Raw genomic sequence first — 144,179 nt, forward strand, 5'->3', positions numbered from 1 at the left:
TATTCATTATTTACTAATCAAATGTTCTAATCAGAGCAGAATATTTTCAATATGCCTAAAATATAGCTCTAAATTGCCCCGAGTCTAAAAAGTTGTGACCAAGTTAACAGAGACTAGCAAAGATCCGTCAACAACACCCAATTCTCAAAATAACAACAACAAAAGAAATTCTCTCTCAAAATAACAACAACAAAAGAAATTCTCTCTCAAAATAACAACAACAAAAGAAATTCTCTGTCAAAATAACAACAAAATATATGATAACCATGTACAAGGATCCTGACTTGGGTATGGCTCATGTACTGGTTTAACTAGTTTGATTATTGCTTTTTGTCGAGCCTGCGACTTTTGTCGCAAAAGCGAGACATAGCGATCCTGCATTCCGTCGGCGTCGTCGTCGTCGGCGGCGGCGTCCACAAATATTCACTCTGTAACTTTCTTAAACTAACGTGCATTTCAACCAAACTTGGACAGAAGCTTGTTTATGATCATAAGATAGTATCCAGAAGTAAATTTTGTAAAAAAAAATCCTGTTTATCCGTATTTTACTCATAAATGGAGTTAGTTTTTCTGCCAGTTAACATAACATTCACTCTGTGGTTAAGGTTTTTCAAATTTTAATATCTTTCGTAAACTATCCTGGATTTGTACCACACTGGGACAGAAGCTTGTTTGTGATCATAAGATAGTATTCAAAAGTAAATTTTGTTAAAAAAAATCCTGTTTATCCGTATTTTACTTATAAATGGACTTAGTTTTGCCAGTTAACATTACATTCACTTTGTGGTTAAAGTTTTTCAATTTTTTTTATTTTTTTTGTTTTTGGTGTTTTAACGCCACTTTTTAGCACCGCTTTTGGGCTATTTCGTGGCGGCCAGTTTTTATTGGTGGAGGAAGCCGTAGTGCCCGGAAAAAACCACCGACCTTCGATAGGAAAACTGACAATCCTAGTCAATTAAGATTGGAGTCGAGTGCACCGGCACGAGCGGGGTTCGAACTCACAACCTCAGTGTTGACTGGCTAGTGATTACAGTAGTAACTACTTAGACCAATCGGCCACCGAGGCCCCTTTTCAAATTTTAAAAACTTTCTTAAACTATCCTGGATTTGAACCACTCTTGGACAGAAGCTTGTTTGTGATCATAAGATAGTATTCAAAACTAAATTTTGTTTAAAAAAAAATCCTGTTTATCCGTATTTTACTTAAAAATGGACTTAGTTTTTCTGCCAGTTTTAAACATTACATTCACTCTGTGGTTAAAGCTTTCAAAATTTTAATAACTTTCTTAAAGTTAAAACTATCCTGGATTTGTACCAAACTTGGACAGAAGCTTGTTTATGATCAAAAGCTAGTATCTAGAAGGAAATTTTGTAAAAAAATAATTCCTCTTTTCCCGTATATTACTTATAAATGGACTTAGTTTTATTCCAGTTAACATTATGTACAGTCTGCAGTTTAAGTTTTTAAAACATTTATTAGATTCATACACCTTCTTGGATTTTTACCAAACTTGAACAGAACTTCTTACAATCAAAATATACTATCTAGAGGAAAATTTTTAATATTTTTTTCCCCATTTTTGTTGAGCCTGCGACTAACAGCAAAAGTAGGCGAGACAGTGGGTTCCGCGGAACCCTTACGAATTTTTTTATAAGAACTCAACTTTTCTCCCTTAATCTCATATCAGTGGATCAAACATTTATATTCAAGTGCATACAATAAAAACCAGTACAGGAAACTCACTTAACTCAATAACAAGTTGCTTTTAAAAAAAAAAAGACAATACGTGAACCTTAGAACTTTTTTATTCTAATTATTTATTCAACTGAATAAGAAGTTATATATCAGTGTTATCTTGGCCATGTGTGTGGATGATTATATTTTCTTTTTATTGTAAATCATTGCAATATGGCATCTTGAGAGAAGTGTTAAATATAAAGCAAGGAGAGAGAAAAAACGATTCCCAGACGTATAATTTCTTAAAGAATAATAATAATTCAAAACATGGAGGACACATGTACCTTCTTCCAAAAATTCATAAAATTAATCTAGAAATAAGTAATGAGGCATTGCGAACTGGTCAGCTAGAAGGACACATTAATGTTCGTTACCGACCAATCATCAATAAGTGTAACTCTCCCGCGAGAGATACTAACTTGATCTAATTATAAATATAAAAAAGAAGATGTGGTTTGATTGCCAATGAGACAACTCTCCACAAGAAACCAAATGACACAGAAATTAACAACTATAGTTCACCGTACGGCCTTCAACAATGAGCAAAGCCCATACCGCATAGTCAGCTATAAAAGGCCCCGAAATGACAAATGTAAAACAATTCAAAGAGAAAACTAACGGCCTAATTTATGTACAAAAAATGAACCGAAAAACAAATATGTAACACATCAACAAATGACAACCACGGAATTACAGGCTCCTGACTTAGGACAGGCACATACAAACAGAATGTGGCGGGGTTAAACATGTTAGCGGGATCCCAACCCTCCCCCCTAACCTGGGACAGTGGTGTAACAGTACAACACAAGAACGAACTTAAAAAATCAGTTGAAAAAGGCTTAACTCATCAGATGGATACAAACAGAAATACTACACAGAGTGGACGTGACCGGGTACTTTTATATCCCAACAACAAATAGACACTAAGTACAGATCTGAGAGTACTCGCAGTTACTGACAGCTAGTTCATAGCCACTAACAACTAATTAAAAAAATCATGCATCTAAGACTAAATTATCAATTAGTACACATCCAACATCCAATTATTGAAGAGGCATAACTTTTACATTCAAGATACAAAAAATTCATTAATAAAGTCACACGAGGTAAAAAAGTATGCATTCTTATTGCCAATAATGTACGTCAATGTACACAAATATGATCATTGATAATTTATAAGAAACTGTTATCAATGCATTAGAATTTATTGACACACAGGAGAATATACTTTAAAGATTCTCAACAAAATAGATTTAACTGTATTTGTTAAATCAATTCTTAGAAATGAATTTGAGTTTAATGGACTGTTATACAAACACATTATAGGAGCGCCCATTGTCACCAACATGCACAGATCTGCATCTGTCTGCCCTATTCATTAAAATATTAGATAAGTTCCAATGGAGAGAAAACATCAAATTACACTGTCAATAGGGATGACGGTTTTATGGTCTTCACAGGCAAATTAGAGCAAGTTGAAGATTTCTTTAACCTTGCAAACGAAATTGACCATCTACTTAAGTTCTAATATGAGGTGTCGACATCTAGTATGGCCTATTTAGGGGGTGGTAAAGGGTTATTTTCGTGCAACGTTTTCGGCCTTTTTATTTCACGTGTTTCCGTGTTTCGACGTTTTATTTCTCGTTTTCTCGTGTTTGGTTCGATGTGCGTGCTTCGTGTTTTCCCTTAATTATTTTTCGTGTTTCGTGTCGGTACTCTTATTTTCTCGTGCTTGTCCCGCATTTGATTAAAAAGTAAACCGGGACTAATTCAAAGTCAGCCCAAATATTATTTTAGATTATAAACTAATTAACTGGTCCCAAGATATTTATTAATATCCTATTGTATTACTATGATAAATCGGATGCAACTAACGGACCCTAAAAGGTGACCACATGCAGGGTCGCCATGTCCATTTATAATGACTGCATGATCTCCAAGAACGGCTGAGTAATAACTTTTGGTACTTTTTTCCTTAATATTTACGATTTATTCCTTGGCTTCGTTTTTTCCAGAGTGTTTTTATTCCGTGCAACGTTTTTGCGATTTGTTATTTCACGTGTTTCCGTGTTCAGACCCTCCCTTTTACCACCCTCTACTTAGATACCGAAGTGTACAAAAGTGAACGATTCCATAATAATGGAATTCTTGATGTTAAGTCACATATATTAAAAAAACCAGAAACGTATCAATATTTACCAATCACTAGTGCACATCCAAAACACACATAAATTTAAGAGCATTACAGTGTGTGAATAATATAAGAAATTTCTACTTCTACCACTAAGTGACCACCGTCATTTGGTTGACTATCCTGTCACTGTTTGGTGTGCGCTTGCATACTTAACAAGTCCAAAAATAATTTTAACAGGAAGGAAATAATTTGTGCTGTACATAACATTTATACATGATGCAAATAAAAACATGGGACTTGAAATTGAATGTGCATGCAATAGTCTCTTGAACGAGTAAAGACTTTCTGCAGCGGTCACTGAAATAATAGTGACATCAATGAATTAAATAAACATTAAATTAACTTACAAGATAACTTAATTGATAGAGAATACTGTAAAGAGGAAACAGTAAAAGTTGTAAAAATGTATATTAACGAGTCTTTATTTTACTTGTTTTATTTTACTTGTTTTATTTTCATTTGAAACAGATTTTTTCTATCTGATTTGTCAAAATGACAAGTGTGCATAATGATTTTATTGTTACAAATCAAATCCCAAAGCCCACTATAACTCATTATGTAGAAACAACAGCACTATTTTAAAATATCTCTCTGTGAATATCTAGACACAGATGTTTGATACCATAGGTCGTTATAATTAAATCTTGACCATATAACTTTCACTTGTTTATCATAGGGTACAACTGTCAACTTTGCTCAAGTCAGTAAACCCTTGCAATGCATAAAATGTAGCTTTACAATAAATATACATGTTTGAAAAGGATCAATAGATTGTTTATTATTCTATATCAGATAAGTGAATTAGTGATCTGGGAAAATTCTTTATTGCCATGTTTTTAATATCTTAGATACACCGTATGGAGGTGCTCTTAATTGCAGGAAGCTAATACAGATAAGATGAATAGGTGTTCCGAATGAACAATAATTTAGCTTCCGAATATTCCTCCATAGACTATATTTCTTACTAATAAAAATGCGTGAACCCTCAGGGGTTCACGCAATAACGGTATACAGAATACATGCAGATAACAAGAAACCAAATACAAACAAAACAAAAGGAATAAATTTGGATAATAAGTATATAGTCATCCAGGGAATTCGAAATATTGCCATTCATTATGTGTTTACCTCTGCGCTCAATAATGAATAATCTGTATTAACAGCCGGTTGGAATTCTTGTAATATTGATGCTCATTCAGGTCGATTTCTTTTCTTTTTGGATAACATTACTTTGTCCACCCCATGGTTTCCATTCTCATGACCTTGAATAGTTCGTTTGTTTCTCTGGAGGTTTTACATGAAATCACTGAGACATGACACACTTCGTACCCAGTCGTTACTCCGTCCTTTTGTGATCTGGACGTTTTATTCTCTTTCAATAATCCTCGACAAAGACCTATTAGTTCGAAATATTGGGCCACCACTTTTTTCTTTTACCTATTATTGTTTGTCTTTTGTACGCTTTTCATTGTATTGCCATTGCGTTGTCAGTTTTTATTTGACTAATGAGTTTGAATGTTGAATGTCCCTTTGGTATCTTCCGCCTCTCTTGAAGTTATCGACGATTTCGATCTGAACATTTATCGATTTAAAAAGTAACCCACATACCAATGAATAAGCACGGACTACATCATAGACGAAACTGTAATAAAAGTATTCACATTCTATAAAAATGTCTCCATACTAATTGTTCAAGTCAATGGGGGAATGTAGTATTGTTCTTCCAATTTACAGCACTAAACCTGTGTGTATAATATATATATCCTGAAAAGTTTTTTGGTAACAAAAGTGATAATATAAACATGTAACAAGATGGTTACAAATATTTAAAAGTCTAATAAATAACGCCAAAATAACATAATGCATAGGTTTTGTCTGAAAAGTACATTGCAATATCAAGTTAATATGATTTTGAAATCTGTCTGCCATCCATGAAAAGACATAAAAATCAAACTTTGAATCTAAAACTTTTGCACACTGTTCATGATTATATATTATGAATTTGAAATTTTATCAAGCAAAAATGAATGTTCATTCATAACGTCAATACTCTTTGGACAGATTATATTTGTACCGACTGATAAAGCAGCCATTTTTTTTCGTTAGACGTAAGAACTGTACCGAGATGCTCGAAACTCGCCTCTGTGGTCTCGTGGTAGCGTTTTTGCCTCGAGCGCAGGAGGTCGTGGTTTCGAACACCGTCCGGGTCAAACAAAAGACTTTAAAATTTGTATTTGCTGCTTCTCCGCTAAGCGCGTAGCATTAAGGAGTAAGAGCAAAGACTGGTCGGCTCGGAGTCAGAATAGTTAGTCCAGGTAAGATGACATGTCTTCCTGTGGACTGTTACCTTGTGAGTATTTTCATGTGCATTTGAGGAAAATAACAGACATAGATAATTAAAATTTTTGTTATTAAGATTTATTCGTTGGAGTTTGGCATTTATAGGCAGACAATTTATTCTTGCCAAAAAATTTAAACTTGTTGAGTGAACATCGTCAATATTTGCTAAATATCGCTGCTTACGTTTAACAAACGTTAACCAAAAAAATTAATGATTGATACAAGTTTAAAATACTCTTTTATAAAATGTTGGATAGTTGTATATTTGACGTTTCATTACCATAAAGCTTATCAAAGGAATTAAATGTTCAAAGCTTAAATGCAGATCGAACAGCGAAGATCATTAAATAGGTTCCTGACTAAACCCAGAAGTTCAAGTACAGCCCACAGACTAATCGTTTACTTTGAAATTTTTCTTGTCGGAGTCATTTCTTCTGATTTATAGCGTCCAACAACGAAAATTAGACATGCGCGTAGAACTTAGACAGTATATAGCGACTACACACACAGAAATTCATTTCGTTTAAATTGAATATGATCTAGAGTATACACTTTCATTTATTATTCAGTTAAGTAAATCATTTTCTATGCCAGAAACATTTCCATCTGAATGTGAAAAATGTGTATTCAACATTTGATAGTTTAAAATTATTAATTTCACTTTACAGTGAGTTGGCGATTTGATTATGTAATATCTTAGGCCTGTATGAAGTTGGGTAGTGATTAATCTGTGTAGTGTAAACAGTATTACGACTGTGTGAAAAGGAAAAACTAACTGTGACCATTGATGAAAGTAGAAGTAGAACACACGGAATGCGTTTTATAGGTATCAATCATGATCAACATCGACATGAAACTAAAATTCTTAATATATATATATATATATTATTTTAAGTCGCTGTATCCACAATAAGTAAATCATCATGGGTCTTTGTGTTAGTTTGATTTGGAGTTTGAAGTAGCTTTCGGGAATTGCAAATAGTCTCGAGTCTGCACCGTGTAGTCATTTGTCATTTTGTTATTGTTTTCGTGCTTAATACCGATCTGACGAGTCTAGTTTCTTTTCAGCTGGTATTTTCAGTTTGTTCTATAAATAATTGTTAATAAGGAAAAGGGTGGGTGCGCACACAAACATGTTAAACCCCGACACATTCTTAATGTGTCTGTTCCGAGCCAGGACCCTGTAATCAAGTGGTTGTCGTTGATTGGTATCTGCAATAATTGTTTTTCGTTTATTGTTTTTTTATATAAATCCCGCCATAATCTGTTGAAATATAGATTTCTGATTTTTTTATGCTCACAAGAGGTCTTCGACGAGTACAATAGATCTGAATTTTAATCCAACTGATTTTGGCCGTTGGTTGTCTCTTTTGAATTGTTTCACATTTCGTCATCTTGTGGCCTTTTATAGCTTACTATACGGTAGGGTTTTTCTCATTGCTGAATGCCGTGTGGTTATCGGAAGTCGTTCAAACACGTCTATATGCATGTCAGCATTATTTGATCAAAAATAAAAACATTCGATACTAAAGGGTCGAATGTTATGTAAATTTTTAAACATGACTTATTTTGATGTTAATATATAACGTCAAACTATATGGCATGTCAAATATGTTATAAGTGGGTGTTTTTTTTTTTTTGTGTTTTTCTTCCTGGATGTTTTATAGATTTTTAAAAACAATACAAATACAAATAAACTGTCATAATCGATTTTTGAAACACATTTGATATATATTAAGCATAATCTACACTTTATATCTGATAAATCAAGAAATGCAATTTAAAAAACCGCAAAAAAATTTAAGATACAGAATAATAGATTTTTAAAAATGTATAAACCCCTACGTATCAATATTGATAATGTGCTTCATCATAAATATATATACAATTTAATTTTCAAGGTCAAGATTTAATTCTTAATCTGTTTAAAAGTTTAAATGTGTTTGTATCAAAAGTTAACATAGTTTTACCTCGTATATTAAGTTCAAACAAAAACAAAAACTCGAGTTTTCCCGCTACATGGTTACACGTGACTACATGTATTTTATTCATATACTTCATTGGAAACAGTCTGTCACATTAGAAATTCAGTTCCCTGTTTTGTGACTAAAAAAGCTTGTAAATACCCGATGTTAGGAATTAATCTATACATTCGGTCATTGTTGTTGGTTGAAATAAAGTACTAGTATACTGACTGATTCGCTCTTCCACAGATACGTACAAGCTGGGACTATTATAAATTATTAATTTATGACCCAGATAAAATCGATATGAATAAAGATGATGCAGGGTATACGCCAATAAGACCGTTAATTCAAATATCACATCCTATTACCGGCTATTGGTACTGTAGATGCAATAGGAAACACATATCAAAATTCACAGTAAATGACAGCAAAACAATTGTTTTAAAGTCAATCGGGGACACACATCGTAATGAGAGTTACATGCGTGGAATAATATGGTGTGGCGATACAAATAGCCGAAAGGCATACAGAGGTCAACATAAAATTCAGCAATAGCATAGGCAGGATATAATTTGTCAAGACCTATATTGGTCTATATTACCAGAGTCTAAAATAGTTGTGAATAAATCAGACAGAAACGGTCAAAGTTCTCCCATCAACATCAAATTATCCTGGACTTGTAACGATTGTTCAAGACATTCGGAAACTACATTTATATGAGCCACTTCGTATATAGCGGTAGGTATAAACAGGATTAATATTTCGGATAACAGAAAAATTCATGATACTGGAGAAGTCGCTTTAGTCGATTTCAAAGAAATAGAGTCACAAGTATAATTTGTTTATGAGACAATGTTTCAAGTTATATTCTTCGTTTGATATATAGTTTTCCCCATCGATTTGACACAACTGCAATCGCCAAGATATTTTAAAAAAGGAGAAAATGGCAGTATCGTATAAATACTGATTTCTTTTATTCATTCAAGGGTTTAATACAAAGAGCACAAGTAATTAAAGTATTTCTTTTGATTCGACAAAATAAATGAAGACAAGAATAGAAAAATATATTGAAGAAAGCCTTAGAATAACTTCTGTCTATTATTTAAATCACGAAAGATACAATGTATATTTAAACATGCAGCAAATGTGTTATTTCGATTATGAGTTGACATATATCTAACCACTTAAAGTTAGTGGATTATATTAAAGTCTTTTGGTCTGTAATCGACAATGTAGCTGCTTTATATCAAGATATACAGATTTATTTACACATGTGATTACGATTCAAAATCCTGGGAAAGACTGTCTAAGCAAAAGTTAAGAAATCAATTATTCGATCATTGATTCAAAATTGTTCATCTTATAAGATACCTACCTGAACTATTATTGACAAATATAATATAATATCAATCGAATATAGGTGTCCTCAGTCAAAACATAGCGAGAATTCCTTCTTTGAAGTTGACGAGTGTCAAAATACTGTCATTTATCGGACTAAGTTGTAAGCCGTAGAAATCAATCGAAATAAGTATTTGAACATAGAGAAACATTTGAAAAGACATAAACGTACATTTTAACATATATAGTAATGATAATATCAAGTACTTTTTGAATTCTTGTACAAGATCCTAAACGTAATTTTCCCCGGTTACTACCCCTACGCTGTATTTGGCAAAACATTTCGAAATTTTGGGACTTCAATGCTCTTCAATTTCGTTATTTGGCTTTTTTAGGGTTTTTATTCGAGCGTTACTGATTAGTCTTTTGTAGAAGAAACGTGTGCCGTACAAAATTTTAATCCTGGTATATATAGTGAGTTCTATTATATATAAATCAAACATAGAAAGAAAAAAAAATCAAAAATAAACTGTTTGTCCAAAAACATATTTCCGATCGTGTTTTATATTTGCAAAATGTAGTGTCGTATTTTTCAAAGTTGTGTAACTGGCAAATCTGCCTATTTCAATTTATCATGTGGTCTTTGTGCATAAAATTCAAAATGACTTAAAGAAGACCAAAACTGAAATATTAAGGTTTCGCGGGCACGGATCTCCATCGGACAATACAACCTTTATATCCTGTCAGTAGAGCCAATAGATAATAAACATCTATGGTAGAGCCATTTGATAACAATGGTTTGTCCCAAAAATCATGGTTTCTTTGTCGCTAAATGATACGTTAAAATAACGACCGACTGCGCGATATTTTAAAAGACATGTTGTGCTAGAAAACCCCATACGCCGTTATAAATCATTAACCTTCTAACTTCTAAGTTTGTTCTCTTCCTATTTTGCATATACATCTTTTTCAATAAACTAGTGTATTTTCTGAATATGTTCTATGATAGAATTATAAAAATTTACATACAATTCATAGCATTCGAAAATTTAATTAAATAATATCCTTCGTAGCCAGCGGCAAATATTACATTTTCCAGTAGAAAATTTTATGAAACAAGAAAAGTTGCTTTAGTCAATTTCAAAGAAATAAATTTCCTGTTTAACAAAAAGTCGGAAATAAACAATGAAACAATTTCCAATTATATAAAGACACGCATACTTTATGCTTTCTTTGTTTTATATACTGTGTTGCTTTCCATTGCCAGTATCTAATGAATTCAAGATATTACATCATACATGTATGTTTTTCGCATAAAAGAAAATTGTATGATCGATGCGGGAGAAACCGCTTTAGTCTAAACAATATTTTATTTTCAAAAGTGCACAAAATACAATTATACACTGATATAAATTCTGGGATTCGGAAACAAGAATAACTTATATAAATCCGTCTCCCTTTAAAAAAAATGACAAAATTAGGAACATAGTATAAGAAGCTCGTATAATGTAAATTTCAATTCACATTACATGTTTATTCAGTGGTTCGCCCGTTACTCAGAAGTCAGTTTGATCGAAATATATTATCAACTCATCTTTTTTTATGATTGTGGTCTCACATGTAGCTGTGAAGTATGTAAATGTTTGAAAATAAGGTAAATTAAATTAAAGTTTTCAACATCTAAATCGACATAAAAATAATAGTTTATGAACCAAATCTCCCTGTTTCTAAAATAAAACTTTGTACAACTTTAAAAATATTTTTGTTTTCCTCATCACTGATGACTTCACTACCTGATAATAATGTTTGTATTTTATATCTTGGTAGTGTAGAAATGGTTTGTGTCCTGATGAGACTATAATTATGACATTTTAGCAGATAGTGCTTGGTGCTCTCAACCTGTCCACATATACAGAGGCTGGAAAGAACAATATTATTCTGGAAAAGGTGTTCATTTAATCCACTGCAGTTCAACCGGAGTCTGGCGTGAAGTATTTGGCCTTTTCTACAACCAGTATTATAATATGAAGGGGCGTTCTTAATATCTCGATTTATATAATTTTTAAGTGTAAATTTAGATGGATTACATCTAACATCTTGTGGAAGGCTGTTCCATTCACGAATAACAGATGGTAGGAAGGAATTTTGATAAAAAGTAGTTCTACAGTTCATATTTTGAACATTAAATGCCCTTCTAGTATTATAGTTATAGACTTGATAAAGTTGTTGAGGTACGAGATTACAAAGATAATTAGGAGCTTGATCATGAAACATTTCGTGAAATTTAATAATTTTATGTCTGGATCTTCTTTCACTCAGAGATACCCAACCAGTATCATTATAAAGTTTAGATTTAGAGCAAAGTTTGGTGGCACCTGTGACTATACGAACCGCTTCTATTTGAATACTCTCTAGTCTGTCCTTTAAATAAATTGGTATATTATCCCACACAGTATCCGCATATTCGAGAATAGGCCTGATAAAACTGATATAAATAACTTGTAGATTATTACGCGATAACTTAAACTTTAAACTCCTCATAAGATTTAAGCGCGGCGTAGCTTTATCAATAATATAGTTAACATGACTTTCCCAACAGCCGTTTTCTTGAAAAATTAACCCTAAATGTTTATGTTCTTCAACCTCTTGTATCAGTGTATCATTCATATATATTGGTGGATGATGGGGTTTTGCTCTTTTTCTAGATATGGTCATGGTTTCAGTTTTTCTTGGATTAAAATTAACATTGTTGAGACCATAAGTGAATTTTTCTATATCAGAATTCATTAATTCAGCTGTAGCATACTCGTCCTCAACAACTATATATAATGATGTATCGTCAGCAAAAAGTCTGATGTTGCATGATATGTCACATAAAATATCATTTATAAATAATAAAAATAATACAGGGCCTAAAATTGAGCCGTGGGGGACACCTGCTTTAATGCTATAAACATCAGAGGTCTGTCCTCCTATGACAACTCTTTGTCTTCTCTCAAATAAATAACTTTTAAACCATTTTAGTAAGTCCCCTCTTATTCCATATTTTTCTAGTTTATGAAGGAGGCCTTCATAACAGACTCGGTCGAACGCTTTACTGATATCACAAAATACAACTCTGATTTCCTTTCCAGAATCAAGGGCTTTAGCAATATCGTTGGTAATATAAATAAGTTGATTAACAGTACTATCTCCGGGCATAAAACCTGATTGCAAGTGTGTAATTATTTTATAGCGAGAAAGAAAATTAAATAAATATTTAAAAACACATTTTTTCCATCGTTTTACCAATAAAAGATAACAGAGAGATTGGTCTATAGTTTGATAAAATTTCTTGAGAACCACTCTTGAAAACTGGTATTACATTGGCTATTTTCCATTCATACGGATAAATGTACAATTGAAGTGACTTATTGAACAACAGAGCCAGGGGATAGCTTAATTCGCGAGCCGCATATTTAAGAAATCTTGGACTAATGCTATCTGGACCTGTTGCCTTAGACACATCTAACAAGAGGAGTTGATCATGAACTTCTTCTTGCGTTATAATTATATTATCTAAAGTATGAATGATGTCATCTAAATTTAATTCTGGGATATTTGTAGATGAATCATCAACACTTGATTGTTCACAAAAATAACGATTAAAGGCATTTGCTTTATCCTTATTATCGTCTAAGTAGGTATCATTTAATAGGATAGGGGGGTAGTCTGAGGATTTGGAAGGAAGCCCAGCCAAGTTACGCAATTTTATCCACCAATTCTTAATGGAATCTACGTGTGAATCTAATGATTCACATTGTTTTTCAAAATAATGGGTTTTTGCTAGTTTAATCAAATTTACACATTCATTCCTAATTTTCTTAAAGTTTTCCCAAGACTCAGGAGTATTGTATTTTTTGGCTTTTTTGTGCGAACGTTTCCGTTTACGAATTTGTCTCCTGATAAATGATGTCATCCAAGGAGGATCTTTCGTGCGAACAACAATTAATTTACTTGGTATATGCTTGTTAGCAGCATCTAGAATTTTTTGTGTAACAATGGAGACTGCATTATTTAAATTCGTATCAAGTAATGTATCCCAGTCAACTTGTCTTAACTCCTCACAGTAGCGATCGTAGTCCCCTTTTTCAAAATCCCAAACCTTACGTTTAAATTTGGTGTATTTCGGTTTGTGTAAATTAAGTATTCCACTTACTGGACAATGGAACCTAGTATTTGCTTCCAAAATATTTTCACTCACTTCGTGATATGCAAGAATATGGATATCATTAACTATAAGGGGGTCGAGGAGTGATGAGGAATTTTCACAATAAAATGTTGGCTCGGTAATTGCTTGGTGCATACCATTATCTAATATTATGTTTTTTAAATTATTGCGGTTTGTCAGTAGTAAGTTTTCGTTGAAGTCATCCATGACCACTATACTTTCTATACCGCTATTTACTGCGTTTTCGATTGATTGATTTATATGATTCCAAATATGATATGGTGAATCCGGAGGTCTGTAAAATAGGCCAAACAATACTTTACGATCCTTAACTACTACTTCAACCCATAAGCATTCGAGAGTATTGATTTCTAGATCATTTCGTCGCTTACTTGGGATGTTTTGTTTTACATACATCATGACTCCCCCTCCAAGCTTATCACCTTCTCTGTCGTTACGATAAGGAGCCTTAAAGTTTGATAATACAACTGATTTGTCTGATATGTTCGGCTTTAACCAAGATTCTGTTAACATAATTATATCTCTATCCCCAAGCTCTGCCTCCAAAATATCAAGTTTTGATTTTATACTTTGAATATTAATGCAAGTAAATGTAATCAAATCGCGAAGATCTGAATTTGAAACTGAATCATTTAGGCTAGCATCATTTGTAATTGATGGCCCAGGATTTGTTTCAATATCACCAGAAAGCAAGATAATAAAAACTACAAGAAATATTAAATAACAAATAAGCTCAGTTTTCACAAAATGGTACCTCGATACGTCTTTAAACACAGTGGAAGTTAAACGTGTACTTGAAAATGGTATTATGGGAAGTTGATCTAATTCAAGTATAACAGTATATAATAGAGCAATTGAAATAAAGAGATTTGGTATGATAGCCAATGAGACAATTATCCTCCAGAGTTCAAATGACGAATATAAATTTAAAGTAATTATAGGTCACAGTACAGCCTTCGACAATGAGAAAACCCCATACCATATAGTCAGCTATAAAAGGCACCAGCATGAAAAATGTGAGACAATTCAAATAAGAAAATTAACGGTCTAATTTATACAATTCAATTTATGAAAAACAAATATGACAGACATGAACCAATGACAGGCTCCTGACTTGGCACTGACAAGAATGTGACGGGGCTTAAACATGTTTGTAAGCTCCCAACCCTCCCCTAACATGAGACAGGGGTGTTACAGCAAAAAATATGAACAAACTGTAAAAATCAGTTGCAATGGTACGAAGCTAAAATAAACCAACATAAAAACAACACACACAAATCATCAATATGAAAGCACTTGCAGCTACTGAAAGCTAGTCCAAAGCCAATTACAACTAATGAATAATCATGTTTTCCCAGACTGAAGTATCAATCACTACACATCCAAATGATTTAGTATATGGACATCATAAACAGTCTGAGAAATGCAGGACCTTGTGTAGGATCACGAGTACTCATGATTGTACATATATAGCAATAAAAATAAAACAAAATCAATATTAGAACCGTAAAAAAAACCAACAATATTTCAAGATTTCACTACGGTGTTAAAGTAATAACCTTTAAGAACACTTTAATCAAAGGATCATTGAGATTACATGGATCATATCTAAATTAACGGGCTTTATAAACAATATCACCATACAATTTAGGATGTGATATCTCGTTTTAATAAGAATTCTACTAGTACAGCCAAACTTCCTAACCAAATCTTTGTATCTATGGGATATTAGTAAAAGTTTTCAATCAATTCATGGAAACGAAATCCCTTAATAAATAATTTACCAGCTGTACATACATTAGCTTATCATTTCAACAATTTTTTCTTTTCCTATTTTTGTGTTTATGTTTTGTTTTTAAACATTTTAGTAAGTATCCTTCATTTTGAAACATTTTAGTATTGTTTTATTTTAAAACTTTCCATGTGGAAATTAAGAATAGAGAAAAATATATAAACTACTTTTAATTTAATATCATATGGATAACACTAAGAACACATTAAATAAGTGAAAATAAGTTTAAAAATTAAAGAATATTTGAAATAAAAGAAAAATGTGTCCGAGGACACGAATGCCCCCGCACAAACTACAAACAAACAAAAATGGGACGGACCGACAGAAGGATGGAAAGACGGTAAGACGGAAAGACAGACGGTCAAGGGTGACACTTAATGTCCCCGTCGCCTACAGTGGGGGCATAAAAAAGGAAAAAAAAAACAAACAAACAAACAAAAGGTAGGAATAAAAGGGAGTAAATGCACCAAGCGCCTGTGATTTCAACTGTATCTTTTTGTATGTATTACTGCTTTTATCAAAAACAATATTAATATGAAAATGAGGAGATGTGGAATGATTTCCACTGAGAAAACTATCCCCAGATTTCATACGAGGTGGAAGTAAGCAATTATAAGTCACCTTAGGGCCTTATCTTGCTCGGGGCTTTGAACATCAGTGTATGTTGCTATTTGTCTGCTATTACATGTGCTTCAAGATGATGTTGTGCTTTATATTAAATATAAATAAAATGCTCCGCTGGGCGCAGCTTGATACGACCACAGAGGTCGAACCCTGAACAGTTGGGGCAAGTATGGACACAACATTCAAGCTTGATACAGCACTGAATTTGGATTGTAATTAAATATTTGACACAGCATAGGTTTCTGACACAGAATGAATGTGGTCTAAGAACTTAAATTCTTTTAATTTACCTATTCAAACCATATCATTATTATTTGCTTTTATATATAAATCAGAAATAACCAATTAAAAATGGAAAATTTTAAAGAAAAAAAAGGAAAAAAAAAACCCCTTATGATTCATCACCTCCAAACTCAATCCCAGCCTTCCCTTTGTGGTATGGTACCTTGCAGTACAATTTCAGAGAGATCCATACACTTGAACACAAGTTATTGTCTGGAAACTAGAAAAATGCTTGTTTTTTTGCCCCTTTTTGGCCTCAAATTCCTAAACGTTTAGGGCAATTACCCCCAAACTCAAACCCAGCTATCCCTTTGTGATATGGAACCTTGTAGTACAATTTCATCAAGATCCATACATTTATACACAAGTTATTGTCCTGAAACTAGAAAAATGCTTGTTTTTTTGCTCCTTTTTGGCCCCTAATTCCTAAAATTTTGAGGCAATTGCCCCCCAAAATCAATCCCAGCCTTCCTTTTGTGGTATGGTACCTTGCAGTACAATTTCAGAGAGATCCATACACTTGAACACAAGTTATTGTCTGGAAACTAGAAAAATGCTTATTTTGGGCCGCTTTTTGGCCCCTTATTCCTAAACGTTTTGGGCAATTACCCCCAAATTCAATTCCAGCTTTTCCTTTGTGATATGGAACCTTGTAGTACAATTTCATAAAGATCCATACACTTACACACAAGTTATTGTCATGAAACTAGAAAAATGCTTGATTTAAGCCCCTTTTTTGCCCCTAATTCCTAAAATTTGGAGGCAATTATACCCAAAATCAATCCCAGCATTCTCTTTGTGATATGGAACCTTGTGGTACAATGTCAGAGAGATCCATACACTAACACACAAGTTATGTCTGGAAGTTACAAAAATGCTTATTTTTGGCCCCTTTTTGGCCCCCAATTCCTTAACTGTTGGTACCATAACCCCCCAAAATAAATCCCCACCTTCCTTTTGTGGTATTGAACCTTATGGTAAAATTTCATAGAGATCCATTCACTTAAACTAATGTTAGAGTGCGAAAACCAATGTGTCTTAGGACGACGACAACGACGATGCCTGACGAAGACGACGACGACAACGCAATGACGCCAATGTCATACCAATAAACAACCGCAAAATTTTTTTGCGGTCGTATAAAAATAGTGTAGTATGATTGCCTGTGCAAATATCGATTTATACAGCCTTCAAAAATGAGCAAAACCCATACGATACAACCTAATGAATGTAGCGAGGTTAAGGATGTTTGTGAGCACTCAACCATCCCTAGTAACATGGGACAGTGATGTAAAGAACAACACGAGAATAAACTGTAAAAATCTGTTAGAAATGGCTTAACACAATAGATTGTACCTAAATCACAAAAACAGGACACAAAGTACCTTGCCTTTTGTATATATTGATTGTGCTTTGAAAATGATGTTGTGCGCTATGTGTAAATGCATGCTTCATTTATGTCCTGTCTTTGCTTGTTTTTTTTTGTCTTTGTTAATTTTATTTGTCTTTATATATGAGGGTCTTCATTTCTTTATTCTATAATAATTTAAGATGATTTTTCTCTATTCTTTATTAATTTTGCACATGATTCTCTATTTTTAATATTTCATCACCCAATTATTCTCTATTCTTTAACTTTTGGCCCATTATTCTCTATTCTTAATACCCCATTCAGACCCTCTTTATAATCATTTTCCAGTGGCAGTCCAAATTTCCCGACCTTCATCCCAGACGGCCTAACTTACAGGACCGTCCTATTGTATTTAATGTTAATTTGTTCTCGTCCTGAACATGCATGAAATATTTGCCACTGGACATTAAGCAACCCAACAATCAATCATTTGTTGATGCTAATGGGTGCGTACATTTTATTTAACCATTACATATGCTATAGCAAAATTATTTTATTTTTCAGATATAGCACTTACAATTGAGAAGACTGTAAAAAAAAGAAAATTGAATTTCTTTTCATGATTGAATTGTTGAATGATAGTTTTTTTTTCAGTTGTGACAAAACACTTTCCTATACATTGTACTGTTAAGCTGCCAAGACTACATGATAATTGATGTTTCAAGATTATTAGGTATCTTAAAATATGTATACATCTACATTTAGTCTACAAGGTAATATATATAAAAACCTATGAAATAAATTTCAGTGTGCACAGCATGTTTCTTGAATAATCATGTACACTTGAGACCTAAAGTCATAAATATAAAAGATTTATGAGAGTATCAAAACCAGAAATGGCTTGATAGACCAGTCAAAAGAATGATAGGTCAAATTTGAGCTGCGTCCTTACTTCTAGTGCAATTACCTACCTGTTAGTACATGTGTAGTACAACAAATTCAAAAGTATCATATCTATACAAAACTAGAGGCTCTAAAGAGCCTCCATCGCTCACCTAAATGTAGCTCTACGTGCATCTGCAACAATGGACACTCTATTGTAGACTAGAATAGAATCATGACAAAATTCTCTTGTTTGTTGATCTGGTACTGCTGATCATTTTTCTGTTCACAGTTTCTCTCTATTTTTTAAAGTTTTTGATAAAACACAAAAACAGGATAAAAAATCGTCATTTAAGGGCAATCCCCTATATAAAGTGTCTACCAAGTATTTTGGAAAAAAATGACTTATTTGTAGATCTTAAATTGCTGATCATTTTGCTATTTAAAGTGTCTCTTTGTCTTCAATACTTTTCAAGATAATACGCAATATCAGAAAAAATGGAAAAAAAATCTATATTAAAGATATTAAAAGGAGTTGACTGACAATTTCAAAGTTGCTGACTTATTTGTAGATCTGATTATTTTTGCTATATAAAAATTCTATCTATCTATTATAGTTTTAAAGATATTAAGTAAAAACTCAAAAAATTGGAAAAAATCGTCATTAAAGAGCTTACTCCAATAAAAGGTCATCTGACGATTTCAACCTTGTTGACTTATTTGTAGATCTTGTCTCACTGATCATTTTCGCTCTTTAAAGTTTCTCTCCATCTATCATACTAGTAGTTTTTAAGATAATAGACGAAAATGAAAAAAGTGGATAAAAATTTGTCATTTAAGGGCCATAACTCCTATAAGAAGTTGTCTAGCAGTTTTGATGTTAATGGACAGTAAGTAGATCTCAACACTTTGAACATTTCTGTCCCTGTTAGCTTTTCTCTTTTTATAGCAGTTTTCAAGATAATAGACAAAACTTGCATTTTACCCCTGTTTCTTATTTTAAGCCATGTCAGCCATGTTGGTTGGCAGTCGGGATCATCAGAGGAGAAGATTTTTGTAAAAGATAATGGACGAAAAAGGAGGACCGACACCAAGTGACGAGAAAAGCTCACTTGGTCCTTTGGGTGATGGGTGCTAAAAAGAGACCAAAGATACTAAAAGGACATTAAAATTCAATAAGTCTTAAGAGAAACTGATAACACCATTGCAAAAAAAAAAAGCAAAGAAAAGACAGGCAACAAAACATTTGTAATGTTTGTAGTGTTTTGTATTTCATTGAACTCTTTATTTCATGGTTCACAAATATCAATGAAATCCATTAAAATTAAGACGATGACCCTACAAATGATAATGAATCAACATTTTAAATAGTATGATAAGTTGTTGCTGTTACACTGAGCTAATACATATAATTGGTATATATTAAATATTGCAAATGTGCAATAATTTCAAGATGGAAAAAAGTTATAACAAAGGCAACCTGGCACACAATGTTTTTTGGACCAAATAGGTTCTAAAAAGCCCATATGTGATATAATTATACATAACTAGAACAGTGAAAACATATTCAATTTAATTTTAAAACATACCACATTGGATCAAATTAGACAGTTTTAGAGGAATTAAACAAAATGCAAAACAACATTAAATATAATGATTCATTTTAATAGTGAAATAATAAATAATAGTATACAAACATTTTGTATAATACAAATTCTTATAAAGAGACATTTATGCAATAAAATTCATCACAGTTAAAAAAAAAAGTGGCCCCTAGGCAGTGGCATCTAGTCCATACATTCATAAATTGTTAAAATTATGAAAAATAAAGAAATACATCTTTTAAACAAATGTTTGAAAAGAATATATTAAATATGCATTCTTCAATCTTTTTTTCTCTTTGACATAAGTCTGATGATGGTAATTTATAAAACTATCAAAAACTGTCTTTAATCGTCTGCTACATCAATTCTTGAACTCAGAGCAAGAGTGACCTTCCTAAGAGCAGGCTGTACATGGGGGAATTCTTGGTTTAATTTGTCCACTATAGCACTAAGGGTTTGTAACCTGTCCACTTGTTTGGAATTTTCAGTCTCCAATGTGGAGTCAGATTTACACAACATGGTATATTTTCCATCCTTAGCTTGCTGGAAATACTTCATTTTCTGTTGTTTGCCCAGTAATTCAGTCATATTCTAAAAGTCAGAAATAAAAATAAATTAAAAAGAATCAGTCAAAAAACTTGTGATCATTACTATAATAAAGTACACATATGATTTCCTAATATTGATTATTTGTCAGTGTACAACATATGTAAAGGGACATGTATAAAAACAATATGAGTGGTCAACCATGCTACTTTCGATTTTGAGTAATGAAATAAAAATCTGAAACTTCAAGTTAATCATAAATTATGATGATTCTGGATACATCTATAGGGTTTGTTCTATTATAAAAGTGCAGGACATAAAGGTATTTTTCATTTAATTATCTGTAAAGTGTTTGAATGTGACTGATAATAGTCTCACTCATAAAAGTAACTTAATCTAGCATAAAAGATTTTAGTATTTTAAGAATAAGTATCTTATCTTTTGAGGACACTTGCATGCATGCATATTACATAGTTATAAAAGTCAGGGGAAAGAATAAATTGGCTAAGAGTTAGAGAAAGTACATGTTCTCTTTGCAATAAGTAAGAATGAATAAATCTACCTTTTGTTTGAGCTCCACCATATTCTCCACATCAGAATCTAATGTATCAGCTTCCCCTTGTAATTGTTGTACATTAATTTGTCTCTGTTCTAACTGCTGACTTAAATCTGTCTGATGGTCTCTAAGTTCATTTATCTCACCATCACAAGAATTAGCCTCCTGAGAGAAAAACAAGTAGTTCAGATTAGCTTTCAACACACCAGTAAGCATCCTCCATTTTTATTTTTTTAAAGATGAAATGTAAACAGCACTTAATGCTTGTCAGTTAATTTAAGAAAAACTTAAAATAGTTCTGACATTTCAAAAGTAACAGATTCATTTATTTTCGTGGGTACCAATTTTCTTGGATTGAGGAAAACTTCTATACTTTTCGGGGATATTTGATTTTAATGTTTTGCCAAAGACTGCATATAACCTTATAGAAAATTTGCATATTGTGAACAATAAATTCCTAGTTCATTTATACCACAGAATCACAAAAATTGGTATCCAACGAATAATAATGAATCCACAGTACATGAAGAGCTTTTTTTTATCCCATTTTTCATAAACACTTTGGATTTCAATTTAAGTTCAAATTACAAGCAAAATACAAAGTTTAATATATCATACCGTTATTGTGACTTTAATTTTCTTTCTTAATTCTCCCATCTGTCTTTCAAATGTTCCTTTAGTTAAAACTTTCTTGTTTACTTTCTGTGAAGCATCACCTCTAGTAACTATGGTATCTCTCCTGTTAAAATAAAATATAATAATATTTTTCAGCTACATAAAAAATCTTTTTTATAATAAATTTATTGACAACAGAACAAATATATAAAACAGCTATACTACTATATCATCTATGTAGTTTGGTATCTGGTGGAGAAATGTCTCATTTGCAATCATACCACATCTTCTTATTTTTATATACTTCATCGACATTTGTATTTTTTTTAATGTAATTTATATGAATTTTACAACCAAATTTTTGAAACAATAAAAAAAGTTCTAAAAAAAATCCCTATATTAGTAGTACAAATTTGGAACGAATCAACAAAAATTAAAATGAATCTACCTGGAAACAGCTTTTTCCATTTCTTGTATCATTTTCTCCTGGTTCTTCATCAGTTGAGCATATCTGACCTGCATACGGTGGATTTCAGCTTTCATGGCCTTGATTTCACCTTGACCTACTTCTGAGTCAACGGCAGCTCTGGTTTCTCTAGCAAGCTGTGTTTTCTTTTCCCATAACATTATTTGCCGTCTGAAGGATGAATATGTAATTTGTTAGAGAAAAAAAAAGTTAGAAGGTTCACCAATTCATTTTACAATAAGTGAATATGTTGATCAATCAAACTCTTGTACATCATAAGAATACCATATATCTGATCTTCTTAAGTTCCAACTTACACAGGAATTTTCCCAGGAAAAGCCCTTAATTAATCTTATAAAATATTATGTTGTGTAACTGAAATAAGCTTTGTAAATTATCAATTTTTAATACATTCATCACAATTTTAGGTGAAGAATTTTATATAAATATTTTAATAGTTCTAAAGAAAGAGCAACTTGGCATAATGCATTAATACTGGCACACAATGTTTGAGTGTAAGCTGCACATTTGTAGAAAAAAAATAATGATTTTAAAGCCACTTAGAAGCAATACATTTCTGCATAGATAAAAGAAATATCTAGTATAAATAAATAAACATACTCAGACTCCACAAGACTATTGAGTAATCTTTCCTTTTCTTCTTTAACACCATCCAGTGATGTTTGTAATTCTATTGATTCAAGCTCTGCTTCCTGTGAAATGTAAACAGAGTAAATTATTTCAGAATCTAATACATTCTGGGTAAAATTTCAAAAGCGTTCTTAACAATGGAAATTCAACCAATGACATAACGTTATTTTCATTTTGGTGTACGAACAATTAGATTACCCAGAGTCCTTTAGATTCTGTAAAGGTGAATTTGTGAAGGATTTTTCAATACTAGATTTGTAATTCAACGTTTTAACATTTTTGTAAGACTTAAAAAATATGATCGCTTTTTATTCTCATTTATTCCGATTTTGACTTATTTGCAAAGTTAAGTTTGAATAAATGAGTGTAAAAAACAATCAGATTTCATAATTTGTTAATGAGAAATAGAGAAATAAATTGACCTCTTGACAGTTTTTACTTCATATATTTCATATATCTGATTTATATTTGAAAAATTACAATTTCTACAATACAAACTGGTCTCATATAAAAGTTTACTATTACCAAATTTAAGTGACTGTTACAAAATTAAGCCATACATTGTTTGTATGTTCCCTTTTATGTTTAAGTAACATATATAGATATAAGAAGATGTGGTATGAGTGCCAATGAGACAACTCTCCATCCAAGTCAAAATTTATAAAAGTAAACCATTATAGGTCAAAGTACGGTCTTCAACACGGAGCCTTGGCTCACACCAAACAGCAAGCTATAAAGGGCCCTAAAAATTACTAGTGTAAAACCATTCAAACGGGACAACCAACGGTCTAATCTATATAAAAAACGAGAAACGAGAAACACTTATGAACCACATCAACAAACCACAGCTACTGAACATCAGATTCCTGACTTATGACAGGTGCAAACAATTGCAGCGGGTTTGTATTAAGTAAATGGAGTTTTGTTGATCTTTACTAATATTTTTTTTATTTTTGGAAAATACTTATGAGGTTAATCAAACACACCTTGAGAGCACCAATGAAATCGTTTTCTAACAAGATATTATTCTGCTTCAGTTCATGATGAGTTCCAGATTGTCTATGCATTAGTTGATTCAATTTCAGCATGTCATTCTGCATGACACCAATTCCACGCTCGATGTCATAGGTTTCACGTCTCTCATGATCAATTTCACCTGTAAATATATGAAAAAATCTTAGATAAGTTTTTTTAAAATTTGTAAAAAATAGTTTCATTCGATAAAATTTACAACTTAAGTTAAAATAAAGCATAGTGATCTAAACTTTTTAGAACAAGCGTAAAGATGTTCAAATGAAAATATATGTTTCACAGGGCTTTAATTTTAATACTGTACACCAAATTATTTTTATTGATACTTCATTTTTCAATTAACGCTTTTTCAGCTGACTTCTCGGCAATTTATTTTCTCAGTTTTTGAATTTTCTTGAAGTATTTATATAATGGCAGACCAAAGTTTTACATATTTCGTGACTATTTGTATTCACATTATTTTTCTTTTTTGCTTGCAAAAATTAGTTTGCCTACAGTATTGATTTAGTGGGAATAAGCATTCTTTAATTATAATTTATCCAAAAAAAAATTGTTTTAATTTGAAAATTATGTAACAGATAAGTACTGTCATACAAAACTGTACATACATATTGGTTACTGTTAAATAAAAAATTATGTCATCTCCCTGAAAAATATGTCAGCCTAAGAATCAAATTACTTTTAGTCTGCTGCTAATAGAACATTTCTTATGTATCACTATAAATCAATTAAGTTATCTTTCATTCTAACCTTTTGCGTGTATGAAATTTTTCAATTATCTCCCTTTAACAATTTTCATATAATTTTTCAATCAATCCAAAAAATTAAAACGCAAACCAATTTAATGGAAATAAAAATGTCACTTTTCATAATACATCTAAGACTCCATCTTGCTATTTTTATGAAGTTTTATTTACGATATAAATCACATACCCTCAGTTCTAATTTTCTTTTGCAGGAGAATTGTGAGTTGTTTCTTTAGTTTCTCCACATCAACTGTTTGTTCCTCCTTTTCTTTGGCCAGTCTGACCAGTTCACTTTGTTGACGTAACCAGATCTGTTGAAGTTCTGTTATCTCCTGTATCATGCCGTCTATAGACTTCTGGAGAGAGTTGATTTGGATCTCCAAGGGACCTAACTCTACACCCTAAAATGTAAGAAAGGAAAAGAAAATTAAAATAAAATATTATTATCTTTATATTTCATTCCTTATTTTATTTAGAGATGGTTTAATGGAAACTTACTAATTTTCGTGACTTTCATGATCACATAAAGTAAGAGAAAACATAAATTGTCGTGAATATGTAAAATGTGGGTCTTCCCTTATGTAAATACATTAAGAAAAGAAGAAAATTCGTAAGTGTTTCGCGGAACCCAGTGTCTCGCCTACTTTTGCTGTTAATCGCTGGCTCAACAAAAATGAGGAAAAAAATCAATAAAAATATTCCTTTAGATACTATCTTTTGATTGTAAAAAGCTTCTGTCAAAGTTTGGTATAAATCCAGGATAGTTTATGAATCTAATAAATGCTTTAAAAACTTTTAACTGCAGACTGTATTTAATGTTAACTGGAAGAAAAACTAAGTCCATTTATAAGTAAAATACGGATAAACAGGTACAAAATTTTAACAAAATTTCCTTCTAGATACTAGCTTTTGATCATAAACAAGCTTCTGTCCAAGTTTAGTACAAATCCAGGATAGTTTAAGAAAGTTATTAAAATTTTAAAAACTTTAACCACAGAGTGAATGTATTGTTTCCTGGCGGAAAAACTAAGTCCATTTATAAGTAAAAGACAGAAAAAATGAAATTTTTTTTTAACAAATTTACTTCTGGATACTATCTTATGATCATAACAAGCTTCTGTCCAAGTTTGGTACAAATTCAGGATAGTTTAAGAAAGTTATTAAAATTTTAAAAACTTTTACCACAGACTGAATGTAATGTTTACCGGCAGAAAAACTAAGTCCATTTACAAGTAAAATATGGAAAAACAGGAATTTTATTTTGACAAAATTTACTTCTGGATACTATCTTATGATCAAAAACAAGCTTCTGTCCAAGTTTGGTACAAATCCAGGATAGTTTAAGAAAGTTATTAAAATTTCAAAAACTTTAACCACAGAGTGAATATTGGTGGACACCGCCGACAACGACGCCGCCGACCGAATGTAGGATCGCTATGTCTCGCTTTTTCAACTAAAGTCGAAGGCTCGACAAAAAGCTTGATTATGAATTGTAGCAAATTCACCTAGAAAGGTCAAATTTCAAAATAAATCATTCACAAAATTAAGTTTGATTTAAAAAATAAAAAAAATAAAGCTTTCATAAGTTTTATGTGATCTTGATTTCAAACCATAGCTTTACAAAAATTTCTCATGAAACTTTTAATATGGATCATTTTAAAATGAAAACTTAAATAATTTAGTTTGGTCAAAATCTATTAGTAGATCTAAAGACAATAACATGCATCTGGAAGTTTTGACCAGATCTGAGGTTCTCAAAGGGCACCAATTGGGCTGTTTATTTCAAAAATCTGAACCAAGGGAGATAACTACTTACTCCAGCATTGGTAATGAGAACTTCAAGTTTCTTGTTATATTGGTCAATAACATTCTGTTTCCTCTCAATAATGGCATTCCTCCTGATAATCTCTCCCTCACTTTTGTTAATTATTTCATTCCTCTGTGCTATTTCTTCATCCAACCCTTCCATGACTTTATTCAATCTTTCAATTCTAGTTTGAACATTAGAAATTTCCAAAGAATCCCTGGATATTTGGTTCTCTACCTCAGCCATTGATGTTTCCTGAAAAGATTATGTATATTCAATTATTAAGATTCAGTACTATTATATGCATCTAAATTGAAGTATAAAAATGAAAATGTCTTTTCAGCAGTAATATTTAATTTTGCACATATCAATACAAAACAAAATTTAACTAACAACTAGAAAACCAGTTTTTTTTTCAAGTCTGTAATTCTGGACTTAAAAGAATACAGGATAATTGGGTACCAGAAAAGTTTATAGATATGTAAGCAGAATAAATATCTATTCAAATTTGCTGTTCAGGAGCCATTTACTATAGAGAGTTGATTGGCCTTTTATGAACTGTGACAAAAAACATTTATCCCTTTGCTTATTTCATATGTCAGTGTGAAAAGTTCAGAATTCTTGTATTCTGTTAAAACTATTTGTTGCATTTCATTTTGTTCAAAGTCTATATTTGCTCTGTGCAACTCCCCCTTTTTTTTTAAAAACTGGAGGATTCAAGAAAAAACTTCAATTTCTTTTGTTTAACATCTTAAACACAAATATCAATCATGATTTCTTTTGTTTAACATCTTAAACACAAATATCAATCATGATTTCTTTTGTTTAACATCTTAAACACAAATATCAATCATGATTATTTCTTTTGTTTAACATCTTAAACACAAATATCAATCATGATTATTTCTTTTGTTTAACATCATAAACACAAATATCAATCATGATTTCTAACGGCCAACATGTGTTGAAACACTGTATTTAAATGTAGATGAACACTAACTAGTTGTTTAGTGAGATCCCTCCTCTTTCCTGTCAATTTCTTGGTATAATGTGCAGCTTTATCCATTGTCAGTTGACTCCTCATTTTCTCCATGATTTCATCTTCCAAATTGACTTTCTCTAAATATTCTCTTTCTATCTGCTTTCTCAATGCATTCAACTCATTTAGTCTCAAAGTTTTGTCCTGGAATAGAAAGAAAAATATAACTCAAGTTATTTTTTAGAAATATTTTATGACATGACAAAAATTAAAAGTGTAAGGTGTTGATTTTCCCGTATTCGATTTTAACAGAGATCCAAAGAGTTGACAAATCTTTTTACTTTTACATGTAGCATGTTAGCTGTTGCAGTTTTATACTATTTATTTATATAGTCTGTATTATATGTGTATGAATTGACATAATAACAAACTTAACATACATTATGGGTTTTTCTCATTGTTGAAGGTCGTATGGTGGCCTGTAACTGCTTAAATTCACTTAATTTGATCTCAATTGGATAGTTGTTTCATAGGCAATCATACCACATCTCCTTATTTTTATATGTAAACTATGCAAATTATTTTATCATTTAGGTTAACAAAGTACGTTTTCTTTTTCTATTTGTTTTAAACGAACAATATTCTAATGAGTATATCTTTCACACAACTTTCTTAAATTTCAAACTTTGGACAAAATGATGTTTACCATTATTGCCCTGTTAAGAGCTTGATCTATCTCATGTAAATTCTGGTATATGTAACTATTGTAAATTCAGAAATTATTGAGGGTAATATTATGGCAATTGTTAAACAATCAACACAAATGTGAGTTTAAATTGTGATTTCAGAAAATACTGAATACAAATTTATCATCGAAATTCTAAATGCAAGTTTTTAATTTTGCGACGCCCATCTCATTGCAATTTTTTGCAAAAATTTCTGCTTACCGTCATTGCCCTGTTAAGAGCTTGTTCCGTCTCATGTAACATTCTGGTATATGTAGCATATTCAGCTTTCAATGCATCATGTTTGGCTTGACATTGAGTCAATTGTTTCTTTACTGTTTCTATATCTCTCTCGGTCTTGTTCAATATCAATGTTAATTTTTCATTCTGTTCTTGTTCTTTGAAGATTGATTTCTTGTATCCTTCTATTTCTGTCTCAAGTGATAGCACCTTCTGCATTTGTTGTCTGAAATAAAGAGTCAACAGGAATTAAAAAAAAAAAAGATGAAAGATTATTTACTCTTTTGTTTTATTTCTCTTTGAAAACAATAAGCAGACAATTGATTTCTCAGTATGGAAATTGATACTTTTAAATATGAAATACCATATTCCAAGTCATTAAATCTTTGTACTTAAAAAATAGTCTAAAATATACATTCTTTGAAAAAAAAAGTTTTAAATGGAATCTTATATAAGTTATTAATACTAAAAAGATTGAAATAGTTTCCAAATTTACAGTATTAAGGTGCATAAATTTATACACAGAATGATTGTAAATTGAAAATTAAGAATTAAACGTAGTAATAAACTTTCAGAGAATTATTATAAAAACTAACTCTAGAGCCTCATTCATGGCAGAGTGAGCTTCATCTCTTCTCCTCATACCAATAATAGAACTATTCCATTGTTGAAATAACTGTTTCTTTTCTAGTTGTATAGCCTGAAAAGTTGATAGAAAAGTTTCAAATTTGCTGAAGAACTGTCAACATGTAAGTATTACTAATAAGAGAATTCTTATGAAGCAAAGCAACATTACTTTACATCGGTTTATGAAAGGTATGCAATAGAATAAATGTAATAATGTAATACCCTTTTATCTTTCGTTGATCATAAAAAATCTGTCTGTCATGTAATGTTTTTTTAGGTAGCTAGTTAGGAACTCACTAATGATGCCTTTGAGAATACTTTACTTTCAAAACTTTTGTAATGAGCTATAGGAACCTAGATTTTTTAATGTAACAGATGCCATGAAATATATTTGAAAATTAAATTCTTAAAACTGTTGTATAAAGAAAAACAAAAAAGCATATGAATTAGCATTAAAGTACAAACAGAAAGTAATGATATTTGGTATATATATATATATATATATAACTGTGTTTTGGCTACTGTAAATTTAGAAATTATTTTGTGCATTTATTATTGCAATTTTTGAAGAGTGGACAAAAATGCAAGATTAATTATTGTAATTTTGGGAAAATCATCAGACAGATATATGTATCAGATATCAAAATGAATTTTCTTATTATTGCAATACTCATCCAGTTACATTTTTAGCATTGAAAAAAACATCAAAATAATTACTGAATTTACAGTGTTCTTTTTTCAGTCTCTTTTGGTTATGCAGCTCTCTTAGTAATTAAATGTCTTAAGCTTTCAAATTAAGCTTTGAGCATGCCTGATGAATAGATGAAGGTAAATCCTGAAATGGACATGTAGATTGGTAAAAAAAATGTACACTTTGCTTTGATTGAAATCAGGTAACCAACCTCAATTTCCATATGTGCATCAGATAATGCTTCTTTGGCAGCCTTTGTTTCTTCTAGTTGTGCAGTAATCTGAGCCTCAAACATTGCAATCTCTTCCTTCAGTTTGTCTACTGTTTCTACAAGTCTGTCCACATACAAATCCTGTAAGAATAAAGTATAAAATATTTATATGATGTATGATTACATCTGCAACACTATGCAAGTTGTTTTCCACTCTTTCTCTTGGTTGATATAGTCGAGTACGTGGTTTTGTCAGTTTTTATGATTGGTTGATGTTTCAGCCACTTTCAGCACTATTGGTTATTTAATGGTGGTCCGTTTATATTGGTGGAGGAAGACAGATTGCTCGGAGAGAACCCCGATCTTTGGTAGGGAAAACAGACAATCCTTATAAATTAAGATTGGAGTCAAGCCCACCTGCCACATATGGGGTTCGAACTCACAACCTCAGTGTTGACAGGCTAGTGATACAGTAGTTGAACTACTTAGACCACTTGGCCACAAAGGCCCCCAGTTTTTGTAGACTCTCTCTTTTTGAATTTACGTAGGTATTTTTGTTCCTTGATAAGTTAACACCACTGTTTCTTTTTAAAAATATTCGATAATGCAAAAGTTGAGATTAATGTTTCAGTTTTCCACTAAAAATGTTCAAAAGCTGTTTAAGATTATCAAGTATTCCATTTTTGTCTTCAGTATGCTTGATAATAAGATCAACTAGATGGATTTTGTTTCTTTATTGTTCCGGGTCTTTCTTTCTGTTTTCTTTTCTCTCTTTTGGAATGAAACCAACAGACAAATTTTTACACAACCCATACTATAACACAGCTGCGAAAGTAGTAATGCAAATTGAACAGCTATAACTCCTGTTTCTATCAATGAATTTAGTACAGTTATGACCATACAGACATACCTGCTTTTGTTTTTCTATTTCTGCCTTGGAAACTTCTGTATCTGCTTTTTCAGCAGCTCTTCTCATGATAGCTATGTCAGATCTTACATCCTCCTTAGCATTCTGCATGTAGAATAGACGTAAAGCCAAATTTTCTACCTCAGCTTGTAACTCAGAACCTGTGAACAGAGATCATAAATGAGATAATATATTATGCAACATTGCTATAATTTTAAGTGACCTTGTATCACTCATCTTGCAAGAATTATAAAAAAAAATTGGAAAACTTACATAATACTAGTAATTTGTATACTCTTATGACATTGTAGTTTCATTATTGTTTTATGGATTACAACTTTGCTTACCATTTATTCATGCACTTTTGTAAAATTCAATAAGATTCACATTGTGAGCAAATGTGGTCATCTGCTTTTATACTCAGGCCTTGTAGTCATAAAAAAATTCACGATTGTCATACTCATTCAATGACCTAGAGGCCAGATGTTAGTTTAATCATCTGACTTAGATTCATTGATCTATGATTGTTGACTCGTGATAAACACAAGGCATTTTGAAAGCATGATGAAAACAAAATCTTTGAGGAATGGAGTAAAAAATTACTGACCTCAGCTTACTTTGTTTTGTAAACATTTAAACTATGTAATTTGAAGCATTATCAGTAACAATGCACACAAAGGGAATTCAGTTAAAAATCCTTCAATGTGGTAATTTTTCTCAATGAATGCTGATGATTTTCATTGATACTCTTACACTGTATATTCAAGTATAATTCAACAGGTCTTATATGACAAAGTTAAATTTCAGAGTGTTCTCCCTTTCAACCACAAGCAATCACCTTATTTCACAGCACACTCAATATGTTGATTGATTGATTTTTTTTGTGTTAAATGCCTATTTCAGCACTATTGGCTATTTGGTGGCAGCCATTTTAATTGGTGGAGGAAGCTGGAGTGGCCAGAGACACCACAGGCATTCAACAAGAAAACTGATAATCCTAGTCAATTGAGATTGCAGTCAATTGACTATTTGGTAGCAGCCATTTTAATTGGTGGAGGAAGTTGGAGTGCCAAGAGAAAACCACAGGCATTCAACAAGAAACCTGATAATCCTATTCAATCGAGATTGCAGTCAATTGACTATTTGATGGCAGCCAATTTAATTGGTGGAGGAAGCTGGAGTGCCTAGAGAAAACCACAGGCATTCAACAAGAAACCTGATAATCCTAGTCAATCGAGATTGCAGTCAATTGACTATTTGATGGCAGCCATTTTAATTGGTGGAGGAAGCTGGAGTGCCCAGAGAAAACCACAGGCATTCAACAAGAAAACTGATAATCCTAGTCAATTGAGATTGCAGTCAAAAACACTGCCACGTTGGGGGTTCTAACTTGCAACATCAGTGTTGACAGGCTACTGATACATGTCTTAGACCACTCAGCCACCAAGACCCCCTTCAATCATTACAAGCCATGGGGACTATTTAACTGAGTAAATTGGAATGCACTGTATTATTTGTAGAACTTATATCTTACATTTCTTTTTCTCCTTATTTACAGCTACTTGATTTTCCTTGTAAAGGTTTCTGACATCACCAAGTTGTTGTTCCTCCTGTTGACGACCTTGGTGAAGTGACGAATATTCATCGTGATTTTTCTCCAGTAACATCTGGTATCTAGCTAATTCTTGCTGTATTCCATAAAGATCTACACCAAGATCCTCTCTTAACTTCTTCCTGTTCCTCAGTGCTTCATCCTAATTTTTGGTGAAGAAATTTGTGATAAGCATTGATTATTTATACAGTAGATTTTCATATTTGTGGAACCCTATCTTCGTGGATACTTGATTTCGATGTTTTATGAAAAATTCTGCATACAAACCTTTAGGAAATTTTAATTTCGTCAAATAATTGATTTGGTGGTTCACATATAACATGGAAGAGGATGTGGATGGGGGTTTACAGAATAGAGAATAATTGGCAAAAAAAATTAAGAATACAGAAAAATGGCTGAAAAAAAAATAAAAAATAGAGAATAATGAGGTGCTAAAATATAAAGAATAGAGAATAAAGGTCAAAAAGTATAATGAATAGAGAAAAATGGCCTGAAAAATTAATGTATACAGAAATGTAGGACCCCCCATCCAGACCCTCATGAAAATCCAAGTAATCAAGTAACCCAAAAAAATAAAGATTCCGCAGTTATTGAAATCTTTTCCACTTTTTGCATGGATGATTCTTTAAACTTTATCTGATAATTATTTTAATTTGTTTTTCTTGTTTGCTTAATTTTGTCTGTTTGTTTGTATAACTTAAATTTTTTTTATTTTTGTATTAACAAAATATATACCTGTTTCAACACAAAAAAAAACAAAATGAACTTCTTTTTCTTATAATAGTAACATTTGCAACCAACTAAAAATAACAATCTTCAACACATTTAAAATCTTTCTCGACAGTTTCAATTTATCCCAGATTTATTTCCATTACTTTCTGATCCTATTTATAGAAAAATTTCAAATCTTTGATGCAGGAATTTTAAAACTCTAAGATTCTATAAAGATGTACTCACCAACTCTCTCACTTCAAGGGTGAACTTTTCATCTTGTTTGGTCAAATGTGCTTTGAGAGCATTTTGGAACCTTTTCATCAGTGGCTGAAATAATCAGAAGATATAAGTTAAAATGTGTATACAAAATAAGCCATGTTACATTCAAATTAAATACAGGGGATGTTCATGTTGTATAATTAAACAAATTGTAGGCAATGTGAATTTTTTTAGCCAATATTTACAAAAAGAAACATTTCATTTATTTGAGGACAAGAATCACATTTTTTAAAAATCAGTAATAAAATCAAATATTTTTTAATTACTTTCATTAATTTGATAGGAAACCATTATGTTCAAAACATTTAGAATTTGTTTGGGGTCATACTTACATGGTCAGGGTCAAGAACCATCATATCTGTCTCAGCCTCACTTCCATCATCAGACTCTCCACCCTCGTCTTCCATCTCTTCCTCATCTTCATCACTGTCCCCACCCCCATCACCATCATCTCCGTCATCCCCACCTCCACCACCTTGAGAATTAAGGGCAACTGCGTTACTGGGTTCCTGAGGTGGTTCTGGAGCCATGTATTCTCCCTGGTCAAAATCATCGTCTTCCCCGCCATCTCCACCAAAATCATCACTGACTCCGAAAGTAGGTTCTTCTTCAACAGCTATAACAAAAAGAAAATCCGTAAGGGTTCAGCGTAACCCAGTGTCTCGCCTACTTTTGCCGTTAATCACAGGCTCAACAAAAATGAGGAAAAAAAATTAATAAAAATATTCCTCTCTATACTATCTTTTGATTGTAAGAAGCTTCTGTCCAAGTTTGGTAAAAATCCAGGATAGTTTATGAATCTAATAAATGTTTTAAAAACTTAAACTGCAGACTGTATGTATATTAACTGGAAGAAAAACTAAGTCCATTTATAAGTAAAATACGGAAAAAATGGAACAAAATTTTAACAAAATTTCCTTCTAGATACTAGCTTCTAATCATAAACAAGCTACTGTCCAAGTTTGGTACAAATCCAGGATAGTTTAATAAAGTTGTTAAAATTTTAAAAACTTTAACCACAGAGTGAATGTAATGTTAACTGGCAGAAAAACTAAGTCCATTTATAAGTAAAATACGGAAAAAATGGAATTTTTTTTTTACAAAATTTACTTCTGGATACTATCTTATGATCATAAACAAGCTTCTTTCCAAGTTTGGTACAAATCCAGGATAGTGTAAGAAAGTTATTAAAATTTCAAAAACGTTAACCACAGAGTGAATGTAATGTTTCCTGGCAGAAAAACTAAGTCCATTTATAAGTAAAATACGGAAAAAATGGATTTTTTTTTACAAAATTTACTTTTGAATATTATCTTATGATCATAAACAAGCTTCTGTCCAAGCTTGGTAGAAATCCAGGATAGTTTAAGAAAGTTATTAAAATTTCAAAAACTTTAACCACAGAGTGAATATTCGTGGACGCCGCCGCCACCGACAGAATGTAGGATTGCTATGTCACGCTTTTCGACAAAAGTCGAAGGCTCGACAAAAATCAATTGTAATTTTTTTGTACCCAAAAACCTAGGACTAATTCATATTTTTTATATTTTAATAACAAACAAAATGAAATGAATGAAAAGGCAATTCATAATTCACTAAAACATTTCAGCTACCGGTATATATTCCACTAAACAAAATTTCAGAACAAACAATAAGAAATCATTTAATGAATATTATTAAGGTCATGTTACAGTAAATGGGCTATGTCACAGGTTTTGGTAAAATTTTGCATACAACTTTGGCCTGTTAAACTGTTACTGAAAATAAAATGCATTTATCTCAATTATTATCTGACATATTACTGATTGCATTCTTTCAAAATAGGTGAACATTTGTTATATGTAAAATTTTTGCCAAATCTGTGACATAGCCCATTTACTGTTCCTTGACCTTAAACGGTATATACATGAACTTATTATTATATGTCCTACAAGAACACAAAAAGCAAGATATACAATGTGCAATTTTGATTTCATAATATTATCTAATGAATTTTATAATTAATAGTTTTACAGGTTACTTATTATTGTGTTTTTGAGGCTACACAGCAGATACATGTAAAAGAAGAATAGTACACAATGGAAGATTTTAATTTCACAGTTTTTTTAATATGCCAAAAAGACTAACTTTTTTTTTTATTTACTGGATCTTTTAAGCTTTACTTATCAATTATCCTTCTGATTTCAAGAGAACAATATAAAAAAGGAAATTAACAAATGTATACCTTTGGTTGCACTTGTAGGTCTGGAATCTTTCTTAGACCCTGCTGCAGACTGAGGCCTGGACCCTCCAGTAACTGATTGTGGTCGAGACCCTGCAGGTGATGGTGGTTTTCCAGACCCAGGTCTAGATGGTGGTTTATCTTTAGCAGCTGAGACAGGTCTGGCAGCAGAGCTTGGTCTTTCTCCAGCAGCTGAGGCACGACCAGATCCAGGCCTTGCTGATGTTGGTTTTTCTCCAGTAGCTGAGGCACGACCAGATCCAGGCCTTGCTGATGTTGGTCTTGATCCCTCCTTTGACCCTGAAAATTCCACAGAATTAAAATCTTTAGTATGCCTCAAGACTACTAAAATAAACATTAATGGCTTCAGGCAACAATATAGCAATCCACACATTACTGGTTAAATTATATGTTTTTCTTACAATATAAAAATACATTGATGAAGTGAAATCATCATTGAGACAAATACCCATAGATAACATTGTGAGTACCTTTTAATTAAAACACATTTTCAGGATAGTGTTTTTAAAACTACATTTATTTCAATAAGCTAAAGCCAATTAAAGTGATTTCCTGGTGATAAAAGTGACACATTTATGAACAGAACAAAATTCTTCAACCACCCATTAAGCTTTTTAACATACAACTGTAGAATAATTCAATTCAATTCAAAGTATTTCATTGTTCAAACATCAAACACACATTTAAACAAAGGGATTGGACAAAAGACAAAGCCTATAAAAATCCTTTCCCATACAATATGTACAAGATAAATTGAATAATCTGATACTGTTTTAGAAATATATTTCTGGTAATTCATAGATCATTTACATTGCAATGAGTCAGGGGATGCAATCCTCCCTTGTAAAATAATGCATCATGATCAGTTTAAATGGGCTAACAAAAAAAATTAGCTACATTTTTTAAACAAAGACAAACACTAATATGTCCATTATCAATTTTAGCCTATGTATACCTGGTTTGGCAGAAGTTGGTCTAGAACCAGGCTTGGCAGAAGTTGGTCTAGATCCAGACTTGGCAGAAGTTGGCCTAGAAGATGGCTTAGCTTCTCCTTGTTCCATCGGTCCTGAATCAAACTGAAAAAGAAGGAATATAAATTCATAGAATAATAAATTTTTAGAATAACAAAGAAGACTGTATTAGATTTTTTAATACAAACTCAACACATTACTTGGTGTGCCTGTACCAGGTCAGGCTTCCTTGACCAAGTGTTGTAAGTCTTTGTGTATCTGGTTTTTATAGAGGGGTCAGGTGACGGTGGCTGTTGTGCAGTCTATTATTTTGGGTAATTCCTGTTAGAAAGGTTACCCTTTTTATGTTTAAATTGAAGAATAGACCACTTTCGAGTAATGTCCTTCACTGGAAAAGTTTGTCAATTATGCACGCCTTTACGACATCATTAACCAGATAGAGGGGCCTGCATGTATTCATGCATTATTAAAGTACATCCAGCGTCTTTGTGATTGTCAATATGCAGGATAAACTAGAAATAATGTTTGTTCTGAAGGTACTTAATTACAATTCCCTAATGACAGCAGTGCTGATTATCAATTGTAAGAATTTAATTTGCTGAATAATTCGTGCAATATAGCATCATTTTTTTCGACCACTTGCTCAACATGGGAAGGAAGTGACGATGCCCCTAAAGGCACAAATGATGTTCACTAAAACCAAAATTTTTGACAGAAATGCAACAAACTTGAAATTGGTCTATAATTTTTGTGAATGTAGGGTATAAATCAATCAGATAACAACCTAACAATATAAAAGAGACTGAGATCTCCTAATTGTCTATCTCAACTGTCTTGCTCTTGTCTAGCTGTGGCTTCATGATCAGATCATTATACATGTATATAACGGTAAATATTTTTTTTTTATATATTAATGATATAAACTTATTTGTGTTTTCAATTAAGTTATTCTTTGTAGTAAATTTCATTGTTCTTCATAGGCCTTAAATTTGAATAAAGAATTCTTATTATTATTTGAACAAAAACTGAAAATGTATATTTTACAAGTTTTGTTATCATTAATTCCAATGACTAAAAATGTTTTAAAAAACAAACTTCTCTTTGTACCTGACAAACTTTAAATGTTAAATGGCTAAATATTCAACAATTAACATACCTCTTGAAGAGCCGCCACTGTAGCATCACTTACTACATTTTCTACACTAGGTTTAGCAGATGGTGACTCTGGTCTACAAAAAAAAGATAAAAAAAAAATTAAGCACTGCAAGAGTTGAATATTAAAAAATCTGCACACAATGTTTAAAAAAAAAAGTTATGTTCCTGGTTACAAATTTATTGTGAATTGGACAGGGTCAGTCAGTAGGATTTTATTTAATTTCTACAAACTTATATAAAATTGAGAATGGAAATGGGTAATGTGTCAAAGAGACAACAACCCGACCATAGAGCAGACAACAGCCGAAGGCCACCAATGGGTCTTCAATGCAGCGAGAAACTCCCGCACCCGGAGGCGTCCTTCAGCTGGCCCCTAAACAAATATGTATACTAGTTCAGTGATAATGGACGTCATACTAAATATTCCAAATTATACACAAGAAAATAAAATTAAAAATGATGCAAGACTAACAAAGGCCAGAGGCTCCTGACTTGGGACAGGTGCAAAAATGCGGCGGGGTTAAACATGTTTTTTGAGATCTCAACCCTCCCCCTATACCTCTAGCCAATGTAGAAAAAACAAACGTACAACAGAATATGTCTTTCAGAATAGGTTTTACCTGAAAATCAGAAAAAAGACTACACACAATGTTTTGTTATCAAATTTCTAATAGGAATTTCAACCAAATATGGGTCTAGATTCAGCAGATAGGAAATGATCTTACATTTTGTTATTTCACTACATGTAATAAAACAAATAGATTGAGGGATAAAAAAGGCAGGTCTGTCAGGTAATCAGATTTTCCCCAAAGTTTCTTGTGCGACCAGATATCTACAACTCAGGAAATTGCTCCAGGACCCATTAACTTATCTGGGAACTACATTTTGGTACATGTGTAAGTTAGTATTGAAATAATCTAATGTTAAATGTTTAAGCAACAACAAATTTTTATTGTAATTAAGTTTACTTTTAATTAGAGGTGTGACAGGTTAGGTACTGTGTGCAAAAATTTATCATGTTACTTTGTAGAATTTCATTTTCCAAATCAATTTAGTTTTTTTTTTCAATGTGCATTATTTGAGTACTGGAGAGATTGTGTTGGGTCTTGTATTTTGTTGATTGTGAACGGATATATGTAGAGAAAGAGTGTAGTGTGGCTGATTTGTCTGTAATATTCTAATATAAAGACTAAAAAGTGATAGTCGATTAATTAAAATCAATAGATGACTATTGAATAAATAACCATTCCAAATTTGGCACACAATTAACTTGCACATGATTTAGCAATGATATCAATAAATATTTGTACTTCTAGCAAATAAACAATTAACAAATACCTTTTTTTATTGCATACTGATGTACACAATGTAAGTGTACTAACTAATTGTGTATTCGTAACTATTTATTTGTAAACATGGTGAAGCGTCAATAGTTCTTTGGACAATTAGCAAATGTCCCAGCGATTTTCTCACAAAGAATTGCTTGAAATTAAGAATCTGGGTCCGTTTGCCCTGATTCATGTTCGCCCTGATTTTTATTTTATTTTGTTGTCTTGTTGTACGATGTTTATTATTTGAAAAAAGTATGTTAAAATTTGTTGAAAATATCGCCGAATATTTATGTTGTATGAGGGGTGGATAAGGGTTTACAGAGTAGAGAATAATGGGCAAAAATATAATGAATAGAGAAATATGGACCAAAAAATAAAGAATAGAGAATAATGAACAAAAGGTATAAAGAATAGAGAAAAATGCCCAACAAATTAAAGAATACAGAAATGAAGGACCCTCCATACACCTTATCGCTATTTCTCGCCATTACTGGACTTCACACAAGTTCCCGTAAAATTTTGACGTCATAATAGAAAACATCTGACGCCACAATGGAAAAGTGATTGTTGTATGACGTCAAAAGTTCGAGCGGCACAGATTCTCGGGTCAAGCGGGAATAGCGATAAGGTGTATTCAGACCCTCTTGTATTTCTGCTCCCAAATAATCATTTTCCTTTAATCTGCACTGTAGAGTACCAGGAATGCAAGGTATTTAGTATAAAACAACTTAAGGCAATGGCAAGTCATCACTGGAATCAATTTCAGGGGCACAGTTCCCAGCCTTTTTTTTCGTGTATGACATCTGAGTATAACTGAATAAATAAATGTTCAGTGACAATCACTAATCAGTAGACTGGCCTTGAAAAAAAGGGTTTATTCTTGCATCAAAATCAAATTTGTTTTAACTCCAATACTATTGAAACTCTAAACTAGTTTCAATGTATTAACGATTAATGTTCGCGCAATGTGTCATTTCAAAAATGACCCCAAAATCGTCAAAAACAATAGGAATTCAAGCTAGCTACCTGTCTTCTTGATCTGCCATATTGTTGATTGTTGCTATGCGGAAATCACAAATTCGCGATGCTTGCTGGGTAATATTTTCGGAACATTCCTGGCCTGATGACTGATTAGAATGTAAAATAATATCGGATTTTTGGTCCGAAAGAAATCCAATGAAATAGGAGAAAGGTAATGAGATGTACAGAATGACAGCTTTTCGTATACCGATTTGAGATTTGGAACAACAAAGAACTGCAATATCTGATTTTGTGAATTACAAATCATAAGTACTTCATGTGAGTAATTACAAAAATTGAAAATAATGTCTGTAAGCTTAATCACCAGGTAAAACTATAGTGTCATGCACCTCAACCCCACTTTCTTCAGATGTTTTCATATGTTGTTTATGTACAAAATTTGGAATATTTGAGCCTTGTCACCTATTTTTAATATTATTTATTTCAGTTAATGTATTGACATAAACAGTTTTGTAATTCCGTAATTGGCTGGAATTTACTTGATTTCCAAAAACCTTATCATTATTTGGGAATCTGCGACACTAGTCCAAATAATTTTGACTTCTAGAAAAGCTATTTTTGGTTTTTGCTGTTAAGCCTTCCATCGTGCGTCCAAAAAATATATATCTTAAAGCCATACAAAACGGCAAATTATTGGGACTGCTGCGACACTTGAACTATTGACGTCATACAAAAATCACTTTTCCTTTGTGGCATTAGACATTTTCTATACACCTTATCGCTATTTGTCCGCCATTACCGGACATCACACAAGTTCACGTAAAATTTTGACGTCATAATAGAAAATATCTGACGCCACAATGGAAAAGTGATTGTTGTATGACGTCAAAAGTTCGAGCGGGACTGATTCTCGGGTCAAGCGGGATTAGCGATAAGGTGTATTGTGACGTCAAAATTTTACAGAAACCTTTGTGATGTCCAGTAATAGCAGTCAAATAGCAGTAAGCAGGCCTCTACAATAACTTTTTTTTCAACTTGTCCAGTAGGACAAGTACAACCCAAAACTTACTTGTCCGAATGAAATTGTAACTTGTCCAAAAAAAATCTTAATAATAACCTTTTTGGCATTTTAAGTTGATTCAAGAAACAAAATGAATTAAAACAATAGAACAGAATTTGATTTATATCTTTTGAAATACTTTTCAAAAATATGAGTCGAGAACAACTGAATCTAGTCATGTCACAGGGCTTAGGTTCTAGTTTTTCATCAATGCCAAAGTCTCATCAAACTCTGCACATGAGGCACCGTCTGATAGGCCTGTCAATGTACACTCATTGGATTTGTATCCTGGTTGTTTAAGTTGAAAAAAGATTATTCCAATGCAATCAATAAAAAAAAGAAGATGATGTATGATTGCCAATGAGACAACTCTGTGCAAGAGACCAAATGACACAGAAATTAACAACTATAGGTCACCGTATTGCAAGTATTGTTTCTTTCTACATATGATCAAATATGATTTTGTGAATTCTATGGTAAATAATTTCTTCATTTTTATTTAAAAAATTACCGGTATGGTATTTATTATAAAGCAAAAGAATAAGGTAGGAAAACGAGGTACTGATTTGTCTTGGTCCCGAAATGTCTCCTGCGTTGTCAAACTGTCTATTAATCATGTCTATTAAATATGTCTCCTAGGGTGCCAAACTGTCTATTAAAATTGTGAGCCGAATCGTTTCCGAGCTGGTGACGAACTATCTTGTAAAGTAGGCTGGTCCTCTCCCTTGCAACATTTACCTCAGAGCCAAACAGATAAAGGACAGAGAACCAGTCTATCTTGTAAAGTTACCTTTTCTACAAAGCGCATCGCTGATTCGGATCAGTAAAACTGGTTTCCGAGAATAGTATGCCTTTTACCTATTAAAAAGTACCTGACAAAGAACCAGTTTAAAATTATCGGTTTGCAAGTAAACATTTCAAATTAATACTTGTTTTTATCTTCTTTTCTTGTTATTTGTTTATAATGACTTTGTTCATCAAAGTTGGATTAAATTTATTTTCTGCAGAATAATTTTACTTGTTCCGTCGGACAAGCTTGATATAGCTGTTACTTGTCCGACCTTTTTTTCCTCTGGTACCGGACAATCGGACAAGCGTTATTGTCGAGGCCTGGTAAGGTGTATTTTATTTCTATTATCAGATGAAATATAACTTACGAAAAAATATGGACCTCTATACAACCTGTTCTTAATGGGAGACTACTGAAATTTTCTCTGAATTAGTTAAGAATCTTCAAATAGTCAGATCCCTGGCGAACTGACGGAGCACTTGATATTCATCTCATTATAGATATAGAAAAAACATTGTTTTTAAAGAATAAAGCTGTTGCACTGGAATGCACCGCACCAAAGGACAAATATAAGAAATTCCCATGTTTTCACAACAATTTCCTTAAACTCTGATCTTAAGCTATGTTTAAGCAAGTTACTGTGTGGGTCAAAATTTCAAGGAGTTTTTGTAATGTCCCTGGTAAAAGCTTGCCAACTTGAAAGATGAATTTTATAGGCAAAGCTTAACTTGATGATTTGTATTAACATGATTAAAACATTTTCATTGACTTAACATGCATAAAATATTACTTTTTCCATATAATAATTAGTCCTTGTCACAACTGTATGTACGTACTCAAAGACTTTGATAAACCAACTAGTGATGAGAAAGCATGACAATCTGGATTTTGTGCGTCACTGGTAATGAAAAAATTCTAAACTATAATTATTCCCCTTTTGCCACCAAGTGATCGATAACTGTAAATTACATGTAGGCTCAAATTATATGTTTTCCAACATCATATGGTTTAGTGTATTCAGTCACCTGATACATAAGATGAACAAGTTGATTAAAATAGGGAAGAAATTAGCCAGCACTATCAAAATCATACGATGTTGGGCAGTTGTTTGTTTGTCAGTAAGTCGATCTCTTTATTTAAGGTTATGGTAATGTAATGAACAGACTAATCTGACGAACAAAATTACTGGACTTGGGGTATGTTGTGTAGATAACAGGTTGTAACACACCGTGATCACCTGTTCTCTCCGTTTTGTTTTGTACAGAGTCAATTTTTAGTAATTTTGCCTGGCTTGTAAAATATAACATATTTTTATACGACCGCAAAAAATTTTGCGGTCGTATATTGGTATCATGTCATTGTCGTCAGTGTCCGAAGACATTTGATTTCCGGACACTAACTTTAGTAAATATAAATAGAAATCTATGAAATTTAAACAAAAGGTTTATAACTACAAAAGAAAGTTTGGGATTGATTTTGGGGGTTATAGTCCTAACAGTGTTGGAATTAGGGGCCAAAAAGGGGCACAAATAAGCATTTTTCTAGTTTCCAGACAATAACTTGAGGAACGGTGTATGGATCTCTCTGAAATTATACCACAAGTTTCCATACCACAAAGGGATGGTTAGGATTGGCTTTGGGGGGTTATGGCTCAAACCGTTTAGGAATTAGGGGAAAAAAAGGGGGAAAAACAAGGGTTTCCTGGTTAATGGACAATTAAAAAAAAGTCACTGTTATGTTTGGATTACCTCCCTTACACTGCTTTTAAATTATGTATAAAGAAATGTTGTATTGTCTTGAGGTGATTAGCTGTCAATTTATTTTTAGAAGTTACTATTTAAAAATGCTGATTAAGGAATATTAATTTTGGCCATGATTATGTATGTCATTTTCTATTTCAAGACTTTTATGATGTATTTAAATGGGTAATTATGGTTACAAACTCCATTGGAAATTTGAATTGAGATTATGACCATATCTTGAGGGAAAGAATTTTTTTTTTGGAAAAAAGGGGGGATGGTGAAAAAAAATTGTGTGGGGGGGTAAAAAAAGAAATAGTGAGGGTGGGGGGGGGGCAATTTTTTTCTCATTTCAGATTTCAGAAAATAAATAGAAAATTTCAAATATTTTTTTGCAAAAAAAAGGGGGAGGGGGTATAACAAATTTTTTTTTGTGGGGGGGGGGGGGGGGGTGGGGTCAATTAGCAACAGCATAGTGTATTGCACAAAAGCAATAATTGGGGTAATTTACATTTTAAGATTAAGAATAATAAATTGCTTCGCTGAGTGCAGCTGGATACAACCACAGAGGTTCAACCCTCAACAAAAAATTGAATATAAATTCAAATCATATAACCAATTCTAAGTTCTTTGACTACAGTTATTCTGTGTCAGAAACCTATTATGTGTCAAATATTTAATTACAATCCAAATTCAGACCTGTATCAAACGCAAATATTGTGTCCATTTTTGCCCCAACTGTGGTCGTATCCAGCTGCGCTCGGTGAAGCAATTTATTATTCTTAATCTTAAAATGTAAATTACCCCAATTTAAGTCTTCTGAAGTATAAAACAGTTAAATTTTGTCAATAACTGCCATCAGTAATATTATAACTGCACATGTTGTATGTGAAAAATATCATGTTATGTACATTATATCTTATGATAAATAAATAAATGATGTATTAAAACTATTTTTAGCTGTTGTCATGTTTTTGTGATGTATATATCACCTATAATTTATTTTTGATCTTAGTAATCAAGCACATTCATGACATTACAGTTACATTGTATGACAGTGTTTATTTGATACTTTGATGCAAAGATCAAGTAGAATATCCAATCAACAATCATTATCTTTATCTTTATTATTAATTACCTAATTAATTACTAATTTTGGGGTAATTTTTGCCCCCTGCTAAAACATGTAAAATGCTCTGTGTGTGGCCATAGAATTACTGGGTTTCTGTCCATGTTTAATGTGTTCATCTGTCCTTTCTAAGCGCTCTCAAAAGAACTATTCTTTTCAATTTTCTTATAAAATTTATATATCGAAATGTCTAGGATCAAGTTTAAAAATCAGTACCGATCAACTGTTTTTAAAGAAATTAAGTCCCTTTGAAATGTAAATTTATGGAAAATTGCAACGAAAGCACTCTCAAGCCTTCTTATTCAAGTATCATTTTGGGTAAAGCTGTTGTTCTTATGTTGTGCTGTTACACTACTGTCCCGGGTAAGGGGGAGGGTTGAGCGCTTACAAACATGTTTTACCCTGCATCTTTCTTTATGTGTCTGTCCGACGTCAGGTGCCTGTAATTCAGTGGTTGTCATCGGTTCTTGTCTGCCTTATTAGTCCCCTACCGACAAGGTAGGGGACTTTAGGTTTGCACTCCATCTGTCTGTCTGTCTGTCTGTCTGTCCATCCGTCAGTCCGGCAAATCAGTTTTCCACACTTTTTTTCTTCATGCTTGAAGATATTGATTTGATATTTGGTGTGTTGTTTTATCATGACAAGTTTCAGATCAAGTTCTAATTTTGTTCCAGTCTGATGATTTTGTGCAGAGTAATGGTCCTTTGACTTAGAAAATTCACTAAAATAATCAGTTTTCCACACTTTTTTTGTCATTCTTGAAGATATTGATTTGATAATTGGTATATAGTTTTATCATGACAAGTTACAGTTCAAGTTTGAATTTTGTTCCAGTCTGATGATTTTGTGCAGAGTTATGGTCCTTGGACTTAGAAAATTCACTCAAATAATCAGTTTTCTGCACTTTGTTCGTCATGCGTGAAGATATTGACTTGATATTTGTTATATAGTTTCAACATGACAAGTTATAGGTCAAGTTAGAATTTTGTTCCAATACAATGAATTTTTAACCGGTAGGGGACTATGTATTGCCATGCAATACTCACAGAATGCTTGTTTGCTATTTATTTGTAAATTGTATTGTTTTTAAATTAGGCCGCTAGTATACTTGTGTGTGAATTGTTTCACATTTTGATGTTGTGGATTTTTATAGGTGCAGAATAGTTGTCTCATTGACAATATCACTATATCTCCTTCTTTTTATACTGTTGCCCATATCAAATATTAATGACAAGATCTCAAAATGAGACAACTGTAAACCAACTGATTTTTGTGAGCGTTAATTTTTTTGACTTTTGAGAGTGGAAAATAAAAGGTATATAAATTGTCGCGAATATGTTAAACTTGGATCTTTTTTTATTTAACCACATCAAGTAGATTTGAAAATCATGAAATTAAATTGTTGCTAAGTGGGCTAGTAAGAGCTACTAAGCTACTAAAAACAAATTGAAATATCTGTGAAAATAATTTGGTTTATAGTATATTGGCAGTTTATGCAGTTTTACACTGGTAACATGAAGTTTGAAGCCCTTATGCAAATATGCAAGTCTTCAAAAATATAGAACTGTTGTCTGGCAGACTAATATCTTATCGTCATCTGAATAATGTTATTTTGTAATTTAGGATACTTTTTGATTTTAGAATTCAAGGGACCAAACAAGTGCCCTTTTTTTACCTTAACCTTTATATCAGAGGTTTATTTCAGCAATGTCTTGGACAAGTTTCGAAAATCAGGGTTAATTAATTATTTTTTACAGGAATCCTATCTCTTGGAAATGTAAATTATACATGTACATGAATGATGATGTATGGACAATTGCAGAGTTGTAAGCCCTCTAAAGCCTTCATTTCTTGTAGTATTTTATGAAATTTATATCAAAGGTTGGTATCAGTAATGTTTTGGGCCAGTACTGAAATCACAGCATATTATTTATTTTTTTCAGGAGTTATGTCCCTTGTAAATGCTAATATTATGGAAAAATGCATTATAGTTGCACTCTCAATCTCACATTTCTTCAGAGATTTTTATGAAATTTATATCTATAGTACTGGTATATATATGATTACATTCCTGATCAAAATCCTTATGCTGTATATTTATATATTGTCCCAAGTCCAGAAAAGTTATGAATAGTCATTTCATTTCGGTCTTGCATAGGATGCATGGAAGAAAGTTTTATGTTAAATACCCAAATCAAATTCAAAAGTAAACAGAAATTAAAATGCAAATCTTATAGTAATATATGTAAAGGTGGAAAAATCTTCATATCAAATTTTCTACTAAGAAATAATACTTAAAAAATCACCAAAAATAATTGACAGTAGATTAACAACAGACCACATCAACTACCAACTCTAAAAAAAATTTTTGCTGGGTTTCACCAATGTCTCAAATAGCTATTTTTTATTGTCGAGCCTGCGACTTTTGTCGCAGAAAGCTCGACATAGGGATAGTGATCCGGCGGCGGCGGCGGCGTTAGCTAACTTCTTAAAAGCTTTATATTTTAGAAGGTGGAAGATCTGGATGCTTCATACTTTGTATATGGATGCCTCATGTTATGAAGTTTCCGTCAGTCACATGTCCAATGTCCTTGACCTCATTTTCATGGTTCAGTGACTACTTGAAAAAAAGTTAATATTTTTTGTAATGTTAAATTCTCTCTTATTATAAGTAATAGGATAACTATATTTGGTATGTGCGTACCTTGCAAGGTCCTCATGCCTGTCAGACAGTTTTCACTTGACCTCGACCTCATTTCATGGATCAGTGAACAAGGTTAAGTTTTGGTGGTCAAGTCCATATCTCAGATACTATAAGCAATAGGTCTAGTATATTCGGTGTATGGAAGGACTGTAAGGTGTACATGCCCAACTGGCAGGTGTCATCTGACCTTGACCTCATTTTCATGGTTCAGTGGTTATAGTTAAGTTTTTGTGTTTTGGTCTGTTTTTCTTATACTGTATGCAATAGGTCTTCTATATTTGGTGTATGTAATGATTGTAAGGTGTACATGTCTAGCTGGCAGGTGTCATCTAACCTTGACCTCATTTTCATGGTTCAGTGGTCAAAGTTAAGTTTTTGAGTTTTGGTCTTTTTTTCTAATACTATATGCAATAGTTCAACTATATTTGGTGTATGAAAATATTTTATGATCTATATGTCAGTCACGCAGGTTTTATTTGACCTTGACCTCATTTTCAAGGTTCATTGCTCAGTGTTAAGTTTTTGTGTTTTGGTCTGTTTTTCTTATACTGTATGCAATAGGTCTACTATATTTGGTGTATGGAATGATTGTAAGGTGTACATGTCTAGCTGGCAGGTGTCATCTGACCTTGACCTCATTTTCATGGTTCAGTGGTCAAAGTTAAGTTTTTGAGTTTTGGTCTTTTTTTCTAATATTATATGCAATAGTTCAACTATATTTGGTGTATGGAAATATTTTATGATCTATGTCAGTCACGCAGGTTTTATTTGACCTTGACCTCATTTTCAAGGTTCATTGCTCAGTGTTAAGTTTTTGTGTTTTGGTCTGTTTTTCTTAAACTATAAGCAATACATGTAGGTCAACTTTATTTGTTGTATGGGAGAATTGTTAGCTGTACATGCCTGCCTAGCATGGTTCACCTGACCTTGACCTCATTTTCATGGTTCATTGGTCAATGTTTAGTTTACTTGGTTAATGTTAAGTTTATGTGACAGTTGTAATAAAGCTTTATATGTAGGACTATCAACATAATATCAATGATTAGTAAGGAAGGCGAGACATTTCAGCATGTGCACTCTTGTTTCATCTAAGAGACGTTCAAAGACATAACAAACATAACCTAGTCCAGAATTCCAGAAAGTCAGACTTGGTAAATGCACCAAATGTGGTGAGATTAAACCAGTTCTATAAGCTTTATTACTAATGATATTTTTTTAAAGTCTAAAGTTAAGATAAACAATGTAAAGCACTCACCAGTTCAATGTGTCAAAATGCAGTTCCTTTACTTGATAGTTCAATTAAGATAAATAACTTAGTGAATATTATGGAAATGTTATATCATTGTACTTTGTATAGACATATTGTATGGACATATAGTGTGTAGACACTTGCTGACCTCTAGATGGAACCAGGCTGATACTGTTCTCAACAATAGACAGGTGTTTATACAATATGTCTAGCTCTAAATTGTCCCAAGTCCAGTACAGTTATGAATTAATTTAACATAGACTGACAATCATAGAACTGCTATCTACATTCCCATATATTTACTATAAAGTATGCATCTAAAAGAAAGTATATTCTCTGAGAATTATATAGATTATCTATAGTTCTGAAAATGAAAGGGAGTTTCTTGACTACAATTTCCTTGCGTTTGAAAAACAATAGATAATCTGCCTATTGTTATTTTTCTAGGAAATGTCAATGATGTTGGGTTTATGACATCATCAAATTCTCACTCTATGGAATTTGACTGAGAAAAACCCATCTCAGTCGAGAAGCTTCAGATGGAGAATTATCACTGAGAAAGATCAGAGGCAAAGGAGTAGGCCCAGTAAGACCCCTTTTTGGCCCCAAAATATAGCAGTTTTACAAAATTGTTAAAATGTAAATTTTTAGCTATTTATTGGAAAGAAGAATACTTCTGTTACATAAATATGGACTGTTTTTGACAATACAATGCACATGTATCGGGTACTAGCATCATTAAGTCATGCTAAATTAGTAAAATCTTCGAAATTTTAGCTTTTTGGTTAATTTTTAGACGGTTTCCGTCTGAAATGGAAGTGGCCGCATTTGTGTTCATTCTTAATATTTAAATGTAAGTTGTATTTGATGATAATACATAACATATATAAAGGTTGAGAATGAACACGGATGCGACCATTTTCATTTCTGACAAAAACCATCTGAAAAGTGACATATTATGGCATATTTGATAGATTTTTCATATTTAAGCTTGAATTTGAGCGTCTTTAATGACTAAATCAGTTCAAATCTTTCACATAAACTAATCAAATCGACTGAAGTAGACACTTAAGTGTTTAAAAAGTGTCCAAAATCTTTCATCAGATGAACCTGAATTTTGAGGCCAAAATCGGCCCTTACTGGACCTACTCCTTTATAAAAATTAAAAGTGATAATGACGTTTGTAAGATATTGAAATGCTTCATAACTTTTATAGACTCAGGACATTTTAGAGCTTGACATACATGTATTTTGTACACAATTTACAGTGGCATAGCCACTAGAAAATTAATTGTAAGCAGGTGGTCTGGGGGGCGGCAGCTTAAATGATTTGTAAGTACATGCTCACAATGCTACACTGCAGCTATGCCACTGATTTATATGACATATATGTTATAAAATATGATTTACAACAAATTATAACAAAAAGAGTTCTAGGAATCATTCAGTCTTTAAAAATGATCAAACATTCCAAGTCTCAGTCAAGATAAGTAACAGCAGTTTAAGTGTTGTCTTTTGTATTTCACAGGATTTATTTCTTTTAGACACTTTTCCTGTCAAGGTTCGTTGATTCTCTCTGAGGGTACTCTGGCTTACTCTAGCAATAAAAATGGGCCAGCAAGTTATAGCTTAGAGTGTCGAAAGGGACGATAAACACCAGCAAACAATCAATCTTTTAAACACCCAACCAACATCCTTCCTTTTAAATTACCAATTTGATTTTCGTCTTTATTTATTTCAATTATATAAAGGTGACTGTGGAGTATCGTTTTAGTACAAAACAAACAAACAACAAACAAACAAACAAACAAACAAACAAACAAACAAACAAATGTTTTATTTGCCAATCACGGCGCCCAAAATGAGCAGAATAATTACAATATAATTTCAAACATAATATAAAAGTAAATTAAAAAATAGTTTAAACAAAGTACATAACATGATTAATTTTGATTTAATTGATTAATATATATATAATATCAAAGTAACTGAAATAAGTAATTAGTTATAATAAAAATATATGATATGGAAAATTACCCATGTCTGATCACAGAAAAATACCATCAAAGAGATGGTCTACTCTTGGATGTTAAGTTAGGTTAAGAACTTGTTAATATATAATGAAGGAAATGAAGAATATCATATTGAAAATCAGATTCATTCACTACAGTTAATCAGATTATGTCCAGAATTATGAGGGATGTAGTATAAGAAAAATTGATTAAGAAATAGAATTAAGTCTCTAGAGGGGACTGTCTTCAATTGACAGACACGTCGGAATCTAATCGATTTGTTTACCATGTTTACACAGCAATATAAAGGATATATAATACTAATTCTAGAAGAACTTTTGTAAAATAGAAGGAAATTATTAAATGAATAGTTATTTGAAATGATAAGTATGTGAATCTAATTACCTTACTTGTTTGATATAGTCAGCAAAAAAATAAAATCAAGAAAAATAATTTCCATCTGGGAAATTCACAGTAATATATGGATTATAATTTAATTGTGCACATAACTTGAATACACCTCATAAATCATTTAAATGGAGCTGCTGTGAATAACATCAGTAAATACTTTCTTTATACATGTTATAGATCTCCATGTTTTTTGGATTGTGTTCATACTTTTATAGATCTCCATGTTTTTTGGAATGTGTTCATACTTTTATAGATCTCCATGTTTTTTGGATTGTGTTCATACTTTTATAGATCTCCATGTTTTTCATGTTTTTTGGATTGTGTTCATACTTTTATAGATCTCCATGTTTTAAAATTTTGTTCATGCTTTTGTTATTGACTTCAATGCTTTTTAGATTTTGTTCATACTTTTGTTATTGACTTCAATGCTTTTTAGATTTTGTTCATGCTTTTGTTATTGACTCTAAATTGTTTTTTAGATTTTGTTCATACTTTTGTTATTGACTTCAATGCTTTTTAGATTTTGTTCATGCTTTTGTTATTGACTTCAATGCCTTTTTAGATTTTGTTCATAATTTTGTTTTAGATCCCCATGCTTTTTAATTTGATTTTACGACGGAATTTGAGTATTCAAAAATTCCTGTAATAAGAAAGAAAAGAAAAAAATTCTGAAAGGTTATAAAAGTTTATTGGAACTAACATATATTTAGTTAAATATATATAATGTACTTGTGAGGTCTAAATTTTTGTTGTTCATGTTATTGATAGGTCAAAATGTTATGTACTAGGGTAATTTTGTGTTTTTTTGGGGGCTTTAACAACAGTACATGTAATCCACATTATGTTTTTACAAATATTTATTATGAGGGAAAACTGGTAATCATCTTAATGCATGTGACATCTTCCATTTGGCAAACAACAGTTTGGTATAACTACATTTTGATTTCTCTGTGTGATCATGTTCGAAGTAATATACACCTTATCGCTATTTGCCCATTATCACTGGACATCACAAAGGTTTCCGTAAAATTTTAATAGAAAATGTCTTGACGCCACAAAGGAAAAGTTATTGTTGTACGAAGTCAATAGTTCAAATGTTGCAGATTCTCTGGTCAAGGTCACAGATTCCCAAATACCAAAAAATAAGGTCTATTACACTTTGTGTAGGTTGTTGTCTGAAAAGATAAAATATTCAGTTTTTAAGCAAATGAAATAAAAAAATACTAAGCTTCTTTTTGAAATCAATATTGAAACAAAATTAATAATGCTCAGAATGCATGCTTACTCTCCATTTCCACTAAAATCTTCGGACAAATCCTTGTAGGAGTTACTGCCCTTGAGGGATTGTTTTTTTTTACCAGACTTTGCCTGTTACAAATGTTTCTTGAAAATAATGATAGATGAACAGAAATTGTAACAGCAATACAAGATCTATACAAATGCCAATTTGACTGAAACCATCAGACAACTTCTATGAGTTTGTTTGTACCTGAAACATGTAAGCGATGGGCAGAACATGTAAACAGCAAAAATAATGATTAATACAAGATCTCAAAAATGCCAATATGGCTAGTGCTAAAAACAGCAATTAACAAGTTATAGGGGTTTTCCTTTTAAATGATGATTTTTTATCAGAGAATTTGGGTAGATAGACAGAAACGGTAAACAGCAAGTATGTAAATCAATGCCAGATATATATACATATGAGTCACATGACAGAAATTGTCATTCATGTGTTGGCAATTGACTGTTGATTGCAGTTATTACCATTGTACTATTAAGTGACCATTTTATCCTTTATTTGCATTTTTTCAAAGATCTTCAATTCTCAAACTACAGAAACAATTTATATGCTATTGTGAACAATGGACTAAGATCTAGATGAGCAATACATACTCTTTGGAGCCTGGTGTTAGTACTAATATGTTCATGATTTACAACTTTTTAAAACATCTTATCACTATTGTTTATGGATACATACAATTTATTTATCTTTTTTCAGACAAGAAAGACATGAAATTTGAGTAGACACTTCAGCATAATTTTATGGTTAATAGTGTTTTGTAGAACAAGTCACAGCAGCATGAGTAAGTAGGACAGATAATTAGAATCTTTGTAGAAGTCAGAAGATGTGAAATGATTGCCAATGAGACAATTATCCAAACAGAGACCAAATGATGTAGATTTGTGGCAGCAATAGGTCACTGTGCAGGCCTCAACAATGAGGAAAATCCATTCTGTATAGTAAGCTATAAAAGCTTCCGGCATGCCAAAATGTAAAACAATTTATGTATAAAACGAATGGAAAAACATATATGAAAGACAGCAACCAACAACAGCCACTGTGTAAAACAATATCTAATATAATCTACTTTTTAATTATTAACTGATTTTTGATATTCTATTGGTTTATTGTTTAAAAATCACTATTGTGTATCACAAGTTCTTAATTATTCAGTGGTTAAAACTCATTCTATTGTTGCATCACATTTTTCAATATTTTTTATACGACCACAAAAAATTTTTGCCGTCGTTTATTGGTATGACGTTGTCGGTGGTGACGGCGGCATTGTCGTCGTCCGAAGACACATTGGTTTTCGCACAATAACTTTAGTGTAAGTAAATGGATCTCTATGAAATTTTACCATCAGGTTCAATACCACAAAAGAAAGGTTGGGATTGATTTTGGGGTTATGGTACCAACAGTTAAGGAATTAGGGGCCAAAAAGGGGCCAAAAATAAGCATTTTTCTAGTTTCCAGACAATAACTTGTGGAACGGTGTATGGATCGCTCTGAAATTATACCACAAGTTTCCATACCACAAAGGATTGGCTTTGGGGGGTTATGGCTCAAACCGTTTAGGAATTAGGGGCAAAAAAGGGGGAAACCAAGGGTGTCCTGGTTAATGGACAAATACTTTAGTACTTATCATAATTTAAAACAGTGTAAGGGAGGTAATTCAAATACATCATTTGAATTACCTCCCTTACACTGCTTTTAAATTATTTATAAAGTAATGGTTAATGAACAATTAAGGTAATTTAAAAGCAGTGTAAGGGAGGTTATCCAAATACAACGTTTTGATTACCTCCCTTACACTGCTTTTAAATTATGTTTAAAGAAATGCATATTTATAAAGGAAGACCAGTAAAAATATCTTCAAATGTTGCATCTTTTTTTTTTACAAAAAAATCCATATGAAAGATTTGACACCATTTTTTTAAATTCTATTATAAAATAGATTAAGTTAGCACTATGGTAAATTTAAATGGGTAATTATGGTTGCAAACTCCATTGGAAATTTGAATTGAGATTATGACCATAATATGAGGGAAAGAATTTTTTTTGGGGAAAAAGGGGGATGGGGGTAAAAAGAAATTGTGGGGGTCAATTTTTTATTTTTTTTGTGGGGGGAGGGGTGGAGGGGTCAATTCACAACAGCAAAGTGTATTGCAAAAAAGCAAAAAATTGAATATAGATTCAAATCATATAACCAATTCTAAGTTCTTTGACTACAGTTATTCTGTGTCAGAAACCTTTTATGTGTCAAATATTTAATTACAATCCAAATTCAGACCTGTATCAAGCGCGAATATTGTGTCCATTTTTGCCCCAACTGTTCAGGGTTGGAAAGCAGCAATCCTCACATTTTAAAATTTGAAAATTGTTGAGAGTAAAGAAATATGGTAATTGAGATAATATAACATATATAATGCAACATAAAATGTGTAGTATTAGCAGTTGGTATTTATTGTCTGAGAAACAAGTTTTTAGTTAGTAAAAATAAAATAGCTGGTTATTTTTTTGCTGTTTTGAAATTTAGGGGGTAAGGTTTAAAAATTTATAAATGAAAAATTTTGCTGTTTTTAATTTTGGCGGATGCCAAATTTCTTAATAAATTACTTGTCAAACCCTGTATAAATAAAACTTTATAAAAATGATTTATAAAAAAGTGAAATTTGCATAAACATGCGTTATATCTGTCAGTACACATCATAAATTGATTTAATTAAATAATTCACAAGCAGCATGATAGATTAACTTAATGAAATGGGATTCACTAATCATCCTGTTATTGTGTAAACAGTTGATCTATAGGATTAGGTTGGCATTTGTTATTGGTGTTCAAAAGGCAAAAGGCTTATTAGGTGTAATACCACCATTGATTTTCCCCTATTAGTCTTTGTTAAATTTGCACTTTTCAAAAAATTGTGCAGAATTTATCTTTGTTTCAAATAAAGAAATACTTGGCATGAGTAAAGTTTTATCCTGTCCAGTACTATAGAAAAAAATTCACATAACATTTCATTGCATATAAGAAAATAACCATCACTGGAAGTTAACCAATCAAATTTTCCCCCTTTTTTAACCTGTGTACAAGCTTTAGTAACCATGTAACCTCAAGTTTCCAAAATATTCTATAGAATATCCCAAATAAAAATAAATGGTGCTTTGAAATACCCAAGATATATGTTTATGACCCAGAACTGTTTTACTGCAATGAAATGTAGGATCAATTACCTACAACTGTCAAATTCAAGGGAATATTTTTTTTCGACCTATTTTCGTATGCAACCGGATGTGACGTACTATGATTTGGTGGTATTACACCTAAAGAAGACTTTTTTGTTAAATAAACTGAATGTGACTTTTTTCTTTGTAATACTGGTTATTTCAAGCATTCCTGTCAAGTTTTGTCTCAATCAGTTCAATAGTTTGAGAAAAATCTAGTATAATGTAAAACGACATCTACAGCGATTCGAGCAAAATTTCTTCGAAAAATCCAAACCAAGCCGCATCATGATAGAATATAGTGTGGACCAATAAATGATCAAATATTTATCTCATCTGCCTACAAACAGTTGAATATGATACAAAAGATGACTTTAGGATGATAAATACTACTAATGGACCTCTTTGTCTTCCTTCTAAGGTCTCTTTTGGTCCATTTATACCTCTCATTTCCTCAAAATTTCTACTTTTTAGGCCAATAAATAAAAATTTTAGGGTAACTTTCACTCATTTATGATGGAAATGTTATAATAAATGATTTATTGAAGTATTCAAGCTGAATGAACTATCTATATAAAAGTTTACCGTCTCCAAGGAGGTTTCAATAAGTCGTTACTTAAAACTTAAATTTACGCCGCGTTCCAGAGAGGGACATAAAAAGCTTCTCTTTTGGTGAATAATTTGTTGTTACTGCTTTAAAAATAATTTCATTTACTTAAAACTATATATTTATTGAAGTATTTCTTAGGTCAATTTTTCTAGTATAGCAGAATATAAGAAATATGGAGAAAAAGCTCCCCAAAACTCTAAGTATGGCTTGTTCTGTCAACTAGTATTCATGGTAAAGTTCTATTTCAAGGAAATTTTCTCATAAAATGTGTTTTGGAGACTCAATCCACTCAGAATATTTCATTATTTGTAATATTTCACTTAAATAGCAAGAAATCTTAACACATGAGAGTACTCACAAGGTCAAAGGTGCATGTACAGCTTCCCATATTAGGTGTAATACCACCATTGATTTTCCCCTATTAGTCTTTGTTAAATTTGCACTTTTCAAAAAATTGTGCAGAATTTATCTTTGTTTCAAATAAAGAAATACTTGGCATGAGTAAAGTTTTATCCTGTCCAGTACTATAGAAAAAAATTCACTTAACATTTCATTGCACATAAGAAAATAACCATCACTGGAAGTTAACCAATCAAATTTTCCCCCTTTTTAACCTGTGTACAAGCTTTAGTAACCATGTAACCTCAAGTTTCCAAAATATTCTATAGTAACCACAAACAAAAAAATAATGGTGCTTTGAAATACCCAAGATATATGTTTATGACCCAGAACTGTTTTACTGCAATGAAATGTAGGATCAATTACCTACAACTGTCAAATTCAAGGGAATATTTTTTTTTCGATCTATTTTCGTATGCAACCGGATGTGATGTACTATGATTTGGTGGTATTACACCTACAGTTGTTGCAGTTAATTAGTTACCAATAGGACAGGACCTTTGATGTGCTAATGAATGAAGATATTTTAAGAATATTTTAATTGATAAACAACAGTATTTTGAATTTAACAAATAATACTTCAAATTTACAAAAGTCAAATGAAGGAAACTCATGATATCATTTGACTTATTAAATATTTGCTCTTTGGCATTCATGTAAGTAACTATGTACATATGTAAACTTCAGTATTTAAAACAATTGTAAAGGTACATATACATTTTATTTTGTGGACTTTGGACTATCTAAACCTGCGAGTTATCAGCAAGGCAAGATTTTTGCCCACATAGTTTCAGTTCAACACAAATGTTATTGTGCATTAATGTATCAATTTTATACAAAAATGCCAGGTGATCTGTACATGCTCCTTGGAGCCTCTAGTTAATGAATAGTTACTGTTACATCAAATGAAAAAATTACTGAAGAATAGACCATTTTTTTTAAAATCAATAAAAGCAAAGTTACAGATGGGAAAGAGAAACATTTGCCCTAGTGAGTCCTTGTATAGATTGCCACCGTCTAGTACATGAACTTACTGACTTCATTTTTTGTGAGACAATTGACTAAATGCAATAACATTGAGCACAGACCTAAATCAAGTTCACTATCTTTGAAGTGATGTAAATGTGATAAAGACTCTATTTTACTGTCTTTGGAGATTGGCATATTTGTTCATTAATATGCTGTACTTGGTTGACAAAATCACTTCTACATATTACAGCTTGGTAGCAAGACATAATTGAACTGATCTCTGAAATAAACTCTGTCTATTCCTCTCCTTTTTCTGTCTGAGAGTTTATTATATTAGATTAGAAAGGAAATATCTCCTACTGTTTTTCATCAGAAATTGATTTGAAAAAGAAACTTGACATGACATAGGTTACAGGTTACTTTATATATTGTGTCAAGTGGAATAAAGGTTTAAAGTTCAACAAAATATGTCATGGATTTCTCATGGTAATTTATCATACCAAATTGATTGCTTTTCCTTTCCAATTGTTAATTTTCCTTTCCTTGATGATTTTGAGCCAGAGGTCACTTGGTCAAATGTCAATGTTACAGTAGCAATTATTTAATTAACAAAAATCTGGTCAAATATTTGATTTCCATTGCTTGACAAAAACTGTCAGCAGACTTCACAGTCTTAATAACAAAAAAAGAAAAAAAGAACCTGATATAAAATTGGTTACTGGAAATTAAATTTCCTAAAGATCAACGACTCGGTTAGGGCACCCATGTGGTTTCTGGATTTTTTTTAAATTGAAACATTAAATTCAGTCTGTCTTTTACAGATTTCAGTGGAAATATTTTTAGAAAGGTGTTTTATAATCACTGCCTTATCAGGTTTCTTAAACTTTCAGAATCTTATTATCTATGAAGTATAAATCTTGACATACAATTTATACGTCTCTTAGGGTTTTCTTCAAAAAGAAAAAGCTGAAAACATTAATTTAAGTCATTTATTACTGTAACAGTGAGAGCTGACGCCCACAGAACAATTAAAGTTGATTTTTAAAAGATAAAATTACGGTTTTTCTAACATTGATTGTCATTTTTGATTGCTAGGAATACATTTTTGTACTGGTAAAGAATATCAAGTAAACTCATGAGATTTATATATCTTAAAATGGATTGGAATCTCTTAGCAATGTATGTCTATTTAGAATTAATTTTTTTTATACTCCCACCATAGCAGAGGGGGCATTAAGTTTTACCCTTGTCGTCTGTACATCCGTCCATAACTCGCGAAATTGGTTTCCGTTCTCTAACTTAGGTTTGCCTCAACCAAATGTTATGAAACTTGTACACAATGCTTATTACCACAAAACACAGATCAAGTTTGAATTTTGTTGGCATTACTTTTACCATTCTAGTTTGTGTTTGATTCCAGATTATAGATTTATTATTTATATTATCATATGATCATGATGATTCTGATATAAACCTTAAAAATGGAGATAAAAATGAAATTCCTTGAAACTGATTATCTAAGTTATTTGCTTAGATATTCATATAATGAGGAGTAACAGATGCAGGGATTAAGGTCTTGGTCTTGACTGGGGTGGAGTGATTGGTAGTAAAGAATGAGGAGAGTGCAGGGATTATAAGGGAAGGAATGACAGATGCAGGGATTAAGGTGTAGGTCTTATCCAGGGTGAAGTGATTGGTAGTATAGAATGAGGAGGATGCAGGGATTCTAAGGGAAGGAATGACAGATGCAGGGATTATAAGGGAAGGAATGACAGATGCAGGGATTAAGGTCTTGGTCTTGACTGCAGTGGAGTGATTGGTAGTATAGAATGAGGAGGATGCAGGGATTATAAGGGAAGGAATGTCAGATGCAGGGATTAAGGTGTAGGTCTTGACAGGGATGGAGTGATTGGTAGTAAAGAATGAGGAGGATGCACAGATTATAAGGGAAGGAATGACAGATGCAGGGATTAAGATGTAGGTCTTGACAGGGGTGGAGTGATTGGTAGTAAAGAATGAGGAGGATGCACGGATTATAAGGGAAGGAATGACAGATGCAGGGATTAAGATGTAGGTCTTGACAGGGGTGGAGTGATTGGTAGTAAAGAATGAGGAGGATGCACGGATTATAAGGGAAGGAATGACAGATGCAGGGATTAAGATGTAGGTCTTGACATGGGTGGAGTTATTGGTAGTAAAGAATGAGGAGGATGCAGGGATTATATGGGGAGGAATGAAGGATGCAGGATTCAGGTGTGGGTCTTGACATGGGTGGAGTGATTGGTAGTAAAGAATGAGGAGAGTGCAGGAATTATAAGGGGAGGAATGACAGATGCAGGGATTATAAGGGAAGGAATGACAGATGCAGGGATTAAGATGTAGGTCTTGACAGGGGTGGAGTGATTGGTAGTGAAGAATGTTAAGGATGCAGGGATTATAAGGGGAGGAATGACAGATGCAGGGATTAAGATATAGGTAATGACAGATGCAGGGATTAAGATATAGGTAGTGACAGGGATAGAGGGATTAGTGGGTAAGGAGTGATGGGGGTAGCAGGAATTAGAAGGTGAGGAATGGTAGATGCAGGGATTAAAATATAGGTAATGGGGATATAGGATATTGAGGTATTGATTCTTTCGAATAAGGACTAACACAAAGATATTTGTTAACTTACATGGAATTATTTTCATGTTTGTGCTCAGATTTTTAACTTCCTGTATTTTGATAAATCAACACCTGTGTACAACAAGCATTCTGTATTTAATATCAGGTAACAAAGAAAAGTTTAGTCCAGAATTCCTTTTAAGATTCTTACTGTTTGTAAAATACACCAGAAGTTTACATCAAACATGATATGTAATGGATATAAATAAGAATATTGACAAAATGTCAAACATCTCAGTATTACACTGTGTTATCAACAACATTAATCAATTAAATTTATTGAAATAAATGGCTTTGAAAATATCTTGCAGCTATTTCATTTGTTTAAAAAGAGTGAAAAAGCACTTCATATAGTAATATAGACTGAGTGCCAAGAAACATAACACATCATATTCCAAAGCCCTGTTGGTGTCTTTTTGAGTGAAGATGTAAACTACCAGTAGTTTTTACCAGGATTCCTCTAACATCCTCTGTACGTAGCTTAATTAAACTGTTTTAGTTTCCCATGGACCCTTTTCAGTTCTGTTTTTATCCAAAAGTAATCAAACTGCACTGAATGCAAAGGATAATTGATAAACTGCATCATAATTATGCTAGAGGGGTCATATTTTCAAAAGTTTTTAAGAACGTTTATGAATGCTTTACATTGTTTCAAGGTGATTATAGGACATTTTGAGAGAGAAGTTTGATACAGTGCCATATTGGTTCCTGTGATGTATATGGGTGAACATTTTCATTATTATCTCTAAAAATTAAAACAACACCTTGTAAATTTTGAATTCAAAGCTCTTTTCTTGTGTTTACCTTCATCAGGAATGCTCAAAACTAAATATTTGAAAGCGAAGGATGTATCAGAACTGAAATACCGGTATTTGAAGAGCTATATGACCAAAAAGTACCTAAAAACAATAGCCAAACCAAATTTGCCTGAGGGAGTTGAAATCTAGTTTCTGAGTAATTTCTTAATCTAGTTGCAGAAGTATATTATAATAAATGATATATAATATTATATATTCAAAGCAGTTACATTGTATGATATGGTGCCATATTATTAGGTTCCTGAAAACAAGATTGGAAATGATACATCATATTGACTGGTTGGAACCATACTTTACAGGAATGATCATTTGACTCTCCCTTTTTAGCTCACCTGACCCGAAGGGTCAAGTGAGCTTTTCTCATCACTTGGCGTTCGTCGTCCGTCGTCGGCGTCGTCGTCGTCCGTTGTCGTTAGCTTTTTACAAAAATCTTCTCCTCTGAAACCACTGGGCCAAATTTAACCAAACTTGGCCACAATCATCATTAGGGTATCTAGTTTAAAAAGTGTGTCCGATGACCCCGCCAACCAACCAAGATGGCCGCCATGGCTAAAAATAGAACATAGGAGTAAAATGTAGATTTTGGCTTATATCTCTGAAACCAAAGCATTTAGAGGAAATTTGACATAGGGTAAAACTGATTATCAGGTCAAGATCTATCTGCCCTGAAATTTTCAGACAAATCTGACAACCTGTTGTTGGGTTGCTGCCCCTGAATTGGTAATTTTAAGGAAATTTTGCAGTTTTTATACGACCGCAAAAATTGAAAATTTTTTGGTCGTATATTGGTATGACGTTGGCGTCGTCGGCGTCGTCGTCGTCGTCGTCGTCGTCGTCGTCGTCGTCTGGCGTCGTCCGGCGTCGTCCGAAGACACATTGGTTTTTGCACTCTAACTTTAGTTTAAGTGAATGGATCTCCATGAAATTTTACCATAAGGTTCAATACCACGAAAGGAAGGTGGGGATTGATTTTGGGGGTTATGGTACCAACAGTTAAGGAATTAGGGGCCAAAAAGGGGCCAAAAATAAGCATTTTTGTAACTTCCAGACAATAACTTGTGTGTAAGTGTATGGATCTCTCTGACATTGTACCACAAGGTTCCATATCACAAAGGGAAGGCTGTAATTGATTTTGGGGGCAATTGCCTCAAAATTTTAGGAATTAGGGGCCAAAAAAGGGGCAAAAAACAAGCATTTTTCTAGTTTCATGACAATAACTTGTGTGTAAGTGTTTGGATATTTCTGAAATTGTACTACAAGGTTCCATATCACAAAGGAAAAGCTGGAATTGAGTTTGGGGGTAATTGCCCGAAACGTTTAGGAATTGGGGGCCAAAAAGGGGCCAAAAATAAGCATTTTTCTAGTTTCCAGACAATAACTTGTGTTCAAGTGTATGGATCTTTCTGAAATTGTACTGCAAGGTACCATACCACAAAGGGAAGGCTGGGATTGAGTTTGGGGGTGATGAATCATAAGGGGGTTCAAAAAATTTTGGGGGGGGATTTTTTTTTTTCTTTTTTTTTCTTTTTTTCCTTTTTTTTTTCTTTTAAAATTTTCCATTTTAAGTTGGTTATTTCTGATTAATATTTAAAAGCAAATAATAATGATATGGTAGGAGATACACACCAAACAGGATGTGTAACGTCGTCGTCGTCGTCGTCGTCGTCGTCTGGCGTCGTCCGGCGTCGTCCGAAGACACATTGGTTTTCGCACTCTAACTTTAGTTTAAGTGAATGGATCTCCATGAAATTTTACCATAAGGTTCAATACCATGAAAGGAAGGTGGGGATTGATTTTGGGGGTTATGGTACCAACAGTTAAGGAATTAGGGGCCAAAAAGGGGCCAAAAATAAGCATTTTTGTAACTTCCAGACAATAACTTGTGTGTAAGTGTATGGATCTCTCTGACATTGTACCACAAGGTTCCATATCACAAAGGGAAGGCTGTAATTGATTTTGGGGGCAATTGCCTCAAAATTTTAGGAATTAGGGGCCAAAAAAGGGGCAAAAAACAAGCATTTTTCTAGTTTCATGACAATAACTTGTGTGTAAGTGTTTGGATATTTCTGAAATTGTACTACAAGGTTCCATATCACAAAGGAAAAGCTGGAATTGAGTTTGGGGGTAATTGCCCGAAACGTTTAGGAATTGGGGGCCAAAAAGGGGCCAAAAATAAGCATTTTTCTAGTTTCCAGACAATAACTTGTGTTCAAGTGTATGGATCTTTCTGAAATTGTACTGCAAGGTACCATACCACAAAGGGAAGGCTGGGATTGAGTTTGGGGGTGATGAATCATAAGGGGGTTCAAAAAATTTTGGGGGGGGATTTTTTTTTTTCTTTTTTTTTCTTTTTTTCCTTTTTTTTTTCTTTTAAAATTTTCCATTTTAAGTTGGTTATTTCTGATTAATATTTAAAAGCAAATAATAATGATATGGTAGGAGATACACACCAAACAGGATGTGTAAATTATTATATAATAAGTATTGTGCAATAGCAAGAAATTTTCAATTGCACAGTATTGCACAATAGCAAGAAATCTTCAATTGCACAGTATTGCGCAATAGCAAGAAATCTTCAATTGCACAGTATTGCGCAATAGCAAGAAATATCCAATAGCACAATATTGCGCAATAGCAAGAAATTGTCAATTGTACAGTATTGCACAATAGCAAGAAATATTCAATTGCACAGTATTGTGCAAAAGAAGATACTTCGTATAAATTGCTTATTTCTTGATCAATTTCAATGGGGTTTTATTCTTGAATTCTTGGGGTTCTTTAATATGCTGAATCTAACCGTGTATTAAGTTTTTGGATTTTGGGCCCCGTTTTTAAATTGGTCCACACTGAGGTCCAAAGGGTCCAAAATTTAACTTTGTTTGATTTCATCAAAAATTGAATTATTGGGGTTCTTTGATATGCCGAATCTAACCGTGTATTTAGATTCTTAATTTTTGGTTCTGTTTTCAAATTGGTCTACATTAAGGTCAAAAGGGTCCAAAATTAAACTTAGTTTGATTTTAACAAAAATTGAATTTTTAGGGTACTTTGATATGCTGAATCTAAACATGTATTTAGATTTTTGATTATGGGCCCAGTTTTCAAGTTGGTCCAAATCGGGGTCCAAAATTAAACTTTGTTTGATTTCAACAAAAATTGAATATATGGGGTTCTTTGATATGCTGAATCTAACCATGTATTTAGATTTTTGTTTTTTGGGCCCCGTTATCAACTTTGTCCACATTGAGGTCAAAAGGGTCCAAAATTAAACTTTGTTTGATTTCATCAAAAATTGAATTCTTGGGGTTCTTTGATATACTGAATCTAACCATGTATTTAGATGTTTTATTTGTGGACCCGCTATCAAATTGGTTCATATTGAGGTCAAAAGGGTCCAAAATTAAACTTTGTTTGATTTCATCAAAAATTGAATTATTGGGGTTCTTTGATATGCCAAATCTAACCGTGTATTTAGATTTTTAATTTTGGGTCCTGTTTTTAAATTGGTCTACATTAAGGTCCAAAGGGTCCAAAATTAAACTTAGTTTGATTTTAACAAAAATTGAATTCTTGGGGTTCTTTGATATGCTGAATCTAAACATGTGTTTAGATTTTTGATTATGGGCCCAGTTTTCAAGTTGGTCCAAGTTGGGGTCCAAAATTAAACTTTGTTTGATTTCAACAAAAATTGAATATATGGGGTTCTTTGATATGCTGAATCTAAACATGTATTTAGATTTTAGATTTTTGGCCCAGTTTTCAAGTTGGTCTAAATTTGGGTCCAAAATTAAACTTTGTTTGATTTCAACAAAAATTGAATATTTGGGGTTCTTTGATATGCTGAATCTTACCATGTATTTAGATTTTTTATTTGTGGGCCCACTATCAAATTGGTTCATATTGAGGTCAAAAGGGTCCAAAATTAAACTTTGTTTGATTTCATCAAAAATTTAATTATTGGGGTTCTTTGATATGCCAAATCTAACCGTGTATTTAGATATTTAATTTTGGGTCCTGTTTTTTAAATTGGTCTACATTAAGGTCCAAAGGGTCCAAAATTAAACTTAGTTTGATTTTAACAAAAATTGAATTTTTGGGGTTCTTTGATATGTTGAATCTAAACATGTGTTTAGATTTTTGATTATGGGACCAGTTTTCAAGTTTGTCCAAGTTGGGGTCCAAAATTAAACTTTGTTTGATTTCAACAAAAATTGAATATATGGGGTTCTTTGATATGCTGAATCTAACCATGTATTTTGATTTTGGACATTGGACCATAATAGTTAAATTAAAAAAATTGAAGTTCTTAGACCACATTCTTTCTGTGTCAGAAACCTATGCTGTGTCAAATATTTAATCACAATCCAAATTCAGAGCTGTATCAAGCTTGAATGTTGTGTCCATACTTGCCCCAACTGTTCAGGGTTCGACCTCTGCGGTCGTATCAAGCTGCGCCCAGCGAAGCATTTTATTAGTTATTATCTTGAATATTATTATAGATAGAGATAAACTGTAAACAGCAATAATGTTCAGCAAAGTAAGATCTACAAATAAGTTGTCATGACCAAAATTGTCAGTCGACACCTTTAGGAGTTATTGCCCTTAATAATCAATTTTTAACAATTTTTCGTAAATTTTTGTAATCTTTTACAAAAATCTTCTTCTCTGAAACTACTGATACAAATTTAACCATACTTGGCCATAATCATTATTAGGGTACCTAGTTTAAAAAATTTGTCCGATGACCCCGCCAACCAACCAAGATGGCCGCCATGGCTAAAAATAGAACATAGGGGTAAAATGCAGTTTTTGGTTTATATCTCTGAAACTAAAGCATTTAGAGCAAATCTGACATGTGGCAAAAATGTTCATCAGATTTAGATTTATCTGCCCTGAAATTTTCAGACAAATCCGACGACCCGTTGTTGGGTTGCTGCCCCTGAGTTAGTAATTTTACAAAAATTTTGCAGTTTTTTGTTATTATCTTAGATATCATTATAATATCTAATATCTAATACTATTAATTATGATTTTAACCTTATTTTACATGATTTCCAAAGCATCAGTAAATACAGGTGAGCGACACAGGCTCTTGAGAGCCTCTAGTTTTCAAATACTAGGAATGATCATTTGACTCTCCCTTTTTTTCAAATACTAGGAATGATCATTTGACTCTCCCTTTTTTTTCAAATACACTTAAGGGAAGAGCTTAGTTTTTAAAATCCCAGAGGTAGGTCAATGATGGGTTAATTCAGAAATTTCACTGCAATCCTTCTTGTATATTATGTTGTACTGTCTCAGCATCCTTGTAATGATGTTTGGACCAATCAGAAAGTAGGAAACCACAATTTCTCCATAATGCAATACCATTTCAGGATCGTTCAATTGTCCATATATGTATGATTGAATGATATGACTAATATAGTAATTTGATGTAGAACTTGATGTTAGTATTTTTTATTTGCACTGGTGTAGCATTTCTGAAAAAAAAGGTTATGGATTTTCATGTTACTAAAGTTTTTGTATTATTTCAACTTTGGTAGCCCAAAACGTGCCACCTGCACTGTGTGCTATTGCCAGTGATTTGGTTGTAAACTGTATAAGCAATTTGACCCTGATTTATGTATGGTTTCATAAGTGCCTTTTAGAACAAGGTTATAGAAATATTTAGAAAAAGTTATTTTAACTTCAGTATGGTAAAGTTGTTCTCTTTCATCCTTTTATGTCAGCAAATGACTTACACAAGGTTAGTATATTTGTACACATATGTCACTGAGAATTTAAACTACAGTTAAACTTTAGTATCACAAGGAAATCCTCAAATTGTTGTTCTTTAGCATAGCAAATTTCCAGTGGATTGCACCAGAAAGACTCTAAATCTGGTCTTTGGTGTCATAAAATAGGTCTCCTTGCATGGACTTTGAGGCTATTCTGAATATTAAGTAGATCATATTAAAGAATAGATAGTTTAGTGGAATCTTTGTGTGTAATAAAATGGTGATCCCGAGGGTTTTTCTTTACTGATATCTTGTAGTTAATTGTAAGGAGTTCACGGGTAGTACCATTTGGGTCATTCTGAATATTAGAACCCAAGCTAAAGTGAAGACTTTAAGTGGTTTTTACTTTCCCCCATCTAGTTCAGAAGCCTTAATCAGACATTTTAGGAAAATTAAACAAGCAACTGTTCAGTATCAAGACTAATTTGTCTGATTGTAATTGGAGTATGAACTCCAAATGTCTGCAATTATCTTGATAAACATCTTTATTATTCCCAGTGTCTTTTAAAGGGTTCCTTTGCCATAAGATAACAGCATGAATTATTACTAGTCAAAGCTTTCATCAGTAATCTTCACAGCCAAAAGTGATGTGACTAAAACCAATATCCAACTATTTTGGTTTTGGTATTAAAGGAATCTTAGCATGCAACAAGAAGTTTTCATCAACACTTTGCTTTTTAAGGAAATATGCGGTGTACGAATTCTTTTCAAGTGTGCATCATTTGCATGAAAATAATCCATATAAGTTACTGGGATGATAGAGTTATGACGTAAATGGGAAATGGTTCGGTTGTAACGAAAGTTATTATGGAATATTATGACAAGTGGAAATTGATTGTTATTGATTATTAATATATCATATGAAAATTGCTACCAATTATATAGTGGTCATATAGTCAGTTATTGAGTATCATAATTTTTTTGTCAAATGGTTGTGTCCATTGTTGTTAGAATTTATTGATCAGTTACATGTGTATTGATGACAGAAACTTCATCTGTGTTTACATTGTTTATACTCAAGGCAAAATGACACATATGGTCTAATATCTATTGACGTTTTTTTGGATAATTGTGTATTTTATCAAGAACAAATGTGAGTAATTGTGTGTTGTATCATTTATTATGTAATATTTAATTCATATTAGGAATAATGGTATAAATGGGGATTTGTCGCGTTTTTGATTATGTTCACATCTGGCTAGGGGATAAACATGTTAATTAAAAATTTATTGTCCGTCTGCCAGGATTTGTCAGGATTCAGTAGTAACATGCTAAATACAAACAAGGAACCAGTAGAACATTGAATTGATGTAAAGGCAAGAAAAAATATTTTGACACAGTGATAATAAGTTGTAAGTTTGTAATGTATGTGTAATTTTGAGATAGTATACAACTAGAAACTGAAAAAAAAAATAATATACAAACATTTTTTTAAATGGGTATGTAAGTTTTATTTAATTTGTGTAGTCTTATGGCCAATTTATTTTAAATATATATATATATATTTAAGACTATCTGTCAATAGGGCGCCATGTCCCTCAAATTGTCACATTTCCATGTTCAGTGAACTATAAAATCCGGGTCAAAACTAAAATTTGACATATATATTAAACAATTCATTTCACATTGAACATGTGTACGAGTTTTATGTTCATATAAACAGAAACTACCTTAAACCTTACTCCCCTCTACTACAGTGGCGGATCCGGGGGGGGGGGGGGGGGTTGGAACACCCCATTTTTTTTTAGACAATCAATGCTTTTGAATGGGGACATATGGTTGGAACCGCGCCTATATCCTGGGTTGGAACCCCCTTTTGAAAATGGCTGGATCCACCCCTGTACAACTAGGGTTGGGCATAAAAATGGTTGATTCTGATTATAAAGTAAATCCAGAAAATAAACCTTGAAATAATGTGTTTGTTTAAAATGGGCATCTTTCTTTTGTGAACCAATAATTATCTTTGTGAAAAGTATCATCACTATGTTTGAAATAATAGAAGGATATTATTTATTTTTCAAGTTTACTGAAGTGAGTAGAAAGAAATGTCCTTAAACACCACCCCACAAAAAAACCCTAAATACACTCACACACACTGTTTCTTAATGCTAACAAAGTGGTAAAGGTTTCATGCAGTTCATATTTTGTAAGCATTTCTCTCTTTTCATTCATCATATGTTACTTTCTATTATCAGCATCTACCCTGTCTGGTATTTTCTAAAACATTTACATTAAGGCTTTCTAACACTTTCTAATGACAGCATAAGGGACTTTAACCTTGATGTTTTAAGCATTTAATTTAATGCATAAGCTGTAAGTTCACTGTTGAAATGGGAGATAACTCTTGCAAAGGAGTAATAAATTTTATAGCTGGTCAGAAGAAATTCATTGATAACATGTCACAGTCATGTTTAAAAGATACGTTCAATTTTAAGAAGTATTTACTAGCTATATCATACTATTTATGGATATACAGTAAAGTTAATGAACAGTAAAATTAAATTTAACTTTTCAGTTGTGTCACCGTGAAATTACTATCTAAGGCATAAAGTCGGTAGAACTTGCGATTTATATTGACATTACCTGGAGCTAAGTAGATTTCTATCAATGATAAATCCATCAGCTTTGTAAAAAAGTAATCAATACAAGAAAAATAAACTTATTTTGTAAGAAAACCTATAACATCGTGTAAGAAGCTTTGGGAATTGATAAAGCAGATACACATATATTTGTATACCTGTATTATATGATGTTAAAGAAAACAGATTTGTGAATTGAATTTATATTTGTTAAAAAAAAAAAGACACTATATATGGAATAGTAACATTTGAATACCTTACAACTGACAACGGTCAAATGTTTAGTAAGGACCTGTATTTAGATGACCTTGAGATCAAACTTTGTCAGAAGGATAAAATGGATGTTTTAAAACTCAATGGGTACGGTAATTGATTTTTATATAATCATATTCCAGATTATAACATTGTTAAAGGTACAAAATGTACTACATTTACATCCAAACCCAGCTTTGCACTTGATTGTATCAGTCATCAGGAGGACATTGCTATCCCCCCATTCTGTCAGATAACCAGTCTGTGCTTTAATTTGAATGCTATACCCCTATTTTTTGACATTTTTGCCTATTATGTCTGTTTGTTTTGTTCACACATTATTGTCAATATAATGGAATTTTATGTGACTGTCATACAAGTGAGAGGTTTAGCTAGCTATAAAACCAGGTTTAATCCAGCATTTTCTACATAAGGAAATGCTTGTACCAAGTCAGGAATATGACAGTTGTTTTCCATTCGTTTGATGTGTTTGAGCTTTTGATTTTGACATTTGATAAGGGACTCCGTTTTTAATTTTCCTTGGAGTTCGGTATTTTTGTAATTTTACTTTTTACATCTTATTGATGTTCTGTTTTAACTACTAATTTTAAATGATGCATAGCAAAACCAGTAATATTTCTTGTAAATAAGCTAGTGTGCATGCATGATGACGTGTATGGGGATTTAGCCCTAGTCTTGAATTACAGAGAATTACTAGAATGAATATTGATTATTAAATGAAAAAAAAAGAAAAGAAAAAAAGACTGAACTCACTTTCATTTTGGATTGATTTTCATTAAATCTTAAATCGATTTTTTTAATTGTTTTCAGATTCAGCATGATAAGATAAAACAGTGACAAGTTTCATGGATCCAGTCATGGCATTCAGTACTATATTTAAGAAGGCTACCAACTTGTTAGGTATAGGTGGAAGTGATTTAAAGCCTCCACCTCTTGATGGAGAAATCATTTATTGTAAGAATAATGTTTGTGTCCACCCACCAGCACCACTGACCATGGACTCAGAACATCATCCTGGCTACCTTAACATTAGATCTCAGATGGATAAGGTAATTTTGTTCAGTGGATTCATTTATTTTTCGTGGGTACCAATTTTTTAGACTGAGGAAACATGTTATAGATATTTGATATTGTTGTTTATCTAAAGTCTGCATACAAGGCTGTAGAACATCTGTACTTCGGTGAACATTTTAATTCTGAGTTCTATACCCACGGAGTCTTAGTAAATTGGTATTCCACAAATATTAATTTGGTTTTGTTTGCAGTTTGGCCCTTAGATGGGTTAGTTAAATCTGTCCAATTTTCTTTTAGATAAGCCGTTAAAACTTTGTGTAGGAAAAATTTCACTGTAAAATGTCAACCTCGAAAATTGCAAAAATTAGACACGCATGAAAATTTCCTAATAAACTGTTGTGCTTATACATGTATAAATAAAGTAAATATGAATGGGAGAAGTTAACAAGACATAAACCCAACAATAAATGTGATTAAAATTGAATTAAGTATAATACAAATAAATCAACAAAGAATTATTTGTTTCATTTTTATGTATCACACTCTGTAAGAGTATATTCATACTAAAAAACATATATGTTGAAAGGTATAAACAACTTTTAGTCTCCGTTCTTCATACATCTTGGCCTATCACTATTTGTCTGCCATTACTGGCCATCACAGTCATTCCCATAAAATTTGACATCATCAGAGAAAATGTCTGACGCAACAATACAAAAGTGATTGTTGTATGACGTCAACAGATTTTGCAGATTCTGAAAAAAACGATTAGGTTTATTTGTGAAGACTGTTATGAAAGAATCAACTGTTTTGATATTTGCAGGCATTTATGCAGTCAGTATTTAAGAGAAGTACCACCACTGTATATATTTATTGATTGAATTTTAGAAAATATTAGTCTTAAACTTTAAACATGTACTCAATATTTTTCGTGTATTTCAGATATGTTTCTTTTTTCATCATTTCCCAAAAAATCTTAATTCTTTTGTAGTCAAAAGGACCAACACTTATTTTAACCTGGATCCCAAATTCAAGTTTGAAGAAAAACCCAAGGAGTATAGAAAACAGTCCAAACAAAACAGATGATACTGCAATAAAGCCTAGCCCACGAAGACAACCACGACCTGAATTTAGCAAGGTCACCACACCATCACCAGTCAGTTCTCCTAGAGGATCTTCAATATCTAGTGATGTTTATGAATATTATTTAGACAGGGGACCAGTAAGGTCAAAGAAAAAACACAGTCTAGATAATTCTAGTGTTAATTCTGAAGTATCTGTTGGATCTCGTGATGAATTTGCCAGCGGAGAAAGCTGGTCTCAATTTGATGAGAGTGGGAGAAAGTTAAGTTTGAGTAGTAAATCACAAACCGATTCAGGACTAGGGCCTGATCATGAAGAAATTGTTCAAAATAATGAAAAAAATTTCAAAGGTGAATATGTGCGAATGAATAAAATTGGTGTAAATGTAAACAATTTACAAACCAGCAAGGGAAACAACTGCAGTTCTGTTAAAAAAACAGAAGTAGAGGAGATGTCTTCTCCTGATACAAGTGATAGTTTGACGGCTGAAGAGCAGCTGGCAGCCATGTTGAATAGAAACAAACTTCATGCAAAAGTGAAAGAAAACAAGATACGACACAAATCAGTCAGTATTGAAATGGAAGGAGACAATATAGTGATTGTGACAGAAGAATTAGAAAAAGACATGATAGTAGATCATGATAAATATAGTGAAGAACATAATATAAACAAGAACGAGAGTAAGTTTGACACAACTAGTAGTTCTAGTATGTCACAATCAACGGACGGGGAAGGAATTAGTCTCAGTTCGGATTCCACTCATCCAAGCCCTTCAGGTGCTCACTACAATCAAATGTTAAATGAACTCAAAGAAAACGTTCATAAAAATGTGACAGAAAATGGTCATTGTGATCATCTGACTGAATCTAGTGACTTAAAATCAAATGATGTCAATTATATCAATGAAAAAATACCTCATAAAAGATCAAAAGTTCCAACGGACTTGAATTATAGAAGAAAAAGCGATGAAGATGCAAAAGAAACTTCAGGAACTACTCCTGATATTTCAGTGACAAGATATAGGACTATGTCAGAATCATCATCTTCAACAACTACATCAGGACCAGACTCGAAACCACTGAGTTTAAGTTCATCACCAGAGAACTATCCATCATTAGATCCCAACTTCATTGAATCTCCATCAAGTTGTGATTCTTCGGTATACTCACATAATTTATCATTCCCAAATAATTCAGTAACTTACTCTCGGAGCAAGGGTCTACGTAAACATGGCAAGGATCAAGTCTGTGGTGTCTTTTCTGTAGATCTTGGTGAGTAATTATTAACAATGGCCAAATTTTTGTAAAATGATAGATTTGTTTGTTTAATCATGTTAATGCAGTTTTATGATTATGGATGTTAATTATCTTGATGGAGGAAACTGGAGAGCCAACGGTTATCCACTGACTTTCAGATACTGATTTGTGAAGAGCAACTTGCTATTTTTGCAAGTGTGATCGAATAGAATATGTTTGTTTCTGCTCATCCCTGCAGAGAAAAATGAAATCTCTTGGTAAAAGAATTTTTGACTTCATAAAATTTTTTTTTGGTGGCAGTTATATGTGTGTGTTTGTTGAAATCATGTATTTTGCATATTGCAAATTGTTTTTGGTCATGTCTCTGAACTGATGTAATGCATTGCCCCAATTTGGCTGTTTGAGAATAAAGATATAGACATGATAGATGTGCATTGTCACAAAAAATGGTGTTCCACCTTATATTTGTTAAGCAATTATCTGAAGGTCTTGGTTTTGTTTTTATCTAAAATGATAAAAATCCAGTGTAAAAAAAATACATGTACAGCAAAAATCACAGATGAAAAAAGCATTTCTAATACATTCTTGGCACCACAATTCAGATAACAGTATACATGTATATATTCAGCATTGGGTCTTTACTAAACCAGCTTTTTTTTAACAAATTTGATGCCGCTGAATGTTCATGCAGTCACTACAATTGTTGGACTTCAAGAAATTTCATGTCCTTCTAAACAGAATTATTTCGATCAACAGATCAATTCAGTTTTACAATACCATTTAAGAGGCTGCTTTTTCTGTTACAAAATTAAACCTTAACTGCGACTGTGTATACCTAATCTAAATTATACTACTGGAACTAAGATATATAATATTAGTTACATAGTGTGCTAGTGACCTAATACGGTATATATGGGGGTCAGTAAATTCCATATAGGGTGAGAGCGACCCCATATATACCATATTAGATCACTAGCACACTATGTAACGAATTTATCTTACCGACTATCTTAACGTGTGAAATTTAGACTAGTGACCTATCAAATGAGCAAGTCTTCAATACTGTTAGCATTAAGAAACTACTTCCATTGATCCTACAAAAACAGATACCAACAATAACAACTTGTTAGGTTTAAATGTGTTTTATGAATTAATTTCAATCTTAATCATCACTTTCTTCGTCTGTTGAAACCTTTACGATTTTTTCTCAGTACCGTTTTGTTTTTATAAAGGGACGTAACACCACTACTAACCGTCTATGAAATAAGCCCCACCTCCCTACTACCTTATAAGGAATATAAAGGGACGTAACACCACTACTAACCGTGTATGAGATAAGCCCCGCCTCCCTACTAACCTAATATGAAATATACATGGTCTCCACGAGGGCGCTTTTAACCAATCACATTCCTAGAAACATGAGAAATGTATAGGAGGTAAGATAAAATATCTTCCAAGATTTCTATATTTTCAGGTCAGATGCGATCATTACGATTGTTTTACAGTGATCCAGAATGCACTAAAGGACAAGTAGTGATAGCTAGTCGTGAGAGTCAGTATAAAATCTTACATTTCCATACAGGGGGACTAGATAAACTGGCAGAAATATTCAAAGATTGGAATCTGTTTGCTCAGGATCAAGTACGTATAACTATTTATCTCTATTAAAGAGAGCTGTATCATTCAATATGGTTCTGAAAAAAAAATCTTGAAGTAAGCACAAATCTATTATCAATTTACCTATACTGTGGGCATTTTAAAGGTTGACATAGTAAAGACACTTGTAGTGGTCCCCAACTGACCCAAGGCTTTGAGAAATCAACCGGACATTTGGTCCAGTAAACCATTCTCCTTAACTGGACCAGACTCTTTTTACAGGACATTTACATATATGATTTGGACAAAATTCAAAATTTTACTGGTCATTTGGTCCAGTAATGCATATCACTTAACTGGACCAAACCAATTTTTTACTGGTCTTTGCCAAATGTCTGGCGACCTTGGGAATGACTGCACTTGTCTATTGTCAAATTCTGTACGTTTACCTCTTCACTCTTTTTTTTATTTGTGAAATTGTGTGGATGTCTAAATTACATATATATGTCAATTTCTCCTTTTATTCATATAATGTATTTATTACCTATTATATCATGTAGAATTTTGCTTCTACCTTAAACTTTACTGACTAGACTAAAGTAAAATGGGAAAGTTTGCGTGTTCCTGGTTCTTTTTTCCATAAAACTGTACTGAAGAAAAGTTATACTGGTTTATTCATTTTGATTGCAATATTTGAATTTTTTTAGTCCCTGTGGGTTTACCAAGTATAAATAATAGCCCAACTGGAATTGCCCAATGAGCATTTTAAAGAAACTAGATAAAGACCTTTTCTATATACATTTGGGTAATTGGACAAATTTCTCTCACATCCACTTTGTTTATATTAAGGACAAAGGAGTCAATTGGGAACATGCTTAGAAATAATATTTTGAAAATTACTCCATAACTGTAGAAGAAAGATGTTCAAAATTACATCACATGCTGACATGTTAGAAATTGTAAAGATAATTTGACTTTTGGTAGAAACTACAAAATACTCCCTATGGAGAATAATTGACTTGTCAGAGAAGAGGTTTAATGTAAATGAAAATGACTGTTTGGTTCTTCAATAAAACACAGATGATATATAATGATGATTTACCTCTTGTTATAGCAGCGGTAATACGGTTACTGGTCGTAGATGATAGAACATCATTTGATCAATAAACTATAATTTCTTAATCATGTTTATTCTGTTTTCTACCAATTATCAGTAGGTGTAGTACATGTATATAGAATTCTTAACTGTTGGAAATTTTTACAATTCCTGGTATTTTGAGCAAGCATCTTTTAGACATGAATAAAAGAGAAAAGGGTATACATCAAATAGACAGCAACTCAACAACAAAAAAACAAATAAAACCATATAGACATCCAAAGGGTATCTGTCCCCTTAGTCTGGATAGATTTTGAATGACCTTCTGCTCAAAATTTTCCAAAGACAAGAACTATCTGAAGACATCATTTGACATGGTTCCTGACTTATGACAGGCACCTAAAGGTCAATATACAGTTACCTACAGTCTTCAACATAAACAAGTGTCGATACAATATGTCAATCTTAAAATCTCTGCATGTCTGAAAAATTGTGAATAATTTAACAAACTATACTAGATCATGATCAGCTGCCATTTAAACAAAATTCTCCAAAGGAGTCATACATCAAAATACATGTGTATAATACAAGAGAATCACTGATGTGGTTACTTACTTTGGACATCAGAATACATGTGTATAATACAAGAGAATCACCGATGTGGTTACTTACTTTGGACATCAGAATACATGTGTATAATACAAGAGAATCACTGATGTGGTTACTTAATTACTTTGGACATCAGAATACATGTGTATAATACAAGAGAATCACCGATGTGGTTACTTACTTTGGACATCAGAATACATGTGTATAATACAAGAGAATCACTGATGTGGTTACTTACTTTGGACATCAGAATACATGTGTATAATACAAGAGAATCACCGATGTGGTTACTTACTTTGGACATCAGAATACATGTGTATAATACAAGAGAATCACTGATGTGGTTACTTACTTTGGACATCAGAATACATGTGTATAATACAAGAGAATCACTGATGTGGTTACTTACTTTGGACAAGGACCATAAATATTAGGTGGATTTAAATTAATTTTTTTGGCATGTTTCAAGATTTAATTTGTTAAAATATCATTTTTATCGAGCCTGCAACATTTTGTCGTGGAAGTGAGACATAGCAATCCTACATTCGATTGACATCATTAAATTTGTTAAACCTTCATGGAATGTTTTGAAACTTTGAAATAAGCTTCTTCAAGATCAAGTTATTGAAGTTATAGCATCTGAAAAAAAAGTAAAAATTTAGTATATTTCCTATAATTTTTTTTATATGACTTGTGAAAGGACTTAGTTTATGCATGACAATCAACAATACACTTTAAGGATGTTCGCTCCTCTTGCTTTTGGATTTTAGTCAGATATTGGAATCCTTTGGTTTTATCCATGTAGTGTCATTAAAAATTTAGCCCGCTAACCCCTACTTTTTTTTTCATAATTTATTACATATAGTTTAAAAAGCCATATTTGAAAATCTTATAAAATCTTTGTTATTTTTCATAGTTTTATAGGTTATTTTTAAACAGAGTAGCGAACATCCTTAACATTGACAGCAGCAGTTGATGCACAGATGCAAGACACAGGGTTATGCGGAACTCTTGGCAAATTTTAAATTTTTAAATAATGTTGGTTTTGTGGGATTCAGGCCATAATCTTGCCGGCGAAATGACGATTTAAGTCGCCAAAGAATTTTGAAAATCGCTAAATCTCGCCAGCCGACTGACTTCATGGTGAAGTCTAATCGCTATGAAAATTGGTAAAAGGGAGACAACTTGTGAATTACAAGTCTCCCAGGTAAAAAAAATGGCGACTGACAAAGAAAATCGAGATTTTCGACACGACCCAGGACTAATACTGTCGACGATCAAATTAAATAAATACAACGGCGACTTTGAACATCCTCGGATATAACATTCAAAACTATTCAAACGGACAACTGTTAAAGTTATCATTTTACGATGATTTTTATCGGAGGATGTTGCGTAATCACTCAGCTGATTTGTTTTATTTTTATTTATTACGAGTCGATCAAATTGTACTATTCGGTAGGTTAAGGGTGGGAATTAACGGTAGATTTATTATATTCATTGAATAAAAATTGAAATATAAAAGGTAGAAAGACAGCTGATAGATAATGTGATTGCAACCGTACGACACTCGACCAGCTGTGATCAGCAGTGGATTTTTTTTCACGACCATTTCGTTGATAGGGAAGTTATCTTGAAAAAATGATAGAAATTAGTTGTTTATCGGTTAATTAATATGCGATTGACAGATATTTTCATTTATAGGCTTACAATCTTTAACAAGAATCTCAATTTACAACTACATGTAACATGATGTCCTGGACATTCAATAATGTTTTACAAATAATGACAAGTGGTGATATAAATTAAATTCCCAGTCATGTGAAATTCTTCAGGTAAACTGGGAGTCATATTTTTCTGGACATTTAAAAATAAATTGAGGCAGATGCACATGAATTTAATGCATCATAATATTACTAGGCTACTCCCTCGAGACTCCTTCATGTCCCAAGCAACAAATTTTATTTAAACTTTAAATTCAAGTTGACAGTACAAATGGTATCAATGAATAAATAACAACTATATTGTCTAAACCTTTTTATTAAGAACTTTCTTTATATACATTTTGTACAATAACATGAAAAAAACTGTAAGTATATTTTTTATTGCATATAAAACAATTTCCTTAGTGATAAGCACGAGAACACTATGCAACCGAAACGGTAATGGAATCTCACTTCTCCATTCTCTCTCATGGAAGGAGAAGTCACTTCTCCCTCTCCAAAATCCTAGATTAGGCCCTGGGATTAAGCATTTTATGACAATATTTCTTGCACAGTTGATTGCATTTAATTAAGATGTTCACAATGCATGGTTTAAGCACATCAAATTGAACTCAGATACAGCTTAATCCGTCCGGTAACTTTACTTGAAAATTTCATAATCAGTAATAATGAATCTGTAATACAACAAATTCTATAATGATTTATAGCTGGTTGTATATGTGATAATATAGTTACTGATAGTTATAAATGATAGAGTTTCACTTAATCAATAAACTATAATTTCTTATTACAGTTTCCTGCTATAAATAATCTGGCTTATATATTGTGAAGTAATGCTTACTTTGATAAGTCCGACAGGAAATTTTTTAACATTAAAAGTTTTGAAAATTTGATGTATAACATGAGGGTCTGGATGGGGTTTACAGAATAGAGAATAATGGGCCAAATCTACAGAAAAATGGACTCAATAAGAAAAAGAGGGCAAAAAAATATACAATAGAGAATAATGGGGTGCTTAAAAACAAAGAAGAGAGAAAAATGACCTTAAAAAAAAGGAATACAGAAATGTAGACCCCATTCCGACCCTATGATACATTAATTCAAATCAATTAATAGACCTTATTGCAGGCTAATATGCATCTAGTACTTACCCCTTTTTATGCCCCACGGTAGGCAAAGGGGGCGTTAAGTGTTACCCTTGCCTGTCCTTCCAATTTTTATTTCCGCACTTTAACTTAAGTTTGCCTCATGCAGATTTTATGAAACTCATACACAATGCTAACACGAAGACAGAGCTCAAATTGGGGTTGTTAGTCATTAACCATTCTAGAATTATGCCCCTTTTTAACTTGGAAAAATTGCAATGCTTGAGAGGGGGCATTCGTGTCCTCAGACACATTCTTCTTTTATTTTCATCTTATTAAAATCTCTTATGAAAGCAGTACCATTTACCGCTATATATTTTGGTTTGCCTTTTTTTCTAAAGAAATGTTTCAATTTTGTATCTCATTTGGAGAAAACTTTCCAATTGGAACCATTTATTGTGTGTTTAGAAATGTTTATGATTCATTGATTATAAGGTTTTGAGCGTGTTTTAATATTTTATGAGGTAATTCTTAAGTTACAATAGTAGTCTATTTTTTGTTATCTAAACGATCAACAAATTTCCCAATAGAAATGTTACTCTGTTTGTTCACAACAATCTCCACATGCATGCTAACAATTAAACTATAGTTTTTGTTGTTGATACCAGAGTGTCTCTCTCTCATAGAATATCAATAATAAGAACGAAAAAAAAAGAAATTTTATGAGGATGCAGCAGAACCATTATTGCTACTGTAAATGAATCACAAATTAATATCCACCACTCCACAAGCATTTCATTTATACTTTATTGGGCATCAATACTAGAGATTGGTTGACATTCACAAAAAATCAATTTTTTGCAATAGAATCGTCACATTATAAATGATATGAAAACATCGTAAATTTTTATAAATTTCATTGTGTTAATTATCTTAATTTCCTGTTTAACAAATTACATTGATAGTAGTGTTGCGGAAATTCTGTTTCGTTAACTCTTTCATGATTTATTCATGCTCAAATGTATTTTGGTGCCATCAAAATAATACAAAAAGATTAAGATACGACATCAATTGTAATTTTCCAGTAATATATATAGGTGAAACTGTTAATATTACATTGTAACTGCAACAATATTGATGATGGATGTGTTTACTAGATTATTAGCAAACACAAGATTATTAAGGTTATTTTCAACCAATATCTAATATTTCTCAATAATGTGTAAGAAAACTGTTTTTGTCACAATGTATATGATATATAATAAATCATTAATTTGAATCTGCAGTGTAGATAGGGCAAATATAATTCATGCTGTCTTTTGTTCATGTTATACACACAATACAGTACTGCTATGTGACACTCTTCATGGCATTGAGGGTCTCAGTGGCCGAGTGGTCTAAATTAGTTCATAAACTGTACCACTAGCCTGTCAATACTTAGGTTGCGAGTTTGAACCCAGCACATGGCTGGTGTGTTAGACTCCAATCTTAATTGGCTATGATTGTTAGTTTTCCTGCCAAAGGTCGAAGGTCGTGGATCTCTCTAGGCTTTCCAACTTTCTCTGTCAATAAAAACTGATCGTCATGATATAGCCAAAAGTGCTAAAGTGGCGTTAAACACCAGCAATCAATCAATCATGGCATTAGCTAGACTTGGAACCATTTAATATTTGATAGAGAAAGAAAGATTTTTAAGGCATCTTGAAATTATAAATTTTAAGGTTTAATTCATATGTTTACCTACATGATCCCTGCAGGTACATGTATATGATATTTTAGTTTTCTTTATGGTTAGCTAAAACTGACTTTCTTTTTACCATTGCATTATAAACCCCTAGCACTACTAAAAGTTGTATGCAAATTGGAACATTTTTTGTCTCATCCACATTGAAGTTGCTGTAGCAAAACTTTGGAGGTTTAGCTATCTATAAAACCAGGTTAAACCCACCATTTTCTTTGGAAAATGCCTGTACCAAGTCTTTCCGTTAGTTGATAAAGTCTAACTTTTGGTTATGTCAGTTTTTATTGACTTATGGAACTCTTTGAATATACCTTAGACTTCAGCATTTTTGTTAATACTTTTTTTGTGTGCTGTTTCAGGAGATAACAGTGGTGTCAATGACTGTTAAAATCTGTGAAGAAGTCAGTTTAACTAACACCATTAAGTTGTATTAAAGATTGGCACCGCCCAATTCCATAAAATTACATACCTGCGATACATATCTCAGTGTCAAAAGTGTATTTATTTGTCCCCTGCGTGATGTGTTGAAGGGGACATAAAAAGACTGGGTGTCTGTCTGTCGGTCCTTCTGTCTTGTCTTGTTAGTGCTCTCATGTGTACAATTCTTTCCAGATCATTATTAAACTTATGTATCATAGATTTATATTAGCAATGTCTCAGACAAATTTGAAAATCATTTGATTTCTAGTGAAAAATTATCTCAGTGTCAATGCAATCATACCACATCTTCCTTTCTATATTTATTTTGAATTTTACAGCACAAAAGAGTGAGTATTTGTATAACCCCTGTACTAAAGATAAAGGTGTAAAGGGAGATAATTAGACGTTTTAACTTTTTTATGGTTGTTGAATTTTTATAATTTTTAGTTTTGTTAAAACATGCAGTCATAATTACTCAGAAAAATGTTAAATTTGAAATCATTAACTTCTATTTTTGTCTTCCTCTTTAGATCTTATTATGACTGTGTCTTTAATTTGAGGGGGAAAAAAATCTTAGACATATTTGTAAGCAATTGATTAAGACTGCATGCAAGTTTGTTAAGTGTCCATATTTATTTTCTGTTGTTTTCGTGTTGATTTTAAGGCTATTTTATTGTTAGGAAGTGGAATAGTTTTGGAACCAGAAGTATTTATATAGCTACGTTGTCAGCAGCTCATATTTTCATGTTTTATACCCCCAATTATAAAGTGGATTGTATCTTAGCATCCTTCTTGCCTGTCCATTCAAGTTATGCCATTCAAAAAAGATACTGACATTTTTGTCAATCTTAACTGTCCCAGTGTAAAATTCAACTCATGTAATGGATGAAAATTTAATCAGATCATGCAGTTTCAAACAAAATAAAATTGAGAATGGAAATGGGGAATGTGTCAAAGAGACAACAACCCGACCAAAGAGCAGAAAACAGCCGAAGGCCACCAAATATGAAAAGAAGTTACAAATAGAAATTCTCTGAATTTTTTTTTCCTTTCATATGACTATACTGGTAATTTGTCAATAAAAAAGCCGTACTCTCTTACGCCAAATGAGTCTTCATATTGAAAATGTATGAAAAAAACCCTTATTAAAATAATCGGGATTTCCAAATATTTTTCACTGATTTGGATTCATGCGATTACACTTTTCCTTTCCCTTGGGAGCTATATATCGAAGTATGATGAATATAAGTGACTGCTGACAACAATCATGAATAGGATCATAGGGTTTTATGGTTTATTGATATATAGCTGTCATTTTATAGTTTGGTTCCATATATCATCAGCTAAACTGAGACATTAGATTCACCGGTTAATCCATTGTTTATGTATATATAACATTTGGACATATATAAAGCCATGTAATATATAACAAAATAAAACATTGTAATATAAGATTTTAGCCAAATATAACCGTTTTTATTCTGTAAGTGAGAACTAATTGACATATATAATCTATGTATACTACTTATATCTATGTATGTCAGACACAAAAATATTATACAAGAAGATAAAAAGGTGGGCAAAAAAAAAATCAGGTTGGAGAGGGATAGACAAAACCATGGCCAAAAGAAAAAAGATGTGAAAAGACAAACAGTAGGAAAAAGAGAAAACTGAAGTTTAAACAATATGAACCAAACCCAAAAAAACTGGGGTGAACTTAGGTGTTTTGGAAGGGTTTTTAAAGCAGTTCCCTCTTGGTCTGTTTTGTCAAAATGTTTGCATGTGTGTTGCATTATCAATTAAAATGATAAAAAAAAAAAAACCATATCTCAATTCATAATGATTGATACGAAAATTTAAAGCTGGCTACCATGTAGGTGATAGGTATTATATTATGGTACCATATGTAAAAATGGAATATGAAAGCTGTTTATTTCCATTCATGATGATATGAACTTCTTCAACAGATATATATACAAAATTAAGGTTTTTATACAGATTTTGCAGACTATTTATTATTCTTATTTTTTTGGTGGGTCAAAAACATAAATAAATTGTAAAAAAAAGGGCTCAGATCAAGAGTAAACCACTGTTATGATATTGGCAATGACATATTTTGATTTGTCTGTGAAATAAATTACAGATAATTAATAATAATATTAAATGTAAATTTTTCACTGCATGTCGAGGTAGTGCTAAGTAAGTTTCCATTGTCAACTATGTTCAAGCTGCAATACTTCAGCATTTTTAAAACTCCCATGTGAGCTTTTGCTATCCCTTTACATGTGTTGTTCTTTGGTATGTCCATTCATTGTCATCCAAATACAATGCAAAATCTGTTTGGAATGTCAGCTTCAGTCATTATGTTGATTGCCTGTTGGTAATTTTATGTTCTTTATTGCAAAGTTTTACTTGTCATAAGGGATAAGTATTATATTATTCCAATGTTAGTAAACCACTTGGATTTGAACAGCATTTTTTTATCACACCTTCCTAATGTCTAATAAAAATGCTAAGATTGGACAATATATATATATTTGTTGTGAAGACTTAAAAGATGTATAGATTTTGTCATTAGTGGAACTGAAAATAATACTATTATTGGAATGACAATTCTTTTGATACAGTTTTGACACTGATTTCCCTGGGAAATTTATGATGTTTCTGTTGATACAGTTTTGACACTGATTTCCCGGAGAAATTTATCGGAAAAGGTTAATGATAACAATTTAGTCGTAACATCTATGTAAATTGCGTGACTTTTCTGAAAATGTTTCGTTGTTGTTTCCAATTTGTCAGCGTAAAGACGGCAGTCAAAGCTCCTTTGTTAATTACATGACTACAAGTAAATTTTCTTGTCATGTTCAATTTGTCAATTGTTCGGTTGTATAGAAGATGGTTGTTGGAAAAAAAATACTTGGATAATTGTATGAAACTGTTGCTTCATTAGGACCAATTGTCAGTTAATTATGGAATTCTTTAATTTTTAAAAGAGTAAATCACCTGAACTTTCCGCTTGTCCTAGAAAATAATTTAACAGTAATTTGTTTTGTTCCTAAGTTCAGTTGCCTTGACATTTTTTCCTGTAAAATATTGACAATATATGAGAAAAAGTAATTAAAAAATCTCATTATGTATGGACAGTAACAATGGATTCAATACATGTCAGTCTGATCATGACAGTTTTACAGGAACTCAACTCCAAGATATCATTAAATGTAATTGGATATCCTGCGTTTATCATGTTTTTCTATTGACATAAGGTCAAGATGCTGAAAGACCCCCACTTAAATTATTGAATTCTATTATTTTGCATTTACCCCAATATCTAACGCCCTCACGGGTGTATCTTCTACGTGAACTTAATTTCCTAGATAACCTGAGATCACCTTTGCTTTATTGGGGGTTAATTTAGTTCATGTTGTTTGGTCTTTATTTTTCTATGTTATGTTTTGTTGTTTGTCTTTTAACATTTTTCATTTTTATGCCCCCATCGTTGCGGAGGGGGCATTAAGTTTTACCCTTGTCCATCCGTACGTCCCAAAATTGGTTTCAGTTCTCTAACTTAAATTTGCCTCAACCAAATGTTATGAAACTTATACACAATGTTTATTACCACAAAACACAGATCAAGTTTGAATTTTGATGGCATCACTTTTTACTGTTCTAGAGTTATGCCCCTTTACAAATCGAAAAATCACTGAATTTTTTGTTTCTTTTCTCTAACTTTAGTTTGTCTCAACAAAATGTTATGAATCTTATACACACTGCTTATTACAACAAAACACAGATCAAGTTCGAGTTTGGGTAGCATCACTTCTACGGTTCTTGGGTTATGTCGTTTTGTAATATTATATGCAAGCGGGGGAATCATCTGTGTCCCATGGACACATTTCCCATTTATTTGCCATGGCATTGTCAGTTTCTCTTTGACTTATGAGTTTGAATATCCCTATCTTCCTCCTGTCTTTTGTAACAGTATATATCAAATAGATATAAGAAGATGTGGTATGAGTGCCAATGAGACAACTCTCCATCCAAGTCAAAATTTATAGAAGTAAACCATTATAGGTCAAAGTACGGTCTTATACTGTGGATTTATTTATTTTCGTTGGTACCAATTTTCGTGGATTGAAGAAAACTTGCATTTTCGTGGATATTTAATTTCGTGGTTTGGGCAAAGTCTGCATAGTTCCTTTAGGAAATTTGTAATTCGTTAAACATTTAAATTCGTGGTTCCCCTGTACCCACGAAATCCACGAAAATTGGTATCCAACGAATATTAATGAATCCACAGTAAGTGAAATATGGATTAACAGGATTTTTTTTTTTTACAAAATATAAGGTATATAATAATAAGGTATATATAAAATAAGGAGATGTGGTATGATTGACAATGAGACAAATATCCACCAAAGTTCAAATGAAGTGGATGTAAGCAATTATAGGAAACCGTACTACCTTCAACAATGAGAAAAACCCATACTGTATAGTCAGCTTAATAATGAAAGGCCCTGACATGAAAAATATGAAACAATTCAATTAAGAAAACTAACGGCATAATTTATAACAAAATAATTAACAAAAAACAAATATGGCAGACTTCAACACACGACAACCACTGAACTACAGGCTCGTGACTTGGGCCACGCACATAAAGAATATATGATTATCTGATTATACAAAGAAAGATGGATTATCTTGAGACTTAATGGCAAAGTTGCAAGTTTTTGTTTTATTGAGGAAAAAGGATTATTGACTCAAGGGGTTAGTTAATCACCAATTGCTAATCCAGGAAGATGAGTGGATGGTTGCTGGGAATCTGTTATTAGATGGCAGCAAGCACATGTTTTGCCTCACTTAAAACCAAATTATGAAACCATGTTTCTAAATACTTTCCTTTGATAGGCTACTATCAACATGCTCAATGCCTGTGCTATCTAATATTTTTTTAATTGTGTGGCTTAAATTCTTGCAATTCTAATGATCTGATTGGCAGTGTCATTGTTATGATAAACGAGTTTTGATTTAGCATATTTATTTTTCCAGAGTAAAGAATCGCGCCCATACAAGCAGTTTTTGATAGTACGACCCCAGCTAACAGATGACCAGTGCCACCCTGAGGAAGGTGTATATAGTATGGTGGACGATGAGATGTGGAAGAGACATATGATTGTAGATGGACAAATAGAGGATAATTATCAGTTAAGAAAGGTACATTTATACTCAACTTCAATATACACTATGGTTAAGGTTCTAATGTCATAATACTAGTTCTGTGTAAAACTTTTTATGCGCCCGCCGTAGCGAAGGGTGCATTAAGTTTTACCCTTGTCCATCTGTACGTCTGTCCGTACGTCCCAAAATTGGTTTCCGCTCTCTAACTTTTGTTTGCCTCAACCAAATGTTATGAAACAAAACACAGTTCAAGTTTGTATTTGGGTAGCGTCATTTTTACCTTTCTCTAGTTAGGACCTGTACAAATGGAAAAATTGCTGAATTTTCCGTTTCCGTTCTCTAACTTACGTTTGCCTCAACCAAATGTTATGAAACTTATACAAAATGCTTATTACCACTAAACTCAGATCAAATACGCATTTGGGTAGCATCACTTTTACTGTTCTTGAGTTATGTCCCTTTATAATGTTATATGCAAGTGGGGGCATCATCTGTTTCCCAATTTATTTTACTTGATCATGGCAGTTTCAGTCAAGAAGTTAGAATAATTTTCTTAAAATGTAAACAAATTTCAAAAAGGTGAATGTATTGGATCATTAAGGATGTAGTCAGGTGAAATTTAAAAAATCTGGAATTCAAAATTGATACTATATATCAAAAGAGCATTAGTTAAGGAACAAAATAAGCTAAAAATATTGATAGGTTATTGAACTCCTTTTCGAAATATTTGATTTAAGAAATGAAAAGGCTGACTTGGACTTTTACCTTATATTTAGAATTGGCATTATTTGGGTCTGAATCATAAGAAAAGAAATCTAGAATCTGCTTAAATTTTTGGTAATGACTTTTATGAGCTATTGAAGTCTTCTGTGATAAGAAAAGTGGGTGATATGGGGCAAAATATTTTTCCCTGTATCGTAGAAAAAACCCAAGGAGTCCAAACATTAGACATGTTCTAAACCTGATATGACTACATTCTTAAGCTCTTGATTTTAAATTATGTTTTTCATAAAGTCTGAATCAATTTAAAAGAAGAAGCAACAGCAATGATCCCTCTGAATCTAAACAATGTGTATGGATAGGGAATAGTTTCCCATGCAATGTTCCGTTTTGAGATAGCATCTTGAAAATCAACTATAATGTGTCTGTCTAGTACAGAGCAGATTGTATTCATACAGGTCATTTGACTGTCAATAGCATGAATAACCATTTGTTTCTTTAAAGATGGTTTGAAGAGATTTACCCAAAAAGTATCTAAAATATATAAACATTGAATATACCTTAACAATTACTTATAATTTGTTATCCTTTATTTGCTCATATTCTCTTGGGTATGCATGTATTTTGTAACATAACAATTGCTATTTAATATTAAGGAGCCATCAAACAATCAGTCTTAATTATATAATAGATATCCTTATGAGGGAGCTTTGATGGTTGGTAATTACCTTTTTGATGTTTTCATTCTTTTTTGCAATTTCTTTAAAAGATATTATGGTAATGTGTCAAAGAAACATCAGTCCAAGACACAAAAGTTTAAGGCTTCTAGAGGTCAACTTAAGGACTTCAACAATAGACAACTGTCAAGCTATAAATTGACTTGAGGGTTGGAAAGTTAGAATAGGAACTACTAAAGGTCTGCCATTTTCACCTAATTTGCTTAAGGTTCCTGTAGAAAGAACCACATAAAGATGGTGTCAGCAATCAAAAGTAACTGTTGTAGTATATTGTAGATAAAGTCCAGTCATTTTTCACATACATTTTACATGTTTTCAGTTTACTTAAGAATATAGAATGCAGTATTTTCACAATTAGAAAACAAATATAAATGAAATTACTTCATATTGCAGTGCTTTTATATAAAGGACTTAATTTACAGCTTTAGCTGATTGAAAATCTATGCTCAGTCTATGAAATTCAATTCTCCAAAGATAGATGGTATAAAGTTTTGTTGTACAGACTGTTAGAAATAAGATAAATAGCCTGGAGAAATGAGATTTTAGCACTTTGATTGAGTCAACAAGTGATACAAACTATTATCTCAAACTTAAACAACAGCAAACAGGAATGTCCAATTTATTCTATTGGAATTCACAGTTATTTGTGAGAATATCACATAAAAGTGTACCCTGAAGGAATAACTTGACAAATTATACAGTCATTGTCTTAAAATTATTGTTGCATTGACACATTGGTTCTGTTTCAAGGCATGTATTCTTAAAAGGTTTATATTCTGTTCTAAGAAAAATATATTTGGTTTCTGATTCATAGCTGTATGTTTTTTTCTTATAATTGATGCTTTGACGACTGTAGAAGGCTAGTGACCGAAATGTCTATTTACTACAATCCCATAATGTATGTTCCCTTTTGGAATTTCTACACAAGAATAATAATTTATGATTTTGGTAAATGGAAGATTTCATGTGTTATGGTCAAAGAAATTTTCGGTGAACCCTTAGGTTTTAGAGCATTTAGGCAAAGACACATGCAATTTTTTTGTTTTTGACCATCAATGCATTCACAGTATGCATGGTATGTGGAAAGCAATGTTATAGTTTCAGTAATATAACTGACCATGTAATTTCTAAAAAGACCAGGAACTTATATTAGGAAGCAATTATAAAAAAAAAAATTCTGTAGTAAATTTTGGATATTTTTTGCAAACTTTGAATACAGCGCATACCGGAATATATTCAACAAAATGTCTACACATGTATTGATTGTCAAATTTTAGTGATGTTCAAAATCTAGATATTCTTTTATCATTTTCATTGTTTCCGGTATTATAATATTTCATTACATTCAACGGTTAGTTATTCTGTAAAACTGATTATTTTGTAGAATAATGGGTACAATTTTCTTCATTATGTTTATATAAATTTGATCATTTATATATTTCTGTAATTTTTTCAGCACATATTCTTTGGAGGTTTAGAACCTAGTCTGAGACATGAAGCTTGGCCTTTCCTTCTCCATTACTATCCTTACGACTCAACATTTGATGAACGAGAGCAAATTAGAAATGACAGATACATAGAATACCAAAATATTAGAAAGCAAAGGTATTGGTTTGTCATCAATTTTCTTAGATATCTGGAAATCCTCTGATTTACTGTGATTCAATTTGATTATTTTCAAGTCAGAGTTCCAATTTTCGTGGTTAGAGGAAAAATTGTATTTTCGTTGATATTTGATTTCGCAGTCTAGCAAAAGTTTATATACATGCCTAAAAAAAAATTTAATTCATGGTTTCCCTATACCTAAGAAATCAACAAAAATTGGTACCTACAATTAATAATGAATCCACAGTATGCATTTTAATAAATAGAGAAAAATTATTTATCATTTTTTGGTGTGGTTTTGATAGGATCTTCATTGTATGGTTATTATCAAATTCAAATTTCAAGGAAGGTTTGTCAAAACTTTTTTTTATGTTGGAGTTATCTGTCTTTTAATCAAATGGTTGGAACATGGGCTATGTTAGCTTGCTCACAAAGCTACTTCCATACACTAATGACATGTAAGTTGAATATCTCAAATCTCAAAAATTATTTAATCGTGTTATGATATCTGAAGGAGTAAACTCAAACAAACATTTAAAAAAGGCTACACTTTTTATACAAAGCACAAAAAAATATAGAAACAAAGCTTTGATTCAAAGTGAAATTTGCATTTGATGTTGATGACAATTAAATCCAGGCCGAGTAAACAATTTCTAATCTGACAGTAACATCTGCTGTTTTTGATTTTGATAGACTGGTGAAAAATGTATTGTATTATTTTGTTATTTACCAGCAATTCTGTCTTCTGCTTCCTTCTCATCAAAAAGATATACTTTCATGTTGAGGCTTTATAATTCTTTGTAGAATTAATTATACTGTACTTCAAACTGAATGATTTATGCTATAAAACACATTCATTTTTCAAATAACATGAATAATCCTGTTTTTAATTAATGATATATAACAATAAAGCATATACATCACTTGTGTTTTGGAAAGAACTATAATATTTCATTTGCAAAGTTTGTCTATTTTAGTAGAATGAAAGAACATCTTTGGAAAAACCAGGCATGAATTACTGGTACTTTCTGTATTTACTATTGTTGTAAAATTTCCGTTAGACAGATACAAATTACAAAACCCACCAATCACTAAAAACTTAAACAAATAGCTTAGGTTAATAATTACAATTTCTCCAATTTTAAACTTTAATGAAGAGTTATTAATTTTCTTGATGAATAATTTAAGGTTTGCTTGTCATCAAACAGAATTCAGTTATGACATAAATTTTACTTGCGTTTCCTTTGTTTCCCTTTGTGATAATGTAACAAAATTTAACCATACCTAATAACATTACACTGGGAGTGCACAAAAGACTGCATTGTAATTTAAATGTAATGATTTTCAAGGTTGTTTTAACACTGTCACAACTTCAAATCCTGAATCATGTAATGAAATAAAACAAGATTTCTTTCGAATTTTGTATGTATATTTTAACAAATTGATTTGATTTGATTTGATTTTTGGTGTTTTAACGCCACTTTTAAGCACCGCTTTTGGGCTATTTCTTGGCGGCCAGTTATTATTGGTGGAGGAAGCAGGAGTGCCCGGAGAAAACCACGACCTTCGATAGGAAAACTGACAATCCTAGTCAATTAAGATTGGAGTCGAGTGCACCCGCACGAGCGGGGTTCGAACTCACAACCTCAGTGTTGACTGGCTAGTGATTACAGTAGTAACTACTTAGACCACTCGGCCACCGAGGCCCCTTAACAAATTGATGCTTTTAAAATAAATGGAAAAATTCCTTTTTGGAATCCAGATAATGGTATTGGAAATTTATAAAATAGTGGCTGTGCAGGATTTACACACATTATACATCATTTAGATAAAAGACCAAGTTCCAGTTCGTATCATTTTTATGCCCCCGACGCAGCGGAGGGGGCATTCAGTGTTACCCTTATTTGTCTGTATGTATGTCTGTCAATTTGTATGTACGTCCCGAAATTGGTTTCCGTTCTCTAACTTTAGTTTTCCTCAACCAAATATTATGAAACTTATACACAATGCTTATTACCATAAAAATACAAATCACATTTGAATTTGGGTGGCATCACTTTTACCGTTCTAGAGTTATGCCCCTTTACAAATGGAAAAATTGTTGAATTTTGTTTCCGTTCTCTAACTTAAGTTTGCCTCAACCAAATGTTATGAAACTTATACAAAATGCTTATTACCACAAAACTCAGATCAAGTTTGAATTTGGTTGGCATCACTTTTACTGTTCTTGAGTTATGTTCCTTTATAACTTTGTTAAAGTCAAGGAACCGTAAATGGGCTTTGTCACAGATTTTGTTAAAAAAATTTCATACGACTTTTACATGTTGAACGCTAACTGAAATGAAAATTGAAAAAAACCTATCAATTTAACTGTTTAATTTTCTAAAATATTATTGAATTACAATCCTTATAATAGTTCAACAGTTGTATAGAATGTACATAAAATCTATCAAAAAAAAATGTCAAAGATATCTTTACAATTTTCTCTTAACCCAGTAAGGCAATTTGAAGAACATTTTTCATTGATTTTATGTGCTTTCTATACAAATGTACATCTATTTTGAAGGAATTAATCAATAATATTTCAGAATTTAGTTTAAAGCATTATATATTTTTTTTCTAGTTTAGCGTACCACAGTTATATGCAAAATCTTATAAAAATCTGTGACATGACCTATTTACTGTAACATGACCTTTGATAAAGTCACTGGTAAGAATGCACTTGTTTGAACTTAGAGTTATTATATTTTAAACAAAAATATCTTCAACAAGATTTCTTTATAGAGAATCTATGAATGATGAAGAACAAGAACAATTTTGGAGAAGAATTCAGTCAACTGTGGAGAAAGATGTAATCCGTACAGACAGAAGTCATAGTTATTTTAAAGGGGAAGATAACCCGAACATAGAAGTTCTACAGTAAGTAGTCTCTTGTTTCAAAAGCATTTACCGTTGAAGACAGCCTCAAAAAGATTGATTTTGTCTGTCTGTCACAGAATGTGAGATTGGGATAACTGTCAGGTTTATAGCAATTCAAAAATTACTACCTCTCACCTTTCGAATGACTCTTTACCCTAACAATATGCATAGAAATTAATAGCCACATTTTCATAATAGGAATGAAGTGGAAAAAAAGTGCAACTTACAATCTTATAAGACTTTTATTCTACTTTATTGCCATTAGTCTTAAAGAATTGTGAAGTATGCTTTATTTAATGACCTTGCACATTGATGACTTGATTGTGGTTTTCTTCAGCAGCTGGTTTAAATTTCTGACCAGCTAAACAGTTTGGTTTGATAAAACAATTGGAATTGGGTCTGAATTTTGAATGAACTGTAATAGGTGGAGAGCAAAACTTAGTCAAGACACAATAATATTTCAGAATCTCTGTGCTTTTCATACAAAGAGAGATAATTTCATTCTTTGAGTAAAATTTGTTTATTTCTTCATTTCAGGAGTATTTTATTGAACTATGCAGTTGCAAATCCTACACTTGGCTACACACAAGGAATGTCTGACCTTTTGGCCCCAGTCTTGGCAGAAATCCAGAATGAGGCTGATGCATACTGGTGCTTTGTGGGATTGATGCAGAGGACATTATTTGTCAGTTCACCAAAAGACAATGACATGGATAAACAATTGGTATGTATTTAGATTGGACATTGACTTAAGCAACAGTTACATTAACATTTATATAATGTTACAGATAATTTTTAATTTGTAATTCATAATATTAGAATTGATAAGAACAGTGTATTTTGTAAAACATTGGAAATTCTTTTTTTTTTTTATTAAATTTCCAAACTTTAAGATACTTAACATTATTGTTGTGATGCAATAATTAAAGCTTGTATTTGTGTCTATTGTTTAACAATCCAATTAATAAATGCATGTAAAATTTTGTGAATTTATGGTAAGTTAATCTGTCTTTTTAACCATGTATGATGCAGTTTTGAACATGATCATACTTTTGTTCTTTAAGGATGTTCGCTCCTCTTGATTTTGAATTTTTTCCAGATATTCGGAATCCTCTGGTTTTATCCATGTAGTGCCTTTTAAAAATTTTGCCTGCTAACCCCTACTTTTCTTTTCATAATTTTATTACATATAGTTTAAAAAGCCATATTTGAAAATTTTATAAAATTCTTGTTATTTTTTCATTATTTTTGAAAGAAAAAAGGTGCCAATGTTAAATGTATGAAAAATCTAGAGAGAATCATTTGCCGCCAATTTTTCAATGGCTTATATCTCGAAAACAATCTCACAGACCCTTAATTTTTTTCTGCTTTTTTAGTTCCTTCATTTATATACTATCAATTTATAACAGTCTTTTAAAAAGCTTGTTTTTTTAAACAGAGTAGCGAACATCCTTAACTTTAACAAAATTGATATACAAACAATGTAGATATTTTTCAGTTGCTTTAAAAAGGAGCATTCTTTTTAATTTCAGAACTACCTGAAAGAATTGTTACGGTTGATGCAGTCTGATTTTTACTACCACTTAAACCGACTTGGTGAAGATGCCATGGAACTTTTGTTTTGTCACAGGTATGGCATATTTATTACAATGCATGAGATTCTGAAATGGTGAACTTGTACTTCAAACAGTGCACATAAAAAATCAGTGAAAAACTTACATTTGTTTGGATAGAAAAATTTATGGTTGGATTCATAACAAATTTTATGAGCGTTATTATAATAAGAGGATGTGCCTAAGACCAATGACGTAGACATTGGTACGCTGCCATTAAAGTATTTTTGCATCATCTAACTAGATTATGAGTTGTACGCAATACTAATTTTTGATGTTGTGCAAAGAATTTCAGAAAACTGCATTTTCTGACGTCATATCTGCCATTATGATGTAGTCAGGAACCTGATGTTCAGTGGTTGTCGTTTGTTGATGTGGTTCATAAGTGTTTCTCGTTTCTTGTTTTTTATATAGATTAGACCGTTGGTTTTCCTGTTTGAATGGTTTTACACTAGTCATTTTTGGGGCCCTTTATAGCCTGCTGTTAAGTGTGAGCCAAGGCTCTGTGTTGAAGGCCTATAATGGTTTACTTTTACAAATTGTGACTTGGATGGAGTGTTGTCTCATTGGCACTCATACCACATCTTCTTATATCTATTATATACTGTTATTTGTTTGAATTGGAAAAATCTTACAATATATGTTATAATAAGTTCTCAAGAAGATAAAATTTGTATGTCCCTAGCGCATTTGCCAACACAACATATATGTCCTTAGCGCAGCCAAAGGGTAACTTTAAAAACAAAAATTCTGTACAAGAGGATTTCATTAAATAAAGTATACATTTATATAATTTGCAATTGTTTATTAAACAGGTGGATTTTATTATGTTTCAAAAGAGAATTCCCTGAAGTTGATGCCTTGAGAATTTGGGAGGCATGTTGGTCACATTATCAGACCGATTACTTCCATTTGTTTATCTGTGTTGCCATAGTGAGTATCTATGGTGATGATGTCATTGACCAAGGACTTCCATCAGATGAGATACTTCTACATTTCAGTAGTCTAGCGATGCATATGAATGGGGATCTTGTGCTTAGAAAGGTAAAAACCAATTTGATGTTCAGAATTTTCATATTTTTACAGGACTAATATTCATGATTTATATGATGCAAACTGCAGATTTTTGTTGTTTTTTCCATGAACAATATGAAATTTATGTTCATTTATAAAGATTCTATTACTGCTGTTATGGAATTTGGTTTCAAAAATAATGTTAAATAATAATGAACATATTGTTTATTTGATTAAGTGCAAAGTTTTACCTGAACATTATCAACTAGGATGTACAAATCAGTAATGGATAATTAATCGATATTCAATGTATTATTGTAGGGTGATCATCCATCCAATGACATTTTCGTCATATTTTTCTAGAGCTTCTTAAAATTTGATATGAAGCTTCATGTAAAATAGAAAAACAAAGGATATGGGGTATCCATCCATGACACAAAATCAGTCATGGACAGCAAAAAAACACATATTTACTGAATACCTATATATTCTTACACACAATGACAATGTATGAAATTTTCCTTGCATTTTTTCTCAAGAATTATGAATAAGAGCTTCCTGAAAGTTGGTATGAAGCTTCATGTGATCATGCTGTACTCTGTGATGTGTTTTCACATCCATTGCTTATCAAATTCCTGTTTGAGAGGTATCATTAGTGATCAACAGTTCACAATACAGCAAATTGTTCCCTACATTTTTTCACCAATTTTTTATAAGTGCATATCATATTGTTTTGTGCTTTTAACAATTCAAAAGCAATTTTCTTTGCAATTTTTTGGCATTAAACCATTTCCTATTCACTATGATATGCATTTCTGAATTTGTATTGTCTATGAATTATCCGTTTATTCAAATTATTAATTTCAGGCAAGAGGATTGCTACATGACTTCCGTCAAATACCAAAGATACCTTGTACCCTACATGGACTTTGTTCTCTATGTGGACCAGGAATGTGGGACAGTGGGCATGTACCTATTGTCGAATGTGCTGGTAACCATGTAGATGACATTTGCCCTTACCATAGTAACCCAACATCACCTACACATGCTTTACACAGTATGCCAGGACAGTGATTGTCGACAGAAAAGCCTATTTATCAGCTGTCAAAGGCTAACATTACTGGAACTTGACTTATTTTACACGTAAATTAAGTTTTGTTTTCATCACTTCAATGTTTTAAATTATGTTGCAATATTTGTTTTGTTTTAGGGTATTTTTAGTGCAATATTATTTTTAATGCTTTGCCTTATTAATATATTTCAATTAGCCCATCATTTTTCGTGAGGTCAGTCTGAAAGAAGATTTATATTTTAATGAGGTTAAACTTTTACAAGCTGTTTTGATATTATGTTGTGAATCATTTATTCGCTGTTAAAATAGCACATGTTATGTTGCAAAGCGGTGACTATAAAAAAAATCAGGTTAAAACAATTAGGTGGATGTAGTTTTAAAATCATTTTTAGTGAATTATCTCCCTTATTTTTAGTAGTAAAGACACAATTTGATTACTGTAAATTCAGAAATTAATGCATGTATTTATTATTGCCACTCCTTGACCACCGGCACAAACGTGAAAACTAATTAATGTAATTGCAAAAAAATTTATGAAGGAAAATCACTACTGATATTTTGATTCTTTGCATTAATAAAAACATTGCAATAATTTCTGAATTTACAGTAATTGTACATGTATTAATCCATATATCAAATTATCATTGGCATTTTTAATAATAAAAAGTTATTTGTATTTCACCTGTTAGATGAACATTGTACAGACATATTTGTAAAAAAAATGCACAACTTGGTGCTATAATTCATTATATTACATCTTTATAAACATGTTCATTTCATAGTGTTGTTGTTACACATATTAACTCATTGATCATTGCTTATCAAGAATTCTAGTTAAATGCTTATTATTTTTATGTATATTGCCTTCTGCAATGATATCAATGAATGTATGAATATTTTATCTTGTACATTAGGGTAGGGTGGGGGTATTATATGTAAATGTGATATTATATTTTAAAGTGTTAGTCTTTGTATGAATCAGCCAATGGTAAAAATATTTGGGGGGGGGGGGGGGGGTGAATCAGTGCAAATATATATTAGATGCATTCAGATTGTATAGCAATATACAAAAATGATATTTGTTTTGATTCTTGATATTTATAACTTAGATATGAATTGCATAGAATGCATTATTTACTATTCCACAAGGGGAGATAACAAACAAAATATATGCTATCTACTAAACTAGCATAAACAAATTTGTTGAGTTACCAGAATCAGAAAACTTGTAATTTTGTTTGACTGAGCACTTATTCCACTTAACAGTTAAATGGTTAGATAGACAATTTAAGCCTACCATGTTTTTATCAGTTAAGACATAACCTGATCTTTACAAACACTACTACTGCAGATAAAAGGATAATCTATTGGATTTTTTTGAAATTTTGCATGCAACTAGAGGAAATATAAGTGCATCTAAAAAAAATTTTAAAAATATGTTTCTAACTATTTTTATACGACCGCAAAAATTAAAAAATTTTTGGTCGTATATTGGTATCAAGTTGTTGTCGTCGTCCGGCGTCAGCATCGTCCAAAGACATATGGTTTCCGGATAATAACTTTAGTATAAGTGAATAGAAATCAATAAAATTTTAACACAAGGTTTATAACCACTAAAGGAAGGTTGGGGGTTATGGTCCCAACTGTTTAGGAATTAGGGGCCAAAAAAGGGGCCCAAATAAGCATTTTTGTAGTTCCAGACAATAACTTGTGTTAAAGTGTATGAATCTCTCTGAAATTATACCACAAACTTCCATACAAAAAAGGTATGGTAAGAATTGACTTTGGAAGGGTTATGACTCAAACCATTTAGTAATTAGGTGCAAAAAAAGGGGAAAAACACGGGTTTTTCTGGATAAAGGACAATTGAGACAATTTAAAAGCAGTGTAAGGGAGGTAATCCAATTCAAATTAAAGAACACTGTTTTATTACCTCCCTTACACTGTTTGTAAATTATGTATTAAGAAATGATGATTGTCTAATTTGTCTTGAGGTGATTAGCTGTCAATTTATTTTTAGCAGTTACTATTAATTAATATTAATTTTAGCCATGACTATGTATGTCATTTTATATTTTAAAACTTTTATGATGTATTTAAATGGGTAATTTTGGTTGCAAACTGCATTAGAAATTTGAATTGAGATACTGACTATATCTTGAGGGAAAGATTTTTTTTGGGGAATAAGGGAAAGGGGGGAGGTGAAAAAAATTGGAGGGGGGGACAATATTTCTTGTTTCAGATTTCAGAAATTAATAGAAAATTTCTTCAAATATTTTTTTTGGGGGGTTAATATTCAACAGCATAGTGTATTGCACAAAAGCAAAAAAACTGGGTAAAATAAATTTTTTTTGGTAGGGAGGGGGGTCAATTTGCAACAGCATAGTGTATTGCACAAAAGCAATAAATAGAATATAAATTCAAATCATATAACCAATTTGAAGTTCTTTGACTACAGTTATTCTGTGTCAGAAACCTATTATGTGTCAAAAATTTAGTTACAATCCAAATTCAGACATGTATCAAGCGTGAATATTGTGTCCATTTTGGCCCAACTTTCCACGTTTGGACATCTGCGGTCGTTTCCAGCTGTGCTCAGCGAAGCAATTTATTACTTCCTAAAAAGTAATAGAATATCTTGCAAATAGAAGCATAAAAGTGTTGAATGCATTTGAATTATGATTTAAGGTATTGCCTCTGAAATTTCCTATTGGTAGTCACCAATTTATATCTCAGTAAATATTGTTTTATTCAGATGTATTTCCACTTGTTCTAGTTGCAAGCAAAAATTTCATAAAAATCCCAACAGGTGTAATCTTAAATGTTGTTTTTTCAGTGTAATTTTATCAGGCTGATGTATACCCTGTTCATAACAAGAATCTCTCGTTCAGTTATTTTACTTCCTTGTTCCGGTGATAATATATAGAGTAATTGAAAAATATTTACAACAAAGTATATTTATTCATGTCGTACTATTTTACTTTTTCTTTTAAAGCATTCCATGTACATGTTGCTTATTCGAAGGTTCACTTGCAATTGATTTTAATTGTTTGAAAAAATATCAATGTTAAATTTGATGGTTAGCAATTGAGTTTGTTGATATATTATTATATTGCAAGACAATAATTCAACCTCATTTGTGTCTGTATGCATTCAACATTTAATTTTACCCTTAGTTGGAGATGGTCATCTGGATGGTAAATTAGATGGCATCTAGTTTAAAGAACACATGAAATGCTGAGACTTTATTAAGATTTCATGCATTGTTTATTGTTTCTTATGGAACTTTAGTAGTTCTGGTAAATATTTTAGCATGCTATGAATTGTATTGAAGACTTTGATTCAATTTGGTGGTAACTAATTTGGCAGCTTATGCCCCTTAAATAGAGTAACCACTACGCACTTATTTTGAGCCATAAAATTAAACATTCAAATATGGTCTATATTTTTGGAAAAATGAAAAAGTTATCCTTACATATTCTTAGAGCTGTTCCAGAATTGAATACATGAGGGGGCATGTGAGGTATTTTTTAAGACACTGACCACCCATAAAATAAAAGTTTTCATTTTACCAAAAATTTTAACAAAATTCTGTGGAAAATATATAATTAATTAATTTGATTGTCTCCCACCCCCCATCGTATAAGTTTTGGTACAGCCCTAAACTTGTTAACATGCTATAACCTTACATTATTAGGTGCAATATATTCTTGTTTGAAATGCTGAGACTTTATTAAGATTTCATGCATTGTTTATTGTTTCTTATGGAAATTTAGTAGTTCTGGTAAATATTTTAGCATGTTATGAATTGTATTGAAGACTTAGATTCAATTTGATGGTAACTAATTTGGCAGCTTATGCCCCTTAAATAGAGTAACCACTAAGCAGTTATTTTGAGCCATAAAATTTAAACATTCAAATATGGTCTATATTTTTGGAAAAATGAAAAAGTTATCCTAACATATTCTTAGAGCTGTTCCAGAATTGAATACATGAGGGGGCATGTGAGGTATTTTTTAAGATACTGACCACCCATAAAATAAAAGTTTTCATTTTACCAAAATTTTTTACAAAATTCTGTGGAAAATATATAATTAATTGATTTGATTGTCTCCCACCCCCCACCGTATAAGTTTTGGTACAGCCCTAAACTTGTTAACATGCTATAACCTTACATTATTAGGTGCAATATATTCTTGTTTTTTTTTATGGAAAGGCATTTTTTCTGTTTTACATATTTACAACCAGGCATTATATATTATATTTTAAAACCCTTCATAGAGATGTCAGTTTATTTATCACTGTCTTACATTCTTACTAATGAATGGATTTTCTGAAAGAGATAGGTAACGATTAGAGACTTATTTTGCCTAATTTTTCACTAAAATTCGAACTGTTAATTCATTAATGTGTATTTTAAGTTGAGGTAATACAAAATTAAAAACAAGTAGTATAGTTTAGGATCCATCATGTCATGGTAAATGTATTTATAAGGTCATAAAAAAAAATTGCAGGTTTTTATGAGAAATACTTTAAGTATGGTTTATTTTCAAATAGTTTTTGGATTGACAAATATAGAGCATAGCTGAGTGCCAGCTAAATAATTTACCAAGGTGTATGTTTATATAAAAAAAAACTTTAGTATTAAATTTTTTTTGTAATTTGCATGTGCCCAATATTTCTCACTCGCAAATATTGTGTCAAAATAATTCTTTTTGGTATGTATTTGGTAGGAAAAATGTTATCTTTGCTTATTCAAATTTAAAAGACTTTGGATAGTTCCAACAGTCCAGCAAAGATTTTTAGGTTATATAAATAATATATGATCCTTTTGCTTGTTTTACAAAATTATATTCGTCCTAAGAATTAGGCGCTCAGAAATGGATAGATAGTTTTAGAATAGGCTTCTTATTGAAGTAAATACAGGATAAGAAGGAAAATGAGTTATTCTATTCTTAATAGTAAAAGGATAGAGTTAACACGATAATAGAAAATATCACATGGCAAACAACATCCAATCAGTAAAATTAATCTTTAATCTGAATATGTTTTAATTGTTAATTGTCAATTTTCATTCTATTCAATGGTGTGTTGTAATCGTGATGCAGATGGACAATTATTATGTAAAAAGAAAATCTGTAAATGCTCTTCTTTGTGTTTTATTATTGAAAAGAAGATACAGATTGTATTTTTTTTTACTTTAAAGCAATCTCATGCTTATATGTAAATCTTCATTCCAGGCATTTTATTTACTTATTTATTTTTACAGAATATGTGGTTGTAACAACATTCTAAATGATCAGTTGTAGTGATATTATATACATGTATTATATGAATCATGTTGTTTGGTCATACAATGACTATATATTTATCTGTTAATGTTTAATTGATTAAATGTAAATGTAAATAAACTATTGTTTATTTGAAGTGTTAGCATTATTTTAATCCCTAAATTGAATTGCATGTCGATCAGTGTGATAGTCTTAACATACAACAAATCGCTATGGTATGCTCATAATGGGCTGTTGTGTGCTTGAGTTTGTGTTCACAACTATCTAGATTGATATATTTGGTTTACACTATCTCCTAAAGGTTTTTCTGTCCATTCACCCACTTGGATTTTTCATCGTTTACATTCTGTTAATATAAAATATGATGGAGGTTATAGTATGTTTTTCATATCACATGTTATGGATGCATCATGAGAGGTTCGATTGATATGTTGTGGAATCCTACTAAATTTCAGAGAGATGTAAAACTTGAGCATCCAAAGGTTGCCTGTCTGTGTGAACCTTGCACGTTATCTTATTTTCATAAACTAATGATTCAATTAAATAGAGAGATATGGTATTATTATCACTCAAAATTACAGATAAGACAGTTTAACTGATATCTAAAGATCTGACTGTGAAAACATGTCCCTAGTGAGATGAGATACTGACTCATCGTATCAATCAACTCGTGATGGTGATCATTAAACTTATGTAGTGTATTTCATTCATTCTTCCTCATAACTGTTGGAACAGAATTTGTGTAAGAAGCACATCCCTGTTAATGAAGTCCATATAGTGTGAACATGTACAAGCATTACGTATATTAAAGATATGTAACACCTTTAGATTAAGCACGGTGGTTCTCTCTGGGCACTCCGGCTTCCTCCACCAATAAAAACTGACCACCACGAAATAGAATAATAGTGTTGAAAGTGGAGTTAAAATTATGTACACCAGACGCGTGTTTCGTCTACAAAAGACTCATCAGTGACGCTCGAATAAAAAATGTTAAAAAAGACCAAATAAAGTACAAAGTTGAAGAGCATTGAGGACCCAAAATTCCAAAAGGTTTTGCAAGATACAGATTTTTTTATTTTTAAGAATCCATATCGGAAAAACCGGCTGACCTACCAAGAAAGTGTTAAAACTGGTTTACATACATTGTATGTGGACTTTCTGATATATTGACCATCAGCTGGTCCTAAGATAGTATTTGTTTTAGAATAACTTGTCCTATCTGTGTGTCCATATATCAAAGCTTTGTTCAATAAATCATTTGCTTTTAACACCTTTCATGAAATTTTAAAACCTAAGGATTGATGGAAGAAAGCTCCCTTTTGATTTTTGAAAATTTATTTGTCTGTTGTTCCAGAGTTACGGGACTTTTTCACATTTTAGGTAATTTTTATACGACCGCAAAAATTTTGTGGTCGTATATTGGTATCACGTCGTCGTTGGCGTTGGCATCCGAAAACAGTTGGTTTCCGGACAATAACTTTAGTATAATGAAATAGAAATCTATGAAATTTAAACACAAGGTTTATAACCACAAAAGGAAGGTTGTGATTGATTTTGGGGGTTATGGTCCTAACAGTTTAGGGATTAGGGGCCAAAAAGGGGCCCAAATAAGCATTTTTCTAGTTTCCAGACAATAACTTGTGGAACGGTGTATGGATCTCTCTGAAATTATACCACAAGTTTCCATACCACAAAGGGATGGTTAGGATTTGCTTTGGGGGGTTATGGCTCAAACCATTAAGGAATTAGGGGCAAAAAAGGGGGAAAAACAAGGGTTTCCTGGTTAATGAACAATTAAGACAATTTAAAAGCAGTGTAAGGGAGGTAATCCAAACACAACGTTTTGATTACCTCCCTAACACTGCTTTTAAATTATGTAAAATGAAAGAAACTGAATTTTCCAAAGAAAAAAATTGGGAGTCACAATTTATTTTGCTAATTCTTTGTATATAGTCTGAAAACAGATTTACTAAGTATTGCACAACAGCACAGTGTATTGCACAACAGCAAGAACTCTTCAATTGAATATAAATTCAAATCATACATTTGGATTCCAGACAATAACTTTAGTTTAAGTGTATGGATCTCTATGAAATTTAACCAAAAGGAAGTTTTTGAGGGGGTGATGGTCCCAACCGTTTAGGAATTAGGGGCCAAAAAGGGGCCAAAATAAGTATTTTCTAGTTTCAGGACAATAACTTGTGTATAAGTATTTTGATTGCTCTGAAAGTGTACCACAAGGTTCAATACCACAAGTAGAAGGTTGGGATTCATTTTGGGGGTAACTGCCCAAACCGTTCAGGAATTAGGGGCCAAAAAGGGTCTAAAACAAGCATTTTTCTAGTTTTCAGACAATAACTTTTGTTTAAGTGTATGGATGTCACTTAATTTGTACCACATTTTACAAAAAGAAAATTTCTTCAAAATCAATTTTTTTGGAAGGGGGTAAAAAAAATATTTTTTTTTGGGGGGGGGGGGGGGGGGCAATTATTTTTCCTCAAAAGAAAATTCTCTTCAAATATTATTATTTTTGGAGATGGGTAAAAAAAAAATTTTTGGGGGGTTAAAAAAAATTTTTTTTTGGGGAGGGTCAATTTTTTTTTCCTCAATATTTAAGAAAATGTCAATTTTCCAAAGAAAAAAATTGGGGGGTCACAACTTATTTTGCTAATTCTTTGCATATAGTCTGAAAACAGATTTACTAATAGATACAAAGATTTGATTAGTAAATTTGGCTGTACCTGTAGAAAACTGATTAAAAACGGTATTTCACATCCTACATTTTACGGTAATATTGTACTTAAAGCGCGGAAATCACTAGGTGATCCGTGTAAACTCATCGAACCTTTAAACAAACTTATTAGGTTATCTTACCAATGTTGTAATTAGATCTTTGAATATAGTTTACATTAGCACTAATATCGATTTTGTCATCAGCAAATTAAAACATAACTAAATTTTTATTCTTTTCAAACGGGATGTATAAAGACACACCCACTTTCTTTTTGATCTATAAAGAGGTTAACTCCTAACTATCCTACTGCCTGTTGAAACATTTATTTTTGGCATTGCACAAGTCATGTCTTCTTTGACTTTCCATGACGTTAAAATACTAAATCCCTGGGATGTGTTTTAGTTGATTTTAGTCTCTGATGCATGATTTTTTATTATTAATTGTTTTTGGCTTTTAACTAGTTGTCAGTACTGCGAGTACTCTCAAATCGTACTTTCTTGTTTATTTGACCTGTTAATACTAATTGTAATGCTTTTTTGTCATTTAATGTTATTCAGGGTTATATCTGGTCTATATACCAGCTTTCATAAGTGTTTGGTATTACTATAAATTTTCACTTCGTACTATGAACATCAAAATTATTTATTTTGTAAAGATATTTCCTTTCTCTATTTGAACTGTACACGTATACCTAACAACAAAATTATTTTCATTTACCTGTGTTTTAAGTAATTGCAAAATGCTGATATTTTTGTCAAGCATATTGTTTTTCTTTAATTGTTTAATATTTCACAGCGGTATAACATGTAACTTTTATTATTCTTCCCTTAGTTTATTTATTTTGTATTTACATTGTATCATAGATCAAATTTATTTGTTCAGTGTATGTTCACTGGTGTTAATATGTCTTTTGATTGAGTTAAGCCATTTCAATTGATATTTTATAGTGTGTCTTTCTATGTTGTGATGTTACACTATTGTTTCAGATAAGGGTGAAGGTTTGGTACCAATAAAACGTTTAAACCCGCTGCAATTGTTTGCACCTGTCCTAAGTCAAGAATCTGATGTTCAGTAGTTGTCGTTTGTTGATGTGGTTAATAAGTGTTTCTCGTTTCTCGTTTTTTACATAGATTAGACCGTTGGTTTTCCCATTTGAATGGTTTTATACTAGTAATTTTTGGGGCCCTTTATAGCTTGCTGTTCGGTGTGAGCCAAGGCTCCGTGTTGAAGACCGTACTTTGACCTATAATGGTTTACTTTTATAAATTGTTACTTGGATGGAGAGTTGTCTCATTGGCACTCATACCACATCTTCTTATATCTATTTACTAAGTATTGCACAACAGCACAGTGTACTGCACAACAGCAAAAAATCTTAAATTGAATATTAATTAAAATTATACATTTGGATTCCGGACAATAACTTTAGTTTAGGGGCCAAAACAAGCATTTACAATAATGACGACTTCAGTGTGTATCCTAAAGAAATGTATCCTGTTGAACTTACTTTAAATAAAGCCAATACTAACAATTACCACTGTCCTTTCCTCGATCTTGATATCTATATCTATATCATTAACGGGAAGCTTAATACAAAAATTTATGATAAAAGAGATGATTTTTCATTTCCTATCGTTAATTATCCATTTTTAGATGGTGACGTTCCCTTGTCACCATCTTATGATGTTTATATATCTCAACTTGTACGATTCGCTCGTGTATGAAAGAACGTATTAGATTTTAGCGAGAGAAATTTATGTATTACTGAAAAATTATTACACCAGGGTTTTCGATATCATAAACTAGCCAAAACATTTACTAAATTTTATCATCGGTATAAGGACATCATTCGTAAATATAACTCAACATGCAGACGTCTTATACGTTCGGGTATTTCACATCCAATTTTTTATGGTAATATTCTTTACAAAGCACAAAAATGTCAGTATTCACCTCAAAAGCTAACAAAACCTTTAAACAGACTTATTAAGAAGGGATATAGTTACGATACTGTTGTCAGGTCATTAAAGATTGCATATTTTGGCTTTAATATTGATTCATTTATAGGGTCTTTGCATCGGAATTAAACATATTTATTCTAAAACCAGTTCTTGGCATGACACGGGTTATGTTCTTCTCATATATTTTATGATGGTATAATACTAAACCCCTAACAGGAGGGATTGTGCCTGATATTCATATGATGAAGACATAATCTTTCAATCAGTTTAATTGAGGTCTGGAGCTGGCATGTCAGTAACTGCTAGTAGTCTGTTGTTATTTATGTATTATTGTCATTTTGTTTATTTTCTTTTGTTTCCTATTCTGACATCGGACTCGGACTTCTCTTAAACTGAGTTTTGCTGTGCGTACTGTTGTGCGTTTGTTTTTTCTACATTGGCTAGAGGTATAGGGGGAAGGTTGAGGTCTCAAAAAACATGTTTAACCCCGCCTCATTTTTGCGCCTGTCCCAAGTCAGGATCCTCTGGCCTTTGTTAGTCTTGTATCATTTTTAATTTTAGTTTCTTGTGTATAATTTGGAGTTTAGTATGACGTCCATTATCACTGAACTAGTATATATATTTGTTTAGGGGCCAGCTGAAGGACGCCTCCGGGTGCGGGAGTTTCTCGCTGCATTGAAGACCCATTGGTGGCCTTCGGCTGTTGTCTGCTCTATTGTCTGGTTGTTGTCTCTTTGACACATTCCCCATTTACATTCTCAATTTTATTTTTCTAGTTTCAGGACAATAACTTGTGTATAAGTATTTTGATTACTCTGAAATTGTACCACAAGGTTCAATACCACAAGTAGAAGGTTGGGATTCATTTTGGGGGTAACTGCCCAAACCGTTCAGGAATTAGGGGCCAAAAAGGGTCTAAAACAAGCATTTTTCTAGTTTTCAGACAATAACTTGTGTTAAAGTTTATGGATGTCTCCTAGTTTGTACCAAATATTACAAAAAGAAAATTTCTTCAAAATTGGAGGGGTGGGGGGTAAAAAAAAATTTTTTTGGGTGTTCAATTTTTTTTCCCTTAAGATTTAAGAAATTGTCAATTTTCCAAAGAAAAAAATTGGGGGTCACAATTTATTTTGCTTATTCTTTGTATATAGTCTGAAAACAGATTTACTAAGTATTGCACAACAGCACAGTGTATTGCACAACAGCAAGAAGTCTTCAATTCAATATAAATTCAAATCATACAACCAATTTCAAGTTCTTTGACTACATTTATTCTGTGTCAGAAACCTATAATGTGTCAAATATTTAATTACAATCCAAATTCAGACATATATCAAGCTTGAATATTATGTCCATTTTTGCCCCAACTGTTCAGGGTTGGACCTCTGCGGTCGTATCCAGCTGCGCTCGGCGAAGCAGTTTATTCACATATCACACACTAAATCGATATAAAAATAAGGAGATGTGGTATGATTGCCAACTAGACAACTATCCACCAAAGTTCGAATAAAGTGGATGTAAGCAATTATAGGCAACCGTACGGCTTCAACAATGGAAAATACCCATACCGTATAGTCGGCTATAAAAGGCACCGATATGAAAAATATATAACAATTCAATTGAGAAAATTAACGGCCTAATTTATAACAAAACAATTTACGAAAAACTAATATAACAGACGCCAACCAACGTCAACCACTGAACTACAGGCTCCTGTCTTGGGACAGGCACATACAGAATGTGGCGGGGTTAAACATTTGTTTGTGAGCGCTCAACCCTCCCCTAACCTGGGACAGTGGTGTAACAGCACAACATAAGAACAAACTATAAAAATCAGTTGAAAAAGGCATTAACTCATCAGATCGATACAAAGAAAAACACCAAACAAAAGCACAGACAGTACATGGCAGGGTATATATCCATCCCTCATCCCTAACAACAAAAAAAGTACTGATCTGAGAGTACTCGCAGTAACTGACAGTTAGTTAAAAGCCCAATAACAACAAATAAAAAAAAACATGTATCTTAGACTAAAATATCAATCAGTACACACCCAACATCCAATAGATTTAGTGTAAAGATGTCAAAACAGTCAGAGAAAAAACATGACCTTATGCAATGCCAAAATATAAGTATCGATAGATTGTAGTACATATGTGTAATATTTCAGTATAGTTTTAATTTACTGATAACAAAATCAATATTTACACCAATAAAAACAATATTCAAAGATTTAATTACAGTGTTGAATAGGTACCCTTTTAGAATAAGTTTATTTAAAGGATTTATAAGTTTACCCGGATCGTATCTAAATTTCCGGGCTCGGTTAACAACATTACCGTAAAATTTAGGATGTGCTATTCCGTTAGAAATAAGTTTTCTACAGGTTCAACCTATTTTGTGCCTGTACAAAGTAAGACTGTATGTACCATTTGTTGCTCGTTGTTATATGTCTTTGTTTGTACAGTTTTATTTGCTGAGGAATTGGGTGTTGGTTTTGTCTGTTGTGCAGTTCCCGTACTGTCAAATATGTTTGCTTATACCTGTTATCCATTTATGTATTATATCATTAAATCATTATATTTGATATTGTCGAGTTGATTTTGAGGTAACATTTAAATTTCTTCTGTACCGTTTGCAATTAGCCCCTCTTCATGTTGTTGCATTTCCACCTCGATACAAAAATCATCTATGATACGAGCCCCCGTATGCCTACCCGGGTATGCTACATTGACTTCGGAATTTCGACAGTGTTAAGCAGTTGTTTAATGTTATCTGATGTTTGAATGTATGTTAATCGCTGTCTGTCTGATAAACATATGTTGACAACCGATGTCGTTTCGAAAAAAAGAAAGTTCAACCTGGGACATAATATATAATTTATGTACCATGAATTTTCAAATAGTAAACATGAACAATAACTTTAGGTGAAAAGTACATAAGTCTTTTGTTCAAGGAAACTGACACCAAAAAGATGTTTTATTTTTGTATTGACATCATATTTGTTACGTTTGTTGGAAAATCCTTTCAATAGACAGTCAATATTACAGTTCTTTCCACGTCTTGCCGATTTGTTCTTTTATTCGTACGAAGCATGACTCATAAAAGATCCTCTCAAAAATATTAAAAGGTGCTAGCATGATCCTTTGTCCTTGAATTTCATGTTCTGCTTAATGATGATGTCCTTTCATTCAGGAAAAACGAACAGTTTCTTGACTAAGTTGATCGCATATATCTCATTGACCTTAAAATAAAGGTTATCACAAATACAATTTTGTCTGTTCCTTATCTGACATACTTCTAGAAATTGACAACTAAACTGTACGACAAAGGGATTATGATTTTCCCTATTGATACAATATTCTTGGACTTGCGTTTTCTAGTTGTAAACTTGAAGTCTTCTATTTGAACGTTTTACCGTCTCTATCGTGATTCGGTTGTCCGTTATTGAAAAAATGACCATGGGTATTTTTTTGGATTCACGAAAACAGAATAAATGTTTTTAAATTTTGATATTTTCTTATCAAAAGCACATATCATAACATAACACACCATTTTGATTCCAAACTGTACAGAAACTTTTAACTAACGAGGAAATTCTAAACAAGGACATCATACAACCGCATTATACTTTCTTGATCATATCAATCATCTTGCCTATGGCTAACCATCTACCTCAGATAAAATCTTCACTCAGATGAGAAAAAATAAGTTCATCTTTATCTATTAATAGTGGATCAAACATTGATGTAATATGAAATACTTTAAGATACATATTTATACTACTTTTAACAAACGCCTTTGACACATTTACAAATCCATGGTTAAGAGCACCAAAAAACTCATGCGGTACATGTTCAAAACCGGTAACATGGAAACACCAAGCAATCTTCTGTGATAACTGCGAAACATGGTTTTCCAAAAATGCCAACGGAAACAATTAAATTTATTCAGATTTAGGGACGAAAGTAATGTGTCTTTTACTTTTTTTGTGGATGTTCACAATGTGGCATACCTAATTTCTCAACGGCAATATTAATACAAATTATACTGTTGAAACAGAAAATCAATTATGAACCGTTGGTAAATGTTCAGTATTAAGAAGCCCCGGTGCACCTACAGCTGCTGCTTCACCTCAAGTAAATCAGCGAAATAAACAAGATTTAAACACCAAGAGTAAAACAAAAGAAGACCAATTAGAATATTCAATATATATGTTCAATCAATTTGTAGTATAAAACAATACTTTGATTATAAGTTAAACTGGATAGGATTATGGGAACTATTATAGTGGGAACTAAAACGTGGTTATAAACAACATCCTCAGCAGAATATTTTCAAACAAACCTTTACAACCATATGTACAGCAACGAGAGAACCCAAAACAATAACGTAGACGAAAGCCAAGGAGGGGTACTAATATCAATAACAAAAGAGTTCATAAGCCCAGAAATCATCGATTATAAACAGAATTCGATGAGATAAATATCACAGGTACAAAAAGACCATTGTTGGTTCTTATCACGACCTCCATCGAATGACGAAACATCCCTTGAAAATCTTAACCATATCATTAAACAGAATTATTACTAATTCAACATCTAATGTATGGTTTGAAGGCGACTTTAACTTGAGTCATATTGATTGGTCTATACCATGAGAAGTTACAGGCAAACTTGAACCAAAATAAAATTAACAATTGTTAAAGATTACAAAGTATCACAACCTACACCAATTGATAAACAAAGCTACTCGAAAAAAAAAAAGAAAATGATTTCTTCTTTGCAATAACTCAACAAACATACATAAAATTACAACATTACCCCCAGTTTTTCAATCATATCATGCCATAATTTGCATAGAAATAAACTCAGGACTTAAAAGAGTACATGAAGTAAACAGAAAAATACTTACATTTACAAATCTAACTTAAAAAGATATGAAGGCTAATTTGAAAACAACACTTACAACAATAGAAAAAGATAAAGAAACTAATAATGTTGATGCATGGTAGCACAATTTTAAAGTATACATCATTGCATCAATTGAAAAGAAATGTTCTACACAAAATAAATAACGTTTACAGATTACCTTTGACGACAAATTACGTAAACTTATCAACAACAAAAATAAAGCAGATGGTGTAAGAAACATTATCCAGAAAAAATAAGAAATCTTAAAAAACGCTCAAGTATAGAATGAATTTAGAAAAGGGTACTGGAATTGTATAGAAACACATTTGTGATTTGCCTGTAAAAAAACTCAAATTTTGTACGCCAGACGAGCGTTTCGTCTACAAAAGAATCATCAGTAACGGTCGAATCACAAAAGTTAATAAGGCCAAAAAAAGTACGAAGTTGAAGAGAATTAATGACCCATAATTCCTAAAGGTAAAAGACATCAATCAACACATGACATCAACAGCAAAACCAAAATTCTTATTCAATTATACTTAAAGCACGCAAACATATAGTACAGGTATCGCAACTTAAAAATGGTGTCTTTTTAATCGCAAATACATAAGATGAAAAAACATATTAAAGCAGCAGCTAAATCGATATATCCCAATGAATCAAATACACATATCCCAGACAAAAATACTAATCCACATCTTGTAATGACACACATATCTCTTTAGCTACAGGATTCACGAAATTAACATCTTACCTTAGCCCACATAAAGCATGTGAACCTGATATAATAAATTATAGAGTACTTACGGTAATAAAAGAGAAAGCGTCACCAAAAACTTACAAAGGTATTCAGTAGGTCGATAAGGACTATCAGATTGGAAACATGCAAACGTTGCTCCAGCATTTATAAAGGCAGAACAATATAAACCTGTTAATTATAGACCTATTTCCTCACTATGTAAATCATGAAACACATCATAACAAATAATATTATGTCACATTAAAAAAGATGACATCATTTAAATACTACATGGTTTTGAAAAAAAAAACATTAATGGGCTCATTTTCATATTGTTTGAAATACTGTTACTAACCGATTGTAGAACAAGACAAAAACCCCACATACTGTAAATTCAGAAATTATTGCGTGCATTTATTTTTGCGATTTTTGAAGAAAGGGCAAAAATGCGAGATTAATTATTGCGATTTTAGGAAAATATGCATACAGATATATGGATTGGATATTAGAATGCGAGTTCTTATTATTGCGATACTCAACCAAACGCATTTTTCACATTTATTAAAACCTCGCAATAATTTCTGAATTTACAGTACTCATAGACGTATACTAACTTAAAAGGAAACATATATCTTTTTTTTCACATACCATCATTCAATGGAACACCCTACCCATAGCTATAGTACAGTCAACCATTGTTGACAGTTTAAGAAAACTCCTTACACCAGGTGTTCTGTCAACTTATTTAGTCGTCTAATCTGTAATTTTATCGACTGTGTCCTAATGCCGATTGCGTTCTATATCCTATTGTGACATTTTGACTGAGTGTGGATTTGCATGTGGGGTGATGCAGTAAAAACAGGATATGCTTACACCTGGAATGTCCAGTGATAAGGCCACACCAATTTGATTAATAGTTCTTTGGATTTTCCCGCTCCTGTTTTGGAGAAATTGACTTTTCAATAAAAAAAAATAATTTCCGCTTCCGCCAATTTTTGGGCCGCATGCCGCTCCAAAATTAGTTTATCCTTGACATTTTTTTTCTCTCTTAGACGTTTTTCTCGTACATTTGTTGCTCCGAGCGATTCAAACGCATGTGTGATAAATCGAGTTGTAAATAAAAGGTCAAAAATCGGGATGCCAACATGAAGTTGTGTCAGATCATTGCCGAGGACACGTAGTTATTAAACACACAGTTATTTGAAATGCATTTCGTTTCACCTGTTCAAGGAGACAAAAATAAAAAATCTTTCGTTAGATGACCACGATCACATCAGTACTTGTTAGAACCATTGTCATCCCCGATCATTGTTTCAACAGACATAGTCCGAGATTACTCCGACGTCCAACAGCTGTTTGCCAGAAAAGATGGGGGCTGTTATCCCACGGCCCAAGCTTGTCTGGCAAAACAGCCGTTGGACGTCAGAGTAATCTCGGACTACAACAGACATAGATATCTAGAGCTATCTGTCTTGGATGAAATTAATATTAAATTCACATGAATTTTTGAAAAATGACAGATTTATCTTATTTTAATGAAAACTCCATATCCCCTTGTTAGTCTATTGACATGCAATCAGAACTCTTTTGTAAGGGAAAATTTAAGAGTTCCAACATTCGAGACCAAAGTGGTGGTATTGGGATTGGCATGCTGGTAATAATTTGGGATGTGTTATTGGTGCAACCACTTCCAGTTTGAAATACATTGCAGGTTTCAGGGGAAAAAGGAAGTATTTTGCTAAGTCAGAATAATGCATGTGAATGTGGTTAAATGTATTTTAAGGGAATAGATATAGGAAGATGTGGTATGAGTGCCAATTAGACAACTCTCCATCCAAGTAACAATTTATAAAAGTAAACCATGATAAGTCAAGGTATACGGCCTTCAACACGGAGCCTTGACTCACACCGAACAGCAAGCTATAAAGGGCCCCAAAAATTACTAGTGTAAAACCATTCAAACGGGAAAACCAGCGGTCTAATCTATATAAAAACGAGAAACGAGAAACACGTATGAACTACATATAAACAGACGACAGCTACTGTACATCAGATTCCTGTCTTAGGACAGGTGCAAACATTTGCCGCGGGATTAAATGTTTAATACATTGAGATCTGCATGCATAGCAATATAATTATCTTACTCAGGATGTTGTTGATATATTCACCTCACTCATTATGTTGATCCTATTATGGATAAATAGTTCCAACTGGATGTCAAGCAGCCAATAAACAATCATTACCATATAATTGAAACAACTATATCAAAAGATATTCAATATTTTTCATGGGCTTTTTTTTGGAATACATACACGTCATACACATATTTTAATTGTATTCAACACATTTCATTTACCTAACTAACATAATTTCTCTTGCTGAACTGCATCTGATATGCTTCCTTAATATATACACATGTAAGAATTTAAATGAAAATTCACGCAGTCAAAGCTTATTTGACGAAAATAATCAAAATTATACTAAACCAAAGCCAACCAAAAAGTTGGGTATGGTACAGACTGTACTACAGGCACAAATACATCAACTTATATGCATAAGAGCATGTTTATCCTCCTTTTTCTTTGAAGTAACCCAATTTTAACATGTACAAATATTCTAAATCGCACAATTTAAAAAAAAAAAAATATACCGCTCGCTCCACTTGTAGAGCACCCGCCTCAACAAAACTCATTTTCAAGAAATAAATACAATCAAAAAAATTTCGCTCGCTCGCCCCATATTTTTTGGAGCTTTTGTCCGAAGAACTAAAAATCAAATTGGTGTGGCCTAACCACCGACCTTCGGCAAGAAAACGTATTATCCTAGTCAATTAAAATCGAAGTCTTACACACCTGTTACGTGGAGATTAGAACTCATAACCTCAGTGTGTTCAGGCCAGTGGTACTGTAAGGGATACGCTTATACCATTCTGCCACGAAGCCCCTAAAGTATTATAATACACTTATTATAAATTCAATGTTATTTGTATATGTATATCAGTTTGCGTCATTACTTACGGATATACGAGAGGATATAAAAATAAAGGGGTAGTAAAATTCAAATGTTACTTACTTGTGGCGTTGATGCATTCGTGTGACGCACAGTTCATAATTCTATTGTGGTGTACTAGTGTACTGTCGTAAATTAATGGAAGTTTGTCCGTTGTTATTCTGTGGTTTACATGTTGTAATGTACTATTATATCATTTATTTATGTATTTCTCTGTCCTGAGTGTGCTTGCGTTTATTTGTACTGTATTCCTGTCACGTAATGTTGTCATTTTAGCGGTATGTTTAACATTGCAATGTAAGCGGGAGGTTTGGCTAGCCATAAAGCCAGATTCAACCCACCATTTTTTCTTAAAATGTCTTTTTTCAACTCAGGAATATGGCAGTTGTTATCAAATAGTCCGTTTCTATGTAATAATGTTTGTTTTTGTAGCAGTTCAGTGTGTCTGTTGTTCTGTTGTTTTCCTCTTATTATTGATGTGTTTCCCTCGGTTTTGGTTTGTGACCCGGATTTGTTTTCGCTCAATCGATTTATGACTATTGAACACCGGTATACTACTGTTGCCTTTATTTATCTTAGTGACTTGTTGGGTGCTATACACTATCCTTTTGAATAGGTAAGGAAGAAATATATGTAACAGTAAACCAATGTATTCTCCATAACTGCTTCGTCGAGATGATTAAACCGCATGTAATTTTGAATCATTTGTCACCCTAAAAATTATTTCGATAACTTTAAAAAAAAAATATCATTTAGGTAACCTCACTCAAATGTAAGGTTATATTGAAGTAATCACTCCGTATCTAATTCACGCTTTTAATTTTGTATATTGTATTTATAACACAATACCTTTCGGTTAAAACTTTGTTATTCTATGTAGCTAATGAGAAAAAGAAATTCTGACGATTAAAAATAAACTTGCGCAATGCGTCGTGTACCTTTATATAGTGGTTAATTAAATACAAAGCACATGTATACCTTCTTTTTAATAAGTTCATTCGGTTTATACTGTGTAGGACTGAAATACTGGCAAGTACCTATTTTTTGTTTTATTACATATTGATATCAATCTAATACGTTGTGGTTTATTCCGAATATCATAATTTTCTGTGTTGGAATTCAAAGCGATAGTTCGATCCCATCATAAAAATACATCCGGTTATTGCTATCACTAGAGCACCCGACCGATCATTTTCACATAATAAAATGACAGGAAATATTAATACGAATAATTACTGGTAATTCAACAAATGGATGAAAATACATAGCCACATGCAATTAAGTAATTTACTATTCCCTAGGAAGCAAGTTCTTTTTGCTAGTGATTACAATCCGGAGGAAATCCGGAATAAAGTAAGTGAATTAAAGTACCTCCTTTGGTCCTCATTGTCTCGATAAATTAAGTCGACTACCAATTTTATTTCCCCGACAAAAGGAACCTGACGCCGAGTATTGCTAAGCAAACTATAATCTGATTTTTATTTCTTCTTTATTGACGATATTGTCAACCTAGGAAAGATATAAAGTTTTATAGTACCATTTAATTTTAATATCAATTAGTTGAGACTTAGTATATACAATCCACAGTACCTAACAGATCAGTGTATTATTATTTCATTAAACGTATCTTTTTACTATTTTGCTGATAGATCTTTTTTTATCAACATATCTCATTTTAATCTTTTATTGTCTTTAGCTGCGGTAAACTTCAATGAGAACAACCTTGAAAAAAGTAAAATAACAAAAATACCGAACTCCAAGGAAAATTCAAAACGGAAAGTCCCTTATCAAATGGCAAAAATCAAAAGCTCAAACACATCAAACGAATGAAAAACAACTGTCATATTCCTGATTTGGTACAGGCATTTCCATATGTAGAAAATGGGAATTGTAGAGGTGCATACAAAAGAAAAACAAGTTTTCACGAATGGTAATTCTTTAGAACACGAGATCGTTTAATGCATCATAATAAAGCAAAGTTTAAAGACTTACCGAATAAGACTATTTACCGGATTTGTAATAACATAAGCAACACGACGGGTGCCACATGTGGAGCAGGATCTGCTTACCCTTCCGGAGCACCTGAGATCACCCCCAGTTTTTGGTGGGGTTCGTGTTGCTTAGTCTTTGGTTTTCTATGTTGTGTCATCTGTACTATTATTTGTCTGTTTGTCTTTTTATTTTTGGCCATGGCGTTGTCAGTTTGTTTTCGATCTATGAGTTTGACTGTCCCTCTGGTATCTTTCGTCCCTCTTCTTTAACAAACTTAAATTTTTGTTTTATTAAAAGACGAACAAATGACTTCCCTGAAGGTACATTACAAGCATTCCATATCTTTGCCAAATATTTTCCATGACAACGACACAATTGACCAATGCCGAATATCTTTTCTAAATTTGTATGATTATAAAATTCTATATCATTTCAGAAAATCAAAATGTGTAATTTAACAGGGAAAATGAGTTTTCGGTTTTCTGTCTTCTTTATCCTCGGAATAATAGAAGTTGCAGACCTAATCAGTGATTGGTTATTTTACGTTGAAATGAGTAAACAGGAAAAGGGAATAGTGTTTGGACCCATTGACAAAATGTTCCTGCATGCTATACTGGCCTTTTGTTGCATTGGCATTGTGACATTCATAGTGGAAATGGTGTACAATAAACTAGAAATTCTAAATGATGATAACAGCTGTTGCATTGACTTTGTTTACGTTTTTACATTTGTGCTATGGTGTGAAGAATTACCACAGATTGGCATGAGTGCATATATTGCAAGTTGTCGTGAGGAAGGTACAAGCTTGATTCAGTTAATAAAAGCATCGTTTTTGATAGGTGGATGCATACTGCGAATAATCATTGTTGTTGTACGAATCTGCTCAAGAAGAAGGGAGGATTCAACAAATTGTTTTATTCTAGTTTTCTCTTTTATATTAATAATAGGATCAATATTAGCCTTTATTCTCGCATTGTCCGTTTTTGTTTTCTCAACAATCCAACATGATGATTGGAGTTTTAAATTTCAACAATCAACTAAGCTGCAGACCAGTGGAGGTGACCCTTCAAGGTTTTTTGGGAGCGCAGGAATATACATAAATGTGACAGAACTACATAAGGGATCTGCACAATCAAATGTGAATAAAAGCACGTGGTTGAAAATGGCCAACCTTACATTTTTGATGAATAAATCATCCCAATTGCAAAAAATTAAATTTCATAGGAAAGAAAATACGACAATATTGATTCAAACTTTTCTACCTATGAAAGACAGTGCTGATTTCCAAAAGGCCGAAGATGAATGCTACAAAGAAACTGGCGAACTTTTGTTTAGGCAGGTCAATGAATCCGAATGTTTAAATGTAATCAACAGTACAGATGTAATGGAAATATGGATACATTTCATGTTCCTTCCACAAACACGCTATCGGCTGATGGGAGATGTACAATATAACACTTGTCACGTAACATCTAAGGATTGTTCTGAAAACGTAAAAACATGTACCAAAGTAAATTTGAAATATTTTTCTGCAGTATCAGGGGAGAATTATCAATATCACTTAAAGCCCGTAAAGACTAACTCCCTCTTTGAATTCTACACATCAGATAAGTTAACACCAACGAAAGAAGCATGGAAAACAGGGTTTGCTCGCTGTGAAAGTTCTGGATTCGAAGCGCCAAATTTGGATAATAGCATTGAAGTGAAATGTCTTAGTTAATAAAACACTCACTTCCTAAAATTGATACCAATAACGTGAGTAAAGATACATCTTAAATTTGCACATACAGTTTTGATAAATTTTAATTGACTCACAGTTTTAATATATTTTCAATTTGTACACACATATTCAATATATTTTTAATTTGTACACACAGTTTTAATATATGTTTTATATATACACACAGTTTTAATATATTTTGAATTTGTACACACAGTTTTAGTATCTTTTTAATTGGTACGCACAGTTTAAATATATTTCTAATTTGTACACACAGTTTTAATATATTTTTGATTTGTACACACAGTTTTGATTTATCTTTTATTTCTTAAATTGCAAACACTATTATCTATTACTTTGGTTAACGCAAAATAAACATAAAATATTTTCTCTCTCGAGTTTAGATAAAAAAAAAAGTGCTGAGAAGCAATCAATCTGATTCCAATTTGTTAAAATAACGTCAAAATATAAGTGCATGGAAAAGCGTTGAATTGTATTTATCATAAGAATGACAATCTCAACTTTGTGAAAGAAATATGTCTTATTAAAGATGATTTATTCCCTATTCTTATACGTCTTGTATACGCTAAATACAACATTCTTAATGAAATGTACCCAATTGCAGTAAATCACAGAAAAAAGAAACACTTTACATGTAAACTACACAACTTACACTAACACGCAGTATTTGCAGAAATAAGTACAAAATGGGAGTTTTCGTCAAGAAAGCATAAATTGGAAAAATTAAATGCTAACCTAAAACTATCTTTCAGTTTGATATGGGGGCAACGGTTTGTTGCGCATACTGTTTTGCGATCTGTTGTTGTCCACTAAATATAACGTCATGACCACAATATAGATTTATTCGATTAAAATACTCTGCTTCATAACGAATTCTCACGAGTTGTTAAACGTATAATTTCTTTTAAGAAAAGATTATCTTTGAGTAAAAAATAAAATTCTGGTGAAAAGTTTTGATTTCGCTAGCTTCACTTCAAATTTAAGACCACTAACGGAATTTAAAATCATGCGTCGAAAACCCAGATTAGTCGAAAACATCAGAAATTTTAAAGCTTTTTGAAATCTTCAGAATGGAATCAAATAAGAATGTGTTCAAGTGAAACACGTGATGATTTTATATATTGATATTGAAGAAAACACAGAACTCCGTTGCCAAGGGTGAATAATGGTCCGTTGGAACCTTCATTGACCTAACGAATAGCGTATTTTTCGTATCATTTATTTATATCACTCTCTGTCTAGTGTGATACGATTAATATCTCTTCATGCGGGAAATATATCATAGACAACAACCCTAAGAAAATCAGTTTTATTTAATAATTTGCAGGCAAAATTGGAGTTTTATTCTTTTTTCAAATTTGATTTGTAAGTTATTTTCACGTGATTTCAGATAGTTGAAACCAAATGATGATACATTTCGCGTGTTCCTCTATATTCTCTTTTCTGTTTCATACCAGGGTTGCGTTCAATATCATAGTAGCTAGTATAGCCGCTGTGTCCTAGATATCTATGCTGAACGATATTCTACGTAGCTAGCCTTTCAAACTGACGTCATTAGAAATAATCTATCCGACGACATTCTGGATTCACTAGATACCATGAATTGTTTGGGCTATATAGATCTATCTTGCGGCAACGCTAGCTATACTTTCAGTAGTCAAAATATACGAAACCCTGTGTAGCGGCTACGACATTGAACGCAGCCCAGATGTTATATCTATATAATTACATCACATGTATGTTTCATAAGAATCCGTACTTTTGATGTGCTGAAGTAATCGGAGGCATTCAGATATACCATTGTATTTCTCAATCAGTTTCAGCATTCAAGACAGCATATGTCGACTTCACAACAATGCATAAGACAAATACGAAAACATTTCAATATCTCGTAATTTCATGGTTGTAGCATACACATGTCATTATAAGAATTGCATATTTCTTTTTTGTAATTTGAAAGTTTTGTAAAGGCGTTCATCGTGCATACATTTTTAGTATGAAGCGATTCGCCCCGCGCTTCCTACAAAACGTGCTTCGGTCAACCCTTCCACACCGTAACAATATTATAAAAAGAAGTATTCAATTTTGAAATGAAATTGTATTGTATTTATGTGATTTGCTTTACAGGTGGATATCCAGTTGAAATTAAACAATAGAAAATGAACTCGCAGTTAAAACATGTTCGGATCATTTACAGCTGTTTCTTTAATGGTCATTAAACATCATACTGCAGTCGTTTTAAAGAAGTTTCCCCATTTTCTAACATTGACCCAAAACCTACACAAAGACATAGTTAACTAAAGAACTTTCATATTTATATTAAAAAAATATATATGAATACGCATAGTTACCATTATGTTTTTTCCATTAGCTTTATAAATACAAAGTTACAAGTTTTAGGTAGGTAGGTTTAAATTATTTTCAAACTTGAAGATATGTACCATTGAAAATGTTTCCATTCGACACAGAGTGCTTGTGTTTGAAACTATGGTACTATAACTGTTAAGATTTAAATTAAATTTTTACATGTAAATCTATAATTCTATTTTATTTCTTGAACATAATAACAACTTAAACGTGAGGCATATTTATTATTTTATTCCTGAAAAAAGTACTACGAATGACAAGTCGTCCTTTTACACCCCTCTTAAATCCTTGACCAATATCATGAATTAGTTCAGCTTCAATATATAAAAACCTTGACTACAGTCTCATTATAATATTGCATCCCTTCCACAAAAAAAAAAAGGATTTTTTTGTGGTCATTTAATTGTCACGGTTTACTTTTCTGAAAATTTGGTATATGCCTCCACACGAAATAATTCTATAAATTGTTGCTTTAATGAACGCTAAAAAATTATAATTTCCACTGGGTTACCATTCAGACAAGTATTATAACTTTAAAGCATAACAATATATCAAAAGGTAATTATTAAGAATACAATGATTAAAATTCAAAACACAACTTTAAACGAAAATTCGTTATGTTAAAATACTAGCCTATCATAAAAGCGCGTTTTAAAAGTCATAAGTTTTTATGTTTAAAGGGAAGACAATTTAATTGAAATAGAAATTTATCTAACCCGAATTAAACAGTCGTTGTATTTCACTGATCTACAATGGCTACACTCGCAAGTAGGAGGGATTGATTACCGTGAGGGATTATTTCATTTGCGTTTAAATCTGTCTAGACTCTTAGCATTATATGTTGTTTCAGATCATTTTTGATTCGTTCTTATGAACGGTTTCATTTGTTTTGACTCTTCATTGAACAGATATGTATCCATGGGTTAAATCAGTTAGAACTTTTGTATACCAACTACATGTATTCATTTTCAAAATCTATTGTTCGATTACATTTAAAAGGCATGCCCGGATATTTTATTTTTGAACCTTGTAATAATGTCATATTTCTATATACTAGTAAATAAGTAAATGCACAATTGTGTTACTAGTTTACAATATTATGAACCAGTATTTTTGAATATGAATAGAGAATGTGTTGATAATTGGTTTTTTTTCACAAGTTTTCGATATAAAAGATTATTCTGACATTGATCTGTGTACAATATTGTTAATGAAGTTTAATGAAGTCGATTTGTCATTGAGGCAATTTTTACACTTCAAAAGTATGACAATCATAAGTCGTGATACTCATTTTTAATTCTTTTACGGAAAATAATAGTTAAGCTATCACTGTTACTCAACTTTTGGCATGAGTAGTCATTGACAAGATAAATGTAAAACAACAATGCTGTGATATATTTCAAGGCCGTATCAATCTTATATTGCTTGCCATGAAGATAGTTTAACAATGCCCAATAACTATATGCAAATAAATTTGTTATTTTATCTTGCTACAGATAAAATATGTGTACTTAAATAAAATGATTTGAAGTGTCTGCTTCTTTTTCGGAGAGGGTTATACGTTAATTAGACAGCATTCCACAACAACAGAAATGAGTTGTTGTTTTACATTTATCTTGTCAATGACATCATATACTTTTTAGGACCAATTAGAAGGCTGAAATCATGTCTTTTGTCGTAAAGTTTCGTTTCTCAACCAACCCTCATTATTAATTTTTAGACGTAAGTCAAAATCTGAGGTGGACTTAACTGTATCTGCAGATTTTCAGAAAAGGACACGGTGCGATAAAGGACTTATTAAGCCTATTTTTTCTCTGAAAGGAGTATGTTCAAGAAGGTCCATATTCGCCCTAAACTTCTGTGAAATTTAATTTTAGTAATAAAAAGGTGAAAACTTGATGACAAAATATGTAAAAATATCTGACATTTACATATTCAACAAGGTCTGGCGCATTAGAATATTTGTGATGTCATCCTGACGTCATGATTGTGCACCATAATGAAGAAAATCATACTTTGAATAATGTTTTGCCGAAATATAGTTTCTGCTTCAAAAATTGCCACATGCACGGACCATTATAATATTTTGTTTGTATGTGTATCTTACTTATATAAATCTTACGTATTACAATTTTATTTTGATCGAATGGGGTGGACAATGTTTTTCATATGGAATAACCTTTAGAAATGCATATACACAGATAATTTGCTAAAACCTTGAACAATAGCAAACTTTTGAAGATGCCAACTTTATCAAAACAAACAGCAGATAACAAAAGTGTCTAGTTTATTTAAACTTGCCTATTTAAGTTCCTTAATATAGGAATTTACATATGGTATTAGAAGGTTAGATTTTTAGGGCCAACTTAAGGCCTTCTTGGCCATACTCCTTTGAACAATAATTCAAGATTTACAAGATTTTAAGTCGAGGTAATACAAAACTCTAAACAAGTAGTTTAGTTAAGGATCAATCGACATCATTGTAAATGCAAATATAAGGTAATGAATATTTTTTTATGAATAATACACAAAAGACTAAATCATGGCAGTTTAAAGAATATATATGAGAGTAATTAAAAAACACATGGAAGTGTGTAACACTGTTTTCTTCCTAATTTTATACATCCTTTGGTCTACCAAATATATTATTTGGCCCTTAGCAACTTTTTTAGCAGTAAATTAGATGCACATTACATTAAAAAATGAAATTTCTGATGGAATTTTTTTTTATCAATCTGTTAATATGAAAATAAGGAGATGTGGTATGTTTGCTAATGAGACAGTTATCTACCAAAGTTCAAATGAAGTGAATGTAAGCAATTATAGACAATCGTATGGCCTTCAACAGTGACAAAAACCCATACCGTATAGTCGGCTATAAAAGGCCCCGTCATGAAAATATGAAACAATTCAATTAAGAAAACTAACGGCCTAATTATAACAAAACAATTTACGAAAAACAAATATGACAGACATGACCAAACGACAACTACTGAACTACAGGCTCCTGACATGGGACAGACACATAAAGAATGTGGTGGGGTTAAACATGTTTATAAGCGCTCAACCCTTCCCCTAACCTGGGACAGTGGAGATTGTTAGTCTTAGATATTGGGTTCATTGCTTTCCATCTAATGAATTTAGAAATGAATAAATTATATGAAGAGTCTAGTAATAGAAACTGTCACATGACAAACTCATTCCAATCAGCAGAATAAATGTTTAATCTGAATATCATGTTTTTATTGTTTATTGTCTGTTTTCGTTCTATTCAATGTTGTATTGTTATCTGGATGGAGGCTAGCAATTATTATATAAACAAATTTTGAAGATACTCTTCCTTTGAATTTCATTATTGAAAAAAGGTAGAAAACTTTTTACTTTAAAGCAATCTTATCTTTACATGTAAATCTTCTTTCCATGGATTTTATTCATTTATCTATTTTCATAGAATATGTGGTTGTAGCAACATTCTTAATTATCAACTGTAGTGATATTATATACATGTTTTATATAAGGCATGATGTTTGGTCATACAATGACTATATATTTATCTGTTAATTATCAATTGATTAAATGTAAATGTAAATAAACTATTGATCATTTGATTTGATTTGATTTTGATTTTTGGTGTTTTAACGCCACTTTTAAGCACCGCTTTTAGGCTATTTCGTGGCGGCCAGTTTTTATTGGTGGAGGAAGCCGGAGCGCCCGGAGAAAACCACCGACCTTTGATAGGAAAACTGACAATCCTGATCAATTAAGATTGGAGTCGAGTGCACCCGCACGAGCGGGGTTCGAACTCACAACCTCAGTGTTGACTGGCTAATGATTACTGTAGTAACTACTTAGACCACTCGGCCACCGAGGCCCCTTGATCATTTGAAGTTTGAGCACTATTTTACTTCTTTACCTGATAAACATAAAATACAACAAATTGCTTTACTGTGCTTATAGGTTGGGCTATATCTTGATGGATTTTCTCAAAGTTTTGTCTGTCTGGTTGTGGGCAAGTAATATCTCTCTTTTAGTGCATTTCGACAGGCTCCTACTATCAGCAGTTTTTGGTTATAATCTTGAAAACTAAAACAGATAGAGAGAATTTTTAAATAGTATAGATGACCAGAACAATAATATTTACAAATAAGTCAATTTAGCAGAAATCGTCAAATGACCCTTTATAGGAGTAATTGCCTTTATCATGTTTATATGATGATTTTTTACTCCTTTTGCATCTTTTAAGAAGCTATAGTTGATAAAGAGAATCTTTTAATTGTAAAAATGTCCAACAAAATATGATCTTCAAATAAGTTAACATGGACAAATTCACTATTGACACCGTATATGAATTATTGCCTTTGAAAGACTAATTTTACTAATTTTTGTGGTTTGTTTTGGTAGAAACTATAACGAGCCTAGTAGCCAGCACTACTTATCATTGATTTGGTCATAATTATCAATTAACTGTTTACAAAACTTTGAATTTTCAAAATACTAAGGATTTTCTAACCCAGGAATAGATTACCTAAGCTGTTTTTGGCAAAACTTTTTTTAATTTTGTGATCTCAATGCTGTTCAGCTTCGTACAAATGTACTTTATTCAACTTTGCCTTCGAAATATGGTTTTTACCAAATTTTCATTTTTTGTCGAAGCCATTTAAGATAGAGGGAAATTGTAAATACCAGAGATGTTTCGCACAACAAGATCTACAAATAAGTCAATATGGCCGATATTGTCTACCGACTCCTTTTAAGATTTATTGCCCCTGAAAGACAATTTTTACCCATTTTATGACTTTTTTACAAAACAAAGATTGATAGAGAGCAACAATATATAGCAAAAATGTCCAGCTCAATAAGATCTGCCAATCAGTCATCCTGGTTGAAATTGTCAACCGACTACTTATAGAAGTTATTTCCCCTGAATAATGATTTTTATCCATTTTTGCATTTTTGTCAAAAACTATTGGAGTTAGAGAAAGACTTCTAAAAAGCAAAAAGTTCAGCACAATTAGACCCACAAGTAAGTAAAAATGGTCAAATTGTCACACTAGCTATAGGATTATTGCTATTAAATGACTTAAAAACTTTTAATAGATAGGTATAGACTGTAAACATTCAAAATGATTATCAATACAACCAACAAAAGTGCCACTAAATAAGGTATACAAAAAAACACTCATAACTGATTGTAAAAATTGAAAAAGAATAAATATCAAATGGCATATTTTTTACCAGGTGATCGATGTAGGGTCTTTGGAGCCTCTTCTTTTCTGTATTGCCTGAATCAATTGATTTGCTATTTGGTAAACATCCATATAAAAAAGAAGTTCCAGATTGAGTTTGAGTTGTATTCTCGTTGAACCAATTTGGCCTAAGTTGTGGAACTAGAACGTAGAAATTGATTATTTGTATGTAATACCTGAATCGATTCAATTTGATATTCGTTATATAAAACTGTCCAAAGAAGTAACAGATTAAATTTGAGTGGTATTCTGGTTGAGCCAATTTTGCTAAAGTGGAACTAGAACATAAAACATATATGTTTTTCGTTTACTGTTTTGTTCATAAATCAGGCAGTTCGTTTTATTGTTTGAATTGATTTACATTTGTCATGTTGGGACCTTTAATAGTTTGCTTTACAACTCATTGTTGAAGTTCATACAGTGACCAATAGCTGCTAACTTTTACGTCATTTGGTATCTGATGGAAAGTTGTATCATTGGTAATCATACCACATGTTTTTATATTTATACAGATAGAGTCTGAGTCATTATATAATGAGGGAATTTAGCAAAAGTTGTGACCCTAGAACATAGACAAATTGTTTGAAAATGCATGTTTTACACACTAAGTTACAGATTGAGTTTTCTTCTAGTTGAGCGATATAAGCGTAAATTGTGAAATGAAAATTTAAGTTTTTCTGACTTTTTCTGTAATACCTGAATCAAAATGATAATGTATTCGTTTTATAGTTCTATCATTAGAAGTTACAGATGGAGTTTTAAGTTTTGTTCATGTTTTGCCGGAGTTGTTATTTTTCAGATTGAAAATTTCATGCCAATATCAGTTTTCAATACTTTTTTCTGTAATGTTTGAATCAATTGACTAGATATTTTGGATATTGTCCTATCATAAAAAGTTACAGATTGTGAATTAGTTTCATTTCTGTTGATTTTTTTTTCACTGGAGTTGTGTTCCTTGGACATAGAGAATCAATTTAAAATATAAGCTTTTAAGAATAAAAACCTTGATGCTTCAGGGGTTGGGCCTTGTCCTGCAGTTGTGGACAATATCCACATATCATATACATATTTTGACCAAATAATGAGATGCAAATTTCCATTAATAACTTAATACTTGTAAAAATACCAGAATGTGACTTTTTTTTTTTTTTTATCTAAACGCTTATTTGTTACCTGAGGGTTCACGCATATTTATTGGTTGATGCTGTAGTCTTTCGGAATACCGGAAATGCCTACTGTCTTTTCGGAATACATCTGTTCTTTTCTATGGCCACCTGCGTAATAGGTAATGAATTGATTTAATGAATATGTATTAGGGTCCAACAGCTATAGAGATACGTGTTGATCGAGACTAATTGATATCGTACATCAATAGCTAATTGAATTAGAGTCGCATATGTTAAGGTTTCTGAAATACAAGCTGTGTTCACATTGAAGATCTCGTAGATTTTAAGCGAAAAAGTGACGGTGAATGGATAAGGCGTTTTTAGGATTTTCAAACTGAGACATTTTAGCGAAATTAAAAAAGAGTAAGCCCGTTTAAGCAGCAATTAAAATTCTGCGTCCAGGAAAGATGGGAACAATCAAAGTATTTCTAAAATTGTTCCTATTTTGATTAGAATAACAAAAATGGAATTATTATAATCACATATTATTTAACTGGTAACATAATGGAAAAAAATACAAATTAAAACAAAAAGAAAATGAATTAAAGAAAAACAAACTGAACCTTAAAGAATCGTTCAGTTGTGTAAAATGCAGATATAAGATGCTACAACAAAATTTTTATTTTTTTAATATATTCAAGCGGTATGTTGAAGATTCTAAAAGAAAAATTAAATGTTTGGGCTTGATGTTTGTAATGAACAGAAAAAATGATTATGCATATGCAATAGCAGTGGAAAAATACTAATACAGAGTCAGAAATAAAATAACAAATGTCCTTTATAGAGACTGAGTGATGATAACGCAGTCAGAGATATGATAATGATTTTCTATTTATAGTAAGTAAGGCTCTACATTTTTATCAAACTTAAATATAAATAAGAAAACAAAAGCAATAATTATAATAAATGACAACGCGATGAAATCATGTAGTTATTTTTTCTCGTATGAGTTGTTTAACATTGTCATTTCGGGGCCTTTTATAGTTTACTATGCGGTATGGGTTTTGCTCATTGTTGAAGGCCATACGGTGATATATAGCTGATAACTTCAACGTCACTTGGTCTCTAGTGGAGAGTTGTCTTATTGGCAAACATACTTCATCTTCCTTTTTTTATCTAAAGAAACCATACTTAATCTTATTTAAAAATACAAGTTAATTCTGGAAATTACGACGAAGTTTAAAGACACCTTTTGTGTGTGTTAAATGTAGAAATTACACGTCACATCGAAACAGTTCATAAATGAATATGCGTTTGAGTCCTTAAAAATAATTCTAAAGATATGAAAAGATTTACAGACACTGAGTGATTTTCTTTGGAGTTGGGGCGATAACTCACTATTTATTTAAAACTTATGGTCAATGAAATAAAACAAATTAAGGTTTGATATATTCCTCGATGTTTGGCATTGGAAACTATCATAAATTACTTAAGTATGTGGTTTGCGAGGATAGATTAGCAATTGTCTAAAGACTTATAATAACAGGAAGATGAGTATTATCTATTCATGATTGTTTTATGAAATTAGAGATGCGTATGTAAATATTTTTAGGAAAATTTGCGAGTTTTCCAAAAGGCACGTATGTTGACTTCCCTCTCCAAAACATATAGTTATAAATGGCAAAGTGAATTCTTTTGTTTTCGGCATGTGAAACAACCCACTTCCCCCTCAAAATAAAATCAGATTAAAAGTTGAAGTAGCTGGTGCACAACATCATGTCCCACCTAAAGAAGAATCAGTGCAAGTTTCTGGGAACTCCGTCAATTTGTTTTCAAGAAGTCGAGCCAATATTTAGTAATAAGCGAATTTAGAGGGTCTAGTTGACAGAGGTCTAGAGCGTTTTTGGTGACATTTTAGTAAAACATTATTTTTCTTAAAATCAATATCCGTACAAACTGGTTTAGGTATAAAGTTGAGGTTTCAAATTTTTTCTACTCTAAAAGTCTGTTTCGAGTTTGTTGCCTGGGGTATAAATAAATTGAGATCAAGCATATCTCGAATATGATAGCCAATGACCAAACCATATAAACTAGTGTAATTGATTTTCCAAAACGGTCTTAGTTAGGAATTAACAAATACGAATATAGCTTAGGATTTTGAACTATTTTCAAACTGGCTACAAACAAATAACAATGATTCATTTCTTAAACTTCTTCAAAACAAAGACTGTTTTCACATTTACATTTCGACTTTAGCCAGGAAGCTTCCTCTAATTTCCCAAAAAAGCACCTCAGAATGGAACAAACAGTGGTTTCCTCTTGTTTATCATGTTGTACAATCTAATCTTAATATAGAGATATGTTTTCGTTATCCTCATATGCTTATGTGTACGAGCACGCGAGTCACGATAGATCTGAATATTAATCAGATTGCATGTTTGAATGTTATCTATCGGAAGAGAGTTGGATGGGAGAGAGAGAAATTATTTCTTTAACAAGAAAATTATACTCCACATAGAACAGCAAAAATCATGCTTCTTTATGTATCAATTATCTGATCGTTCGTGCCAAACAGGCATTTAGGTTCAAGATTGCATTTTTTTTTTTTTAAGAAAGCAACTTGTTTTATTTTCAGTTTGTACACACAGTTTTGATATATCTTCAAATTGTACACACAGTTTTTATATATTTTTAATTTGTACACACAGTTTTAATATATTTGTAATTTGTACACACAGTTTTGATATATTCTTGATATGTGCACATAGATTTGTTTTTCAAATTGTGCTCACAGTTTTGATATATCTTCAAAATGTACAAACAGTTTTTATATATTTTTAATTTGTACACACAATTTTAATGTGTATTTAAAATGCACACACAGTTTTATCTATTACACACATATTTTATATATTCTTAATTTGTACACACAGTTTCAATATATTTTCAATTGTACACACAGTTTTAATATTCTTTAATTTGTACACACAGTTTTAATATATTATTAATAAGTACACACCGATTTAATTTATTTTCAATTTGTACACACAGTTTCAATATATTTTCAATATGTACAGAGTTTAAAGGGGCATTGGTTGTCAAATTCATAATCACCGATTTGACTCAGATTCTCATATTTGATTTATAACCTACTAAAACGTATATCCAACTTACAAAAAGTATTAAATGAACAATTAACAATGCATGGAATCAATAATATGTATCCGCATTCCGTGTGTATTTTAGTCTAGACGCCATCTAATTAACCATCGAGGTGACCTCCGAAGACTGCCGGCGGTCATATAATCCGATATAAACACAAATATAAATATAAATAAATAGCGAACACGTGCCATTGGATTTTTGAAGGTCTTTTTGATTTCATATTATAGGTTAAACAACTTATGTTAATCATCGTTTTTACCTGTATAAGAATGATTTTTGTGTGGATTGAATCAGTCAACCAAATGGTTTACTGTTGTTTCACTTTAAACGTTGACATTATTTTCCTTTCAATAGCTGATCACGCCTAGTTCATGCGTTACCCATCTCTAGCTGAGGGGTCAAATAGAAGGTCACATGAATATTGATCCAATGAGGTCGAATTATTTACTTGCAAGTGAATAATTCATCAGCGATGTTTCTTAGCTTATTTTGACAAAATTGAACAGTACAGGCTGCTAAAAGCGAATTATTATTTCACTATTTACCTTTCATTAATTGACATACCCTAATCTTGATACAAGAAAACTTATTTACAAATTCAGAATTAGTGATCATTCCCTCGCTATTGAAACGGGAAGATATAAAAAATATTCCACGCCCTCAAAGACTTTATAATAAATGCAAAGTTCTGGATGATGAATCCCATTTCTTTTTACTATGTAAAATAAATAATGATTTAAGACATGTCTTTTTAAACGATTAAAAAACCCAATACACAGATTTTTCTGATACTGAAATGAAATATATTCTAAATCCAACTACTAGTGAGCAAGTGATATCTCTAGGCTTCTTTATTAAACAGTCTATGGAACTTGAAGTCATTTGTTGTGTTGTGTGTTTAATATTTTGTTTTATTTTATGTAAATGTCATCATTATATTGTTGCTTATACATGTAATTGTTATTATGCCTTTGGCCCTCCTGTCTGCTTAATAAATATCTTAATGATTGAACAAAAAAAAAATCATATATATTTTTTTTTAACCTTTCGTAGCTAACGCCTCTTTAAATATATTTCTAATTTGTACACACAGGTTTGATATGTACACAGTTTTAACATATTTTTAATTTGTACACACAGTTTTTAATATATTCTTAATATGTACACACAGATTTATTTTATTTTCAATTTGTACTCACAGTTTTAATATATTTTTAATATGTACACACAGTTTTAAAATATTTTTATTTGTACACACAGTTTTAATATATTTTTAATTTGTACACACAGTTTTAAAATATTTTTATTTGTATACACAGTTTTAAGACATGTCTTTTTTAACGATTTAAAAACCCAATACACAGATTTTTCTGATAATGAAATGAAATATAATATATTCTAAATCCAACTACTAGTCAGCAAGTGAAATCTTTTGGCTCCTTTATTAAACAGTCTATGGAACTTGAGGTCATTTGTTGTGTTATGTGTTTAATATTTTGTTTTAATTTATGTAAATGTCATCATTATATTGTTGTTTATACATGTAATTGTTATTATGCATTTGACCCTCCTATGGGTGTAATTTGTGCTTAAAAAATATCTAAATGATTGAAAAAAACATCATATATATTTTTTTTACATTTCGTAGCTAACGCCCCTTTAAATATATTTTTAATTTGTACACACAGTTTTTAATATATTCTTAATATGTACACACAGATTTATTTTATTTTCAATTTGTAATCACAGTTTAAATATATTTTTTTAATATGTACACACAGTTTTAAAATATTTTTATTTGTACACACAGTTTCAATATATTTTTAATTTGTAAACACAGTTTAAAATATTTTTATTTGTATAAACAGTTTTAATATATTTTTTAATTTGTACACACACTTTTAATGTACTTTTAAATTAGACACACAGTTTTATTTATTATTTTGGTAATAGCAAAACATTCTCTCTCAAGTTTACTAAAAAAAAGTGCTGAGAAGCCACTTATCTGATTCCAATTAATTTTGTTAAAATCAAGTCAAAACATATAAGCATTGAAAATTGTTAAATTATATTTAACATGAGAATGACAATCTCCGCTCTTTGAAACAGAATATGTATTATGAAAAATATATTCCGTGTTCTAACACGTCTTGTACGCTACATACATCAATCTTAATGCAAGTTTGTTTGAAACTGTGGTACTATAACTGTTAAGATTTTAACTTAACTTCTTACATGTGATTTTATTTTATTTTCTTTCTTGAACACAATAACAACGTAAACGATAGGCATATTTATTATCTTATTCGTGAAAATGTACTATATAATGAGAAGTCGTTTATTCACACCCCTCTTAAAATTTGGACCAATATCATGTATTAGTTCCAGCTTCAATATATAAAAACCTTGACTACAGTCCAATCATTTTGAAATTGCATCTCTTCAACAAAAATAAAGAAAAAAAGAATGCATATGTGGTCATTTAATTGATATCGTTTATTTTTTCTCGAAATTTATTGTGTGCCCTCACACGAAATAATTTTATTAATTGTTGTTGTAGTTAACGTTAAAAAGTCGCATGTACACCGAGTTACCGTTCAGACAAGTATTATACTTTTACGTATTAAAGGCATAACAATTGATTAAAGGGCGATTATTCAGGATAGAATGATTTAAATTCAAAACACAACTTAAATGCGAGTTTTTTTATGTTATAATACGACTACAATTAACGATTATTTTTTTTTACTTTGTTGTGTTGTATGTCTGTGATGTATATTTACATAGTATTGGCTGCTGGATCCCAATTATTGTCAAATTAACCTATTATGTCTGTTTGTGTTAATTAACAAATTTAGTTGGTATAACGGAAATATAAACAACTGTCAAATAAGTGGAAGGTTAAGCTAGCTATAAAACCATAATTTACCCACCGTTTTCTTCGGAAAATGCCTGTACCAAGTCAGGATTATGACAGTTGTTTTCCACCCGTTCCGTTGGTTGATAACGATTGGATTTGTCAGTTTTTATGGACTTCATCTTTTTGAATTTGCATTGAAGTTCGGTATTTTTCTTATACTTCTTTTTCAAGAACTAGCCTATCATAAAAGCGCGTTTTTAAAGTCAATTAACTTTATGTTTAACGGGGAGACAATTATATCGAAGTAGAAATCTGTCTAGAAACTAACAATTACATGTTGATTCCGATCATTTTTTGGTTCGTTCCTTTGAACGGTTTCTATATGAAGACATGATAAAACAGGACATTTGAGTAAAAGGATATGACATGTTTGTCATATAAATATCTTCATTTATTTTGACATAGATATGTATCAATGGGTTAAATCAGTTAGAACTTTTGTATACCAAGGACATGCATTCATTTTCAAAATCTATTGTTTGATAACATTCAAAATGCATGTCCAAAAATATTATTATTGAACTTTCTAACAATGTCAGAATTTTATATTTATAGTAAATGCAGAATTATGTTACTAGCTATTAATATTATGAACCTGTATTGTTTAATATTGTTTTAACCCTTATACGGAAAATAATAGTGAAGTTCTCACTTATACTCAACTTCTGACATGAGTAGTTATTGACAAGATAAATGTAAAAAAAAACCAGTCATGTAGATAGTTCAACAATGCCTGATAATTATATGCAAATGGATTTGTTATTTTATCTTGCTATATAAAAAAAAATCAATGTGCATAAATAAAAGATTATTTGCGGTGTCTGCTTCTGTTTCGGAGAGGGTTATACATCAGTTCGACTGCATTCCACAACACCAGAAATGACATCTAATACTTTTAAAGGACAAATTAGAAAGCTGAAATCATATCTTTTGTCGTTAAGTTTTTTTCTCAACCAAACCTCATTTTCAATTTTTAGACTCTTACCAAAGAAAAAATCAGGAATAATCATAGGTCTGTTCTGTGTTCCTGTGGAATTTAAACCAAAGATGAAAAACTGGGTCTTCCTTCATCTTATTGGATACCAAAATGACATAAGTATCCTAACACAGTGTATATAAAGTGCGAATCCAGTTACTAGTAGTTCATTTTCACTGTTGTATGCGAGTATGTCTATTGTAGAATAAAGGATGATGGGAAAAACTGCGTTTGTTTACTTTTTGAAATAAAATAAAAATAATAGATGTTTTAACAGAATTTCATTAGAATATAACTTTTTAATGTATAATAACAGGATTAAAGTCCCAAAAAGTGTTATTCAAGCAGCAGAATCCATAATATTGATTACTGAATGCGATTCATTTTAACAATAGATGCGATGAATTATCACTGTAAGTGCAATCATTTCTGACGTGGAATTTTTGGAAGGGCGATGAATTTTCATTGTCGTTTTATATGATTATTCGACATACAACAACTGAAAATAGTTTTTAAATTACTTTAATATTGATGATATTTACAATTTGAAATGCAAGCTAGTCGTAGATGCTTACTTGAATATACACGGGTATAACCACGTTCATATCATGAATATTCAAATATTGTTGGTGAGTTTGCTATTAACTTGTCATGGATCCGAAAATTTACTGGAGCAGAACATCCATGAATTTAACGTTTTTCTACGACGAGTTTTCTTTGAAAAGTTTTATAACTCGCTTTAAAAAGGTTTGAATATTTGTACCGCCGTGTCATACATATTTCTACCGTATTAATAGGCTTTTGCACAACGAACAGTACAAGAATGTACAACGAACGGTACCAAAGAAAGAAAACAAACTACAAAGAGAATGAATCGTACAGTGTCAAAATTCTGAGGTCAGTTTTTCAAGTAAATGTCTTCAAATAAAATTAAAACAACGGGTTTCTCATTCGTATTAAGTATTTTAACAACAACAAAGCACAAAATACACGGTCTCATTTAGTGAAAGAACCAACCAACTATGCTCTATTTGTAGTTTAACCAAGTTTGAGTTACACATAGTGTTTGTTTCGCGATGTTTACAAGTAATTCACAGACCTGTCTATCTAAAATAGTCACATGGTGTTCATGTAATATAAATGATATACAATGCTGCCAGGAACAGTAAACTTTGTTTTCATAAACATCGAGTACTTAACTGAACAGTAAGTCAATTAGTCTTTGATGTAAATATAAGAACGGTATATATACCAACATTGTATCGCGATGTAGCGATTAAATTCCGGAATCAACTGTACGGCGGTTATACCCCGTGGTATAGAACCATTTCTCTAATTCTATGGAAATTTATCCCTTTCCGAACCCATTGTATAAAAAAATTTAATCAACGTGTGGTTGCCAGTGATCTCAGATGATGGTTGGATGAGTTTAAGGGTCATAACCTTTCTCAGCTCACTGGATGCATCAAAATATGCTAACAGGTGTTAATGAAATTGACAACTTTATGGAAAGTGGAAGGCACTCGTAGGGGATTTTAGTTTAGCAAAAAAGGAAAATTTATTTTTTAATCATTAGAGAAACAGATTCTTACATAGTTACTCGTGGATTATCGGATTTACCCAATCTCGATAGTTAAATTATAAATTTTAAAGTCCTCGCCGAGGCTCGGACTTTAAAATTGATAATTTAACTATCTCGATTGGATAAATCCGATAATCCACTGGTATCAATGTAAGAATCTATATTTAAACATGTAACAATAAACTGTTTTCAATATTTCTTTGTATTCTCACAATTGCGTATTGGCTTATTTGTAACACTGACTTATAAGAAATTCAAGAATATTTAAGGTGACTCGGCTGTTGCTCGAACTTTCTTTACTGTATAAAGTTTATACACAATGGCATGATAGATATCAATTATCCAGTCATCCAAGCGTCAATTGTTTGTGCAAGATAAAACGTTTCCACTCATTCAATCGTGAAATGAAGATCGTTTTGTGAATGCTCTTTGTTATCTCAAATGCATCCATTAGAGCTATTTTCCTAACGCTTGTAGTTTAATGGTTTGGTTGGCTTGCTTGCTTTGTTTGTATAAACGTTTGCTCAATCTTAATAACAATGCTTTGGCAACATTTACACAATCAAGGCCAACCACACCTTTTAACTGCAAGCATTAGGAAATTAGCTCTAATGACGACTAATTTATTAGTATGCGATGTAGATTTAGACTGAAACAGAAACTTTGCTTTTCCAGTGACGTGGATTGGCTTAACTGTCCAAGATATTATAAGTTATAAGGTTCGCTACTGACCCCCTACGGATCCATAGAGGGTTAGTTAAATCCATAGGGGATGAGGCCGAAGGCCGAATCTCCTATGTATTTTACTCACCCTCTATGGTCCGTAGGGGGTCCGTAGTGAACCGTATAACGAATTTATCGCACACGGGACTTTTCATGCAGCGTTTTGTAGAAAAAGAAACAATGAAAAACAACAAAATCAATAGATGACGTCACTTTTAACAGTAGACTTGACGTCATGAACCCCTATGAAATTTACTAACCCCCTACGGATCCATAGGGGGTCACCACGTGACGGCTTTAAACCAATCACAACGTCATAATTTACCCGCGGTGCGATAAATGTATTTAATGATGACGTGTCATAGGAAAGAATAAATTTTATCCTACATATAGATCAGGACAAATTATTTGAGAAAATAGAATTGACTATATTAGCAATAAATACCATGTTTAAGGAATTTATTGAAAGATTACCTCAGACTTTCACTCAAGTATGCATATATAATCAATCCTTCTGACTTCATAAATTTTGTTAGAGAGTCGGCTGAATTAAGACTTTATATAATGAAAATTAATTAATTTCCTTCTGTGAAAATGCATCGCATATACAATAGAAATGAATCGCCCTACAGTGAAAATGAAAGTCTAGTATCATTATTCGACAGTAAACACGAATCGCATAACGAAAACAGCATAGTAGAATTTGATTCAATATCAACAAGCTGAATAACAAAACCTGTTTTAAGTTAAACAACATTAATAATTATGTTAAAAGGTACATTTTTCTGCAAATGAAACTTAACTGCTACTTTTAAATCTCTTGCACGCTCTGTTCGTTAACTATTCTTAATAATTATCTATTTGTGTATCAATTTTGCACCTGGATGGCTGTAGGCGCAATGAAATCCTGTCCCCATCTCATACCTATATCATGAATTTATAAAAACAGTGCACATTATATATTATTTCTTATTTTATTCACAAATCGTGAATTTGTCGTCTGTTTATTTATCATTCTACATCAGAAATTCATCACGGATACAGTAAAAATGACATTTTAGGATTCGCACATTACATACACTGTAACAAGCAATATTGTATTGCAGGGTTTGTCATGTGCTAACCTCTTTCTCAACTTTAAACATCAATTTCATCTGCAATCAAAGCCGGGATTCAAAGGTACTTGGAAAATACATACTCTAGAGGCGATGTAAATCAGATGTGGATCCTTAAAAATGTCAACGATCTGTTAAGAGTAAATATAATCTAACTCGCTTTCCTCTTACAACAGTATAAAAACATTTGAATTTTCTACACTTTACAGAAGTATTCCCCATTTCAAACTTAAATACAAATTGAAAGAATGTGTCTTACTTCGTTTCATAAAAAAAAATGGCCAACGTGAATACAAATATCTTGTTTTAGGGAAGGAAAAATCATATTTCATAAAAACCCACTCTAATAGAAAAAAAAACTGACGTTATCAAGATGTTTGACTGATTGGACAGATACTTGTTATGTTTAGTGAACGTATTTTTGAACAAACAATCTCCATTCCCATGCGAACCAAATGTGTCCCTCCTCTTGTGGACATATACATTTATTGATATGAGGCAGATTTCGTACAGGGTGTCTTGGAAAGAAGAAAAAGAATCTGGAATAATCCTTTAACTTCACGTTCTCCTTTATAGAAGAGAGGCGAAAGATAATGCCCTTTCACTAAATAATTCAAAGTTTGGTGAGTATGTTGAACGCATCTTTCCCATCGAACTTGAAATAAAGGATACACCAGATACAGTTAAGTCTGCCTCATATTTTGACTTACATCTAGAATACAACGAGAGTCGGTTGAGAACAAAACTTTCCTATCACTTACAGGAAAGCTATTTAACCAAAGGTTCCAAGTGGTGAAGCATAAGTCATCGCTTCTAAAATTTTACGGACGCCATCATGAGTTTTGAAATATCTGATTCCGTATGACGACGGATATGTTCCAATTATCGTTACAAAATCCAGTCCTCTTTTCCTAGAAAGTGACATCACCAAATTCAACTTATCAACTAGTTTGTACTGACATGAGCAACGCGACGGGTACACCATGTAGAGCAGGATCTACTTACCCTTCCGGAGTACCTGAGATCCCTCGGGCTTTTACGTGTTGCTCAGTATTTAGTTGTTTATGTTGTGTTTTGTGTGCTGTTGTTTGTCTTTTGGTCGTTTTTCGTTTTTTTGCCATGGCGCTATCAGTTTGTCATCAAGTTTGGATGTCCTTTTAGTAGCGAAGTAGCATCACAAGTTCCACGTTTCTCTCAGACGTCACCAACAAACATTTTTTTTATTCTACATTACTGAGCAGTCCGGGTGATTAAACCCCATTTTATTTTACTTTTCATTTATTAACCTAAAAATTGCACAGACATATACACCCAAAGTAAAAAAAAACCCAACAAATCAAGTAAATCAAAATTAATTTCACAAATTAGCAGAAACAAAATTTTGATAAAATCCATCATTACTTATTTTATATGTTATTTAAGGGTCAAAATATTTAGATTACATGACACATATCTGTTCGTTATCTCATGAATTTTTAAATGCCTTAATTAACAATTTTACATATATGGTTTAGGTAAAATCAAATTTCTTTTTCACATAAAATAAATGCCATAGTATCGGTGAAGTGTATCCTGTTTTAATCACTTAATTTTAAATTCTGCTTTAAATAATTTTGAACAATGCTTAAGTGTAAGGTTATTTCGGCAAAAATCATACGCATCATTTACACGCTTCTAACTTTGTATAATTCATTACATACATGTATTTATAGCACAATACACTCCTGCTATCTTTTCTAGCTAATTAAAAAAATCTGGCGATTAAAAATAAACTTGCGCAATGCTTCTTGACATTTTGTACTTAATTGAATACAAAACACTTGTGTAGCTTCTTTTCGACAAGTTAATTCGGTTGATACTGTGTAGCACTAAATTACAGGCAAGTATAGTTATTTTGTTTTTAGTTATTTACAAAACAACAATTTGATACGTTGTATTTGTGGGGGATTCCGATAAAGCGACTTATAACTGTACACCTAAATTGGATCCCATCATAAACAACTACCGGTTATTGATATCATTTGGCGAATCGAACAATCATAGCCGAATAAAATTCAGTAAAAAAGACGAATAATAATCAAAGGATGTGTGTGTATGACAGATAACTCAACAAATCGAGGAAAATTTGTCAAGTGCTATAAAGTACCTGGCTTTTTTCAAGGACGCAAGTTCCTCTCGTTATTGGTTCCATTCCAGAGGAAGTATGAGAAGGTAACCAACCGCCTTTTGTGTCCATATTTGCTCTATGAATGAAATTGTTTACTTTTCTGATTCTAAATCGCCTTGCTAAAAAGTACATGACGCCGAGTTTTCCGAACAAACAAACATCTAATTTGTTTCAGTTTTATTGCCGCTATTGATAACTTAGGATATGCTTTCCCTTCCGGAGAGCCTGAGATCATCCCGGTTTTTTGATGGGGTTCGTGTTGCTTAGTCTTTGTTTTTATATGTTGTGTATGGTAGACTGTTTTTGTCTTTTTGTTTTTTGCCAAAGCGTTGTCAGTTTGTCTATTTAAATATCCTTTTGGAATCTGCCGCCTCATTAAAAGGTAAGAAATAACAAATTTGACACCATCGTTCGTCCCTGACTTATACCACTAACACTTTCTCAATTTTATAACAATTAGAGATTTAGCATGTACAATCTATGCTGCCTAACAGTCTTAACTAAATAGCCAGATGTCTTACATACCTACTGTTGTTCCAGTGCATACCATATAGCGGGTTATTTTCGCGATTTTGGGGCAAAAAAGAATACGAAAAGTTTTGGCGGTTTTTATTTTGGTGGATTCTTTAATCCTAATTAAATAATTTGGCGGATACTGAAAAGTAAAATAACAAAAAAAACGAACTCTAAGGAAAATTCAAATCGGAAAGTCTCTTATCAAATGGCAAAATCAAAAGCTAAAACACATCAAACGAATGGAAAACAACTGTCATATTCCTGACTTGAAATGTGGTTGCAGTTAAAAAGTTGTAAAAATTGACAAACCGGTGTCTATTGTTATGGTTTAATGATTGTTTTACCTGCGTGATGTCTTATTTATTGATTAAATTTTGATACAGTTAATCAATAGAATACCAGTACTTAGATAGTTGTCACATGTGTACAAACTTCCTGTAAATGTTACGGTTGATAAGTTACGAAATTGACCGGACCTTTGAAGTACTAATTGTCCTCCGCGTAACGCGTTGCAGAAGACATGAAAATACCAGGCGTCCGTCCGTGTGTCCGTCCGTCCGGTCTTGTTAGCGCTTTCACAGGTACAATTCATGCAAGATTTTTATAAAACTTATACTATAGGTTAATATTAGCAACATCTCGGACAAGTTCTATAATGGTGGCCGATCGACTTTTTTTAAAAGAGTTATGACCCTTGGAAATATTAAATTTATGGAAAATGGCCTCGTTAACGCTCTCACGGGTACAATTTTTTTATAAAACTTATAGTTTACTATAAGTTATGCCCTTGAAGGTCTGTTTGAAATATTTAGTATACAATAAAAAAAATCCTTTTTTGTCCCCCGAGCACGCTTTTTTATTTATAAATTGTTTAAAAGAACAACAAAAAAAAGTGTTTTTTTTAGTTATTGTCCCTGGATAGATAAAGTATGTGCAACACGGGGGACATTGGAACACTGTTCTTTTATAAGTTTATTAAGATATCAAGAGTGACTTGCAACTCTTATATAATTTGACACTGATAAACCAATTACGTTTGGAGGATGTGTTTTTCAACAAACAATCGGTATTTCCATGTAAACAAACTGTGCACCTCTTCTTGCCGACTTGTTCCTTTATTCATATGAGGCTGACTTTATACAGCAACTTCTTAGGAAGAAAGAAATGAAGTTAGCAGTATCCTTTAACTTTACTTTCCGCTATACAGATGATGTTCTCTCACTAAATAATTCAAAAGTTGGTGACTATCCCATCGAACTTGAGATAAAGGATACAACAGATACAGTCTGCCTCATATCTTGAGCTAAAATTAATCTAAATTCACCTTAGGTCAACTAATTAATTCCTAAGTTATAATAGCGGGCATTCAGATGGTCAAAACACATTGATGCGACACTTTCTGTGTTATTTTATTCTCTTTTCAATTTACCATTCTGTACCAGATACTATATTTATATGAAAAGTTATTGTATTTATGAAATTTGCCTTACAGGCGGATATCCAGTTGAAATTAAACAATAGAAACGAAACTCTTCATTATAATAATTGAAGAGGGACGATAGATTCCAGAGGGAAAGTCAAACTCATAGATCGAAAACAAACTGACAACGCCATGGCCAAAAATAAAAAGACAAACAGACAAATAATAGTACAGATGACACAACATAGAAAACTAAAGACTAAGCAACACGAACCCCACCAAAAACTGGGGGTGATCTCAGGTGCTCCGGAAGTGGGAAAGCAGATCCTGCTCCACATGTGGCACCCGTCGTGTTGCTTATGTTATTACAAATCCGGTAAATAGTCTAATTCGGTAAGTCACATTCGTGAAAAGGGAAGGGTATTGTAGTTACGACATAAGGAACATATCCGATATTATCTGTGAAACGGTTATTCCATAACGGTCAACCAACTCGTGATGGCGTCCGTAAAATTTACGAAGGGATGATCTCAACTTCACCATTTGGAACTTTTGGCTTAATAGCTTCCTTGTGGGCAGCAATCCTCTATTAAGGAAATCATGATAGGAAACACAAGCCCGGGAATATCGTATCAATTGGGAGATATATACTCCGTATGCAGGCGCTGCTGGAATGTTGCTACATAGAAATGGAAAGTTCACAATTGGGAAGCTGAAATCATCTCTTTTGTCGTAAAGTTTTGTTTTCAACCGACCCTCATTGTCAATTTCTAGATGTAAGTCAAGATATGAGGCAGACTTAACTGTATCTGTAGTATCCTTTATCTCTAGTTCGATGGGATAGAATCGTTCAACATAGTCACTAAATTTTGTATTATTTAGTGAAAGAACATCATCTATATAGCGATACGTAGAGTTAAAGGATATTGCTAACTTCTTATCTTTCTTCCTAAGAAGTTCCTGTATGAAGTCAGCCTCATAATAATAAAGAAACAAGTCGGCAAGAAGAGGGCACAATTGGTTCCCATTGGAATTCTGACAGTCTGTTGAAAAACACGTCCACTGAAGATAGACACGTTTGGAGTATTTACATATGTTTCTATCATGTCTTTGGTCATTAAACATTATACTACAGCCGTATAATTTAAAGATTTTGTTTATTTAATATACAATGTAACTATAATTTACACTATAAGGGGAAACGGTACTAGAATTGCCTGAGCCATATGATAACGGTACAATTTTCCCAATTTTCCAAGAACTTTCATTATGATAATCAATAATAATTATGAATATGCATAATTATTGTAATGATTCCCCGCTAGCTTTACAAATATAACGTCAATAGTTTTGCAGCCTTTTTACATGCAGTGAAAGCAAAAATAAAAAAAAAATCTCAAGAATTCACCTGTATGTAAAATTATGTTTTTCAAATTTCTACACCTGAATCGTCTTGCAGCTTGGAAAATTTTGTTCAGTAGATGGTGTGTTTTTGGCTCGATAACAGTGATCAGATACCTTCTAGTAACTTTTGAATATTTGCAAGGCATATTTTTATTTAAGGACAAAAAGTCACATATCGTTCGATTTTGTAGGTTGAAATTATTTCAACACTTGAAGATTTGTATATTCATAAATCCATAGATTTTTTTTTTCATTTGATACCTAGAAGGTGTGTTTGAAAAATAAAATGACACTGTGGTACTATAATTGCTAAAATTTAATCTTCACCTCTTAAATATCATTTTTTTAAATTTTCTTTAACACCAGTATCAAAGTAAACGTTAGGCATATTTATCATCTTATTAATGAAAATGTATTACAAAAAGATAAATCGTTCACTTACACCCCTCTCAAATCTGGGACCAATATCATGTACTAGTCCCAGCCT

At 32.0% G+C, this 144,179-nt stretch overlaps 3 protein-coding genes across 3 annotated transcripts; 2 read left to right on the top strand and 1 right to left on the bottom strand.

Annotated features, from left to right (window-relative positions):
* Positions 1-20,383: 20,383 nt before the first annotated feature.
* Positions 20,384-40,524, bottom strand: LOC127709463 (coiled-coil domain-containing protein 40-like). The gene is made up of 20 exons (XM_052215046.1): positions 40,473-40,524; positions 38,117-38,189; positions 36,945-37,065; positions 35,972-36,268; positions 34,080-34,363; positions 33,712-33,795; positions 32,677-32,896; positions 31,146-31,303; positions 30,236-30,376; positions 29,303-29,406; positions 28,689-28,932; positions 27,763-27,945; positions 26,772-27,017; positions 25,143-25,356; positions 24,164-24,333; positions 23,148-23,239; positions 22,509-22,697; positions 22,064-22,184; positions 21,452-21,610; positions 20,384-20,934 (listed from the first exon to the last, which is right to left on the bottom strand). The coding sequence occupies exons 1-20, from the start codon at positions 40,490-40,492 to the stop codon at positions 20,689-20,691; spliced, it is 3,366 nt and encodes a 1,121-aa protein (XP_052071006.1). The 5' UTR covers positions 40,493-40,524; the 3' UTR covers positions 20,384-20,688.
* Positions 40,525-40,634: 110 nt separating this feature from the next.
* Positions 40,635-97,616, top strand: LOC127709465 (TBC1 domain family member 16-like). Its single transcript, XM_052215048.1, has 12 exons — positions 40,635-40,745; positions 53,524-53,608; positions 70,934-71,172; positions 72,129-73,491; positions 74,951-75,117; positions 86,797-86,961; positions 89,839-89,987; positions 92,772-92,906; positions 93,444-93,630; positions 94,439-94,536; positions 95,335-95,563; positions 96,401-97,616. Exons 3-12 carry the CDS (start codon positions 70,969-70,971, stop codon positions 96,605-96,607), a joined length of 2,904 nt encoding a protein of 967 aa, XP_052071008.1. The 5' UTR covers positions 40,635-40,745; positions 53,524-53,608; positions 70,934-70,968; the 3' UTR covers positions 96,608-97,616.
* Positions 97,617-117,685: 20,069 nt separating this feature from the next.
* LOC127709475 (uncharacterized) lies at positions 117,686-125,230 on the top strand. The gene has a single exon (XM_052215065.1). The coding sequence runs from the start codon at positions 117,690-117,692 to the stop codon at positions 118,962-118,964; it is 1,275 nt and encodes a 424-aa protein (XP_052071025.1). The 5' UTR covers positions 117,686-117,689; the 3' UTR covers positions 118,965-125,230.
* Positions 125,231-144,179: the final 18,949 nt, after the last annotated feature.

This window comes from Mytilus californianus, unplaced genomic scaffold (genome assembly GCF_021869535.1).
Source record: "Mytilus californianus isolate M0D057914Y unplaced genomic scaffold, xbMytCali1.0.p SCAF_7, whole genome shotgun sequence".
In the NCBI taxonomy this organism is placed as follows: Eukaryota; Metazoa; Mollusca; class Bivalvia; order Mytilida; family Mytilidae; genus Mytilus; species Mytilus californianus.

Bases quoted from the DNA above. Each gene is read 5' to 3' on its own strand.
- LOC127709475 (XM_052215065.1), top strand. From the start codon at position 117,690: ATGTGTAATTTAACAGGGAAAATGAGTTTTCGGTTTTCTGTCTTCTTT.
- LOC127709463 (XM_052215046.1), bottom strand. From the start codon at position 40,492: ATGGCAGATCAAGAAGACAG. The intron at 38,190-40,472 runs GTAGCTAGCTTG...TTTTTTTTGTAG, and splicing joins ATGGCAGATCAAGAAGACAG to ACCAGAGTCACCATCTGCTA. The intron at 24,334-25,142 runs GTATGTGATTTA...ATATATTTACAG, and splicing joins AAAGAAAATTAGAACTGAGG to GTGAAATTGATCATGAGAGA.
- LOC127709465 (XM_052215048.1), top strand. From the start codon at position 70,969: ATGGATCCAGTCATGGCATTCAGTACTATATTTAAGAAGGCTACCAAC. The intron at 75,118-86,796 runs GTACGTATAACT...TTATTTTTCCAG, and splicing joins ATCTGTTTGCTCAGGATCAA to AGTAAAGAATCGCGCCCATA. The intron at 89,988-92,771 runs GTATTGGTTTGT...ATTTCTTTATAG, and splicing joins CAAAATATTAGAAAGCAAAG to AGAATCTATGAATGATGAAG.